At 38.5% G+C, this 106,847-nt stretch overlaps 7 protein-coding genes and 1 pseudogene across 13 annotated transcripts; 4 read left to right on the plus strand and 4 right to left on the minus strand.

Annotated features, from left to right (window-relative positions):
- Positions 1 to 2,173: 2,173 nt before the first annotated feature.
- LOC137108236 (uncharacterized) lies at positions 2,174 to 2,869 on the minus strand (annotated as a pseudogene).
- Positions 2,870 to 10,543: 7,674 nt separating this feature from the next.
- On the plus strand, positions 10,544 to 13,941 carry LOC137108282 (GTPase IMAP family member 9-like). Its single transcript, XM_067492679.1, has 3 exons — positions 10,544 to 10,672; positions 11,406 to 11,462; positions 12,752 to 13,941. Exons 2-3 carry the CDS (start codon positions 11,456 to 11,458, stop codon positions 13,579 to 13,581), a joined length of 837 nt encoding a protein of 278 aa, XP_067348780.1. The 5' UTR covers positions 10,544 to 10,672; positions 11,406 to 11,455; the 3' UTR covers positions 13,582 to 13,941.
- Positions 13,942 to 19,504: 5,563 nt separating this feature from the next.
- LOC137108239 (cysteine-rich and transmembrane domain-containing protein 1-like) lies at positions 19,505 to 24,034 on the minus strand. 2 transcript variants are annotated; one of them, XM_067492600.1, is made up of 5 exons: positions 23,906 to 24,034; positions 21,567 to 21,639; positions 21,182 to 21,225; positions 20,523 to 20,685; positions 19,505 to 19,912 (listed from the first exon to the last, which is right to left on the minus strand). In XM_067492600.1, exons 2-5 carry the CDS (start codon positions 21,637 to 21,639, stop codon positions 19,905 to 19,907), a joined length of 288 nt encoding a protein of 95 aa, XP_067348701.1. In that variant the 5' UTR covers positions 23,906 to 24,034; the 3' UTR covers positions 19,505 to 19,904. The 2 variants fall into 2 exon arrangements, with proteins under 2 accessions (XP_067348701.1, XP_067348700.1); XM_067492599.1 differs by having other exon boundaries at positions 19,505 to 19,868; positions 23,906 to 24,028.
- Positions 24,035 to 24,299: 265 nt separating this feature from the next.
- Positions 24,300 to 35,952, minus strand: apbb3 (amyloid beta (A4) precursor protein-binding, family B, member 3). Its single transcript, XM_067492457.1, has 12 exons — positions 35,624 to 35,952; positions 33,214 to 33,377; positions 32,786 to 32,844; positions 32,498 to 32,546; positions 30,700 to 30,849; positions 30,441 to 30,568; positions 29,836 to 29,950; positions 28,795 to 28,876; positions 28,627 to 28,710; positions 28,186 to 28,301; positions 27,922 to 28,101; positions 24,300 to 27,402 (listed from the first exon to the last, which is right to left on the minus strand). Exons 1-12 carry the CDS (start codon positions 35,835 to 35,837, stop codon positions 27,160 to 27,162), a joined length of 1,584 nt encoding a protein of 527 aa, XP_067348558.1. The 5' UTR covers positions 35,838 to 35,952; the 3' UTR covers positions 24,300 to 27,159.
- Positions 35,953 to 37,558: 1,606 nt separating this feature from the next.
- On the plus strand, positions 37,559 to 42,030 carry sra1 (steroid receptor RNA activator 1). Of its 5 annotated transcripts, none has more exons than XM_067492423.1 (7): positions 37,559 to 37,786; positions 38,668 to 38,713; positions 38,824 to 38,927; positions 39,551 to 39,638; positions 39,724 to 39,884; positions 40,839 to 40,947; positions 41,047 to 42,030. In XM_067492423.1, the coding sequence occupies exons 3-7, from the start codon at positions 38,877 to 38,879 to the stop codon at positions 41,229 to 41,231; spliced, it is 594 nt and encodes a 197-aa protein (XP_067348524.1). In that variant the 5' UTR covers positions 37,559 to 37,786; positions 38,668 to 38,713; positions 38,824 to 38,876; the 3' UTR covers positions 41,232 to 42,030. The 5 variants fall into 5 exon arrangements, with proteins under 5 accessions (XP_067348524.1, XP_067348521.1, XP_067348523.1 ...); XM_067492424.1 differs by having other exon boundaries at positions 37,562 to 37,786; positions 38,824 to 38,928; positions 39,558 to 39,638; positions 41,047 to 41,659; XM_067492420.1 differs by lacking the exon at positions 38,668 to 38,713 and having other exon boundaries at positions 37,560 to 37,786; positions 41,047 to 41,659.
- Positions 42,031 to 45,751: 3,721 nt separating this feature from the next.
- Positions 45,752 to 68,562, plus strand: camk2a (calcium/calmodulin-dependent protein kinase II alpha). 2 transcript variants are annotated; one of them, XM_067491955.1, is made up of 18 exons: positions 45,752 to 46,152; positions 47,663 to 47,757; positions 55,469 to 55,528; positions 60,351 to 60,405; positions 60,898 to 60,963; positions 61,200 to 61,272; positions 61,632 to 61,734; positions 61,957 to 62,040; positions 62,549 to 62,643; positions 63,576 to 63,698; positions 63,788 to 63,871; positions 64,664 to 64,706; positions 66,187 to 66,227; positions 66,818 to 66,866; positions 66,965 to 67,040; positions 67,748 to 67,842; positions 67,967 to 68,195; positions 68,340 to 68,562. In XM_067491955.1, the coding sequence occupies exons 1-18, from the start codon at positions 46,091 to 46,093 to the stop codon at positions 68,341 to 68,343; spliced, it is 1,437 nt and encodes a 478-aa protein (XP_067348056.1). In that variant the 5' UTR covers positions 45,752 to 46,090; the 3' UTR covers positions 68,344 to 68,562. The 2 variants fall into 2 exon arrangements, with proteins under 2 accessions (XP_067348056.1, XP_067348057.1); XM_067491956.1 differs by lacking the exon at positions 61,957 to 62,040.
- An 8,783-nt stretch (positions 68,563 to 77,345) lies between these two features.
- On the plus strand, positions 77,346 to 80,557 carry rps14 (ribosomal protein S14). The gene is made up of 5 exons (XM_067491832.1): positions 77,346 to 77,452; positions 78,615 to 78,766; positions 78,996 to 79,157; positions 80,277 to 80,353; positions 80,442 to 80,557. Exons 2-5 carry the CDS (start codon positions 78,618 to 78,620, stop codon positions 80,507 to 80,509), a joined length of 456 nt encoding a protein of 151 aa, XP_067347933.1. The 5' UTR covers positions 77,346 to 77,452; positions 78,615 to 78,617; the 3' UTR covers positions 80,510 to 80,557.
- Positions 80,558 to 82,143: 1,586 nt separating this feature from the next.
- chm (CHM Rab escort protein) lies at positions 82,144 to 104,272 on the minus strand. The gene is made up of 17 exons (XM_067491831.1): positions 104,201 to 104,272; positions 102,639 to 102,705; positions 101,767 to 101,839; positions 101,512 to 101,636; positions 101,073 to 101,173; positions 100,812 to 100,876; positions 100,541 to 100,687; positions 100,340 to 100,456; positions 100,108 to 100,219; positions 99,805 to 100,027; positions 97,951 to 98,028; positions 96,098 to 96,202; positions 92,613 to 92,676; positions 92,033 to 92,129; positions 88,405 to 88,503; positions 84,888 to 85,033; positions 82,144 to 82,504 (listed from the first exon to the last, which is right to left on the minus strand). Exons 1-17 carry the CDS (start codon positions 104,250 to 104,252, stop codon positions 82,310 to 82,312), a joined length of 1,866 nt encoding a protein of 621 aa, XP_067347932.1. The 5' UTR covers positions 104,253 to 104,272; the 3' UTR covers positions 82,144 to 82,309.
- Between the last annotated feature and the right edge of the window lie 2,575 nt (positions 104,273 to 106,847).

Consider the following 106,847-nt stretch of genomic DNA (forward strand, 5'->3'; position numbering starts at 1 on the left):
CTGCCTGAGCACTGCGTTTAATTCATTATTAGATTCAAGTGGTTTTTCCCAAAATGTAAATAAACCCACTCACTGTTTTAGCCACAGCTTAGACCTTGTCCTTACGTATGGAATTGAAACTGATAATTTAATAGTATTTCCTCATCATTCTCTTCTGTCTGAACATTTTCTAATAACATTTAAATTGACAATAATGGAATATACAGCAGTTAGTGTCATGATCCGGCTCTGTAGCTCCACTTCCTGTTCTGGACTTTTATTTTGTAGCCCTGTACCCAGTTCACTCTTCCAGCTTCTATACTCATCACTGACCATTATTGTTTACACCTGTTCCCCTGCTTATTTAGACTCAGCTCTCCTGTAAGTTCCCTGTCAGATCTTCATCTTTTCTCCCTAGTGGAACAGCCTGCCTTGTGTTTTGCCTGTCTCATGTTATTTGGCCTAATGACTCTTACTATTAAAAACTCTCACTGTTCACTGTTTGTCTGAGGTTTGGTGGTTGTATTCCTTATAATTGTTTTTTAATTAAGCAGCGTGTCTGTCAAACAGTCTATCCTGTCTGAGAGCTACATCCCTGTACCACCTTCTTCTGACTCTTTAGATGCCTGCTGTCTAGACCCAACACATACTAACACATTTTCTAGCCTGTTATCACGACAGTGATGGTCATATTACAAGTGAAAGCCACACACACTATTTACCCTCAGTATGATGATCTGTTCACACTGTGTCTTAAACATAAGAAGATATGATCTAAGACACTTCCTCTCAAACAGTTTGCTCACATCTTTAACATCCTGTTGAGCTGGCAGATATGGCCAAATCGAGGTACAATACATTGTCAGTTATGTCATGTTGTATATTTATACATATACATGTGGACAAATTACTGCACACATTGGAAGGATTCCCAAAGAATTTAAAGCTAAAATAAATGTCTTTAATTTCAGAACAAGCAGCAAAACTGAAAGAACTGGAGGGACTGAAGGCCAAGGTGGAGAGGCAGAAGACTGAAGTGGCCAAACTGAGGAAGCTGCTGAAAGGTTCTTTCTTTAGTCTTTAAAACAGAAAGACATGGAAACTATTAAAAATAGGAAATGTCCACAGACATTTTGTTAATCCAGAGGGAAATGATAGAAATCCAGCAGCTAATAGAGAAGTGACGGTGCTCAGCTGAGCTTCGTCCTTCAGTGTTGGTTTCTGACACTTAATTAAACTTTATTCAATCGCACTATAAAACAGAACTGACATCACAAAGCAATAATAACATTGTTGATTACTGACATATTCCAGATGTTTTATTTTTACTTTCAACAAAAGTCCATACCTCCTCAGAAGAATCATTGATTTGTGCTGTGTTGGTTTCTTACACTTTATCTGTGGGTTAAGTTTTGAGGTACTAAATACAATTGACTAATTAATGATGTGTGTTGTGATGGATTAAAAACTCCACATGTACAAACTGCAGTATTAGTGATGTTTACACATTAATGCAACAGAACTTGTAATTATGTAAGAATTAATTATTGCCAATAGTTAAGTAAAGTGTGGCAGATACAACACACTTCTAAAGAACAAATTATTTTACCATTAAGTAAACCATCAATCCAACCATTAACATTAACAATTTACTCCACCATTAGTGGAGTAAATGTAGAGTGGGCAGCACAGTGGTGAGGTGGTAAGACCTGCAACTTCACAGGTTGAAGGTCCCCAGTTTGAATCCCTGGCCATCTGCAGCCTTTCTGTATGAATTGAGCATGTTCTCCCCTGTGTTTGTGAGGGTTTCCTCCAGTTTCCTCCCACAGTCCAAACACAAGCATGTTGAGTTAATTTGTTTCTCATTTGTTGGTTACCTTGTTAGGCTTCTTTTTCAATGAAAATATTAGTTTTAATGTTTTAGGTGTGGGCCTTTTGGGGCTTTTTTTTCTCAGCATACCACTCGATCTTAAACATTGTAAAATGAACCTCAATAGAAAAATATAAATAAATACAAAATTGTTTTGTTACCTTACCATTATTGAGGGATGTTAGAACACATCACTTTAATAATTTTGTTCAGTTTAATTATTTTTTTAATATTTTTAACAATAGTAACATCTATGGTGTTACGGATCAGTTTTGACTCATATACATTTACTTCAAGGAAAAGCCAAAAAATAAAATTATTTCACTAAAACTTCACTAAAAGTTTCCTCCTGAGAAGCTCTTGTCCAAGGTCATAGCTGGTAAATTGTCACAAAAAATTGTCACAAGTGATATTGTTACCTGGCAGTCCAGTAGTCATGTCGAGGACCACATGTTTTCCTGCGACTTTGCCTGTGTAAATCTGTAAATTCCAGGCATAGCTTGTTTTTTGAATCACAGGCTGCCCAGATTTTTATACCATAAGTGACATTGTTGACCGAAAAATATTTCTGCCTGTTGATGCATCCCAGAGACTATCAGTGGACTCATTGCAGGATCTGTACACTCCAGCAAGAAGACGAACACCAATGTAAGCATCTAGGTGTTCCTCATCAATGTCTTTCCACGTGTCACCATGGACTTTTTTTCCTCCAAGGTTTGTCAAAGCAAGAATGACTCTTTTTAGTGACAATGGCATAAAAAGCTCAAAACATGTCTTGATGTCACTGACTCTCATCACAGCAAACCTTGTGATTCCAGGGGTCATTTTGATGACATTTGCAGCAGCTGCCCTGCCATGTGAATCATCAGGTACTGACTTCCAAAAGATTTTACCATCTTTGGACTTGAATCTTTCAGCAAATTCTTCAATGGTGTCCTCCTCATCAGGCTCATCAGATGTGTCTGTCTCTTCTGGATGAAACTCCACATTGTCTTCCTCCTCAGAAACCTGCTCATCCATGTCGCTTTGTTCTTCTGTGTTTACTTCCTCATTTTCACCAAAAATACTACCCAAAACTTGGCTCATTGAAAATCTTTCTCATTTTTGAAGCTGTAAATTGGAGATGTGAACTCTGCAAGTAGAGTATAATAAGAGTATATTATAATTTAGTTAAAAGTTTTTAATTTTTTTTATTTTGTTCAAATAGAGGTTACTGACAATGTCAAAAAGCCTTGATGTAATAAACAAATGTATATGGTTCTTTTATGCATTTAAAACTGAAAATGGGTCGGTGCCGACCCTAACACAAGACGAAGGCTAGGGTGGACCACACCTCTCATCAAATTACAGCTGAGCACAGGTGTATGTAGTTTTCTAGAGTAGTTAAACTAAATTCTACCAGAATAATCCTCAGGTGTGTTCCACATATGTGAATGTGTGTGGGCTGCATTCAGAGATATTAGGTGCACCTAGGTACTTGGAAGACAGGCAAGTTGGCCAGCTGCTCCTCTTTCTGTTTCCTCCTGAGATATTAACCAATCAGCTTGTTTGTGAGGTGTAAATGTCGAGGCCTCCTACATCTCCCTTCTCTGTGTAGCTCCACATAACCACGTATCCACAGACATTTGTCTTAAAAACGCAAACAGTGAAAAAAGAGACTTCCAGTTTACCGCAGATCAATAACAGAAAAAAACTACCAATAACAAAGAACCTGCACACGAGTAGCATTAGGAAATGTCTGTTATGTTACAAAGCTGCTTTATGCTGCATCATTTTATGATTTTTTTGTACAAATATATTGGAACAATCACCACAGACAGTGAACTTTAAAAAGTTCTTTATTGTCTTTGTGTAGCTGTAAATGCAAAGCAGAAAGTACTGGAGGGCCAGAAGGCTGAGGTGGATGCTCAGAAGAAAGAGTTGGAGAAGCTGAAGAATCACATTGAGAATCAGAAGAAGGAGTTGGACAAATTGAAGAAACATCAACAAGGCAATTTATACTGGTGTGTCCGCTGAAGAGTTAAGCATATTCACAGGATCATTTCTTTGTCCCTCTGTGTTTAATTTTATTTTAGCTTTTATGGCAGGTACAGTTTGATGGTTGTTCTCTGTCCATTGTCCTTGGTCAAACCCAGAAGGGAAATATGTATAAGAAACTGAAAACACACCCACAGCAGATTTCAGTCGTTGTAAAACCCAGTTTTCCTTGGAGAAGATCTATTAAAAACAAGCTCTTTTAAGTCTGAAGAACTGAGATTTGTTCATCATTGAAGGCTTTATTAGGCTTTAAATTAACTGTTCTGTGTCTCTCAGGCCAGAAAGTGGCTTTCTCAGCCTCTCTGAATATTGAAGGAAACATCGGACTCTTTTCGTCGTACGCACCTCTGATCTACAAACACGTCCTCACAAACATTGGAAATGCCTACAACCCACAAACAGGTACTGGACCATCACTTTGACTTGTTCTTGACCTGACTTTCTGTGTAAACTCACTAAGACAAATGTCCCTCAGGTGTTTTCACTGCACCAGAGAAAGGAGTCTACGAGTACGAGTGGCACATTGGTGTATACAATGATGTGTCGGCTGCCACATTGTTCAAGAACGGACAGCACGTTTTTTGTGCTTTTGAGAATCAGTCCGTTGGCTTTGGGACTTCATCTCAAGGTGTTATTCTGGTTCTGTATCCTATAGATACTGTGGTTATCAGTCTGATGCCGACCGCGAAGCTGTTTGACACTTACAATCATCACACCGCCTTTAGTGGTCACTTCCTTTCTTACCATGTAAGAGGAAACAACTGCTCTTCTGTGTTTTTATAGCTTCAGAGGAGCTTAACCTGATTATCCAGAATCACTGCAGTGTGCCTCTTAGTTTCCTTTAACAATTAGTTTAAAATGAAAGTGAATCTGCAAATGACCTTTTACTCTTGTTTTGTTTGTTTTCCTGTCATTAGTTTGTTTGAGCTGTATCATTAGATTTAACCCCTTCAGTTAAGTGGAGCAAAACCATTTTTACTGTGCTGATATTTGCTCTAAGCTAGTACAGAAATTAGTCTTAAAAACAACTCATGTTTTCATTAGAAATGTTTTGTCCATTACAATGCATGTTACGACTAAACAAGCATAAAACACCAGTCTTACTTAGCAATTATGATGTTGGGTGGGTTCAAACAAAAGATGCTAAATTTGTTCCAGATCCGGATGTCTATACCTGGAAATAAAATCTGAATGTTAATCTCTTGTCTCATATTCATCTTTTGATGTCAAACCCAAATGTTTTCTGTCTACAGAAAAAATAAAAGAATCAGTCTCCCTATTCCAATACTTTTGGAGGGGAGTTTATCCTCACTGCACTCCATGCAGCTATCATTGCCATCCATTTAATCTAACTCATTATACGAATTGTGAAGGCAATCTAATTCCCAGATCTTCTGTTGAAACCATTTATTAATTTCTTGCCATTTAATGGCAATTTTCAGGGAATGATCTAGTTACAACAAGAAATAAGGAAATTTACTACCATCTGAATTTAGGCTACAGAGAAATGTCTATTCAGCTGTTTGATTACCTGAATGCTGCGTGACAGACAATAATGGTGCTTCACAAAAACATGATGGTCAGCAAAAACTACAGTATAGTCATTTCAAAATGTCTTTCTGTAAAATTTTTGTGACAGGCCTATTTCCAGGTTATTGCATTGCAATTACTTCAAATGGCATTTGAGACTGAGTGTATACACAAAATTCAATCTGCTAAAGTAGCTAATGTGAGTGAATGTGTGACCCCCTGCCGAAATCCACCCACACGGTGGGTGTTAATGTCAAGCTCTGCTAGTACTTCAAGTGGCCAATGGGCAAAACTGGCTGAAGGGATAAAGTAAATATCCTGTCAAATGTGACTGTGTAGCAAAAAAATCTAATGCTTAACACAAGCAGTGACTTGTGCTGTTGGGCCTCCACTGCATCTTGTCTCCTGATTGGCTCCAGTAGCAGCATGTCTCTAGAGAAACCAGAGCTTTATTAAGTGTCTACATCTCAGAGAATAACCTTCCTTTTCTCCAGACAAATATAGACTGATATAGAACTTAAACTATATTGCATATTTTTCTATATAAAAACTTCCTAAACTCTGCACCCTCAGCCGTCTCATTCCCAATATTCCTAAAAATGCTAAAAACAGAAATCTCCCACACCTTCCTATGTACTTAAATATTTATAAATTAAAAAATACCATCTGCTCTTTCTTGCACTTGAATCTCATGAAGTGGAAATACTTCTTCTGATAGAGAAAAAACATCAAAGTAAAGTCTTTAGATTTTTGCTGCCTTTACCTCACATGTAACTCACATTATATAAAAACGTCTGCAAAATAACAAAATGTAACTGTCTTGTATCTGAAAAATGAAAAGCATCAAATTTTTAAAAACCTTTAGCATGACTTGATTATTTAAAATGTTCTTCCTATTGTAAACATTGATAAAGGATTTTGAATTTATTAGGCTACATTTTCTGACACAGTAACTAAATAGTTCACATATCAACATGTTTTCTTATGCAGTTTAACTGCAGTTTCCATCAGTACTGTACACTTTGCAATAAAGTGACCCTAGTTTCAGTTTTGAAAAGATAAAAAACATCTAATGAGAATTTTTCCATATTTTTAAAATGAATGAGCTGTCCAAAACATTAGAACCACCTCTTTTTATAATGCAATCCCATACGACTCGACTAACCACTTTACCCTTTGTTTATTATTAAGGCCAGAATTATCACCTTTGTGACAGTTTTAATTTAAAACCTGGGAAATTATAACTTTGTAAAAGTAGAATTCATGGCAGAGCTGTTGTATTGGATTGGGTTAGATTGTACAGGTGGTCATAATGTTTTGGCTGATCGGTGAATATAACCATTTGCAAACAGAGTCTGAACATAAGGCAGCTAGTCTGATCTGAGTGGTATTTTTTCATTTTTCTGTGGCCTCCTATAGTATTTATAGAGGTGAGCAAAGGTTATTAGCATCTTTGAATTGTTTTAATAAATCTGTTTTGCTTAAAGCAGCAGGTTCCCCCTGTTTATAAACAAAGTTCTTTTCCTATATGCTGGACTGAACACATTTAGTCACCTATGGTTTTGTTGTTAGGTTTAAAAAAAATCCAGCACATTACATCAGCAAGATAAACTGACCGCAAACTTTAAACTCACACACGCTCATTCTTCTGTTTGGTCGTTTTATATCCTTTATCTTTTATACTTCACAACCATTTTATATATAATTAATCAATAATTTACTAAATTCAAATCTGTATTAACTGATATCCAGTGCAGAAGATGAGAATGTGCTGTCTAACTCTCAGTAACTGCCCTATGATCAATTGTTTTCTGATGTAAAACCTTGTTGTAACACTGGGTAGTGCCTGCAAATTGTGCAGTGCTTTTTATTAAAGAACATTTTAGTAAAGAGCACTTTATTTCATAAATTATTAAGTTAACTGATTAGTTGGTATTAATATTGTCTACTATAAGTTAAGGTAATTGCTTAAAATCTGGATTTCTAACTACATTATACATTTTAGTCAGGACAGTGGCAAGCACAGTGCTCAGGTTTTCTCAAGCTGATAATCAATTCAGTTCAATTCAACTTTATTTATATAGTGCCATTTCACAACAAAGTCATCACAAGGCACTTTACAGAACAAAGTCAAGACTATAAAGATGTATAGAGAGAACCCAACAATTCCCCCTTGAGCAAGCGATAGGCGACAGTGCAGTGGAAAAACTCCCTTTAACAGAAGAAACCCCCAGCAGAACCTTGACTGGTTGGGGTGAGTGGAAAGTGAAGAGAGAAAAGAAAAAAAGCAACAAAAGCAACAACAAAACATCGGGTAGCTTTGTAGGACCAGTACCTGCAAATTGGAAAACACACAGCTTACAAGCCGGGGAAACCTGCAGAAAGGGACGGAGAGACAGAGACAGAGAAGGAGAAAGACACAGAGTTGTCACAGTGGTGACAATTGTTAATGGAAAGTCCAGTACATGGAGTGTGTACTTTTTATTTGGTGTATTAAAATCTGCTGAGCTATGTTACATGTGTAGCTATATGCCTCTAACAGCCTGAGTTATTATTAATCAATTGAAAGTGCAATGTGCAATGTGAGCGTAGTGAATAGGCACAGTCCATTAAGGAAAATCGATATCCTTCTGTCTCTCTCTGACTCCGAGATTGTTTCTGGGAAATGGTGTAAACACAGAGCATCAATCTTCTCTGCTTACATCAGCATCTGTTTCCTCTTCTGATAATTAAGTACACAGCTTCTGAAAGCCTATAATATCAATTTAGGGCTCCCTGGAGAGCTGATAGTTTGTGATTTTTCATAATTTGCCATTTTGCCTATTTCAAAAGAAATTTAAAATACTGTGGAGCATAGCCCCTATACTACATAGATTTATAAAATACATTAATTTTGTTGTGTTTAAGTTTGTTCAGACTTAAGTCTGTCTGAACAGGCATAATATATTGTGTGTATATGTATTTATGTATATAAGCACAGGTCCTCTACCAGCCGTTGCAATTTCTCCAGCTTCTCGTGGTCGTTTTTGCTGATGTTATTATGGCTTGGGATTGCTACACCACAGCCTTGTTTTTCTGTTTCTCCACAACTACTATTTCAGGTTGGTTGGCCATTACCACTTTGTCAATCTGTTTCTGGAAGTCCCACAGGTTCGTAGCTCTGATATTCTCAACCACCATTGGGGTGTTTCAAATGTTGACTTTGGGACTTCCAACCTGTACTTGGCACAGATGTTTCTGTACACTAACCAATTGGTTATTGCGTTACATGTTTGCCCTGCCTGCTAGCATCTAGCACCCAGCTGTTATTTGTTGGATTTTCTCATGGGCATCTTCGCACAGCCTGCACCTGGAGTCTTGCCTGGTATGGTACTTAGGGCCTGCTCCTGTGCTGCTAGGAACAGCACCTCTGTGATGTCTTTCAGTCCAGCTTTTTCCAGCCACTGATAGGATTTTTCGATATCACCCACTTCTTCTATCTGACGGTGGTACATACCGTGAGGGGTCTTCCTAATGCATTCATGGATCTTGGTTGTTTCATTCTGGATAATGGTTCTGACACTCATTAATCCTCGGCCTCCTTCCTTCCACTTAGTGTACAGTCTCAGGATGCTGGATTTGGGGTGAAATCCTAAATGCATTGTAAGAAGCTTCCTTGTCTTTATGTCAGTGGCCTCCATCTCCTCTTTTGGCCAGTTTATTATGCCAGCGGGGTACCTGATGACCGAAAGGGGCATAGGGATTAATCGCCTGAACTTTGTTCTTCCCATTCAGCTGACTTCTCAGGACTTGCCTTACTCTTTGTAGGTACTTGGTGGTAGCTGCTTTCCTTGTGGCCTCCTAATGGTTTCCATTTGCCTGTGGATCCCAAGGTATTTGTAGCTATCCTCAACATCTGCTATCTTTCCTTCTGGTAGTAAACTCCCCTCAATTCTGACTACCTTTCCTCTCCTTGTTACCATCTGACCACACTTACCTAGTCTGAATGACATTCCGATGTCCTGGCTGTATAACCTGATGGTATGGATCAGTGAGTCGATGTCTTGTTCACTCTGTGGCTGATGGTTGCTCCATTCCGTAGTCGGTACACTACTGCTGATGATCTGGCTGAGGGGGTTCAGACTTGTGCAGAACAGGACCTGTGCATTTGGCTTGAAGTTGGCCTCTAGGCTTGTTTTTCATTTCCCCATTGAGTTCTCAGTGAAGGCTCCTAGAGTCCTGTTGAACTTGTACAGTTCCAAGCATTCCAGAATCCATGTGTGATGCATTGAGTCATAGGCTTCCTTATAGTCAATCCAGGTAGTGCACAGGTTGGTATGTCTTGCAGTCTTGTGTGACTGCTTTATCTACCATTAGCTGGTCCTTAGCTCCTCTTGCTTTACTACCAATTCCTTTCTGGGCTCTGCTCATGTATTGATCCATGTGCCTGCTCATCTTAGCAGGCACATCTTGGATGGGACTGGCCCCTTCTGGGGGTCATTCAGGATCGGGACTGTGTGGCCTTCAGCTAACCAGTGAGGGTGGGTCCCATCCACTGGTAGGTTGTTCATGGAGTGAGGTTAGCTTCTTTAACTAGTAGGCATGGATCATGTCAGGGCCTGGGGCTGTCTAGTTCCTCATACTTGAGAATGTCCAGTAATGGCTGTCGGTTGTATGTTAGCAGTGCATTTGTGCACTGCAGAAAAAACAAGAAACACACAAAAAAGAAGAAAAATCCGACATTTGAGCGCGGAGCGAGCAAACACGTCTGCCTCGGGGGGCGCCATGTTGTTTATACAGGTGTACCTAACATAGTGGCCATTTAGTGTATATTGGTCAGTGTTCTTTGTGTCCAGCTTATCCCATACAAGCTTAATGTGGTTCAGATCTAGTGATTGAGCTGGCCAAGCCAACACAGTGAATATTTTAGCCGCTACTTTCTTCTCTAGAGAAGTCTTATACAACCAGGAAGAATGTTTGAGGTCATTGTCTTGCTGAAAAATAATGTTATCCCCAGTGAGTTATTGCCCAGAGGGAATGGCATGTTTATTGAGGATGGAGTATTTATCGATGCTGACTTGAGGAGGCTTTGGATATGATGCAGATTACCCACTCTCCATTGCCAAAGTATTACCTCTTTCTCTTTCGATCCTTCCCTGAATCAAGACTATTTCTGTGAAATCACATGGCCTCAGGGCCAATCCCTTTGAGTAAAAAGCATTCTCTGCTCTTTCTGCCTTCACAACATCACAGAGCTTCCTGAGACCAACAGCACAGGTAAGATCACATTGCTGTGGTGGATGTTGCTTTATGTTTTGGGGAGCATTACTAATTAATGGTAACAGTTATCAATGATGGTTGAAACTGTTTTATGATCAGAAGCTTTTTTCACTTTTTTCTCTAAACTCCTCATGTTGGACCATCACATAGTGACAATAACAGCCTCACTAACAGCTCTGTCATTTTAAGAGTAAAACAGATAAAACCAGCTGTCGCTGTAGCTCGTTTGGTAAGAGAGTCATCCACGGACCACAGGGTCAGTGGTTTAACTACAGATGTCTTTGCTGACTCCTAGCTTCTATGCTGCTGTTAATGTTCAGCTCAATAGAGCAGCTTTTCGCTTAGCTTCATAAATGGGGAGCTAATACGTATCTTGGCACTGTGTTAGACCATAAGCTGAAGTACCGAATGCATCTATAGAGAAAAATCATGTGAAAAACTACCCCCTTAATCTACTTTGTTTTATCATCATGATAATATAATAATGTAATATTTAATGCAAGCTTTTACAAATGTTTCTTCATCACCAATGATTACAGTTAATTTTTATTTAATTTATCAAGGGGGTGTAAGCTTATCAAACAAGATTTAGCTCAAACCAACAAGTGTTGGAGACTGCAGTTTTAATGTGTGCCATTTATTGTACTACTGAGCATGCTCACTGACTCTATTTATGCATTTTCTTAAATCAACCTCGTCCTTTTCTGAATTGGTGGTCCCCCAATTGAAGGATACCACAGCATCCTCAGTGATTAGACTGTCCATAAGAAGAAGAGGACAATGGCAGGTTGGTCATAATGTTTACTGCGTTCTTTCAATGTAAGCAGGTTAATGAAGTTTGTAACGTCTTTGCTTTTCGGCTGTTCAGCCTACACAATCTGATCAACACATACATTCACTGAGTCTCCATCACCTATTGATCAGCAACAATGAGTGGGTTTGGTCCCTCAGGCTGCAAACAGACTGCACAGACCTGAAGGTTGTTTGCAGTTTGAGTATGTAGACCCTTTTCTGGGCTAAGGAAGATTTGTACTAATTTTCTCTCATCAGTAAGAGTAGAAAGTCTGGCACAGAATGAATTTCTTCAAAATCTCACAATCACTTGTAGGAATCTCTCTGAAAGTTAACTAAAAAAATCCAGCCTTAGATATTTACTTATGTTTGAGCCCCTGTGATTTTCAGCAGAACTACTCTCAGGAAACAGAAATGTGTGTTTTATGACACCCAGAGATGTAAAGTACAGATTGTAGTGCTGTACAGATGGAGCAGCTAAAAAAAAAAATCCTTTCTGCTTGTTCTCACACTTTCTTGATAGGACTTTGTTTTGATGCTCTGTCCTTGACTTAGATTCTTGCTTGCCTTGGACCTCACTTGTAAGTCGCTTTAGATAAAACCGTCTGCTAATGACTAAATATAAAAAATGTATAACAGCTGTGTGATTCTTGTGATTCTGTTTAGATGTGTTACATATCCCATATAATTCCATATAATAATTATAATAACAGAAATTAGCTCCATACTCAGTTTGAGGCTCTGCCATGAAAAAGTCCCTCTCTTTAATTAATCAACAGACTCCAGTCGTAATTCTTGGAAGATTTAAGCAGGAAATGTGAGCACTGAAGCTTGTACAGAGAACCGCTTCGCCCTAACAGGCAACAGTTGAAGGGGGGCTGCTGATAAAAAGCTGAGAACTCCATAAAATTCAGCTGATAGCCTCCTGACAAGTGGGGACAGCATTTCTGAGTTTTTCTGACAGCTTGTACATTTACAAAGTGGAAAATAAAAAGGAAGAAAGCTTTATTTATAGGCACACAGATAGGAAACAGATTGTGCTTTACTATATTTATCATCTAAGCTTCATCAAACTGATGTGTACATGTACAATAGTCAAGTCGCAGATCGTGGAATGACAAGAAAAGCAAAGGAACTCACATGCCAACCTACAACTTTTTTGTTACATGATATAAAAAAAAAAACTCACACAGTTCTCATTTTCCATGGCTAATGTGACAGAGATTTTTAATCACATTTTGCTCTTTATGACATCACTAATGTGTTTGTGAAATTCTCCAACAGAGTCAAAGGAACAAGACATCAGGATTGTTCTTGTTGGAAAAACTGGAGTTGGAAAGAGTGCAACAGGAAACACCATCTTAGGAAGAAAAGTTTTTAAGTCTTCCGTATGTTCTTCCTCTGTGACAACCGAGTGTCAGAAGGAAACAGGAGAGTTTGATGGTCTAAGTCTGGCTGTTGTTGATTCTCCAGGTCTGTTTGACACCAGTGTTAAACAGGACATAGTGAGGAAAGAGATCGCTAAATCCATCTCGTTTGCTGCTCCTGGTCCTCATGCGTTCCTTGTTGTGATCCATGTGGGCAGATTTACAGAAGAAGAACAGGAAACAGTGAAAATCATTCAGATGCTGTTTGGGGAAAACTCTGCACGTTACACTATGGCCGTGTTCACCCGTGGAGATGATCTGGAGGCTGATGAAGTCTCTATAGGTGAATTCGTTAAACAAAATCAAGCTCTCCATGACTTCATCAAGCAGTGTCATGGAGGATATTATGTTTTAAACAACAGAGACAAGGATCCATCTCAGGTCAGAAAGCTACTGAACAACATCAACAAAATGGTTGTGAAAAATGGAGGGAAATACTACACCAATGAGATGCTTGAACAGGCTGAGAGAGCCATAAGAGAAGAAATGGAACGTCTTCAGAAAGAAAATCCAGATATGAAGCACGAAGAAGCAAGAAAACTGGCGGAGGGGGACAACTCCTTTATTCGATATGTTCAACGAGGGGCTCTTATGGGAGAGTGTTTTGGTCCACTGGGTGCTGCAGTGGGTGCCACATTGGGAGCTATAACTGCGTTAATCCAAGGAAAGCAATGTGTCATACAGTGATATTGATTATTATTGATCTTAATCAACATTAAAATGTATCTACAAGTAAAATAATGGAAACTGTGGAACTGTATCCTGTATTTGAATCCTTTCCACAAAATGTATCACATTTAGCAGCAGCTTGTTTTCTCTTTCATCTTAATTAGATCAATGATTATTAAATATTGATCATGTGATTAAGAAATGATAAATATTGTAATGTGTGAAGAGAAAGCTGTAACAGACAGACTGCAGTGGATGAGATGAATGGATTAGGCCTCTTTGTTTCTGCTGTCAGAGGAAATGTTGGAAAGAAGGAAACTGAAGCCTGGAATCAACAAGGATAGTACATTTAATAAATACTAATATGTCTAATCATCACCTGTGTCTTTACTGGTTTTTATTCAACTGGTGAATTTCCTGTTGGGCTGAATAAAGTATCTTGATCTGTTTGCCTTTTAATTTTTAGGTTTCACGAGACATCCGTTTCCTCTGAGCATCATCTGATTATGCAGCGATGTCTGTTTCTGATGATGGAGTCTCAGCTGTCAGTCATAATTTAGAGTTACTGTGGGGATGTTTGGAGGTTATATTTTCCTATTTATGGACAAAAAAAATCTTTCATGAAGATGTGTGTGTGTGTGTGTGTGTGTGTGTATATATATATATATATATATATATATATATATACACATACATATATATATATATATACATATATATACATATATACATATATATATATATATATATATATATATATATATATATATATATATATATATATATATATATATATATATATATATATATATATATATATATATATATTATATGGATAAGTTTGCATGCCATTTGACTGAAAATGCTTAAAGGGTGCAAATATAAGCCTAACATAGCAATGTTGCACACTCAACTGGTACAGATGTTTTTTTCATCATTTGAAGTAACAAGGGATGTATAAATTAAGCAGCAACAGTGGCTGAGCAATTTAGTAAAATGAATGCAAAGACAGAAAACATGATTTGACAATGATGGTTGAACCATGTTAGATGGATATTATCATGCACCATTTTTCTATAAGAACCACTGACTGTAGCATCAGGTCCATTCAACATGTTTGCAATGAATATGCAAATATAAAATTTATTAAATTTACTTTTTTCTTTTGCTGCTTCACGCCCTCTGCTCCTGTGGTCTATCTCATGTTATATGTCAATAAAAGCAATTATACAAAGAAACACAGTTTTTTTATATATATATAATCAAATAAAAAGAAAAAACCCTCTGCAGACATAAATGAGGGGGGTTTTGAATCCTATGCAGCAACTGTCATACACCCATGCGTGGAATGGGCGCTGGTTGGTGTCACATCGTTGACATTTGGTGTCATAAATGAATCCGATATCCAAATTAACTTTTACTGGGTTAATTAGTACTGCAGCCTTGTACATACAATGACATTTGTATGGCATAAGGTGGTACTCCAAGAATTTCTTCAAGGTTGGCAGGTCTGGAAAATGGCCCTAGGAACAATTTGGGTCACCTCTGCTCTAACTTTATCACAAAATTGTGTGTTCAGGTCAGATCCCACAATAAGAGGGTGATTGAGAAATCAAGTTTTCAGAGTGTTAAAAAATTGAGATAAGATATGATTGTGTGTGTTGGACTGAAGCCTGACAGCGATCTTTGTGCTGCACTACAGTATAAAGGTCTCATAGGTTTGCAGAGGATACAGTCGAGCTGTGTTAAAATGAATGTGTCTCCACAGATCAGCCCATCATGGATGCAGGGTCAGATCAGCAGGATATCCACATTGTGCCAAGAGAGATAGCCGGCTCACTGGCTAGACTGAAGGTGGACCTAACGGTTTTACAAGGAGAGAATCAAGGTACAGTATAAGTTCTGTTCTGAGAGAAGTAACAGCATTACAGCAAGTAACAGCATTAGACAAAACACGTCCAACAGAATCACATATGGATTTAGGCATGAGACACATGGGCAGCATGTGGGGAGTGGCACAACGTCCCCCATAGAACGGGGTCAACCTGGTTCTAGAAAGAGTGGAGACACCACATTCCTTTGTCTGTGGAACAACACAACACTGTTTGACAATACAAGTCACCATACCACCTTCAGTGGTCACCTGCTCTTCCCCATGTGAAGAGGACACTGTCTTCAGCTTTAATCTACACACAACTTAAAGTCCTTTTATCTTGGTTGACTTCATGTATTTTTTCTTTAAAATGATCATTTGTCAAATGTGTCATTTGAGTAAAAGAATAAACACATAATTGCAGCATTTTTCTCTCTGGACATTTGTACATCAGTTAGTTTCAAATTTCAACATTCACACGTTGAAACAAGAAAACCAGATTTGATGACCTCGTCTTCTGCCCAGTTCAGGTGTGGTGGTTTTGGTACTGGGTGTAAAAGAGTAGAGGCAATTTGTGATGAAGGGGTGGCTACAATCTGATGATGTGTGGGCCCCCAGAACCATGTGGTTTTACCTACAGCATGTTGTTTGTATTGACAGGTTTGTGAAACATGTTTGTGCGAAAAGACGCTGGAGAAGAACCAGGCAGACTCACACTGAGCTGGGGAAGAATATGGTTGACTATTCTCTAACAGCCTCACCAGTAATGGGCTATGATGCTTTACCCTAAAACTAGAATCTGCTGCAGCTTGAGATGTGAGGACACAGTTGGACTGGGTTTAAAAATCAGATCGTTACTTTTGACCAGACAGGCGCCTTCATTAAATGTACCTACTACCAAGGGTACAATACAACCATGTACATTTACTTGATTAGGCTACTGTACTGTAAGTTTTAGGTAACGTTACTATGTGTGACTATTGTACGGTGGCCCTGAGAGCTCACAGCTCTGCAATTTGAGAAAACACAAAAAAATTAAAAACAATATTATTTAACAACACAGATGCAGCAAAACTGCTGCATAAAACCACAACACAAGCAAATGAAGTACTGCATTGCAAGGAGAACAGATTCTGCTGGGAGCAACTAAATATCCTGTCAACCATGTCAACTATGTACATTTTACATTTAGTCAGCTAATTATGTTAACAGGATAATTATCAAAACGCTAGCAGTAGGTTAACAGGGGTCATCAGCAACATAGTAAAAAACATTAAAAACTCACATGTTACTAGCTCACATCCCTACCCACTGAGGGGGAGAAGCTCTGGTAAAGTTGTGAATCTGAAATTATGACAACAATTGTGTCCCAGTTGGGTCTGTAACTTTTAGTGTCCCCAAGAACCATTGTAGACAATTGTCATAGCAATGTTTCTGGGGCCACTAAAAACTGACAGACATTTACGTTTGTAGTAGTGATGGCGAGATGAAGCTTTATGAAGCACTGAAGTTTTTTATGAAATTGGTTCACTCAAGGGCAAAGCTTTGTGAGGCTTCGTTTGCGCTACAAAGCCATCTACTGGACAAAAAAGAATTAAACAGATCAAGCTGTTAAAATGACATTCATGGTTTTTGTAATATGGTTTGTGTGTGGTTTTTGAACTAAATTGAATAAATCTACTTTCCATGATGTCAATCTGCACCTATATTAATATAGTTTGTATTCCTCTGAGATTTAAAGCCTAACTTTTTGACATTTCAGTGGCCACAAGGGAAAAATAATAAAATAGGGGAACATGTTCTGAACATGTTCTTTTGAGACCAGTGCTCAGCGGCAGCCTGATACTCTCAGGTCTGTATAAATCTGTTTCCTGTCGAGTGGCTCAGTTCTGGTCTTTCAGCCTTTGTTGAAGTGAAACTTCGACCAAACATTGACAGAAACAAAGATGTGAAAAATCATGTGGACACAACATGAACCTGTTGTCTCAATCGGTTAGTTTAATGTTGATGATGGCGACTGGAAGCAGGTTCCGCCTGATGCTGCTTCTGTAAGCTCTGCCAACAGGTAACTTTATGGTGTATTTCTATGAATTCACAGTCTGTTTAGTCTGTCACTGGAGCTCAGTGTGACAAACAGTCCTATAATAACTTCAGCAGTGAACTGATTAGATTCACAGTATCATTAATACATCAGTTACTGAAATTATTGTGCAGCAGTAATGAGCTTAAAAATTATACTGTGTTTAATGGATGAGAAATGGCAGCTGCTGTTATTACTGATAGAAATACATCACAGTTTCCTGTTCAATTAGATTTGCTTTGTTATTTCTTAACTTCAACATGTTGTTCATTTGAGGTATGAAACATGAAAATTTGTATCAATTATCCCATCTCAACTGTGGAGCTGTGAATGTGCCACGTTTCATCTCAGTCAGGACCAACATAGATCTAAACTGCACTAAACACTTCTGGGTGTGGCTGTTGTCTGTCCACGGACCACAGGGTGAGTGGCTCGATCCCCGGCCCTGGCTATATGTCAAAGTGTACCTGCGCAAGACACTGAACCACTACCAGCCCATTCCCCTTCCCCAGCTGTGTGGGACGGTTGCGTCAGGAAGGGCATCCGGCATAAAAAAACTGTGCCAAATCAACATGCGGACAATGATCCGCTGTGGCGACCCTGAACTCAAAGGGATAAGCCAAAAGGACAAAAAAAAAATACTATGTTGGCTTCACCTGAGTCTCATGTCTTTTCACCATGTCTGCCTCAGAGCGGCTCCTGTGGTGTAAATAAAGAACTGAATCTTCAAAATGACCAAATGGAACTGAAGCATATCTGTTTCACATCTGACTTTCTCTGATATTTTCAGTTTTTTGAACACTGACGCTCAGCAGACCAAATGTGTTCCACATAAACTCACGACATGATATTAAAACCATATGAGACTGCAGAGAACAAGAAGCTTTGAAATGATTTGAGGTAAAAATAGTTGTTATTTAACAATCATTTTAAAGTGGAACTACTTTATTGACCACTGGGAATAATTCAGGAGCCACTGATAATGACAGCAGTTCAGGTGCAGAGGAAACGAGAGAGGGCAGTGGGTTCATCAAGTCAGCAAATTGTTAATAGTAAAACATCTGATTATCATTAGAATCTGTTGATGAAGATATTTAAAGAGAAATATTATGTATATATATTATGACCGCTGTGTGAAATAGTCCAATATGAAGATGACCTAGGGTCTCTTCCTCAAATTACTGGAGTAAAACAGAATCTAATTAATTATTTGCTCTGTGATTAATTCATCTAAAAACATCACATACGTAATTTTTACAGTGAAAGTATTTGAAAATGTTTAAATTCAGATGAATGAATCATTAATTAATTTACACAGACTTAAAGTAATTATTTTTTTACATTTTTTTCCCTCCTTCAAAATTATGACTTAATGTGCTGAGGAAATAACATCAAATAACATCAAAAAGAACTTGATTTTCTCTCTTTGGTTTCATTTCATGAGTTCAGGGTCACCACACGTTGATTTGGGTGAGGACGATGCTATTTCACATTTTTTACCAGGCCTGGAATTAGCACTCAGATGTTCACTGTGGCTGAGCAATTCACATTCATTTTAAAGAATATAAATAATAATCAGTAATAAATATACGTGTTTTTTACATCACAGGACCGGATTATGAGTTCATAAACGTTGGCAAAATTAGACTGTGACAATCATTCTGTCACTTTCACTGTTCATTAGCTCTGCAGATTTAATAGTTTAAAACTGATGATGCTTTGATTTGATTGGTTTGTGCAGGAGTCAGATGACTGACCGAGGAGCAGAACACTTCTGTGAAGAGACCAACACATGTTTTAATTATGTTTTTTACTTTTTGTCATATTTGATATTTTATTTAATGTGAACATTGATAAATTTTGAGCACAGAAAACAGATTTTATTACAGCTTCACATGAGCTGTATTTCAAAAACAGTTTAAAATGAGCAAAACCATGTTAGTATAGGCACAATTTCATAGATATTTTCAAAATTGTTTTAAAAAAGGAAAATTATTTCACAAATGCACAGAAACCATGAAAACAAAGAGTTTACACTATATTTTTACTGATTGTTACACAGATGTCTCTTATCATTATTATTACTTTTGGAGCACGGGGGGATTTTGGTTGTGTTTCTTACTGAGTGGTGCTATCATATCTAGCTCCTTTAATACAGCCACGAGTCTAATAACCAGTGTCCCAGAGGCCCCTGTGGATGATGGGAGGCTTAGTGAAAGTCGGAGGTCAGAGGGCAGCAGAGGTGAGAGGTCAACATGTCCCAGAGGCAGCAGCAGCACAGGAGAGCTGAGCAGGCTTTCAGACAGGAGTCTTTAACACCGTGATGTTGATCCTGCTGCCCCATCATGAACACTGATGAGGGGGGGGGCAGACATCAGGAATAATCTGTTAATACACTGTTGACCAGCTGGTTAAAGATGTTTACTAGTTCTGTGAGAATAAACATTCACAAGCTGTAAGTTGTTAGAAAACGTAGATTTGTCAGATCATCATTTATTTAAAGTTTGACTTTAATCAGATTCACCACAGACCAGATTTTACTGAGAGCTAGATCGACCCGTGCTTCCAAACTTCCCTCTGTCCTAGAAGTACTTCTGGCTGAATTGGAATTTTAACTGAATTTTTGTACATGTCCTACCCAAACTAGAACCAAAAGAAGCAAGCTCAAAATCAGCGAATGCGTCGTTTAAAAGATAAACGGTCCAATAAGCACAAAGGGCCACGAAACAACTAGAAAGTGATCACAAAGACACAAAACAAGTGCACATAGTGCTAAAGTTAGCAGCTCTCGGGTTCCCTCGAAAATCTGTGTTAACTACAATTATTATTTTACACAATGAACCAAAACTCCACTCCAAAACCCACAGACTTTGGGAGGAAGGAACCAGAAGTACAAAAGTGTGAACTGTGAGTTTCAGGTTTCAGGTCCACCACACCCCTTCATTATGTAGACCATACTTTACTTTGTTATTTTTTTATTGGACACTGCCTTATTGTGTGACCTACCTGTGGGTTTTGGTGGTTCTCCGTACGGCTTCGGGCCGTCCCAATGGTAGGAGGCCCCCGGGGTCCCACCTTGGTAACCCTGGTACCCGGTCTGACTCATAAAGGCCATTGGGGCCACTGTTGGTCCCTGGTAGTAGGAGTGGCCTCCTCCACCCGCATAGGTCTGAGGGGGTTGTTAGAAATAACTTCATTGAATTTAAAGTGTGCATTTACAAACTCACACCTTCAGTCAGTAAATCGGAAGAAAATCTTTATTCTAAAAAATTGTTAACTGTTAAACTGTTATGGTAATAGCTGTAACTGGAAACAGTAGGTTTTAAGGTTGTCTGCCCATTCTTACAATTAACTGATTGATTTTCTAGGTCAAAGGTCAAAGTCACTGTGAACGATGTCCATCTCATTGTTGTCAATGCCGTATCTCAGAAAAAGCCTGTAGGGAACTTGCACAAATGTGCACTTGTGCGCTAAAGGATGAGCTGATTAGAAAATAAGTCTGGACCAGACCTACATGTAAACTGCAACTTGACTGGTTTGTGGACAACCACGATGCAGTAAATCTACTTAATGTTTGTCTATATGTGCTCTGTGTTCAAATGTGTGAACATGAAGCAGCTGAAGGTGAAGGTGAGGTTTTCTGTGCAGCAGTGCATGCTAAGTACCTGGTACGACGAGCCAGGGAAGGCTGCAGGCTGAGAGCCAAGAGCTGTGAACACAACAAGACATCACATGATCCAAACACCAAACAATAACCAAAAATCAGCTTTTTTATTTCAGGTCAACCTTGATTCAACCAAGTGGTTCCCACTGAGGTTAGCAACCTTTTCCATGGGACACCTGGTGAAGACAGCAGCAACACAAGACACAAATATACAACAGAACACAACAGCAGTGCATGAAGGCTTTAATTAACTCAGAACAACAGGGGTCACAGAGAAGACAGTCTGTCTGTCACATTACAAACAAAACCACAGAATAAAGTTGAGATATTACGAGAAAAATCACAAAATTATACATAAATGTCTATTTAAAGTGGGGTAGACGAACCTGGCGGGAAGCCAGGGGCAGAGGGTCCCTCTGGGAAATGGGGACGGTATGGAGGGGGCTGATCAGCACTCATCTGGACATGTGGGAGGAAAACCAGGTGGATGAGTGAAATGTAAACCAGCAGAAGCAGAAAAACAAACATCAGCTATTTAAGTACAAAAATATTTTCTTCTGAAACTGAAATTAATAACTGTTATCCTATTCCTGTCACGATTCTGTTCCCTGAGTTTAGTTTGTCTGTTTCCCCAGCTTCACTTACTGTTTCCAGCTTTTATTTTGGAGCCCATCAGCCCTACTTCCTGTCTTTAGCGTCTTCAGCTTCTTCACCACTCATCATCAGCCCTGATTTTTTTCACCTGCTTCCCTGTCCTTTTAAATCTGGCTTCACCCACAGTTCCTTTTCAGTTTGACTTTGTTGTTGTTGTGTTCCATGCTCTTGAACACTAAGCCTCTGTTATCTGTTCCCTGTATTTGGACTTTGGGTTGAGGTTTGGTTATTTATTTGTCCCTGTCTGTCAACCTGTGTTTTATGTTCAGTTTGCGTGTTTGGTTTTTCCAGTTAATTTAGTGTGGACATATAGTTTTCTGGTCGGACTTATGGATGGATAGAAGCCAGTTTCCCTGCTTCCCCACACCGTTACTATTAATTGTATCTTCTGTATTGGATTTACCCCCTCAGTTCCCTACAGTAAATCCACTTAAATAAAAATCTACCCAACCTGTGACAATTTTCGTAACAGTAGTACAGTACAGTGTATGTATATATAACTTTTTTTTTTTTTTACTCAACAGTCTTCTAAAGAGAAAATTAACTTTCTGTTGTGGGTTTGGTTCTGTGTCTTGCCTCAGGTGTCCTATACCTGTATGTCTCCTTTTCACTGAAATGTGTGAACAGCATTGACTGAAACACTGCTGAACAATGACATTTAAACTCACTGTGAACAGTCAGAATCACCTCATCACAACGATGATGTCCTTAAGTTTCTGTAACACTGACCTTTTCTCTACCTAAGGCATCAGGACAATAGTCCCACTTTTACACCAAAACTATGAAAATATAAAGAAGACATTGTCCCAGTGAAGCCAAACAAGGCTGAGGAATGTCACATGATCAAATTGTCCATTGAGCTGCTGTGAGATCATCAGGTTGTTTCACTCTTATTCATATTCATCAAGTGTTTGTATTGATCAAAACAAGTCATTTAGGCTTTGAAGGTGAAGTGAGGTTTGAGCAAAACCCTGAAGACCAGGAAACAACTTAGGCATGTGAACAGGCGGCTGGCGAAGCAGGTTTTCATGTTGTGGTTGAGTAATGAGATTAAGTCACTTGAAAAATCTTTCAATTTTAAATTTATCTGATGATGTATTAATTACTTTCAGTCAATGACAAATGTAACATTCAAAACCTTGAATCTTTTGGTTTCACAAACAAAACCTGAAGCTTCGAAAAGCAGTTTTGAGTTATTTGGTCATGATTCAATGATCAATAGATGAACAGACAATAAAAATACTCAGCTACATGTTATATGTCATACCAGCTCTAATCTAATATACTGGTTTCCATGGAGACCACAGAATAGAAACAGCCCTTCCTCTGTGTCTTTTCTCTGTTTCCGGTTAAACTGGTCTGAGGTCTCCAGGCAGTTTTAAACACAGAACTACACTTTTTTATTAATGTTACACATCTGTTGCAAAATCAGCTCAACACAGAGTGAAGAATACAGAAAACTTAGAGCTGAATTACACAATGTCCAACTCAATGAACATCACTTTAATATGTGTACAAATCATTCTGTTATGTGATCGAGAAAGAACAGTTAAAATGATGATTTTGTCAGTGGAGTCTGGAATGTGTGACTGAGCTTCACACGTTATTGGAAACTCACTGCTTGCTTCTTCACATGTCCTGCTATGAGGGCCCAGTTTGGCCTGAATGTATGGGTTGAAGGAGCAGCACTTTGAATCATATCAAATAAAAACTGAACAAACATTTAAAGTCACTGATTGCATGATTATTCAAGTTAATCTGAAGTTATTCAAAGGTTTCAATTGTGTTCATTTGTGTAAAACAAAGGAGCAGCAGGAGAAAGACTATTTTTAGTTGATGCCCCATTTAGTACATAATCCCAGAACTTGACTGTTTTCAGGGACCAATACTGTGAACAACTAAATACAGGAAAAACATTTAGGATGTTTTACAAACTAAATCTACAGGTTCTTGAATTCAGCCTCCATCCACTTCATCAGCCTGTGCTGATTTTAAAGATTTTTTAACTATTACGATTTGTTTCTTTTAATGTTTCCCATTAGAGTCCAGTTCCTACAGAATCAGAACTTACCTTCCAGCTGATAATGAACTCAAAATGTCCAAATGCTGATTGTCCTCTTCTCTCCCTGTTGTCTCTCTGGCTGACTGACTAGTTAATTCATGAATGGACTGAGACATCAGCTGTCAGGAGGGAGGTCTGAGGGATGTCTCCTCTGTCTCGTTCACCTCCCTCCCTTTATTTATTCCACCAACTTTACTTCTACTTCTATATTTGCTTTTAATTAATTTTTAAATGTAAATAAATGGGTCTGTTCAGTCAGTTTGTTATTTATCAATTCGTCAAACTAATTTACAAAACAACACAGAAATAAAAATGTTATACTTTTTTTATAAATTAATAAAACAGTTTCAGTAATTTGTTATTAAACATGAGCAGGTAAATGAGTATAAACTAGTCGGACACATATCTCTATCAGTTTATTTGACAGTTTATTTATACCTGACATCATTGATTTGTGCTGCAGACATGAAGAGAAGAACACTGAAATCAGCTGATTGATTACTGTTTCCATCCCACAGACTTTCTCTGTTTATTGATATTTTCCTACTGAAACACTCAAGCTTCTATCTACAGGTGCTTTAGCCAATGAGCAGCCAGCTGCAGACTCACTTCATACCGTGTGTTAGAATCTGTGTTATATTTCTGAACATTACCTTTAGCCATGCATTCAACATAAAGCTACAATAAAGCTATTCCACTTCAAGAATAATTTCCAGATATTTCAATGACTTTCCATGCTGTTCATGCACGGTGGCAAACTGTTGACTTTTTAATAAAATGAAACTTAAAAAGGTGTTCAGGAATTCAAACTGTTCTTTTAACACTTTAACTTCTCTAACATCTTAATTAGTTATGCAGTTTTATTTAAATGTCAATAAAATGTGCTTAAAATATTTTTTAAGCATGTTGAGCAGCTCTTAAAAACAATCAGGCCACAGGTAGGAAAAGAATCCTAGAATTGGAAAAAATATATATTAAAAATAAAAGAACCATTTCAACCAATATATATATATATATATATATATATTTACAATATTTCAAGAAAAAAAGCCATAATTTCATGAGGACTGTTGTTGTTTTTTTTGCTCTCTGGTGGTCAGAACCACCAACTGCAGCAGTTTTATGTCTAATAATTCACTAAACATAAAGCCTGAAGCAAAAACAGTGGTAATTACTAATTATTAATTATATTTACTCAGTTTACAGGGAAAGTCTGGGGGGTCCTCCTGAAGCATCACATGACAGTGAATGGTCGGGGAAGTGTCATGGTAAGAGTAATTTAAGGGTTTTAATATGTTCAGTCATATGATCATTCATATGATCAATCATTATCAGTTTACTTACTTACTTCCTATCGTTGAATACAAGTTTACTCTCTACCAGGTTTTTTCATTTGTTGTTTTTTCTTTTAAATTTAATGCTAAATGATACTTATTGTTTCCTTTTTTCTCTTCTAGCCACTTTATGAGCCTATACAGTGGTACTGTATAAAGGGAATCCAACTGTGTAACTGGTTTGAGCCCATTTTCCAGTTCTAACTCTTCATCAGCTCTGCATGTTGTCTTGTAGAAGATTCTTCTTTACAGCACTGCAGAGCAGGTCCAGATCCTGATCCTGCCACCGTCATCAGGTTGTTGGGCTGCAGAGTGTAGTCATCACCAAACATTTCAATGTAAACCAAGTTCTACCTTTGGTCTCATCCATCCACAGAATTTTCCAGCAGCCTTTCAGTTTTTCCACATGGTCCTGATCAAACTGTAGACAGGAGTGTTCCTGCAGCTCTGTTCTTCACTGTTCTCCTGATGGCCGCCTCACGAACATTCATATATTGTCACTGTTCCTAAATGTTACCTTGTGGTTCCCCACCTTTGCTCTTGGTGTGATCGTTGTTGGTCGCCCCCTGCTGGAGAAGGTAACAATGGTGTAGATTAATGGAGTCCAAACTCTTTAGAAACTCTTCATTTTCAATTTCATTTTCCAGCCTGGTGAACATCAACAATTCTTCTACTAACTCTTCAGAAATCTCCACTGTTGGAGCTGATACACACTTCTACAGACCTGTGTTGTGGAGGTCAGACTTTGATAGTGAAGACCCAGATTTGTCTTCTTTAATCAAGGCAGGACCTCCCAGAATCACAGCTGACTGTCATTACACTGGGGTGGCTGTAGCTCAGTTGGTAAGGCAGTTGACCATAGACCACAGGGTCAGTGGCACGATCCCTGCTCCTGGCTACCTGTCGAAGTGTTCTTGGGTAACACAACTGAAGTTTCTCCCGGTGGATGAGGTGAGCACCTTGCATGGCAGCCACCGCCAATGGTGTGTGAGTATGTGTGTGAATGGGTGAATGGGAATCCATATTTCAAAGTGCTTTGGATAAGCGCTATATAAGCGACTATTTACCATTTACACTGATTCAAACACCTGAGTCTAATTTCCTCTTCACATGAACTGATTAACCAGACGATGTTCACATATTTTTGCTACAGACAAATATTTAAGATTGGATTAATTTACACTATGGATAAATAAATGAAGTGTAATTTTGCCTTTGTTTCCTTATATGGGTTCCCGTTATCTAATCCTAGGACTGAAATCTTTATGCTTTAGGTCAAAATGATCAAGCACCACTGTAGTAGGTACTATTTATATATGGATTTAACTGCAGAGGTGCGGAGGTCTTGATTGAGGAGATCTCTCCTGGATCCACTCAGCTCCACTTGTTTGCAGGTCCAGTCATTGTACCAGTACCAATACCATTATCGCAGCCTCTACAGGTCCTGTGGTTGTTCCAGTATCTACAGGTCCAATGACTGTGCCACTCCCAGTATCTACAGTTAAGTGGTTTCACCAGTACCAGTATGTGAAGATCCAGTGGTTGGTGCAGCACCAGTATTTACAGGTCCAGTTATATTGTATCAATACTAGAATCACAGCTTCTACAGGTCCAGTAATATAGAAAACCTTTGCTAATCACCTCCTATTCATGCTGTTCACCTCAGCAACCCCTGAGGTGAGATGAACATCATGGTGACAAATTTAGACAGGTACATATCAGTCCTTCAAACAGGAGACGAGCAACGGCTGGCAAGCATCGATGTTGCTGGTGATGTAAAGGAGTCAGCCAGCCAGACCACCAGAGCCAGGAGTTCAGCCACTGAGGTTCATCTGGATCCTGGTCATGGTCATGGTGAGTGTGTTTAAGTCAATGTCCACTGTGACCATCTTCTGCTGAAGTACGGCTCTGATGGACCTGCCTCTGTCATTAGGAGGTGGTGGCTTGCTTGTTGCGGAAGGTTTCAAAGAACGCCATCATCCCTTTCCTCATGCTGCTGCTGCTGCCCTTGGACAACACCATGGAGCTGCTGCTGCTGTGGTGACGTGATGCGAGAGGAGGAAAGGTGGTGCCGTCCATGGAGTTGGCACGTTTGACCTTTGATGTGGTTGCACGCCAGGACTTGGACCTTGGAGGAGGAGTCTGAGCCACCAGACACTTCTGATACTGAACCTAAGGATTTAGAAAAGAAATAGTCCAACTTTATTCTCCACACATTAATGGTTTGTCTAGAAATATTATTTTATGTAGATTTGTTTTTTTAAATTTGACTTCATCTTACAAATACACATAAAATACTAACTTTACTTATTTTTAATTATATACAATACGTCTAGACATATTCTCAGAATTTAACTGTATTTCTGTTCTTTTACTGAAATTTTTAAACTGAACTAATAATGTGGTACCCCTTCCTTCAAACTTAAAACTGTCTAAAACTATTTTTATTAAGGGACACATTCAGGGAAGTCTTTAAACCTTTAAACTAAGAGGTTAATTTATAGATCATTTAGAGATCACTTATTCTGTTGTTCTGTTCATTAACATCAGTTTACATTTCCAAAACAAAATTTCCCACAAAATGTATCAATGAAATAACTCCAAAGGGGATTTGCACAATAAAAATGTTTTTAACTTGGAGTTTAAAGTGGTACATTTGACTCAGTTTAAGGGGTTTTATTAACTCCTTACCATACATGCAGCCTGGATGGCCTCAGAGAGGATTCCTGCATCTGGTTCACACCAGAACACGTGACACTCAAAACGCTGCGTCCCACAGTCAACAATTACAGCGAAGGTGTGGCTGTCGTGGCCGACGCCCAGAAAGGTGAGGAAACGTACCTGACACTCCCAGAGTGGCTCGTCCCCCTCCTGTCAGAATCAAGTTAAAGGGATTACCAGAGGAAGCTGTGGTGATCCTGAACCTAACAGTGTCTCATGTGATAAAAGCAGTACCTCTCCCTTCCACAGAGACAGGACGTTGTCAGTAACGTGGATCACAGTTGGCTCCCAGTCGTCTCTGTCCGTAGAATTCATGATGCTTTCTATCGCTCTGTTCAACACTTCCATACCTGCAACAGAGACACAGACTTCAGCTTCAACACTTTAGCTTTGTGTCTAAGTGGACCCTAAGGACTGGACGTAACAGCAGGTCTGTTTTATAAAGTTCGGGGGTTGGATTCACAGAGGATCTTACCAAATATCCTCTGAAGAAGTTCCTCACTAACCTTTCTTTTTCTCAGTTTTCATTCAGACTAAAAAGAAACAGTAGGTGTAAATGTTGCATTTTACTAACATTGTTTCCTGCTTGTTTTGTGACATAACAGCTTATAAGTTTGTTTCCAGCCTTTGACCAAAAATGGAACTGAAATGTGTTCAGGTTTGTTTCTGTCCTACCCATGGCTCGGGACACCGGCAGGTTACCAATGTACTGGACCTCAAACTTCTGGACCTGCAGTCGCACCGCCTCTAGAAAATCCACTGAAAAAAATAAATAATGAGAATTCAGTAAAAAAACAAACAGAGAGTAACAGGTGACCTCAGAGAACAGAACAGGTGAGTCACCTTGTCTGGGCAGGTCTTCAGGGGAGATACTCTCCATCGTCAGAGAGCGACACGGGCGCATCACAGCCTTCTCTGACATCATCTAAAGACACAGGAATATTAACACAACTTTGATAAACCTTTGATAAACACAAGGTTTAATAAACATTACAAATAGTTTCTTTTTGAACCACTGTAGACCTGCAAACAGGTGGACTAGGCTCCATCATCGGGGTCATAAAGTATAGATACTGTACTGATTATTAGTTGTTAATATGAGGATTTCATAGTTTTCTATTTGTTTTTGATAAACATATGACATTAGCTTTGTGTGTTTTCTCCCGTAGTCATCTTTTTCCTTTTCTGTCCCCCTCTCTCTGTCCTTCTCTGCAGGTGTCCCCGGCTTTGGAGCTGTGTGCTTTCCAGCATGCAGCTACTGGTCCTACCAACCTGCCCGATGTCTTGTTGTTGCTTTTGTTGCTCTTTTCTTTCTTTTTTCACTTTCCACTCACCCCAACCGGTCAAGGCAGATGGCCGCCCACCCTGAGCCTGGTTCTGGTTTTGACTTTATTCTGTAAAGTGCCTTGAGATGACTTTGTTGTGAATTGGCGCTATATAAATAAAGTTGAATTGGACTGAACTAAAAATAGTTTAGAGAAAGTGATTATTGGCTTAGATTCTGAAAAAAAACTTAAGAACTGGAGTTATATAATTTTAGAACCCAGGGAATGTTCGTGAATGTTCAGAAAAAATTGAATGAGATTTCATTTCTGTCTTTTCTTCATTTCTTCCTAGAATAAATATAAGAATGTGAATAAATAGTGCTTCATTTATGCAAAATGTAATTTTAAGTTTACCTTGTTTCAGAACATCAAATCTATTCTACTAATACTATAAATACAACTGATAGAGATGAAACATTTGGACTGATCCTTACATGACAGTGGTTGTTTGATTGGCAGAACCTTTTAAATCTCTGACACTAAACAAACCTATAAATTGTCCACCACATATTTTCAATTATGAAAACGTTTTAGGTTATGCTGCAGTTGACTCACAAACCTTGGAGCACATCTCATGCAGAGCTGTGGCGATGGCTTTGGCTGGAGCGTTGCAGCGAAAAACGTGACACTTCAGCACACAGCTGTCTTTATCTCCAGCCACAAAGGCAAAGTCCCTGAATGCACCAAACACAGAAACACACAGGTGTCATGTTGTTGTAGTTCAGCTGATGGACAGGTGATCATGTAATCAGTAGGTGAACTAAGTAAATGACCCTAATGTAAAAAGGAAGTTGTGAAGATGAGTGTAGCAGTGAGTGTGCATGGGTTTATAAAAGGAAATAGGAAAAGTTGAGTGGTTTACCTGTCCCTGCCCAGGTGGGGGAAGGGGCGTGTTAAAGAAACAGAGATAGTGACAATGTTAGTGCAAACAGAAAGGCAAAAAAACTTAAAAGTGAGTTTAATTTTGTCATCTCACCGTGCAGAATCATCAGACTGTGAGTCAGTGCTGGGTTGATTTACATTGATTTTATAATTTTTACTGAACACTAAGAGTCATAAGCTGTGTCTCAGTTCAGGGGCTGTGTCCTTCAAAGGACATCACCTACACATCTTTAAAGACATGTCGTCTTCAAACTGTCAATCATCAGCCCACTGTTGGCTCACCTGCCATTGTTGCAGCCCACCCCCCACACACGGATGTTGATAATTGGCTGACAGTGGAGGAGGGTGTCATCTAAAGGGTCCAACAATGTCAGGGTGTCTTTCTTCAGGACCAGCATCATCTCCCTACCCTGCAACCAGACAGGAAGAGACAGGTTAATACAATGACAGTAGATAAATACAGTAGGCAACAGAAAAACACGCTGTGATTATCTACAAAAGACCCTGACAGGCAGAGGTACAACCAGTGCAGGTGTCTCACCTCTCCTGAGGCTCCTAGTCTGTCTCTCTGCTCAGGGCTACTGCAATGAGACAACTGCTGAATGACGTTACTGACGGCGAGACTGCTGCGACCAGGAGATAGGTCCTCCTCCTCCACCTGCAACCAGCCCAGTGAACGCACCGCAAAACACTGACACAGAAAGAAGACAGTGAGAGAGAAATGTGATTTTATTTCAACTCAACTCTCATCTCCCATTTTAAAGGTCCTTTATTTCTTACCTACAAAACTTTCAAAGATACAAAGAAAAGCACAGCAAATGGGAGTGATACTGGAAAATAGCAGAATACATTGAAAATATATACTGGAGTACCACCAGGTCTCCATCATCCAGCACCCTCCCCCAAATGCCTGAATCAGGCAGAAAGCCTCCAGATTAACCACTGCTCTGTAACAGATGAGCTCTACCCCTTCAGTGGGCCTTTATTGGGGTCCACATATCCTCCAGCCTGAGCCTGGTTCTCAGGGCTCAGCCAGATGGCCAGTTCTGCTGCTTGTACAGGGACCATTTTTTCAGGTAGAGTCTGGACTAGGCTAAAAGACCTGGTACACCTTGATGCTTTCAGTGTCTGCCGTGAAAATATCTTATTGTGGTAGGGGTCATATAGACCCTTTTTTCCCAATCCTCAAGACCACTCAGGCCCTGTCCTCCTTCTTTTGATGGCAAGACCAGACCAAGATCTGTCCTGACCAGAAAATACCCACTATGGCCTGCTGAAATTCCTCCATCAAGGGTGTTGGTGGTAAGAACCACAGTATAATAACCATAAGTTAATACCATTAAAAATCCAACGGAACCCTAAAAAAATCCAACACTTTTAGCCTTATGTTCCCCCAGTGAAGGTCTCCCGGCAGAGTCTCTCAGGTGAAAAGAGGAAGATCAGGGACAGAAAGGCAGACAACAGAGAAAATGGAGACAGGTGGAGAGAGAGCAAGTGAGTGGTTTGGGAATCACAGAAACCAGGACACAGAAACAGATTAAATCAGATTAATTTTCTATTAAACTTGGGCAGAGACACAGAGAGAGAGATTAGAGCAGATTAGAGCAACAGATGTCTGATGTTTATTTATGTCATCATGATGTCATTTTTTATCATCACCAATGACAGACACAAAAGACAGTAAGATGATCAGGACATTATTAGAAGTAGTGAACTTTTAAATATGTTGTGCATCATGTAAAGTAGCAAAAGCCTTGTGCTTTTATTCATTCTTTATTGCACTGATTTTCCTTAAAGAAAACAGAACTCTTCTGCACCTTCCTATGGACTTAAATCTATTATTTAAAAAAAAACAAAAAACAAGAAAAAACTTCCTTTCCGCTCTTTTTTGCACTTATAAATATATACATTTCTTGTCTTATAAAATGTAAACACTTTTCTAATAGGACCTCACTTGATGTTTTCTCTTCTACTTAGATTTTTGCTGCCTTGACTAAATGTAAATGTAAATATAAATGTAAAATTTGAGACATGCACTATTCAGTCCCTTGTGGGATTTGCAATGTTGCAATTCTTTGCAACCTTGCAGATTAAACCATCTAGAAACATTGCAACGTGCATCACCATTTTTTATAAAGGTTGTTGTGAAAACAGGCATTTTAGACCACAACAATCATAAAACCATTTGCACAATTCTGGAGGGACTGACTGTTGTATAACAATTGGTTAGAAGTTAAAAATGTTTTATTAAGTCAGAAGTTAGTCCTGAACCACTGGGCAGCATGTCATCATCTTTGGAACAATAGAAAGCCTGTTGTGTTACTGTTGTGATGTCTCACCTTTGACTCAGGGTCGTGGTTGGTGATATAATCGTCCTGCCATGAAGACCTGAGAGAAACAATGACATAAATTAATAACCTGTACAACACTGGGTATTAAAATATGAGAACAACAGTCAGTAATCATTGGAGGGTCCTTGTAAGCCTGAATAATACCTCGTAGTTCTGAATAACCCTTCTTAATGGTTCAGCTTTTTTTTTTTTTTTTTTGAGAATAAGGTAAATGGCTAATGTGTGATGTTAAGGTTAATGGTGAAGGAGTACAATTTGTTGATGATGGTTTGTTACCTGTCATCAGATGTTCCATCCATTTCACTGCTGGAGTTCTGCTGTCCAACCTCCACCTGCTGAAATAAAAACTCCAGATATCTGCTTCTGTCTGCTATGTCAGCTCAGTTCAACCAGTGTTAACTTGGCTTAACAAGGTCACTTTGGTCAAACTAGGTAAATAGTTAACGGGTTCGCAATTACTTCTATTGGTTTTTATTTGCTTTATGTTTGTTCTATTGGTTCAACTGTTCTATCAGGTTTTATCTATTCAAACATGAGCTCTGTTGTTCTCTTTTACTATCCTCTGTTTTACCCAATTGAAAATTATTCCCATGTGTGTTATGAGTTCTGCCTTTCCTAACCCATTTTACTGTAAACTATTTTAACATGTTCAATCATTTTCTGTCAGCTCTAACCTAATATAACCCATTCTAATATGTTCTTACCTGGGTGTCAGTAGGCTGTGGTGTCCCAGTGAGGCGGGGATGTTGCCACTGAGTGGCGCCGGTGGGAACATGCCAGTAGTAAGTTCCTGTGGAGTCTTTGATGGTTCTCCAGCCAGAGGGAAGGTCCGGGTCCAGCAGCAGGTTCTGGTCTGTCCAGATGTTGTCTGCAGAGACACAAACCAGCTAATATCTGTCCTCCAATCTAAAGGCAAACCTCCAGCTGCTGTTAACGGCCACTCCAGGCTGCAGCATTCCTCACCACCCTAACCTAATTCAAATTAGTTTCTCCATCCAAATATTTGTTTGAGATTGTGATTTTGCTTTGTTGATTAAGACCAGAAATGCTGGGTAAACATTTTTACCATTTTTTGTAATATTCCGAATATGTTTCTTACTGTATGACTCCAGAACTTGCCTGAGAATCATCATATTTTTTGTTTTTCTCTAAACTTACTTATTACATACTTACTTTTTCCCTTAATATGAACACACTCAGTATAAAAAAGGCTCCCAAGTTGAAACTTTAAATGTAAGTGAAACAACAGAAATGGTTTTGTTATTTCACATATTATGTACATAGTACATAATCCAGAGAGTGCTTCATTTAGACTTTCTGAAACTCTATACCTCATTCATCCTGAACTCAAACATCAGACTGAGAAAAGACAGGTGTTATGGAGAGGTTGGTGGAGTGATCCCAGCTCTATCTTACTGAATCCAACTGTCCTATCCAATAAGAGTCTGAAGTGGTAAAAGATGAGCTGATTGTCAGGATGTTAGTCATTCAGCTAAATTTACACCAAATCATATTCTGGTCAACTAATAATAATATGAATTATTGATGAACAAAAAAAAACATAAATGCTTAAAATTCCTTCGCTCTTACACTGCAGTTTCATTTCTTTAGCCGAGATCTCAACCAGACATAAAAACTGCATGCAAAAACTGTATTTTTTTAAAGATTTTGAATAGAGATCGGCAAAAATGGGGCGGTTGTAGCTCCGGTGGTAAAGGCAGTCGTCCACGGTCAGGGGTTCGATCCCTGGCCCCAGCTATATGTTGAAGTGTCTCTGGGCAGGACACTAAGCCCCTAACAGCCCACTCCCCTCCCCAGTTGTGCAGTGGCGGTCTAAGCCCGGTAGAGATTGGGGAGGGTTGCGTTATAAACCGGTATATAAATATAGATACTGCAGCTCATTTCACTTACAGAAATGTCTTAGAAATCACAGTCCTTGTGTTTAAATGAGACTTTTTGAGACACTTTTCTGAGCTTTTAAGGTTAGTATTGCAACAGTGTGATATTATGCTGCCAGTACAAAATGTTTAATACAAAAGGAGGGATGATGATCTAATGTCAACCATCTGTATAGAACGAGAGGAAACCGGAGAAGAAACCAAAGTGTATTTGAATAATTAATAAACTCTAAGAGACATAAAATGCTGAATTGGCTGATTAAGAGAAAAAGATATGACTAGAGGGAGATGGGGGAGGAAGGGTGTGATACTTAGTATTAACTGAAGTAGAGAATAAACTACAATTTGCAGTTTTAAAATATGAAAATAATTACAGTACATAATTACATTTGATTCATATTATGAGGAAACATTAATTTATTTAAACTGAGTCATGAGTACAATCGTGAACAAGTACACACTGAAACTAAATTCACACTGAAATGTCCACTCAAAACACGAGTAAACGAAAGCAACTCCCAAATAAATAGTACACATTTTAGGTGAAGTCATGCGAAAATATAACTGTTCTATTTATGGCACAATATACATATTGTGAAACTATTGTTTCTGATATGAGGAGCAGTCTCATATCAAGAAAAGTGTCTTCTTTTAATGATATACTTTTCTAGTTGTAACAACTCCACACATGGTAATGCTTTGTATTTTACAGCAGTGCAGATTACCATTGTATGAGTCTACAACAGTCGGAGACAACACAAAATGTTGATGACTATCAAGAGTCTGAATTCTTTACTTCTTTTATTTTCTCAATATAACTTTTTGTTTGGATGTTTAACAATTTAGGAGTAAAAAGTCAAATGGACAACACGTGGTTGGGACACACGTCTCAACCATGTGTTGTTAAGTAGCTTATGTTATGTTATAACCGGTATATAAATATAAATACTGCAGCTCATTTTACTTACAGGAAGCAGAAAACTTGAAATTAGATCTTCCGAGGTAAGTGTGAATGTGAGGTTTAGACCCTGACACTGAGTATTGAGGCTTTAGAAATATTTGCATGAGAGTCATTTAGATGAATGCCATACAGCTCATGAGATGTAAGAAAGACATCCCAATTTTTGATGTGAAACATGTAAACTGGATGGTCCTCATAACCCTGTGTGTGGACATGGAGCCCTCTTTGTATGTTATGTGTGTGTGTGGGTCTCACCGTCATAGTTGACTATGATGATGGCCAACATGTAATCCTTTCCCATCATGGCTCCACCCTTCAGAGTGTGTGTTCCAATCAGCTGATCACACACACTCTCAGGCCCAGATAACCGAAGGTAAAGCCTCCCCCTGCCTGTCTCTCTCTCGCTCTCTTTGTCTGTCTGTCTGATGTCTCCCTTGCCTCCGTTTGTTGCGCTCTCAGATGACACCATCAGTCTCCTTCTCCTTCATTTTTACTTTTATTTTCTCTCTGTCCCAGTGTATTTCTTTTCTCTCTCTCTTTCTCCTCGCTCTCTGATGAAGGATGCTGTTTTCCTCCTCCTCCTCCTGCTGATGTCATCCCTCCCTTCCCTCTCTCTCTCTGCCTCACTCGCCCTTCACTGTAAAAGAATCACTTTAAAATATATTTAAATTTTATTTACAATGTTGCTATAATTTCTGCGGTGTTAACCTTAATAAATTCAAGACTGTTTAAGGATTTTTAAAACCACATTTAATGCACTCTTGCATCGTTTACAGCAGGACTTCCAGTCATATTTGACAATAATTCTGGTCTTGTAATTAATCAATTAATTTGATCTGTATCTATTGATTATTGAACAGGCTTTCAGAGCACAGATCAGAGTATCTTTATGAGCTGACCTTTACCATTTCTCCTCAAGTCTGTTATCAGCTTCACTTTATTGAGGATATTGTCCATGCCACTATTGTCTATGGCATGGCTGATACTTCTGTCACTTCTGCAGATTGCCCTCCATCGTGTCATCTGCAAACCTATGGAGCTTAAAAAGAAGCCAGAGGAGGTGCAGTCACTTGTAGACAGACAGTAAAGGAGGGGGGACAGCATACAGCCCTAAGGTGCTCCTGAAAACCAACAAACAGGATTTCAAAGTGAATATTTAGTGATTTAAAAATGAAATAAAATATTTAGTAAATGTTTTATCTGCATCAAGCATTAATGGCTTAACCCAATCAATAATAAATTATAAACAAAACAAGTCCTCTGCCCCAAATATGTAAGGCTCTACTGTTCGAAATATGTATAAAAAGGTCATTGGTACTTTAATGCTTTTAAACTTCAGCTCATTTCAGTCTGTGTAAATCGTTCAATGCCACAACATGACATTGTCATTTTTTATTGACATATAAACAGAATATATGATAAACCTTTGATCACTCGGGACCGATGAGCAGACTGTGCATTTAAAACTAAAACATGGAACATGTAGAGAAGTTTCCTGGTTTGTGGAGTCAAATCAAGTTTCTGTTAAATCTTCTTATTGTGTTAAAAAAAATAAATAAAATAAACTGATTAGAAACGGACAGTATAAGGACTTTTAAAAAAGATGACATCGTCCCATTTTTTTTTTTACCTGACGCTAACCACATGACTTCGGAGGAGGTGTGGCAAAGTAGCCACGTGTCCCGGAAAAGTTATACGTCATGGAGCACGTAAACTCCGAGAAATTCACTGAATGCCCGAGCAGTTCACCTACAAAGTAAAAGCACAAAATGTATTGTAATGGACCAGTTCCAAAGTAAAAGCAAAAGGCTAACTGTAATTTGTATATTACAACAGAGTGCAACAACAAATTTACTGCATTCTAACAATTATTTAATTTTATTCTATACTATAAAGTTATAAACTGTTTTACTCCAGATTTTTTTTACCCCAATAAAAATACATATGTAATTGAAAAAAAATATTTTTACGCCACTATTTATTTATTTAATACGAGGGGCATTTACTTTTTACAACTGCTCTGCGTCAAAGGGTTAGGGTAATATAGAACCATACCAACTACTACCCCAACATGAATAAAAAGAAGAACTGGCAAAATACACAGATATATAACTAATAAATTTTTCTAAAAGTGAAAAAAAAAAATACTAATAATAACTTGCACTCTGTTGCTTTTGTTTTGGAAGAGCGGAAGTTCTTTAAGTTTAGTTATTTTACTTGACACGGAAAAGGCTAATTTAAAATAAACATCTTAATGTTGGCAGGGTTTTTAATGTCTTTTTAGTTAAATAACAGCTGAAACGCAAATTTATTAACAGCCTTTAATGTTTCTTTAAGTTTTCGGTTACCCTCAAGCTTTAGCTTCCACCCCAGAAAGAAGAATGGAGTCCAACATGGAGGACAAGTACATTAAACCGGGTGAGACCATCTTCACTTAACTGCTCCTTGCAGTTTTTTATAAAGTTAATTAAAATTGTTAATAATACTAATTAAATGTTAAATTAGTTTGCGTCCTGTTAGACTGGCTGCCAACTCGATGTTTGGGCTGCTTTGATCCAATGAGAGTTTGGTCACATAGACCGAGCTGCTCGAAGAACACGATTCAAAAATGGGACAAGTTAATGTTCTCTTAAACGTCAAGGAGATAATTTAATGTTTTAAAATGGTTTTAGTGGCATTACCCAAGGAATTGGTTCTTAGTATTATTTCGGCTGACAAATAACTTACTAAAAAGGAATTATACTGGTTAAAATTGAAGGTGTATTAGTGGTTGTCGTTCTCACAAACCCGACTCAGTCACCAGTATCATTATTACAGTTACGTGGATGTTTTGTGGCGACGTAAAATTAATTAATTTGACATCAGATCAAGTTGCTAATGACAAGTGGTAGTAGTTTGTTTGGGATCAAACTAATAAATACTTGGTGGTGGAAACTGAAGATTCCTTAATGTGTCAAGTCATTTTGTCGCAGATAGAAAGTTCACCACATTTCCACGGAGTCTGGTTGGACTAAAATGCCATGAAACCAAAAGCTGGGTTGATATCGTCCCAGGACTGCTGAGTTATGGCATGTGACTAAGGAGTGACAGACTTAATTCAGAAAACAAACACATTAATTTTCCCTTAATCTTCTGGGCAATATTTAAATATTTTGCCAATACAAATTATGGCCATTAACAATTAATTGGGTTATGTTTTTGATTTTGGCATACTGGTTTTCAATTAAACTGTAATTATTTGTGTACAAATATAAGGGTAATTAAAGGTTGTGTTATTTTATTCTTATATATTTTTACAGAATGGCTGCTCTTTACGCAACAGTTCTGTTAAGTCATCAGTTCAAAGTTAAGAACATGTTCTTTATTCATGTTCACTTGTTTAAATCCTAGCAATGTTTCCCAAATATTAAATAATTCCTTTAACTTAAAATAGTTTATGTGTCGATGTTGTATAGGTAACCAGGAACGTGGTTGGAATGACCCCCCTCAGTTCTCGTACAACTTCCAGATGGCCCGTGGACCGCAGAGAAACCTTCTAAACAAGAGAGCAGTTGCTCCAGGTAAGAAAATACGGTTGATACACATGTTCACACTGCAACTGATGTCACACCACTAGTCTGTGCATAGTCTGGTCTGACCACAGTGCAGTTTCAGTGCAGCCTCGGGCACTGGTTATTGCTCAATACTTATCTATGTTATCTACGTATCTATGTTGTTTTCCGGTGGGAGATTCATTATAGGGTCTACATAGCTCCAGCGTTTCTGTGGGACTGAGACACTGAGAGTAGGGACTGGGACTGGGACTGAGAGTAGAAGTTTCCTTCTTGTGCATTTAGGGATGTTCCGCAGAAGTGTTTTTTGGTCTTAATCCAAATTCAGGTCCTTTATTAATGGTTATCTCAAGTCTCAAATTTACCTAAATAACACGGTTAATGTAACCACTCTGGATTCTAGACTTAAGATTTTCAACTCTGAACTTTAAACATGAATTAATTTTAATTAACTTGAAACTGTAAATATTTTGTAGGAAATCTATACTGTATGGCATTATAACATTTTTACCTGCACTAACCTGATTTCTTTTAATATTGACTATAACTTGTGATATATAATATAATATAATATAATATAATATAATATAATATAATATAATATAATATAATATAATATAATATAATATATGGTGCAGTGGGATCACCTGGTATCACACCCTCCTCCAACCCTCTTGCCTCAGCCCCATGTGGTGTAGCCCCACCCCCTCCACCCACAGGTAAGGAGAAGGAAAAGAAACATGTCTCTAACATAAAACCAACAGAAAGCCCTCTGACTCTGACCTGTCTCTCAACCCCTCACAGGTCGTCCTCCAGCTGGCTCCATGGTCACACTTACACCTCCTGTGGGACCACTGGGAAGTCAGAAAAAGGCCAACAGTAGCCAATCACAGAGTGAGCCTGATGTGGAGGGTGTGGTGTCAGTGCTGGACCGAGCACTGGCGGCCTGCAGACAGACGGTTAAAGTGAGTTATGTCCAGTGTGGTTCAGAGTGAAAAATTAACATTCTGGACTTTTTCTCCTACATCCAAAAGGATTCTAAAACTACTCAATTATTGTTTTGGTACTGCTCCCAAATTTAAGTTGATGTGACATCTTCTGGACTGTATATTCTAGATTCTGGACCCCCTGATTTTCACGCCCTGAGTGAAACTGCAAATGAACTGTTGCATGAAGTAGAATGGATCTCAATTTCTCTTAATTGATCATTCCTCGATTCTCAGTCACTCCAGAAGTTGCTCCAGCCTTTCAACTTGGAGGAAGTCCTAATCCTAAAGGCCCTTATTTTGCTCTGAGAAAGGAAAAGCATGTGTTAGGCGTGATAAGTTAGTATACACAAGATCATCCTTCACAGCAGTCTTTTACTGGAGTGAAACACCCCTTTTGTTGTAAACCTGTTTGTACCTGGACACTGACTGATCCGATACTGCAGCACAGCACGAGCTGTTTTATACTGAAATCTTAAGATCCACTATTTGGTTAAAGTCTGTGTTAACTGTAGATCTAAGGAAGAGCCACGAACAACAGTATTTATATGCTAGAAATACATCCCTCTTTAAGATCTATTATTTTTGTTGAATAATTAATTTAAAAACTGAACACATAAAGGTCCACGCAAAAAAAAAATCAGTGTATTGAATCCACAAACAAAACTGACCAAAGTAAGTGTAAAGTCTGACTGACACCTGATTCAGCTGAGCCTCCACCATCAGAAACAGTGACAAAATGGCAGATCATGTCTCCAAAAACACATTTCCTTGTTCCTTCTCTCCTCTTGTTTCTTCCTTGGATCCCACCCTGAATTCTTAGTGTGAGGGACTAAAACGCAACAAATGAGTGAGGGGAAACGTGAATGCGAATAAAAGAATCGGGATGTGTCCTTAAAGTCTGATTGACTGTGACTATTGACTTGTTTGCAGGACCAGGTGTGTAATGATGTGGCAAAGAGACTCCACCTTTTGGAGGACAGCTGGAGGAAAGGTAAACTAAGCCTACCTGTCCGGAGACGTATGGACACTCTGGCTCAAGGTAACCTGTTGATGTAAACACCTGTCTGTCTTAGCACATACCTGTCATTCTGCCTGGCACAGTATTTACCTGTCTGATTACTCATCTCGCGTTTCTTAGAGTTGCAGTTGGGTCACTGGGATTCAGCTGATGATATCCATCGCTCTCTGATGGTTGATCATGTGACCGAGGTCAGTCAATGGATGGTTGGTGTGAAACGACTCATTGCTGAGACCCGAGGACTCAGTCCAGAACTCCTAGAACCCCTTCAGAACCCTGCAGAATCAGTCCAGAACAATGACTAACATTGAAACACTTCAGTTATGGGGTACAAGTCACCTGGACTCCGGAGTCCAGTGTTTGGAGTCTGAACTCTAGAGATGGGGCTCTAGACTGTATTTGGCACCTGGATTCTGGGCTTCAGGATCCAGAGTCTGGTGACCACTGGGCTCTGGACACTACATTATGTACCTTAGACTCTACAGTTACTGAACAGCTAACTCTGGACTTTCTACTCTTTGGATTCTCAACTTTCGATACTAGAAACTAAAAACTGAATCTGGGTTTAAGACGCTAGACTCTGAAGACTGTAGACTCTTAACAGTTTAGACTTTGAAGTTAAGACCCTTGACTTTAGACATGTGGAACTCCTCACTCTGGCCTCTGGGTTGTGGACTCTTGCTGACTGTGTCACCATCCTGAATCTAATATGAGAATAAACCTGTTTCTCTCATTTCTGTTTTATACATAACCTTTACTTTTTTGTGGTTTATGTCGCGAACAGGATCGCTGAAAGACCTGAAACTCCCAGTCTAGGTTTACAACAATCATGTGACACTGATGGCTCCAGTGTGACATTTTTTATAAAAAAGGAGCCGTCACGCTCAGAGACAGAGGGTGAGCTCAATGGCGCATGATGCTGACACTATTTTTGCTTGTATTGGCTTTAGACTTTGACACGTGAGATGAGTTGAAAACGTTAATGACAGCTAAATGCTGCAGATGTTGGATTCAACTTTAGACCCATGGTGCTCAAATGTGGGACTGTGGTATTAGACTCCAAAATGCAGACTTAATACTCTACTATAAAAGGAGATCTGAAAACTCTGAAGCCCTCTAGACTTTTTATTCTGGACTCGATCTATGTAAAGCACCAGGTTTCTGCAGTGCTACAATGTGGCCACCAGAGGGCAATGGAGGATTAGACTAGGACGATTGACACCTCATACCATGTAGGAGTACGTGTGCTGTCTTTTTGTGGACCAGTTGCAGTTTTAAAACACTGTAGTGAGAACATTTTGGTCGGCCACTACTTTGAGTCAAACGAAAGGTTGTTTTTTTCTTGTTGATTTTCTTTAAATACAATAACTGAGAAACACAAATGTAGATTTTGGGCTGGTGGGGGTGGCTGTAGCTCAGTTGGTAAGGCAGTCGTCCACGGACAACAGGGTCAGTAGTTAGATCCCCGGTCCCGGCTATATGTTGAAGTGTCTCCGGGCAAGACACTGAACCCCTAGTAGTCCATTTCCTCCCCAGCTGTCCAGGTCCAAGCCCGGTAGAAATTGGGGAGGGTTGCGTCAGGAAGAGCATCTGGCGTTAAAAAAAAAAAAAAACTGTGGCAAATCAACATGCTGACAATGATCCGCTGTGGCGACCCTGAACTCATGGGATAAGCCGAAAGGACAAAAAAAAAGTATCAAACAGCAGAAATATACAACAGGATTAAAATTGAATGGCTTTCAGAGACTGGTAATCATAGCGAGCCATTTGTTACCTTTGGCAGAGCGAGTCAGTGCTGTGACAACAGGTCAGTATTTGTGTTTTTCTAAGAGGGGAAAGTTAAAGAGAAAATCATGGACAGGAATGACGGTTCTGAGATAGGGTTGACGGGTTGAGTACAGTTTGGTTTAGGTTAGGTTCTTTGGATATCACCTTGTTTGGCGGTGGATATTATGTGGATGGTGCTGTAAACTTCCTCTGTTGAGTCAGTTCTAAGATTCAGTAAAGTCAGATAGTTTTGTAGCAAAACATTTCAGGGAAATCTAGTGAATGTGTGCTGGAGTTTAAGTTCTCTACACGTGATACAAACAGATAATTGACGTTTTAATTCATCAGATATTGGCTGTTAAAATATGTCCAAACATATTCTTACAGATGCTGCTTCCTGTAAAACTCAGTAACACTCACCCGTCTGAGTAGGTGTCTCTACTATTTCAAAACTGTCCTGCATTTTCTGTCCAAAATTCTCAGCGCATTCAACAGTCACCAAACCTCTCAGTGAAAATCCAGATCTTCAGTCATTGGATCATCTATTCAGTTGAACTGTCATACAACTACACCAACTTTAAACACAAACACACGTCCACCACTGTATTAATATTAGACTCAGGACTGTCTCTGAAAATAAAACGTGTTCCATGTTCATTTATCAGTGTCTCAGCGAGTGCTCTCCCACACAGCTTTTAATATGCCAGTCGGTGTTTTAAAACTAACAGCATGAGAGAAATAACTTGGTGCTCATTAAACCACCTATTGTACAAAGCAGCTGATTCATTTACATTGACATTTAGTCATTTAGCAGATGCTTTTATCCAAAGTGACTTACAAGTGATGTACAAGGCAGCAGAAATCTAAGTCAAGGAGAAAACATCAAAGCAAAGTCCTATCAGAAAAGTGTTCACAGTTCACGAGATGCAAGTGCGATTCATTCTGTCCTTCACACATCTGTTGAAAAACTAACTGGAGGACTGGGCTTATGCTTTGTGGGTCTATTCCACAATGAGTGTGACTCCCTGCATACAGAAATCCACATTCACATGACAGGTTAATTCAGTTGGCAGTTGGCAGTTATTATGTTAGGTTTAGAGTTATGTTTGCCTCTCATCATCTCCAGCCCCGAATCAACACATATTGATGGTGATGAATCAAAATAAACAAGTGAAAGTGTCTCTTTCTGGAACACACAGTATTACAGTTATGAGCTGCTCCTCCCATGTTGTCTACTTGTTGATTTGTACTTCAGAATTTCAGAATCCACCGTATGCCACCACACATGTTTGCTTACTGGCACACTGCTTCCAGTACCCTTAATGGTGCAGGTTTCACACACTTACAAACACATTAATCACCCACAAAACACATTTGGTCTTATCTTCACCTGCTGATCAGTTAATTGGTAATAAATGACAAGAGTGTTCAGCAATTAAATGTGAACATCCACATCCAGTTTTATCTGCTGATGAAGATCATGTGACCTGACAGAAAGCACCACTGCAGTGACTAAGGCAGACACTGACAGCACTTTAAATCTGCTGATTCCCAAAGAAATTAGTTCATGTTTGCAGAAGGTTCTTCTCACCAGTTTGGTGCCAGCAGCTTCTCTAGCTGCAGAGACATGACGGTTTGATGGTTTCCGAGCTTCCAGTAGGCCTCGGTCTGACCAATCAGCTCTGCTCCACTACTTCTTCTCCTCCCCCTCTTCTTCCTCCTCCTCCTCCTCCTGTCTCCAGGGATGAAGAGGATGCTTGAAAAGAGGAAACCAAGCAGAAAAGATGAGTGACAAAAAGTCGGAGAGACAATGAGAAAGAAAGCTGCTTGTCCCCACAGAGACAAACAAATCTAAATATAGTCGGAAAGAAGAAGAGGAGAGAGGCCCTTCGGTCTGGTCACAGGTCACAAAGACTGAGAAGACATGACGGCACAAAATAAAATTACAGCTATGCTTAAGGATTTCTTTTTTTTTTTACTGATCAATCAACCATTTAATCATTTAGTCATTAAAAGTAGTTTCTGACTGTCTAAGATGATAATTTAATGCTTGATATTCATGACCAGATAAACTGTTAAAAGCACAAAAATGTTCAAACTGAACCCCCAACAGCCCTTTCCCTTCCCCAGCAGTGCAGTGCTGGTCCCAAGCCCTGTAGAAATTGGGGAGGGTTGTGTAAAAACTGCCAAATCAACATGCGGACAATGATCCACTGTGGCAACCCTGAACTCACAGGATAAGCCGAAAGGACAAAAAATAAATAAATCAAGTATCAGAGCACTGCAAATCAGTTTTCTAAAAGCCAGTCATCTACAGACCATAGGGTCAATGGCTGACTCCTGGTCCCTCCTACATATCAAAGTGTTTGTCACCATTAGCTCTGTAGCTGTGAAGGTTATCGTTAGTTCTGTAGCTAACTTTTGTAGTAAATCTCTGATTGTTACAGTTAGCTCTGTAGCTTTGAATGCTACTATTGCACTTATTACCATTTACCACTCGATAACTAACTTGTAGCTCTGAAAGTTACAATTAGCTCAGTAACTAACTGCCAATAGCTGTGCAGCTCTGAATGTTACTGTTAGCTTTGTAGCTAACTGCTGAAGCTCTGAAAATTACTGTTCGCTTTGTAAAAAGCATCACAACAACAACTGTTACTGTTACATGACAAATCTTTCCAACAGGAGCACAGCATCAAGTGTGTGTTCTCAAAATAAGTGTCGGAAATATAACTACAATTTTTATTCTTGTGTTTGTAGTGCTGCTTACAGTAATACTGCATTTTTTTCCTGACTGTTTTTAATATGACTAACAGTAGTACTGCAGTTTTTGTCCTGGCAGTGTTTGCAATATAACTTTACAGCACAGAAAGGATGCAGTTGCCATAGCGACTCTGTTTGTGTGTGTGTGTGTGTGTGTGTGTGTGTGTGTGTGTGTGTGTGTGTGTGTGTGTGTGTGTGTGTGTGTGTGTGTGTGTGTGTGTGTGTGTGTGTGTGCATGTCCTGGCCTGTGATTGGCTGACAATGGGGAGTGGGGCAGGAGCTAGAGCCACTGAAAGCCTCACTCAGCTTTGCTCCCTCAGATCAGGACAGAGAGACCAAGAGACGCTGCTCTCCTCACTGCTCTCTTCATCATCCCTCCATCTTTTTCTTCCTCCTTCTCCTCCTCCTCCTCCTCCTATCCTCCTCTCCTCCTCCTCCTCTGTCCAGAACCAGATTTCTTTACACCTTTTTGCTTCTTCTTTCTTTCTTCTCCTCCCCTCTCTGTATTCACTGCTCCATCCCTCACAGACAGACAGACGGTTCTAACTCTTGGCCTTCTTCATCTTCAACACCACCATCATCATACTCATAGGAAGACAGACAGGGAGCCCCCTGACCCTCGCCCCGTTGGGTCACCATGGCAACTGTCATCTGCACTCGTTTCACTGAAGAGTATCAGCTGTACGAGGAGCTGGGCAAGTGAGTATCATCATCTTCATCCCCACCATTATCTTTATCATAAAGTACTGTAGTGTATTATTATTATTATTATTATTATTATTATTATTCATGTTCTTTAATTATGAATTACTTCAGTTTATGTTGTTTTACTGTATTTAAATATTAATTAGTTGTATGGTCTTGTATCTAAATCTATTTTAGATTTGTTTTTTTATTTGAATATACTAAATTATAAGTAATTTTATTGTTTTCAGTTTGTGTATAGTTTTTAATATACACTCCTGTTAAATTATTTTACTTATACTTTAGTATTTATATATATTTTTTTATTTAATTATAAATTATTACATTTTCATTACACTTAAATGTATTTTTCAAATTTTAGTTATTCATATACAGTGTGTACAGTTTAGGAATTTACTTTTTCAAATTTATTTTACAGTAATCTTTTGAAATGGTTTGTTTAATTAACAAAAACTATTGATGTTAGATGATGGATTAATAGACAGATAAAAAGATAGATAGATGAGTGTAAGACCTTTCTGACCCCAGCCCACTCACTGCCCACACACGCATACACATAATGCCAGGTCTCTTACATAATGTGATGGTGGGTGGAAGAATCCAGCTTTCATAAGAAACACAGTCTGTAAAAACTGCACATGTACAGTTACACAGTCAGACCAAACAAGGATTTATACCTTATTATCAGTACTATTCAAGTTTTACTATTAACTCTACACACTTCGCAGTGACAATAGTAGCAAAATTATCATTATATATATATATATATATATGTGTGTGTGTGTGTGTGTGTGTGTGTGTATCAATTTATCTATCAATTTATCTATATAGTTTAACATTAAACTGATTAGTTCAGTGACGTTGGTTAAGGTAATATTAGTATACTATGTAGTAATAGTAACTATAGTTAACAGCTGTATTACTAGCAGGATTAGTAGTACCAATAATAGTTTAAATAATATTTGCAGTACAAACAATGATACCAGGGTGTTTTTGTAGCATTTAATTAGTAATGCCTTTTTAACTTGCAGTATTAGTAGTGGCAATTTTAAGTAACACCTCAAAGAGTTGAAGAAAAAAATAGTAGCACTGATATTTGCAAAAAAAGCTAATGTATCATAAATAGTAGCAGTTTCAATACAAACTTCTTACCAATCATTATCATCATTATTACTAATACCAGTCATTTAAAATATTTCTTAAAGTGTAAAAACAACTTGTTAGAACATGAATATGTTACATATGAAAAATATCTCACTAGATTGCCAACTAAAGTGTAAAAACGTAAAACAATGTTTTCTGAGAATGCAAAAATTAAAATATTAAAACTACTTCTTAAGAGTGTTTTATATATATATATATATATATATATATATATATATAGTATAAACATATATAACAAACTTTTGTAACAAGCTTGAAAACTGTCTTTAATTTTATTACACATTTGTTTTATTGTTTATCTGACCAGCTGATTGATTGGTTCCTCTTGGCTTGTTTCCAGGGGAGCATTTTCAGTGGTACGGCGTTGTGTGAAGGTCTTGTCAGGTCAGGAGTATGCCGCCAAGATCATCAACACTAAGAAACTGTCAGCCAGAGGTGAGAATGTCCATCAGTTTGTCATAATGATACACAATCACAGGCAAAATTACAGCTGAACCTGTTCATTATTCACAGTCTGTATCTTTAACAAACATACTCACCTGTTCCAAATCCTCCTGCTCGTATAGGGCTCATTTAAACACCCTCACAATACCAATTATAGTCAACACCTCCCTGTGTACTTCCTGCACACTTACTCACTGTAAAGATTTTTAAAAAAAACTCACACACAACAAGGTTCAGATTCTGCAGAGTTAACAAGCATTCTGCAGAGGAGCAGTAAACTTTAAAATATGAAGTCTCATTTTACCATTTTTGTCCAACATCTGGTGATGCTGGTGTTTAAGGTGTTTCACCTACGTCACTACTGTACAGATTTAACAAATGTTAATCTGCAATAAAATAAACAGTAAAAGCCATGGAGATACTCTAAGGCAGTGGGCCACTGTTCACAAAACATTGTTTCTATACACCTAGACTGTAAAGCAGATGCGCTTTTGTAGGGAATGTAACTGAAACTAGCTTACTTTTTCTATTAACATTTTCTCAGAAATATCTGCACACCACTTGGTTAAGGTCAGAGAAACATTGTGGTTTATTAGAGAAAAACAGTGACACACACATTTAGTAAAAAACATATTTCTCTAAGCTTACATAAAGAGATGTTCTGTGCCTAAATTACAAATCGGACTCTGGAGTGAAACTTTGGTTTGTGGTGTGACAGATCTGTGCTTTGCAGAGCCTTGTGAATTCATGTTCAGAAATGTAATTCCATTCATTTAAAAAATGAGTTGCATGAGAACATAATCAGGTCAGTGGTTATGTTGACTTGTTTCCTACTAATTGTATTTGCAGTTGCATTGTAGTTGGAGACAGGGTTGGACACAGACATTTTAAAAGCTCATCCACTGTCCTTCCCAAAGACTGAAAGAGTTTCTGTGGTTCAAACAGTAACTACACCTTTACATTCAGCTACATACTGTTTTACAGCAGCAGATTTTAAAGATGCAACACAGGAGCATTGGTTAAAGAGGACATGGGGGGTTCAGGGGCCTCTCCTGCTCAGAGTAGCACATAGGCTTTTCATTGCAAAAACACAGACAGTCTGAGTCCCTGAGTGGATACCTGTGGGGTGGGTGAGCAGCAGTACTCAGTTCTGCTACCAGACACTATCTGGGGGGCCATAGCGCTACTGTTTATTCTGTAAATGTTACTGTTGGTAACAGTAACACTAAACATCTTGATCAGCTTTTTATTACACTGTAACCCACATACTTATCAGTATTTAAACATGTAGTAACTGTTTTATAACAAGTAATAACAGTGCAAAAAGGCTGTAAACAATGACATGTATTAATGTTCAGTTTTGTTATAGCTGCTTTGCATTCTGTTAAAGACTAGTCAGTACTTACTGGTTCTCTCAGGTTCAAAAACCAGTTACTGCATTCCAATATACTGGATTAATAAAAGGAGTGGGGGGGTTGTATAACTCCCACACGTTTGAACACGATGATAAAACTGACAGAAACACTGAAGCTGTGGATCGTTTCTGTTGATTTTCTATTTTTTCCAGATCACTATTCTGGTTTTGAGATTTCCTCCGGTTGCTTAGCAACACCGTGTAAAGTTGACAAAGTGTGCACGTGTGTGTGCGCGTGTGTTTGTGGGTGTGTGTGCATCTCATTCAGTTCATTTTGATTCTGCAGAGACAGAATAATCACTGCAGCAAAACCAACAACTTCTCTTATCAACACTATTACATCATAATAAAGATATTTATACAATAACATTTATTTTTATGACATTGAGCTTATAAAACATTCCGTATGACATCATAGTTTATATGAGTGTAAACTCTATTGCATCATTCGTCAGTCTGTATTGTTATATATTATGTCATGTAGCTCTTTTGGTAAGGCAGTCGTCCACAGACCACAGGGTCAGTGGTTCGATCCCCAGTCCTGGCTATATGTCGAAGTATCTTTGGACAAGAGCCTGAACCCCTAACCTCTGAACCCCAGCTGTGCAGTGCTGGTCCAAGCCCGGTAGAAATTGTGGAGAGTTGCGTCAGGAAGGGCATCCGGCGTAAAAACTGTGCCAAATCACGACCCTGAACTCACGGGATAAGCCAAAAGGACAAAAAATAATAATATAAATAATAATAATAAAAATAGTATTCTAAAGTAGTATTACTTGTAGGCACTGCTGTCATTATTATTAGAACATAAATATTTATTATATATGTTCATACATATATTTATTTTTTCATTATGTTTTCAAACTTTGCTTTTATTCTCACTAGAAATCGTACACAGGGACAGTATGAATTTACATAGCTCCTGGGACTTTCTAAAATATATTGTACAATAATAAATGAACAAAGTACTAATATAAAGCTTAAACAGACAGAAGTCAGTATATTGTATGAAAAAGAAGCATATCACAACATGTGAATGTTTGTAGGTGAATGTCCTGTTGAACTGCACAGATCTAGTTTACTCTCTTGAAACGCCGGACACAATGTGAAAAATAAAGGTTGGAGATCTGATGAGAACCAGGAGAAAACAGGACTTTCTTGGGAGATGTAAACTCCTTCACACAATCTAAGTCTATGTGCTTTGATGCCAAATCGCCTCCTCCAGATTTTCAGCTCTAACAAGCCACAAATTACACAATTTATCATCTCCTGATATTATTGCTTGGCCACTGCAGCCTGCAGCTCTGCAGTTATCAGAGATTTTAATTGAACCCACAAACAAGATGTTTTATATCGGAGTATCATCGACCAGAGGGAGAATAGGAGAGCTGATGATGATCAGATAAGGTTTCCTGTGGTTTCTCAGAACAAATTAGCCTGTTTGAATGTTGTGCTGCCATTCAATGGGTGCTATCATTTGTCATTAGTCCAAAAATTAAACATAATTAGTCCAATAATTAAGCGTGATAAGCTGCCAACTGCATACATAAGTTGGCCCGTCAATATTGTCCTCTTCTGAAAAACTTCGGGATGTTGCAGCTTTAGTAATGTTGAGAGCATCAAAAATGGATAATGTAGCTGACGATGAATAAAGACTAAGTCTGCACAGGGAGGAGGTCCTCTCTGGTTGATTGCAAAGAAAAAACATTTTGGTGTCATAGCATAACATACTGTTATGTGTGGTTGAAGGACACATGAGCTAAGTTGTGGCATTTTTGTTTATTCCTTGAACACTGAAAAATCATATTGTGTTATTTAATGTATAATGTTTAGCATGACACTTCACACATGGGTCAAGGGACTGATGGAAAAATTGGGTGTTGTTCTTGCACATTTTTGAGCTGACTTAATTAAAGTTCTTGTTCATTGTGTTTGTTTGTGTTTAACATGTTAATTATTTCACCGTCCCAGAATCAGTTCAATTCAGACATGTTTGCGCATTTACTGAAGTGATTTAATTTAGTTTAACTACTTTACTGATACCTTTGGGGGATGTTCAAGGACAGACAAATAGAATAGAATAGAAGCATTATTGCACATTTACATGTTGCATTAAAATTCAATCTCTGCATTTAACCCAACCCCCTGAGGACAGCAGTGGGCAGCCATAGGCAACACCTGGGGAGCTAGCACGGAGTGTCTTGCTCACAAAGACTTGATGCATGGGCAGGGATTTAATCCTGCAGACTTCTGTATCCCACCCTGATGCTCGACCCACTGATCCACCAGGCCACTAAGATTTGTAGCCTCACCAGTTGTGTAGCTGCCATTTCTGGTGCTGTATTGACTTCGAGTTAACTGTTTTATTCAAGGAGACATTAACAATCGATTTTCTGGTCAACAGCCTGAGCCACAGTCAGTCCTGTACGTCTTTTACCGTCTCTTTGAGAGAAGCAGGGAGTCTGTCTGAGAACCCCATGATAATTGTCTGTGAAGCTCTGCTGCTCACTCTCACAACCCTTAACTACTTGTAACTGCTTAACCTCATATATGTCCCATGTCCCTTGCATTGATCCTAGTAAAATGTGATTCGGGTAGCTACTAGTAGCTCAAGAGCGACGTGATGAAGACTAACCTTATGGTTCTCGGTGGTCGTCTGATTGTTCTCAGCTCACTTATGAAAACAGAGTCCCCCTGATTTAAAAAAAGCTTCTATATCTTTTCCTACCATGAGCCAGGCTTTATTTAACAGCTACTGGGGAAAGCAGAATTCCTGATAATGTTGGTGGTGTTTTGTAATTAGGAGACTCTCAAAGAACCACTACGATGTGCAGTGGGATGGATCACATACTGGGTGTTCGAGCTAGAACCAGACATGCGAGCTATGTACTTGTACCTAACTCTAGAGTATTACATAAAAAGCTTTTTTTTTTTTTATTAAAAAGAGATTAAAGAAAGAGAGATTAAAAAAGAGAAATAAAAAAAGATAAAAGCAACACCGTGCAAAGAAAAGTGTGAAACTACAACTGAAATAGGTGTGGAGTTCGACTGACTTAGCAGTTTAGTTTTATGTTTTTTGTTATTGTAAAATCAGAGCTTGACCACCTTTCTTCAGATCCAGCCCAGTCTCTCCAGTCTTTCAGGAGTCTCCCTATGGTAGTCCAGTATCAGTTCTCAGTATCTCACCCAGTGATGTACTGTCCCAGCTGTGGACAGATGTTTGATCATTGCATCAGTCCTCGTCTGCGCTGCTCGTCCAAAAAGATGTGAGAACCCTCAAGTCAGTTTATTTATATAAAGTCCAGATGTTGTGTGTTTAACAGACAGATGAAATCAGGAGTTTCTTTGAAAATAAAGGCCAATAAAGTTATAGCCAGTGATAAAACATGCGTATAAAAACAGAGCTGAGAGAATACCCACAGCAATTATGAATCTTTAAAGTCTAAAGAAAAGAAAGACTGTTCCTCAGTTTATGGCCAAAAACAGAAAAAGCTCCATTACCTTTTGATAAATGTTCTGTAAACCCAGCACGTCGGCCTCCGTCTGTGTGGATGTTTGGTTTTTAGTCCTGAAGCCAATGTGACGTTTGTTTGCCGTTTGTTCTTGGAAGAGAAAAATCACAGAAAGAAGCAGAACATCTCTGCTGCAGCTCTGATTCATTTCTGTCACTTTTCTTTCATTCAGGGGAATCCTGAGATTTGAGCACTGATATTTTCTCTGTTTGATATTCAGAGTTTGATGCGTTGTTCAGCTCTGATATGAAGGCGTTTTTATTCCCAGTCTTTGTTTTGAGCCTCAGAGCTGCTGCTCAGTTGGAAATCTTCCTCAGCAAATTCTCTGTTGGCTGCCGGACCCTTGTCTCTGCTGCTCATTCAGCTGAAAGTGAGTGATGGCTGGTGTCAGATCAGTCTCTGCAGATTCTGCTGCTCTGCTGGAGACAAACACAGAGGTTGAACTGATTTGAGGATCAGAAAGACTTTGTGGTTTTAGATCCTTAGTCAGAACATAATAAAGAGGAAACGGAACACAGAGTCAAGCTCCAATAACAGTGTGAACTTTTTCTGCTCTATTCTGTTCTTCTGTTCCTTCAAGTGTTTGAACTCAGCTCTATCATACTCTCTCACTGTACTTCTCATGAAAGGCTTGTTTCAGCCTGATGAATACCACCTGTTTATGAGATTTCACCATTAAAAAAAAAGATTCAACACATTATTATGAATAGTTGCTGCATGTAATAACCAACATATAATAATGCCTGGTAATATGTGCCAAGGTTGAGAGAACATGAAAATAATAAATTAATGAACCCTCAGAAAAATTGGAAGAATTATTAGAATCTCATACTTAATGCTAAATAATACATTCAGCCTTCCTGTCACAACAGGATTAATGCTCCATTTTGTTGTCACGTTGGTTTTTATTAAAGGTACCAGAATGTACCAGGTACCTCCTTTATGCCAGCATAAGAATAGTGATATTGCCATATATCAGTCCCACCTTGGTTCTATGTAAAAGTGGGCTGATGGCTTCATGGTTTGGGGACAAAGAGATGAGATCTTTTATTTGTGTTTATCTTCAAATTACAGTTATGTTGATTTTGTGCAATAAGGCATAGACTGGACAGAGAACCATTATGATTTGCAAGCATTTGGTCAGAGGCATGAGAAGGTCAGCTGCTTTCTGGCTCAACCTGAGCCCAACCTTAACCAGTTCCCTCTTCCTACTCCCAAGTCGCTGGTCATATACACAAACACATTGATCACATAAAGCAATTCTTTCACTGAAATCAGTATCAAGTTTTACTTGAGGAAGAAATGGTAAATGGCAGCTTATATAGCGCTTTTACCCAAAGCACTTGACAATGTTGCTTGTCATTCACCCAGTCACATACACTCACACACCGATGGCAGTGGCTGCCATGCAAGCTGCTCACCTGACCAACTGGAAGCAACTTGGGGTTTAGTGTCTTGCCTAAGCAGACTTCAACGCATAGCCAGGACGGACTGGCAATGAAAACACTGACCCTGTGGTTTGACTACCTTACCAACTGAGCTACAGCCTCCCAAGAACTTTCTCAAGATTTAAATATGTTGTAAATTTGCAAAACTAGCTCACAAATACTCATTCTCCAGTTCATCCTCCATTATTGATTTAAAAGTGCTGTACTATGTATTTCTGATGCATGGGTTATACGTCAAGTTACTGGGATCTACTTTTCCTCTACTTTGTTTGGTTTAGTATGAATGAAAAAAGTATCATAATGAAGGGTCACTTTAACAGAAATATACCAGAATATCTCTCAAACATGCTCCTGGTTATTTTTTCTTTTATTTACGTAACATTTATTTATGTGCTGTCACACACTGGATTAAGGTAAATGACATGGCCAACACTGTATTTGAATGGTTGTTGTGTTTTGTCCAGCTCAATGAGACTGAAGATGTAAGCAGTTGGATGTAAAATTGGTTTGCTCATGTAGCATTTATCCAAAGCGCTTTACAATTCACCCATTCACACACTAAAGACAGTCCCTGCAAGGTGCTCACATGGAGCAGCAGGAAATTTCGACAGGAGAAACCAACTACCACCAACTGCTCTACCAGCTGAGCTACAGTAGCCTGTGTGACAACAGACATGTTAAATCAGATCTTTCTATCCACCTAAACATCCGTTATGTCTAACTGCTATCCTGTGTAGGGTCAAGGGGGCTGGAGCCTATCCCAGCTGTTATAGGTTGAGAAGTGGGGTCTAACCTGGACAGGTCTCCAGTCTGTCTCAGGGCCAACACAGACAATTTATAGTCACCAATCAAACCAACATGTATGTCTTTGGATTGTGGGAGAAAACCGGAGGAAACCCACACAAACACAGGGAGGACATGCAAACTTCATGCAGAAAGGCTGCAACTGGCAGGTGGATTCAAACCTTCTAGCTGTGAGCAACAGTGCTAACCACTCCACCACTGTGCTGCTCTCTTGTATGAGTGTAACTGTAAATGAAATATAGAGTACATATACTGTAGTAAATAATGCAGATTGATATCTCGACTTGTAGATGCTTTTCTTGTCTGTGTTACCAATGAATGTTTCAAATTTATCCCATCAGGATGCAGCATTTACACCTGCCATGGCTCTGATTGGCTGATACATGACAAACAATGACACCTCAGAACTGTCTGTGTCAATACTTACTCAATACCTAATCAGTAATCACTAACTCCAATCAGTAACTGATCGGTAATCAATACCTCTGATCAATAATTAATACCTCTGACTGTTTTCGTGTTGACAGATCACCAGAAGTTGGATCGTGAAGCTCGAATCTGTCGTTTGCTGAAACATCCTAACATCGGTCAGTATTTCTACATCTACAGTGTTGCTCTTAATACTGGTACTGTTACAACTGCTAGTACTCCTGTTTCTCCTACTTCTAGTAATACTACTAATACTTATACTAATATTAAAGCTTCTTATTCTGCCCCTTCTACTACAACTTTCCCCTTCAACTACTGCAACTACAACATCTACTACTGCTGCTACATCTACGCTTCTATTACTATGTTTCTACTATTGCTTGAAAAACTACCTCTACTACTACTGCTACAACCACTATTCTATCTACCACTCTTACCATTACTGACAAAACTCAATTTACTACTTTTACTACTGCTGCCTTTAATGATATTACTGATATTTAATATTAGTCCTACAAAAAACTACTGCTACTATTTTTTTAAAGCTACTACCTCTTCTTCAACTACACCTGCATCTTCTATTAATGCTTCTACTACTGCCACTACTACAACTGCTAGCAGTGTTAATACAGATACCACTCTTTGTTACTGCAACCCCTCTAGTTATTACTGCTAAAACAGTGTACTATTACAGATTCAATTGAAACCAATCTCACAGTGTACTTCTACGATCAGTACTCTGTCTCAGACCATCAGTTTACATCTCCTATTACTAGGACTATAACTTATACTGTAAATGAGACCTACCTAAAAATTGATGATGATGATGATAACCATGCTAATAATGATGATAATGAAGTTATTACTAAGGGTAACCAGAGTGTAATGCTTAATTAATTAGGGGAAGTTATCACCACAGTGATGACAGATGAGGTGCCAGGGCTTCATCCTATACTGGTCTCTCATCAGTACAAATCCTACACAGTACACACACTGTAGTAATATAGACTTTCAATGTGGTAAAACAACAAAAAATGCCTAGTAAAAAAAAAGAAATAAAAAGGAATACAAACAAAACATTGTTATGCTACAATAATATAGACGCTAAAATGATAAACAATTCATAATCATAATTAGTGTTCTACATTTATGTATTAATAATCTGTACCTGAAGAAACTAAAGTTATTAAGTTAATGTAGAAGTATAAAGTCTAAGTATAAATTAACTTAATAATTGTACTCAAGTACAGTAAATGTACTTATTTATCTTCTATGACTGACTTCTTTGTATTTGTTTGTGGTCTTTTCTGTGTCTTTGTAGTCAATTTCCTTTTCTTTTTAGTCATGTTCTGTCTCTTTGTAATCACTGTCTTTGTAGGCATGTAGTGTCTGTTTGTAGTGATCTTCCCTGTATCTCTTTGTAGTCATTTATTGTCTCTTTGTAGTTACTTATTCTTTCTTTGTAGTAATGTTTTAATAATCTTCTGTTTCTCTGTGGTCATATTTTAGCCATCTTCTTCTGGCAAAAATGATCTCTTGGTAGTAATTTTTCTTTGTGGTCTATTTATGTTTCTCTGTAGTCGTTTTCCTTGTCTTTGTTGTTATGCTCCATCCATAATTTTTCTTTGTAGCCTTTTGTGTTTCTTTGTAGTCATTTTGTCTCTTTAAATTAGGTTGAATGACTTGTAAACACAAAACAGTCTCTTCCCGCTGAGGCTTCGACCCAGGGGCCAGTAAAGTCAGGGGTTCCCTGGTGCCTGTTAAGCTCATTTTGTAATCCATCTATGATCATAGATCTAGGAAAGCTTTTTCTGACTGTTTTTTTTTTTGCTCTTTCCTGTCAGTGTCAAAAACAACTTCTTTCTAAATCAGCAGGAAAACCCCTGAAACATATTCAGACTGACACAGTCTGAAAACCTGTAATCAAACCAAACATTTTATTAAACAAACTGAACCAGATCCAGTCGGACATTCAAATATGGGCTCACATGAACCCCAGTGACCAATCAGCAAACTGCAGCTGAGCCAGGTGTCCAGTCAGAGCACTGTGTGGGAGGGTGATGCTCCAGAGATACTGAACAGTGTTACGTAACTGTGTGTCTGTGTTGCTAGGAAACAGTGTCTTTAGGTGAAGGCATGAAACCCCTCTCTCCTCCTACACACACGCACACTCGTACCTGTGTGAAAGCACTCAGAAAGAAATAATCAGGTTTTTCTCTCGAAGCACTCCTACACAGCACAGCAGTGGGATTTGATTTGTGTGTGGGTTGCAGCTTCTCTTTCCTCTGGTATACTGTACGTTCTATTATACAATATATGCAGAGAGCAGAGAGAGAGAAGCAGCCACCTTCAGTCAAACTCATCAGCCACAATTCACGCAAACATCAAGGATTCACATAAAACAGCAGAGGAGAAAAGCAGCTGTCAAGACGCAGAAGCATGTTCATAGTTCTGCAGCCTGGACTTTGCTGCATCAGTATCAGTTTCTCAGGAAAATAAAATGCAGAAGTACAAGATGATCTATAACATAAGAACGAAGATAAACACCTTAAGGTTTGCATACTCACAAACCAATTAATAGCGCCAACAGTTAGAGGAAACATAAAAATGTCAAAGAGGATAAATATTTAGAATCTATATTTAGAAAAAAAATCTAACTAATAACAGGCTGTCTTATTCTAAATTACATTTATCGATTCTAAAGGCAATGGTCTGTGAAGTGGAAGTGGTGGAATGTAACAATACTTTATTACTGTGCTAAAGTAAATTTTTTACGTATCTGTACTTTACTTAAGTAAATTTAATCATGGTCTCCTGGACACACAGTATATCCGCCTTCCATCTCTGCATCATGTCAACCAACTCTCTAGCCTTCCCTGTCCCTACTGTCAGTCCTACACTCTTAGCTTTCCTCTTCTCTCTCTGCCTACGGACAAACCTTCCTCCCCTCCTTCTTGTCTTCCACTACATCTAACCGCAAATATTTATTCTTTTACTTTACTACATTTCTAATCAAAGTTGCGTTGCACGTTACAATCACGTTATTTTACACTTGCACGCAGCTAAAGCGGAAACCATTGGACTAATGGTTTATTCCCAGACATAAAGCTATTAAATTAATTGTTAAATGTGCCCTCAAATGGGTTAATTCAAAGTCAATCAAACAATATAACGACCACCGTTTTCTTAACTGAACTTGGTGTTGCCTCCCTCTCCATCTTTGTGTGATCTGCTCAGAAAGGGATAGATGTAAAGCAACGCTATGTGAGTTCTTTGAGTTACTGCGCTGAGAGCTGGGACAGAGCTGCTCCCGGCTGAATCACACATTCACATGACATTGACTGAAGCGTTTTTGTTTTGTTTTTTTTGTTGACGGAAGCCGCTACATGCGCTAGTGTGCACTGTCATTACGCACAACCATCCACTGTGTTTACTTGGACTAAACCAAGTGCAAATAAAATATTGCTAAGAAACTCGCATACATTTACTATATTTTTTCCTTGTTAACGTATTTCTATGGCTCTATTTTCAGTGCATTCTGAGCTTATTTCCAGCTCTCATGGCTGTGTTACAACATTAGTAGTTTAGAAATAAAACTGAAAAAGCATCAGATTATAGCTAAAACAGCTTCAACCTTTATCCCAGAAAATGGTACTCAATGGGAACTGGAGTAGTTTGAGAGAGCATTTCTCATCCAAAACGCTTTATCATTTCTGAACAACTGACTCAGAAAGGCAGGCCTACAATCTCTTTGGAGTCATTAAGTCATTGTCCTTCTAATGGTTACCTCAAAAGTTGGGAGGATGCAGAATGCAATGATTTGCAAATACACATTGACATTGTGATGTTTACCATTGTGTAGCATCCCCTCTTCTTTTACCATCTGTCTGTAAACATCTGGGAAGTGAGGAGACCAGTTGCTGGAGTTTTACGAGAGAAATGCTATCCCATTCTTGTCTGATGCAAGATTTTAGCGGCTTAACAGTCCTGGGCCTTTGTTACCAGATTTTATGTTTTATGATGTTTTTTATTGGTGAAAGGTCTGGACTGCAGGCACGCCAGTTCAGCACCCGGACTCTTCTCCTGCGATGCTGTGCTGTTGTGATTAATGCATTATGTGGTTTAGCAATGTTTTGCAGAAATATGCAAGGCCTTCCCTGAAAGAGACATTGTCTGGATGGGAGTTTATGTTGCTCTAAAACCTCTATGTACTTTTCATTGATGGAGTCTTTACAGATGTGTAAGTTGCCCACACCATAGGGACTAATGTTCCTGAGCCATGCAGCGATGTACAGTAGAGAATCATGCCCGGCTTTTAATGCAGTGCCGCCTGAGAGCTTAAAGATCTCGTGATACCAGTTTTGACCTTTGGCCTTGTCGCTTGTGGAGAGATTCCTCCTGATTCTCTGAATATGTGTTGGTGCCATCAAATTCAAAATGAGCTAATATTTTCACTGAAACGGCAAAATATCTCAGTATCAACATCTGATTCGTTGTTTATGTTCTATTGTGAATGAATTATGGGTTTATTAGATTTGAAAATCATTGCATTCTTTTTTACTTATGTTTTACATATCTTTTTTGGAATTGTGGTTGTAGATTACAAATTTATATTTCAACTCTAGATTCAGTGGTGGCGGATGTGTACGTTCAACTGATGTCTCTGTGCTTCAATTCGGTGGGAAAGTCACCCAGATCGTACCTTGCGGTTATATGAGCTGTGCTGTTACAAACTGAATTCTTTATTATTTGATTTTAATCTCATACAGATTGTGTTGTACTTCCAGATAAGGTTTGACATATATAGCTGAATATAAGTCGCTGTAGCATCTGTAGTGCTGAAGCTGCTATATTTACTGTTCATATGTGAGTCATCTGAGTCTGGCCCAACAGAAACACAGACAGAAATTACCTGGAGTGGCCATCTTGGCTGAACTAGCTTTGGATAAAGAGCTAACCTGTTAATATTTCTTTCTTCAGTTCGACTACATGACAGCATCTCAGAAGAGGCACATCATTACCTCATCTTTGACCTGTAAGTCCTGTTTAATGACACTATCCAACTTATGGGGTTGTATCTTGTCACATGTGTTGTTACGTCATGTTATGTTGTGGCTGCTTGTTATGTTATGTTTTATTTTGTTCAATGTTGTGTTATGCATACATTATCTAATGTTGTGACATTCTCAGTGTCTTATTACAATGTTGGGATACATTGTTTTGTTACAAGTTGTCAAATTGTTACATTGCATGGTTGTTTCATTGTGTTACATTACAGTATGTTAAGAAACCTTGCATTACATTCTGCTGTTATGTTTACGTTTATGTTACATTACTTATTTTGATTATACGACACTATATTTTGTTATTTTAGCTATTGTGTGTAATCTTACTGTTGTGTTTTGTATATGCTGTATTTTGCTTTTATTCTTATTACTTCTTTTTTTTTTGCGAAATCCTTTTGTACAAAGCAAAGTTAATGTATCTGTTCTCCAATGTTTTCTTATCATCACTGTCTCTCTTTCAGGGTAACAGGTGGAGAGTTGTTTGAAGATATTGTAGCCAGAGAATATTACAGTGAAGCTGACGCCAGGTAGGAAACTCATCAATTTCTTTTTCCATCTTCTTACTTCTTCCTTCATCTTCCATCATCCTTTCATTTCTTGTTGTTTTCCTCGCCTCCTTTTCTTCTTCATCACTGATTAGAGAGACACTGACGCTGTAACAGTTTTAAGTTTTGTTTTTAAGTCTGCTTATCTTTATATCTGAAACACACAATGCTGGTTGATGTTTCCACATGACCTCTGACTTCTGTCTCTTTTTAAACAGCCACTGTATTCAGCAGATTTTGGAGGCAGTCCTACACTGTCACCAGATGGGGGTAGTCCATCGAGACCTGAAGGTAACATTTATATTTTGTTCAGTTTGTTTCTTAAATAAATAGTCAGTGATAATTTTCGTTATGTGCATACAGTTTGTCAGTCCACCATTATGCTCTGACCACCCTGCACTGTTTGTGGCCCTCAGCTCCAAACCTATTAGTTCTTATTGCATTACCTGGATCTAAGTTTTAGCTGAGTTGAGGACACCCATGTCTGAATACTGAAGCTGAAGACAAATTATTTCCTTTCTGAAGTTGATTATAGATGACCAGCAAGGACTGAAACAACACAGTTCTTTAAGGCCCTGTTAGCATTGGTTGCATTCCTCGTGTAAACCAGTGGCAGAGTTAGCATGTTAGCATGTGTCCTGTGTCTCCAGCCAGAGAACTTGCTGCTGGCCTCAAAGTCTAAAGGAGCAGCAGTGAAACTAGCCGACTTTGGCCTGGCCATCGAAGTGGAGGGAGACCAGCAGGCCTGGTTCGGTAAGGCTACACACTGAAACTGATTATACTCTTCATACTCATATACTAGTGCTACTGCAGTATTACTACTGCTACTGGTAGCAGTATAAATACATCAAGTAGTGTTTTACTTTAACTTTTATGACAAATTCTGGTGATTATTATTATTTGCAAACTTTTGTTGCAGTTGAACATACATGCTGTGTTTGTGTGTCTGTATCTGTGTGTACATTTATTTTACAGGCTTTGCAGGGACTCCTGGTTATTTGTCTCCAGAAGTCCTGAGGAAGGACCCATATGGAAAGGCAGTCGACCTCTGGGCCTGTGGTCAGACTCTTCTGTCTCTGCTTTTTGTTCACTATAATGTCTCTTCTGTCTTCTCCACTGTCTTAGCTGTGTCTGGTGTCTACCGTCTCTACTGTCTACTCTGCTACATCTAGTTCTTCTGTTCTCTCTACTGCCTCCACCATCTCTTTCTATTGTTTCTACTGTTTTTATTGTCTACTTTAGTGTCTCTAAACAGAAAACATTCAATTCAGGAATGGATTGCAATTGTCACATGACCTTCAAAAAAGTTAAAAAAATACATTCTTGCTACATGTCTTTGTACAATGTCTCCTCTGCTATCTCAGTTGTCTTCTTTTCTTTAGTTATTGTCTGCTGTAGTGTCTCTACTGTTTCTAGTGCCTCTTCCACTGTCTTTACTCCCCCTGTTGTGTTCTTCATCCTCTCTACTGTCCAATCTACTTCTGTCCTATTTTCCTTGTTTCCTGTGTTTTCTTGTCCTCTGTCCTTGTTTCCTTTCCTCTAAGATGTTTTTTTTTGTCTTCCTCAGGTGTGATTCTCTACATCTTATTGGTCGGTTATCCTCCATTCTGGGATGAAGATCAACATCGTCTTTACCAGCAGATCAAAGCTGGAGCATATGACGTAGGTCACAACTCCTGACTTTGACTCCTTGTTCCCTCTTTCATCTTCTTTCATTTTAAGAATGCATTTCCTTGCCTTTACCCATGACTGCCCTTTTTATATCCTTTATATTTTTAGTTGTCACTCACTCCCATCTTCTACCCCCGCTTTGGCTCCTCCTTGCCTTCTTTCCGTGTCTTTGTTCATTGTCCTTACCTCAGCCTCCTGTTCTACTTCTTTGCCTCCTTTCGTATCTCCTTCCCTTCTCTCTTTTGCCTCTTGTTCCTTTCACTTACCTTTGTGCATTTTTATTATTTCGTGGTCTTCTCTCCATTTCGCCTCCCCTTGTTTCCTTTATTTATTGTATTGTGTCTTTCTATATCTCCATACTTCCTTTTGTATATTTCTCCTCCTGCTGTTCTTTCTCTTTATATCTCCACCTTTCTTTCTTTTACTTTGCTTCTTTTCTATTTATCTTTCTCATTTCCCTGTGCAATTCCATCTCCTTGTCTCATCTCCTTCTTTCCTTGCCTTCTTGCCTTAACTGTCTCTCCTTTCCTGCCTCCTCTCTTTGTGTCCCCATCTCCTTCTCTCTGTCCCTCACTACCTTTCTCTAATTTTGTTCATACATATACTTCCGGCGCCGCTACAAGTGGTAGCCTTTGTGTGCCTTGCTTTTTTTGTTATGCCTTACCGCCTTAAGTTGTGGATACTAGTGGAAGTTGTAAATTTCTTGTCGGGATGAATAAAGTATCTATCTATGTAGTCTCTCGTTTCCTCGCTTGCTTTCTTTGTCTCCTCTGTACCCAGTACAATTATAAATATCTGACTCTATAGTTCTTGATTGAAGAAATTAGCACATGCAAGTGCTTTTTATGCTTAATTGTAATAAAAATCCCTCTTTATAAAATAAAAGTATCTGTTCTTTCTCTCCTTGTGTCTTTGTATCCTAGTTTCCTTCCCCAGAGTGGGACACAGTAACTCCTGAAGCCAAAGATCTCATTAATAAGATGCTGACCATAAACCCAGCCAAACGGATCACAGCTGCTGAGGCACTCAAACACCCATGGATCTCTGTGAGACATGTTCACACACACACACACACACCCTTTAAAACACAGATTGTTGTTGTGATGATGATGATAATGTGTACTCTTCCTCTTAGCATCGCTCCACGGTGGCATCCTGTATGCACAGACAGGAAACCGTCGAGTGTCTGAAGAAGTTCAACGCCCGGAGGAAACTCAAGGTACGCGGAGGTCAGATGGGTGGTGTTTGGGAAGAGTCTCACCTGTTTTCTGCTGTAAAATCAGTCTCTGAAAGATTTTGTTTGGTCCTGTCACTAAAATCTTTAGAAAGAAACTAAGCAGAGCAGAGAGGAGGAGATAAAACCATTTTACTGTGGTCATGTTAATTAGCTTTACAAGCAGCGGTGAGTGAACGCTTGACAACGCACTCATGAGGGTAAAGCTCTTTAAAACACTCAGAGACCAACTTTAAAAATGTTAGTTATCTTAGTAGATATCTTAGTCTTTATCCCTGAAGCCCCTCCAGAATAAACTTCCATAAATTCATTTAGAAACTAGAGAAAACACAGACAGAACGGTGCTAAATCAGTGGCTTTAATGTTTGGCATCAGAGAGAAAACACTGGCATTAAACCCTTAAAAATTGAAAAGTTGGCATTGTAACAAAAGTACTGAAAAAAAGTTTTTAAAATAATTGGCACTGAAAAATAAACCACCAGTTTAAAAAAATCCAAGCTTTAAATAAAAACACATTTGCTCATTTTTCCATAATGCACTTCCAGCCTTATTGTCTGTTTTATTTTTATTTTAAGTATTTTTTATTTTATTCCTTATTTCCTGCTTCCTTATGTCTTCCTTTCTTCATTCCTTCCCTTATTCCTTCTTTTCTGCTTCTCATGCTTTCTTCCTCTTTCCTACCTATGTTACTGCCTTTCTTTCCTCCACCTTTCCTTTCTTGATTTCTTTCTTCTTTCCTTTCTTCTTACCTTCCTTTCTTTTCTCTCTTTCCTTCAGGGAGCCATTCTGACCACCATGTTGGCCACCAGAAATTTCTCTGGTAAGTCCTTTCTCTCAGGGTTAAAGGTCAGACGTCATGCGTTTTGTCAGATTCACACCTCTGCAGTCCTCACTTCCTATTGGCTATCAGAGAGCCACATGACATGTTGTGTATTCTGTGGTTTTGTCCTTTCACCTCCAGGTTCATGTTACAGTAGTTGTGGGTAGAACACAGAGGATCGACCAATCCGCTACCAGCTTATAGTCAATTAACAGGTTAACACTGAGTGAGTGTGTGCAGCTGCTGTAGAGACTCAAACCTGATGCCACACATCTATAGATAGCAGGGAAACCACCGACACTCTGACACACGGAGCTGCTAAAGCTCAAAACACATTGATTTTACTGCAGTCAGTCGGAAACAGCCATAATGATCTCTGATCTATTTACAATTATATGAGTATCTCACACACACACACATGATTAATTAAACAGACAGCAAACCACAATATAAAAATATTAAATACAAAAGTTAAATTTAGAAGTACACATCTAAAAGTGTTAGAAACAGGAAACTAAATCTGTCCAAATCATGGACTGAATATGCAATGAAAGGACATGTTTCTGGACACCGATCCATGAAGGGCCCTCAGCATTAGTTGGCACTACTGTGGAACCAGATGGGACTATATTCAACGGGCCTACAAGGCAAATTGTAACCCCACGGCCCCCTGAGACACAAAACCACCAAACAAGTCTTTCAGATGAGAGCTGTGAAAGCAAAAAGCTAATGCATGTAGCCACCACCGAAGAGAAAAAAAGGTTTTCCATTACTTTTTTATGGGTTTTGAGCCTCTTTTTGTTGCTTTTTCATCTGTTACTGATTGTTTTCATTCTCTTTCTTGTGGTGCTGGTTGTCTTTATATTGGTATGTGATATCTGTGCTGGTTTTACTCTTTGTGGTGGTTTTGTGTTTACTTTGGGTCACATTCGGGATCAGCTCGACATAGCTGAAGAGCATAAATAATGAAGAGCTTTTTGATGCATCTGTCGGTGTGAACAGTCAGGAATGTGAGCTGAGTTTCTGCTCCCCAGCTATCTCAAGTTGAACCTAAATTTGGCGTCGACTCTCTCTGACTGACCCACGTCACGTTGGGAACTCCCTCCATCTGTCTGTCTCTTCAGCTCCTGTCTATTTGCTCATACTGTTGCTGTACAAAGGAAGCCAGTGTGGATCACTCAGGATGCACTGCGGGGTTTCTCTTTTCTGAATGTTTTGATTGTATTTTCTTTCTGTTTTCTATTTGCTTAACTGTTAAACTATTCCCTGGAACCTTTTAATTTTTGTAATTTTTCTTTATTTCAAAGTGTTTTTCATGTCACATTCCTGCTCTGTCTTTGCACTGGGGTCTCTGGTTTTGTGCAGAAGGGCACACAGGCAGTGCTTGTCGGCAGGATGCCATCTCTCCTCTTTTCTGCCTTTGTTCCTTTCTTTCTGACTCTGTTGCTTCTTGCTCTCTTTGTTTGTATCCCTCGTTCAGGAGGAAAGAGTGGCAGCAACAAGAAGGCAGACGGAGTCAAGGTAACATTATTGTTATTATTGCACTGGTTGTTAAGGTTCAGGTGTACCTGTCCCTGCAGTCTCAGATCTGGTTTCACAGTTAAAGTTGAAGATACATGACAGTATCATCAGGAACTGCAGTAATGTACTGCTGCTGCTGAGATTATTAGATATTACTATCCTCACTGGTCATACACTGAATTGAAACTGTCAACATTTCAAATAAACGCAGCATATGTGAGTTGGCCATGATGCACATATGAACACACTGAATTGTTTTAGCAGCTTTACACAGATTTTTGAGCTGTATATTGACTGATAAATGCTGTACATTGCTGTCCATTCTTTGAACACATGCTTAACTGTAGAGCTCGGTATTAAGTGAGCTAGCTCTTCCTTCATTTATCAAGTGTTTTTTTTTTTTTTTTTTTATCATATTGTATCACTAAGATCTCAAAGTTTTTCTTTTCTACAAGACATTAGTCAAGCCAGTGGGTAAAATAATTATTTAATCTTCAATACTCTGACCTGCTTGAGATAAAAATTATTAAACTCTTATCAATAATCAACAGCATGAAGTATCATCATTATTATTGTTGCTGTTGTTGTAGGAATCATCTGAGAGCACAAACACCACCATAGAAGATGAAGATACCAGAGGTGAAAACATACTCTCTACTGCAGCATTCTTCAATGACTGACATGCATTTAAAAACAGTGATACAGTGATGATACTAACTTGTCTATCTGTCTATTAGTGAGGAAACAGGACATCATCAAAGTCACTGAGCAGCTCATTGAGGCCATCAGTAATGGAGACTTTGAGAGCTACACGTATGTCTCATACCCATATATAAAGCACTCTTTTATTTTTTTGACTCTTAATATGAAAGTCTGCCCTCAGGGGAACAATACAAAAATAAGGGACTAAAACTAGAATTTCTATTGTGAAAATCTCCCCCCAGTAATTATGACAAGACCCTTATAATGAAATTCTTCTCTAAACTCCCACTGTGAAAGTCTCTCCTCAGTCTGACAGTAGAATTACGCTTACTTGTAAAAGTCTACCTTCTGTATGGTAATAGAAGATGGCAACTGGTCTTCTAATATAGTCACACACTCACACGCCTATAATGCCGGTTGCCATACAAGGTGCTCGACTGACCCACTGGGAAAAACATGGTGGTCAGTGTCTTGCCCAAGAACATTTCGATGTGTTTTGTCACGATTTGGCAGTTGCAGTTAAACCTAGAAGTGTTAGGGACCATAATAAAGCTCTTATTCTGAACGTGTCACCACAGTGATCTTTATAGAACTTTAATTGTAAAATTCTCCCCTTGGCAATTTAAAATGACTCTTACGTGCAAAGTCTGGGCTGGCTGTGTTTGTAGAAAAAACCTTAGCAGCAACTGCTGGATGTTAGAGGAACTGCAATGGATTCACACACCCTTCTGACTATCTTCTTAATTAACCTTAAAAACATACTCTCATATCCTCTCACTAAAATCTGTCGGTTCTGTTTGTAAATTTTATTCCCTCAGTAAAATGTGTGACCCAGCTGTGACAGCGTTCGAGCCCGAGGCGTTGGGGAATCTAGTCGAAGGCCTTGACTTCCACCGCTTTTATTTTGAAAACTGTGAGCAGAACTAATCATAGTTTCATTATGGTTTGATTGTAAACCAAATTAAATAGTTGTTCTTTGTTGTATTTACAACCTGCTCCCATCCCAGCCATCTCACCTGCCTTCTCTCTGTCCTCAGTGTGGTCTAAGAACAGTAAACCAGTCCACACAACCATCTTGAACCCTCACATCCACCTGGTCGGAGATGAAGCTGCCTGCATTGCCTACATAAGAGTTACACAGTACATCGATTCCAACGGGACGCCTCGCACTGCCCAATCAGAGGAAACCAGGGTGTGGCACCGCCGCGACGGGAAATGGCAGATTGTCCACTTCCACCGCTCAGGTGCTGCGTCAACGCTCAGCAAGTAAGGTCAAAGGTCTACTTTAGTGGTGTGTTCAAAGGGCATACGTTAAAACTGGATTTAAGGACTAAATAACAAGAGACGTGTCAATAATAACTACAATCAGGGTTTTATATTAAAAATGTTCTTTTATCTTTCTTTCTACAGCTAACTGCCAGAGTGGGCGGGTTTTTGAAGGGGGCACCGTTGCCTTGACAACAGATTGATTGACAGCAGCCCAGGCGCCTGACACCAAACATTTGGGAATTTGTTGAAAAAGTTTAACAAAAACAAAATGCAGAAAGAGGAGAATAGGAGAGCAGGGCTACAAATATTTACTCCAACTAATCCAGTAGTGATCTGCATAATCAATAAACTAATCAGCCAATCAGCTTCCTCTTTTCAGCTTATTTGGACTACTCCCCCCTGTAATTAACCAGTGATCCGTAATGATGAAGTACATCTGCAAAATGCAGGTTGTTATAATGTGTAAAAACCTCATATCTCCAGCTTTGACTTAATTTTCGGATTTAAGGGCTCATAGCTTCTTTAAAACTAATACAACAATCTCCTAAAATTCCCCTATATAGAACACAACATCTTAATCTAAATTAAAAAATGAAGCATGGGCAACACGAAACCTAATATTACTTGATGATAATTAAGTTGTGATAACATTATTGAGTTTAAATCATTATTAGTAACCATAGCAGCTCATGGTCTCTGCAAAGATATTTAAGACAGAGTAAATTAATACTGTAAATGTAATATTTAATATTATACAAGCAGTGCAGGAAAACCTGCAAACAAGTTGATGAGGTTTGGACATACAACACTCGTCTCTCTTCTTCCATCGGGAGAGCGCCAGAAACTTCCACTGCTCTCCAACCTATGATCTTCCATGAACGACTACACCTCCACTCAGATCAGCCACCCACCTTCAACCCTAAACCCCCTGAGCCCCCACATCAGGTGTCCTTACGAGGAGGACCTTAATGAGGTATCTTACCAAGCTGTCCGTCTGCTGCCTGCGCTCCTCTCTGGGCTTCATTAGCAGAAGAAACTTTTATCTGTTGGGCTGAGTTACGTAATGTTCTAGATTTTAGAAGCAGCTCATTGCCGGGGAGAGAAAGAATATAGGGAGGAAAATATGGAAGGAAGGGACAACATATAAGAAAAGCACAATGACGTAGAATGAACAAATCACACTCCCTGATTTTGTTTAACCTCTTAAGTAAAAATAATGTATTATGTAATGACCCTTATGTTCGATAAAATTCAATTCAAACCATCAAATTTTTTGTAATGACAGTTTATTTCGAAATGCATTTAATTCGTACACTGGGAACTGTAACAAAATCAGAGATTGTGTCTTTTGTAAGTTTCCATAAAGCTGATTGAATTTTTCTGGTTCGAGGATGCAGAATGGCTGAACAAGGCTCAAATATCTGGCTCTTGCTGTTTTATTTTTTGTTTTTTTAAAGGGTTGCAGTAATTCTCAGACAGCCAATCAGAACTGCAGACTGTCACCTTTTATCAGTCATAAAGGCCAAAGAACATCAACCCAATAATGTCTTTAGTACGGAGTCCCTCAAGTGACAAAAATCACTGTCAATAATAATTCATTTAGTTTTTTTAAACATTACTTAATTATGTTATTATATTCATCATAATAAGGTTAACTGTTCATTTAAAAATAATGTTTAGATTCATGTCAAATGTCTTAAAATGGTTCACTGTTGAAAGGTAGGAAACAATATTGACTGTACTTTATTTGGTTAGAAAAATGCCATGTGAAACGTGACATCTGTATCTCTGTAAACAGATATATCTACATCACATTTAGCCCGATATGTACTGTATTCAAATACAGCAAATACCACCTTGTGTTGATTGTATATGTATATTTACATTACACTTTAGTGTCAGTTACACTGTAATTGAAAAAGTAGAACAGTAATATTTAGAAAACGTTCTTTTTCACCATTCCTGTATATTTTAAAAGTACTCAAATAATTTAGTTCTATTTATTTATTCTATTTAAATTAGATAAATCCGATTAAACAACCTGATTCAAATCCAGATTATTAATTGAATATTTTTCATTAAAGAACATATACAAAAAAAGTAGCTTTTGTCATCACTGCGTTAAATGTTAATTTAAGTTTTCAGTGGCATGTGGATTTTTTAATTTGACATTGAAATATTACCAGAAATACCTAAAAGAAGTCATGTTTCTGCTGTGACTATCCAGTTAGAAACCCTCAAAATATATTTAAAACCCCCAAATTTTCACAGTTTGGTGTACTGTTATGTTGCAGGTGTAAAAAAAGTGAGTTTAGCCATTGAGACCTAAAAACACCTTCTAAAACCTACAGGTGTATTGTGGAACAGCCTCCAAATTTTTCTGAAAAACTTGCCAGACTTGCAATGTTTATTGAAGAATTGCCCCAATTTTTTTTTTAAGTCAATAAAAAGGACAAGTTAAATATATTTGTGACACTATAATTAATAGTGGTGCAGAAATAATGTAAGTGGCTATTTAATCCTCCATTATTATCTTCATTATTTGTTATTATTATTTTAACTGTTTTGAAAATTCCATTATGACACAAAAGTCATATTTCCTGATCTTTCAGTTTATGTCAGAGTCAACAAACTGGCTAAACTCATACTCCTTTATCCCAAGCAGCAAGAAGTTCAGCAGTCACATCATTTTGAAATTAATTTACTGTTGTTCTTATCCACAAAGTAACTGCTGCCCTGTGCATCAGTGTTCTCATCACTGTAATAACAACAAGTAATAACATCAAAAATAACGTTTAAAGCTAGAGGGTTAAAAAGGCAAACAAACTACATTTCCCATAATGCATTTCACCGTCCCCTCATATATTTTAGCGAATCACAGTGCATTTAATCGTGGTCTTGATAATGATCACATTGCACAAAACTTGCACTTGTTGCATCCAGATTTAAAAGTAGGAGTGCACAAATATCGCCCCCTGTTTTAAAGTTACGGCATCCAGTCTTAATTAAAATACAATCCATTTTAGTATTTCTTAATTTATGCATTTACATTTGTGACATCAGAGTACCTGTTATTGGCTTTTGTCTCTTCTGAGACTCCGTACATGAACAATCTGACTCTGGCTTTTGATGGTGTGGTCATATGTGTTTTATTTTTTAGGAGCCTAATAATTTAAACCTGATAATTAACATTCTGATTCAAATTTAAACTTTTTAACCTTGCATTTTGGATTGTGGTGTGAAATAATAACCTGCCTGCTCAGAGTCACTGTAGTCAACAGTTTTGTTGCTATACTTTATTTTAGGACATATAAGGCTTTTTGGTAATGACAGCAATCTAAAAATGTTAGATTTTTGAATGGAGTTCTGTGGGGAGAGCTTGTATTTCTTTCTCTACGGTAATAGTGTTTAATTTCTGTACAGTTTATGTGATTTATTGCATGCTGGACTTGACTTTGTGTTTTGTGTTTCAGCTTCAGGCTCCGCTGTGTTTTGCCGTTTGCTGCTGCTAGGTTTGTTTCCTGCTCTCCAGTGACTTAATTCAGACATATTAGCTTTATTAGCATTTCTCACTGGGAGCAATAGCATCTGCTAGCCGCAAGCTAACAAAACTCCAGCGCTGCCAACTTTGATATTCTGCAACTTTTGACCTGTTGTGTTCGTCTTTATGCAGCTTTTTACCGTTGGGAGAATGTAGAACTTTGTACAATCAGATTCTTACTATGATGATCATGAGTAATATTCTCAATATATCGGGTTTGTATATTTAAAAGCTTTTTAATGTTCAGACTTCCAGTGCTAGCGTTGTGTGAATCACCCTGTAGAGAACACATGCATATCATTAGCTTTTTAATTTCTGTTAGTATGATATGCATTATAGAGTGAGACAAGAGTTCCTTTAGCAATCGCTCAATACATTCGCCACAGCGCCGCTGCCCTTTATTTAACTTGATATGTTGGTGCCATTTGGTTTCCCGATTCAGGGATTAATGGGGAGGCTGAATAACATGTGAAAGTTTTATTTATTTATTTATTTATTTATTTTTATACTTCTGACCAGTACAACGACTGGTCTGATCTGAGACACTGCAGCAGCTGGGGTTAAGGGGCCTTACTTCTCTTACCATTAGGCCACCACTACCCTCAAACTGGGAACTATTTCCACCTGACCTAAGACTAACAAGGCCTGATAGCTGGATGGAGAGGAGCAGGCTCACATGTCACCATAGCAACCCAGTGGATAAAGCAGAGTTTAACTGTGGGAAAGAGCCTGGTACTTATCTGTTTACAGTTTTACAGCTCTGCCCACTGCCAACACCTGAGCACACACGCGCAGAAAATTAAAAAAAACTGTTTATAGCAGTTTATCAGTCTGTTTTACTATGCAGGGATGTTTTATCTATGTTCCATATTCATTGGTTCAAAATATTTAAAACATTTATTCTATAATGAGAATAAAATCAGATCTTTGCCGAGCTCTGTGTTAGCTAATACTGTGCTGCAGCAGGGCTCAGTAGTCTGAGTATTTTGTTGTGATTTTTCTTTAATTGTAAAAATACATTGGGCCAAAAAATATGACTCAGACTTTTGTCTGAGTCATATTTTCATGTAAATGTGGAAATAGTCAAAAATGTTATTTTACAAATGCTCAGACCTCTGAGACAGACTTAATAGAAATGCACCAACAGCGGTAATTATGCTTCAATATGATTTGGACACTATGCAAGTTTGTCATCCTCTTATTTTGAAATGGCAAAAAGAGTAAAACAAAGATTTTTTTTCATAAACATAATATTTAATGCACATTCTTTTAGTACAAATGTTCTTTTATCAGAGATTAAGTGAATTTTATTGTAATTTATTTCATGGAGGGGTGCAAAGTTTTGCACTGATGTAATTTTCATTATTTTACTAAAAATGTTTTAATATCCACTCCTTGAACATTTTTATTACTTTGGGTGAAAAAAAGAACATATGTCAAGCTGAAGGTGCAATTATCATATTTTAGGTTTAGGGTTAGGTTTGGATCCCCCTTACATAGGAACAAGTCACCATGTGACTTCAGAGTCTGACAGACAGCTGATCCAACAGATCAACAATTTACTTCTGCTCACAACAGTTGAGCTTTTGTAACATTTTACATGAATTTCTATTTCAAAGCATAAAGAATCTCATAAAGTTTCAGCTCATTTTTCTTTCAGTTTTAAGTTTTGTTTTGTGAAAAAATGCCCCGATTAAGTCAAAATAAGGACTTTGCTTTCATTAAAGTGTAAGAGTTTTTCCTGCTGTCTGACCCTGTAATCCCACAGTCTGGTTCAGCCTCCCCCCTTTTTTATTTTACCCAAACTAGAATGTGAGCCTAGTCGGGAGTCAGATGGCACCTGCAGAATGAATGGCTGTTTTCTACAGTAGATTAGTCTGTGATTTCTAAAGCATCACCTCTACTTTGACCTTTTAAGACACTTGAAAGTATAATTTATCAGTGGTGGGAATCTTTGAGCACTGGGGGGCTCAGAGGTTGTTCCTGCCAATATCTGAGATGTCATTTTTTTTAAAAACTATTTAGGTGTTTATGCTTGAAACTGAAGAATTAATCTTAAATAGATTACACAACAAATGCGCTGATGTTTTTCCTGTGTTTTTACCAATGTTTAATGAGTGTGGCTGCAACTTATTTATCTTAATGAACCTAAAACAGTGACTTCCAACCTTCATCTCATCTGATCCAGAGGAAATTCACTGACCTTTTACTGATCTTGTTTCATAATCATCCACATTTTTATTCTTCTTTGATGCTGATCACGCAGACAGTTGAGGAGAAGGGTTGGACATTTCTGTTTTGAAGCCTTACCTGCAGAAATGAAAGCATGTTTAACACAGGAAGCTTTTCTTATCGACGTAATTGGAAACAGCAGGATTTTATTTAACCCATAGGAGGAAGAGGAGGCCACTTCAGATGCAGTAGCTAGCCATCATTAACTGTTTGAGGCCATCAGATTATAGGCTTTCAACAATATAACATGCTCATTTACAGCTAGCATTCGTCGGTTGCTGCTAAGAATCCTAACAAGCTAATGAAGCAGCTAACAATAATTGAACTATTACAGCTTATTACAGCTGATATGAAACAATGTGTTGTCTTTTAAACTATATTTGTCACTTTGTGATAGGTGTAATAACTTGACACACACCGTATGTTGATAACTGTATTAGCTTTAACATTGGACAATTTGTGCCTCCATTTTGGGTTCTACTGCACACAACACCACCAACTCACAAGTATATAATTATTGAAAAAAATAAAACTTTACAACTAAAGAAAAGATGAAGAAAAGATACGCTTAAGCTACCTTATTTTTTCTGACTCCTAATCTAAAAATACATTAATTTACATGGTCAGTTACTGAAGAGTTAAGATAGTTAGTCTCAAATATTTCCTAATCTGATGTCTAATTTTTGCGTGGTCAACGAAGTTAACTCACCTTAATCACAATAAACCACCCCAGAAGTTAATAATCAAAAACTACTTTTTGGCCATAAAACAAAAACTGTATTTTAAATTCGATTAACACGATTAATTGTTTACTGTATGATGGCCTAAATCTGCGTTCAAGTGGAGCACAAATATGTTGTTGTTTTACACCAACTAAACAATTTTCTGCTATTTTAAGAAACCAATATAGCAAATTTGATTTACTAATTCAACTACTGAGTTGTATTTTATGTATAGCTCTGTCCAGTTTTAAGTATTAATTAATATTAGATCCAGACTTTTAAAAAACAAGTTTTACCAAATATATATAACCATAGGATGTGCCCTCATGTTTATGTTATAAAAATCCCCAAAAATGCATGATATATGACAGCCACTATGAATTCCAACGAACCTCTACAATTGTAAGAGTATTTAATTCATATCTTTCACATTTATTCATTCATTAAAAATTGTTTTGGCTAAATTGTTTAGTGTGTCACCCCCGTTTAGTGTAATTTTGTTGTCAGGTAAATCAGTTGCGTCTTTTATCATATGAAGCACTTAGAAAATAGTTTGTTTTGTTTGAGTCCAGCCACAGTCTGAAGCTCCTCTGCTCTTCTGGGTTTGTTGTTGTGTCCTAGGCTTTTGTTTCCACAACCAGAATTAACAAGAAAAATATTCCTTTAGAAAATATCCAACAATAAAGGAACAATGTTTCAGTCTTTCTGGATGTTTAAAATAATTTTTGTTTATGTCTGTCTGTAAAAGTTAAAGGTTAAAGGTCACACAGACTGGGTCTTTGCTGTTTCCCATTCACGATGTCCGCGCTCTGCAAAAATAATAATCATAGATCAGTATTCAGCTCCTTCACATCCTGTCTGCTTTTTCTACTATGATGGATATTGTACTGTATTAACTGGACTCAAAATGCTGCATGCTCAGTGTGTAATTGTGTGTGTGAGAGGGAGGGTATGTGTGTTTTCAATCTTTTTTTCTTTTGTAGTTTTTTGGAGTATTTTCTTCCTATCTGCATCGTGTTCAAAGTGTTTCTGTAAATAAACTGAGATGGTCAAACACTGACTTATGATTTTATTATTATTCACAGAAGTTGCATTTTAAAACATTATTAGGATCTGAGTCACAGTGGGCGGCTGTAGCTCAGTTGGTAAATGCAGTTGTCCACAGACCACAGGGTCAGTGGTTTGATCCCCAACCCTGCCGAAGTGTCTCTCGGCAAGACACTGAGCCCCTAACAGCCCATTCCCCTCCCCAGCTGTGCAGTGCCGGTCCAAGACCGGTAGAAACTGGGGAGGGTTGTGTCAGAAAGGGCATCCAGCGTAAAAACTGTGCCAAATCAACATGTGGACAATGATCCGCTGTGGCGACCCTGAACTCACAGGATGAGCTGAAAGGACAAAAAAATAATAATAATTAAGAATTAGGATCTAAGTCACACAAAGTTATGTCATCACAGTTTAAAACAACATCAGTTGTATTTGTTTCAGGTGTTAACTGTGTCAGAAATATTGGTAGATGGGTAGATTGCCTGCCTGCCTGCCACTATGTATGGTGTGAGGTGGTGGACACAAATGCAGACAGACAAATTATTCAGCAAACTGGTTTATCACACACTGTAAAATATTGTCAAACTTAATATTTTTTTTGTTACATGTGCTCCAACATGAGCAGTTTTTAAAGGTTAATTTTCCTATAGTTACCGCAAAACATTGATATTAAGGTAAAATTATCTAATTTTTCCTTGTCAATTAAACTTTGGAGGGTTTGACAAAAAGGTGCATCATAAATATAAACTCATTAATTACAAAAACCATTTGTAGTGTTAAATAAAAAGTAAGGTCAAATGATCAGTATTACTCTAGAGACCTGGAAACAGGACGAAAACATATTTTACCTCCCATCACTGGCACTTCTGAGGTGGCATTCAGGTCTTCAACACAAGCAAGTATCTTTAAACAGTAAAGTATAAAATAATTAGCACTTAAACTTTACTGGTGCATTAGGTCAATTCCTCCAGAAAGTCACAACAATTGTGATTGCAACAATTATGCAACTAATCTCTTGTGAAGACTTCACAACCCTTTTTAATTTAAACCACCCTAAAAATATATCACAATTTTATAGAAAAGCTTTTTGAGTTCAGGCATCTAAGATGGCAACAATCACAAAAACATCAGTAAAATCCTAGTTAGACAGTTGATACATGTACTACATAAGCTGCTGTAGACTAGTATGGATTATTATGGGTTTGTAGAGTAGCTGTCCTACAAGAACGTCTGTCTCTGAAAGCCTGTAAAAGGGTTTTTCTATTTAGAAATACAAATGTTTGTGCGCATGTGTTAACAAGATGAAAAGTTACACTTATCAGAAAAAACATTTATAAAATACCAGAACTGAGAAAATACATGAATTCACTGTACAGGAGTATGGTGGTGTATTACAAAAGTTAATCTAAAAAGTAACTATTGGTGTGTGAGAAATGTAATTAATAAAAAGTACAATTTTTTTTATATTCATAATGTAATATCATAAATGTGATGTTATTAAATAATGTTTACATTATTTTAAAAGCAGCATTAAATAAAAATACTAAAAAATAGAAACCAAAATCATTAAACACAATTGTGCAAAATGAAATAAGATAAAGTCGGTGACCACGTGGCGGCAGCAACTCCTTCCCGCGTCGAAACTCTTCAACTTTGGCCCCGGAAGCGGAAGTTCTTTCCTTTCTTGTTTCTGCTTCGAAAAGAGACATACTGAGGTGAGCCAAGCTCGGTGCTTTTATCCTTTGTAAATCTCTGTTTGTAATAGTCATCATATGATTTAATGTGTCTTTGTTGACTATGTCAGGGGTTTGGCGTCTGTTCGTGATGAAATTATTTTTTACTGTGAAAACATACGTTAGATTTCATGGATTTGTTTTCTCTCTCGTATTCTGTGGCAACATGTCGCCATTTTCATCTCTTAGCGGAGGCTCCAGGAGCGGGAAATCAACTTCACTCTTTAATTTAATAAATCTCCCGTAGTTTTGACAGAGGTAGCAAAGATATTTGTTGCGTTTGGCGTAAAGCTGCAGAGTGAATTTGTTCGTGTGAGGCTGTTCCGACCAACGTTAGCATTCAGGCTCCTGCGCCGGGTTCTCGTTTCTAGTCGCAGTGTCTCTGATGGTGTCATGTGTAAGTCTGGATTTGCTGTATTTTGTGTTTGTAATCGTAGCCTTTCAATGAACGCGTTAGCAGCTGCGTCTTGATGTTGATGAGCCGGACCTGTATCCTCCATGCGACCGTAAAACTCTCGATTCCGTTATCGAACAGACAGTTGAATGCTTTTCAGTGTTGAAGGTGTAGGAGAGGCTGCAAAGTAAAGCCCCTTTTTAAATGAACAACATTTTGTTGTGACTGGGTAGAAATGAAAGACAGTGTGAATTAAAAGAAGTCTGAAATCAGTGAATAATGTAGTAATTACGTGGCTGTTGATGACTAACATTAATAGAAGTCTGCTTGTGTTCACGTGCAGTTCCTAAAGGCCCGTTTTGTGTCTGTGGGTTAGCCGTGTTTCAACAAGTTTGCAAACCTGACAAAGCCAAGCAATCGGTTCTGTGTTCCAATGTATTTCTAATCACATACAAATGTTTGAATTAATGGAAAAGTTTCTGCAGCCAATCCAAAATTTCCACAAACTTCAGAGAGTTCTGTAAATGAGTGTAAAGGTTGATTTCATGTATGAAGACTTAAGAGAGCTTTTATCTCAAAGAATTAAACCTCAACAATATAACAACATCCCTTGAAAAACGGTGGATTGCTAAACGGTTAAAGAAATTGAATTTTGAAGTTGTGGAAGTAAAATGCTGGTGAAGTTTAATTTAAATGATTGCAGTTAAATAATAAGACTGTTGATGAATTATAATTGTAACTCTTTCTCAGACAATGGCTCCTCGTAAAGGGAAGGAAAAGAAGGAGGAGCAGGTCATCAGTCTAGGTCCTCAAGTGGCCGAAGGAGAAAATGTTTTCGGCGTTTGTCACATCTTTGCCTCCTTCAACGACACCTTCGTCCATGTCACTGATCTCTCCGGGAAGTAAGTCCTTCTGTCGTCAGTGTGAAATTACCAGATGATGTGGTGTGAGAGGCAGCAGTGCAGGGAATCTGTCATCACAGACTTTTATTTTGTTCTTAATCTGTTCTGTAGGTAACAGTCTCATGGTTGTTGTTAAGAAGCATCCTTACAGTGAAGTTTGATGTCACTTTGCACAGACCTTTGTAGCGGCTCTCTGAATGGTCTAACAGGTGTGTATGTTTGTTTTCAGGGAGACGATCTGCCGTGTGACTGGTGGCATGAAGGTGAAGGCCGACAGAGACGAGTCCTCTCCGTACGCCGCCATGTTGGCCGCTCAGGACGTGGCTCAGCGCTGCAAAGAGCTGGGGATCACAGCACTGCACATCAAGCTGAGAGCCACAGGAGGGAACAGGTAAAACACACCTGTCTTGATAGTCTTGACACCCAAATGCTGCCTGCAGTTTTTTTCTCACGGTTTTAGAGCTAGAGGTTTTTGTTAAATGTTTTAGAAATCAGACCTGCTGATTGTAAACATTTTTCAAAATTTTAACTAATATATTAAGTAACAAACCAAATTATTGATATAGTTTTGCTATAAACATGTTATGCAAGACACTGTGTGTGTGTGTGTCCAGTCAGAATTATCAAAACCAACGCAGTATTATCTTTAGTTTTGAGGGCAAATATCTGGAATAAAGAACTCCACCAATGAAGATTTTCAGATGGTTGTAAACCTCAACGGAATCAAATGTATTCCTCTAAACATTTCAGATTAAAGTGCTGCAAAAATCAGACTCCGAATTTACTTGTCGGTGACCAGGAGAAAAACCCCTTTGTTTTTCTCTTAATCCCATCAGAGCTGTTTGCTGTTGCTCCACTGGGTTAACTTTTGATTAAATCTAATAATATCAATACAGACCCATTATATAATCACCAGTTTGCTTTAGTGGGCTTGACAGTTTTATTTTCAACGTACTCTGTCTTCAGACTCTCAAAAACCTCAATAATTATGTGTTTCAATAGAGTGGAATGGTGATGAAAGTGGCATTTGGTTTAATAGTTGAGTTTCCCTGTATGTTAAAACGGTCAGAACCAAGGCCTGACAGATTATACAACTTTAGATGGTGAGTGAGGGTTGGTGTGATCACTTTTGGTCTTGACATTGTGTGAAGTTATTAGGTTGCAGATGAAGGGAATTTATTTTCTGCAGAAATCTGAAGTGTTTACTGTAGTATTGAGTATTATAATCTTGCAAATTACCAATGTGTTTTGGTAATTTGAAGTACACAACTAATCAACACAAGCCACATGTAAGTGCCATTTTGTGAGTACACACTAGTCAACAGCTAGTAAACCTCCAGTCTAAATAACACATACAGGACACGTGTCAAACAGGAAAAAAATATTAAAATTAACCTTTACAGAACAACTCTTCATATTTAAATTCTGTGTAATTTTGTTAAAATGTTTAACTTCTAAAATCCAAGTCTTTTTATGGCAATACTTTAAATTTGTTACTTTTTCTTTTAAGGACAAAGACTCCCGGTCCTGGAGCTCAGTCCGCTCTCAGAGCTCTGGCTCGATCCGGCATGAAGATCGGACGTATTGGTAAATCAATCAATCAATCGATCAATACTCTGTTACCTGTATCTTAAGCCAGTGTCTGACATCCTGGTTATTCTTGGTGTGTTTTCAGAGGATGTCACTCCGATCCCATCAGACTCGACCAGGAGAAAGGGTGGACGTCGTGGTCGCCGTCTGTAGAAGAGAAAAACTGCGAACATTTGCCCACAATAAAAACATTAAACTCAACTGTCCTGTCTCAGATCTGATAATTGATTAGTAACTGGCTAAATATTTTTAGTTTGCAAGCTCGGATACTGGTTGATCAGTAGTAGATGATTAAATGAGCTTTTAGTTTTTCAGGCTGTTTGTGGAATTTTTGTATAAAAACATTGAAGCCAGAGAAACATTTAATGGTAAAATGTCTTGAATTGTTCACATCGATTCAGTTTTTGAACCAGGTGTAGTTCTCCACTGGGCTTTGCTGCTTTTCTGCTCTGCTTTGATGCAGTTTGAAAGGAGGAGGAGATGAGTAAAACATTTGAAGTGTTTTTTGTGAGCTTGGTTGGATCACTGGTATTTAAGTTCAAATAAATCAGTAATTTGCTTCTAAAACTTATATCTTTTTACTTAAGCATTGATACTAAAAATCCAATGGGTTAAAGGTACAAAATAATGAAATGACACACATACTTCTACTACTTTACTTCTTTGTAACTGGATGAGGATTCCTGATAATTGACCTCATCCTAATCTATATCTTTTTCCAAAATCTTGCTGAGCTTGTCTTAGCAACACCTCCACAATGTCAAACCTGCTTGGGCTGTTTTTTTTTTTCTTGTATACTTGAAAAAACTAAATAGACCAGGATCCAAACCATAACACCTCAGTTTTAATGGAGCAGTAGACAAAATGGTTTTTTTTTTTTTTTAAATGTCTGAATACCAGAATTTGTGTAGGAATACGGGTTGATTAATAACTTACAAGTGTTCCTATTGAGTCCACCCCCTTCAGGTGCAGTTCAGTCTGTTAACCAACAGATAGCAGCAAACAGCAATCTGTAAAATCAGCTGAATATTAACCTACTCTTCAAACAGAATTTAGGGAAGTACATGGCCCATTAAAAAGAAAGTACAACAGTGTAAAAATAAGTCTTGCAAGTAAAAATCCTGCATTTAGAGTAAGACAAGTATAAGCAAGTATTAGCTCAAAAACTCCTCAAAGTCCTGAAGGTGCTCTTCATGCAGAGGGTCTCGATTCACATTAATAATTGGATTATGTAGATGTGGCAGAAATGCACCAATTGTCAACAACATGCAATTGTAAAGCTATAGAGAGCAAGCTGTTAACCCTAAAAACAATAGAGCACCTTTTTCACAAAATGTCCTCTGGCACATTTTTAGATGAATTCTGCTCTTTGTTTCTTTTTAAATTGGTGTAAGTCTTCTATTGACATCTACTACTACTCTCCTTTCGGCTTTATCCCGTGGGTTCGGGGTCGCCACAGCGGATCATTGTCCGCATGTTGATTTGGCACAGTTTTTACGCCGGATGCCCTTCCTGACGCAACCCTCCCCAATTTCTACCGGGCTTGGACCGGCACTGCATCGCTGGGGAAGGGGGAATGGGCTGTTAGGGGTTCAGGGTCTTGCCCAGGGACACTTCGACATACAGCCAGGGCCGGGGATCGAACCACTCACCCTGTGGTCCATAAGCAACTGCCTTTACCAACTGAGCTATAGCCGCCCCTAAGTCTTCTATTGACATCTGACCTCCCCCAAACATTAAAAAAAAAAACATTAAAGATGAAATATGTCAATAAAATCACAGAAGACTTTGTTCCAGTTGAATATTTAATGAGTAGGGGTACAGTAAATAGGACAAGAAGCAAAGGAATAAATCATAGAAATATAACAGGTTTAAAACAAATAAAGGCAACTTGAACCCAGAATGCACTGCAGGATGTTTTGGCTTCTATAAAAGAGAGTCGTTTTCTAGACATTACTCTTTGGTTTGAATGCTCTGCTCCTCCAGTTTTTCTTTGTCTTCTCCTGCTTCATCTTTTGTCTTTTCTCCATCTTTGTCCTCATCGCCTGTGGCGGATGTGTTTTCTCCATCATAGATGATATCTTCTGGATTTGGAGCAGGAGGACAGAAATCCTCCTCAGGGAGAATCTTGTGGAAGATTGACTTTGCCTGAAGAGACATATTATCATTTACCTTTAAAACTAAATAGTACATGTTTGATAGACTGAGTATTGAGCAGCTACGCATGTGATACACTGTGTGCAGAGGGGGTAGAAGTACACATACTTAATACTCAAGTAAAAGTATTGCCCTAAAAGATTTCTTTTACTCAAGTGAAAGTACTAAGCAGATTGCCTACATTTTACTTTGATGTACAAAAGTAAAAGTATTGTATATTTTAAACAATACTGATTATGGTTATTATGGAAAGAGATGTACAGTAATAATTAAAAAGGTCAGAGGTCACTGTTTGTGAACTGTTTTCTGTAGTAATTCTGTAATATTACTTAATTCGCTTTGAGTTAAAATATGTTGCTGCCAATTTGAAGGGAAATGTACACATTTTAATGGATATTTAACATTACCTTGGAGTCACAAAATAATACAGAAATACATACATGCATATAAAGGGCTGTATAAATGAAAAGATATGTCACGGCCAAAGATATTGGCACCCGTGCATTTCTGTCAGAAAATGCAACCCTTCTCCCAGAAAATTGTTCCAATTGCAAATGTTTTGGTATTGACATGCTTATTGTTTTTGTTTGCATTGGAACAACACACAAAAAAGTAAAAAACAGAAGAGTCAAATCTGAAACAATTCCTCAAAAGACTTCAAAAATGTACAGGACAAAATAATTGGCACCCTTATCTCAATAAAAATAACTGAAATCAATGCCTCCTGTAACCATGAGTGAGTTTCTTACACCACTTCTTGGACCACTCTTCTTTTGCAAACTGCTCCAGCTCATTTAGATTTGAAGGATCCTTTCTCCAATTTACTGTTTTGAGATCCGAACCATTTTTGAGTCCTTTTTGAAGTGTGTTTCGGGTCATCGTCCTGCTCGTCGAGATGCAGCTTTCTGACACTGGCCACTACATTGTGGCCCAAAATTATTTGGTAATCATCAGATTTCAAGATCCTGTTCACACATTCTAAGCATCCAGTGCAAGAACCAGCAAAGCAACCCTAAAACATCTTTGAACCTCCACCATGTTTGACTGTGTTCTTTTTTTTTGTGTAAACAGTGCCATGATGTTCTGTACCAAAAAGCTCTACTTTTGTCTTATCCGTCCGCAGTATGTTCTCCCAGAAGAATTGTGGTTTTGTTACTTAAGTTTTGGCAAACTCCAGTCTTGCCTTTTTATGCCTTTGTGCCAGCAGAGGTGTTCTCCTGGGTCTCTACCATAGCATCCCTTTTCATTCAGCTGACACTGTTGTACCCTGTGTCTGCAGATCACCTTGAGTTTGGAAGTTAATCAGAGTTCTATATCCACCATTCCAACAACCCTTTGTTGTAATTTGTAATTTTTTTAATTTTGCTCTTCTGTCCACGTCCAGGGAGGTTAGCTACGGTGCCATGGGCTGTAAACTTCTATGATAATATTGCACACATTGGACACAGGACCATTAAGATCTCTGGAGATGGACTTGTAGCCTTGAGATTGTCCATGTTTTTCCACTATTTTGTCTCTCAAATCCACAGACACCTCTTTATAATTCTTTCTTTTGGCCATGCTCAGTGTGACAAATAACACAAAGGTTGAGTCGACTTTTCTCCATTTTATCTGGTTGCATGTGTGATTACTATATTGCCCACACCTGTTACCTGCCACAGGTGTGTCTAAATACAAATTAGTAACATCACAGGGATGAAAAGCAATTATTTCTTATACTTCTTAACAAGGTGCCAATGACTTTGTCCAGTTCATTTTAGAGTTCTGTGTGAATTTTTAATCAAGTTTGACTTTTCTTCTGGTTTTTCGTTGTTTTTCCAGTGCAAACAAACACAATAAGCACGGGAATACCAAAACATTTGCAATTGGAACTATTTTCTTACAGAATTGCAAGAGTCCCGATAGTTTTGTCCATGACTGTAAGTGTTGCTTTGTAAATTGCATTGTTTTTAAGATGTATGGCAACATACAGCCTACAGTTTTATCCTTTATCGTCTGTTAAGTCAGTTGAGATTATTTTGCAACTACTGTAGCGTTGTGGTTAAGTGAAATCATCAGTTCTGAGCTAAGCTGCTACTGTCACTAAGAAGACTGCTGCCCAAATTGAAAATAATCCTCCCGTCCTCAGTGTCCGGACCCAAAGTGATACATCAGCACTTATAAGTTTATCATATTTTAGAATAAAACCACCAGGTGGTACCGATCAGTGTATTTTTTTATTATTAGTCTGCTGATTGTCAGACTAATTAATCAGCTCATGTTCATGTGTGTCATTCTAAACATCTCAGCTCTGAAATCCAACCTACAAGCATGTCCACCAAACTAAGTTACCACAGAAATGAGGACTGTTACAGCAAGGTGGTGTGTGTTTCACCTGTTTGATAGCATGTTCGTGTCCCAGATCTGCATCGGGTCCAGAGCACACATACACATTAGAAGGCAGATTGTGACCCTCAACTTCCACCCCTGAACCGTCAGCCATGTTAAAGTAGAGACACCAGCGGACAGACGGACGTCTATCTGCAGACAAAACAAATAGAGGTCTTAGCCAATCCCATTTCTTTCATCAATATTTAAAAAAGGGATTAAAAATCTAGCTCAGCTTGTGTGTCATGTCTCATGTTGAGTCAAATGTATTGTAAATACAAATTCTTCACAAGAAAAAAATATTCCAATTGTTATGTTCTGAAAGTAACAGGTTGTTCCCTTCCCTATAGATCTTCATTTTTTTACACCCTCACCCTCATGTACTTCGTACATGTGTACCCAGGTCAAATTAAGGCTGAACATAAAGTGACTGAATTGTTTCAAAGTAGATGAATGTCAAATTTGACGATATACTGGCATTTGAAGATAAAGCCTTACTGTTACTTCAGAGTTAATACTGAATTATAATACTGAAGTAATCAGATTTCTGTGGCGCAGGATGTAGAGCAGTTGTCCTCCAATCCCACTGTATTTGGTTTGATCCCCAGCTCCTCCGGTCACAAGTCGAAATGTCCTTGAGCAAGACACTGAACCCCAACTTATTTCCCGGGGAGTGTTGGCCAGCTGCATAGCAGCTCCACCATCGGTGTGTAAGTGTCAGTGTGAATGGGTGAATGAGAAACAGTGTAAAGTGCTTTGAGTGCCATCAGGTAGAAAAGGGCAGAGATTTATAAGAACAGACCATTTATACCTCTATTCTGGTCATTAATAGACAGCATCAGAGGACACACAGGAGTACAGAAGTCTTTAGTAAAGGCTACACTTCAAACAGACAGGAAGAGACCAGTGAAGAGAAAAGCAAGAATGAAATGAAAATGTCAAAGAGGCTGTTAGTCAAATGTCATTAGAAAGAAAGAGGAGGTGCAGCAGACTGTCAAGTTTTAAAAAGAACTGGTTCTGTTTTTTCTGAGGGACGAGGAGCAACATTATTTAAAAAGATCAAAGGTCAACAGATCCGACATATTTAATGCACATTCAGAAGAGTTCCAGTGTTCCTTTATTATCAGAATTAAATTAAATGATCAAGTGGTGGATAAAAAAAAAACTTTGTCACATAAAAAAATTATATCATTATGTATAAATTTATGCGAATGTTTCCATTGCCCTTTATAAAATGTTCACTAATACTTTGTGATAGCACCAAAAAGTTTGGAAACACCTACACGCTTGTGTATTTCTATTTTCTTTTGTTGGTTTAATTCAATCAGATGGTCATAAACAAATCAAAAAACAATTCATTTTTAAGCACTATGAGCAAAGAATAAAGCTTAAATCAAGCTACTTTCTTTAAAAAAGGTCCTTTGCAACAATAACTGCCTGACAAACCTGTGGCATTCTACTGATCAGTTTTTGCACATTATCAGATGTTATTTCTTCCCAGGCCTTCTGCAGAACTTCCAGAGCTGCCCAACCAGTGTCTAACACTCTGTGGTTCAGCTTCTCCCACAACAGCTCGATAGGTTTCAGATCTAGTGATTGAGCCGGCCAAGCCATCAAGTTCTCCAGCAGCTACTCAATGCTGTTTGAGGAGGGCTTGCTCATGAAGCAGATCAAGATTGGTTGATCCCAAGATCCTCATGGGGGAACCCTTTCATGCTTCACCGATGGTGTTAAGCCGGTATCTATCATCTTTTCATGAGCTCTGTGTCAGACACATTCTTTACTGGAATCCGAACACCTCTGTTTGACTGAAGTTTGACTGAAGTTCACTATTTGTTCATCTTGACACACTGCAAACTTTCTTTTGATTTGCCAACCTTAGTAGTTCTTTCTTGGTAACACTGCTCATGATTCCATTTTACCTGGGTCTCCCACTCAGAGTGTCTGTGCACACTGGTTTCTCTTTTGTTTTATTTGACAATGCAGCCAATTCAGATGAAGTGAGGCGTCTGTTTCTCAAGGAGGACACTTGTAAGGACTTGTCATCTTGGACAGCTGGGCACTTAGGCCTTCCGTTTTGTCATCTGTCCTGACTGGATCCAGTTGCACCATGTCTCTGGAGACTATAAAGGCCACTTTTTAAAGAAATCTTAAAATTTTTGAGTATATGTCAAAAGAACTTCCTTTCTCAAGACAAGTATTGAATGATAAGTTTCAAAGGAAAGCTGTTTTATTTGGCTATTTATAGTTCTGATTTTCACTGAAAAAAAACAGGTCACTCTTCCTATGGAGGAAGTAAACCAAATTATTGGTTTACTGGACTTTAATTTATTTTAACTGATCAGTACAATTCAACACATTCAAATTTAATTTGATCATTAGTCTGTCCTCAAATATTACAAAAAATTAATTGTTTTGTGTTTTTGTGTTTTGTGATCCTTGCACAAACAAAATGAAATGAGCTATATTATTGAGAACATTTTTGTATTTTTGTTAAGGTTGGACTTACAGCCACTATTTAATACTTAAAATTAATCTGTCATAGTAAATAGTCATAGTTTTTTGTTTTCATATTTATATCCATTTTTATTTTTTTTGGGTTAGGGTGTTGCACTGTTTGGTTTCCATTACTGGAAAGCACTATGTACTTTTACTCATTTACTTTTTACTGTAATACATGTATCATATATTGTGAAAAAGCCAGGAAACAAAGTCAGTAAAACAAAATGACATATTTGTTATGTTTGACAACAGAAAATAAGCTGCAGCGTCTTTACTTTGTTGGGGGTGATTTTATTTTTTCTGAAGCTGTTTTCTCTCTGACAAACAGTTCATTTGGCTTTATATGTACACTCCTCAGTGATAAAATGTCAGATTAACATACAGAACACCTGGGGGTCAACACACATTCTCGTTTGGCCATATTCTGGGGACTCGTGTAAAAACTACCATCATTAGGGTCATCCCTGAGTTTTTCATTTTCACAAAGAAATTTTTTGTGCAAGTACTTAACAACTTAAGCAAAATTCCCCTTTACCATTCCCCTCATTGTGTATTTGGGTATTTCTTCTATATATTAACTAAATCCTCATTAATATATAAGTTGCTGTACTGATCTGCAATAAATTCACAGGCGTTCCTAATATTCGGACTCTTCAGGTTTGTAAATGGGCTGGACAAATATTTTTCACACAAAACAATTAACTGAAAATAGTTGCTATTTTCATTGATTAACTGAAAATATTCATCAGTAGGAGAAAGTTAAAGGAGCCGATGCTGCAGTTTTAATGTATTACAGAAACTTGAAGTGAAACATGACAGAGAACCTTTTCTCCTCCTCCTTCATCACCTGTGATAAATCTCTCTCTACCTGCACCCATTCAAAGTGTGTGTGTGTTCCTGCAGGTTGTTCCTGTTTTAATTAAAACCACTGGAAAAAAAATTGATAAATGAATTAAAGAAGAAAAGGTCGTGAGAGGAGACAAAGTTACCAGGGAGAGTGTGTGTGTTTGTGTGTGTGTTACCTTGGTCAGGTGAGTCTGGTGTGTGAAAACACCTGGTAACCACGGGTGACAGGTCGTCATAGGCAGAGCCCACAGACTGACAGGTGAGATGGACCAGATCTACAGATCAGGTGGAGAAAAAAAAAACAACTATTAAACAACTTTGATTGACGACAGGAGTATCCATAGTAATAGAGTAACTGACAGCGGTCTTGATGGCATCTATGATATGGTTTATTGTTTTTCACATTCTGCTCTGTTTATAGTTAATTATCTAGAGCATGGCATCACATCACAGATGGTTTCCCTTCCTATGGACTAGCAGTACCACCTCAATTGGCCTTCAGTCGTCAATCAGTAGCAGACGATTTGGGCTACATAGACAATTGGAAACGTTTTTGGGGAAAACCTAGGCTGATAAGGAGAGATGGCATCCATCCTACTTTAGATGGTGCAGCTTTCTTATCCAGAAATATGGCTGGTTTTATTAGACAACCAAAAGTATGACAATCCAGAGTTGAGCCTAGGATGCAGAGTCCTACATGCCTCTCTGCACTATCCTTACAACCATCTGTACCCCACTGAACCCCAACTTAGTTGCTCCTGGTGAGTGTTGGCCAGCTGCATAGCAGCTCCCCCACCGGTGTGTGAGTGTGTGTGTGTGTGTGATTGTGAGTGTGAATGGGTGAATAAGAAGCAGTGTAAAGCGCTTTGAGTGCCAATAGGTAGAAAAACTATATAAGTGCAGACCATTTACAACCTGTCTGCTAGACCCTATTCCAACTGCTCAAGGAAGCTTTACCCTTAATAGATACGTTCATACTAGATACCATCAATCTATCTTTAGAAACAGGCTATGTACCACAGGCCTATAAGGGAGCTGTAATTAAAGCACTACTTAAAAAATGGAATTATTTGGATGAATACTTTCAGTCAGGATTTAGAGTTCATCATAGTACAGAAATAGCACTGGTAAAAGTCACCAACGATCCTCTCTTGGCATCAGATAATGGACTAGTCTCTATACTTGTTCTGTTAGATCTTAGTTCTGCATTTGATACCATTGATAAAAACATTTTATTACAGAGACTGGAATATGAAAATGGGATTAAAGGAACTGCACTACGTTGGTTTAAATCTTATCTATCTGATAGATTTCAATTTGTTCATGTTAATGATGAATCCTCTATGCCCACAAAGGTTAACTATGGAGTTCCACAAGGCTCTATATTAGGACCACTACTTTCTACTTTTTATATATATATATATATATATATATATATATATATATATATATATATATATATATATATATATCTTTTAGGCAACATTATTAGAAAACACTCCATACATTTCCACTGTTATGCTGATGATACCCAGCTATATTTATCTATAGAACCAAATGAAACTAATCAGTTAATCAAGCTTCAAGCCTACAAGCCATAAAGGCCTGGATGTCCCACAATTTTTTACTTCTAAACTCAGACAAAACTGAAGTCATAGTATTTGGGCCCAGAAATACGATGTCTAATCATATTGTTATGCTAGATGGCATAAGTCTGGCCTCCAGTACTACTACAAGGAACCTGGAGTTATTTTTAACCTGGATTTGTCCTTTACCTCACATATGAAACAAATCTCTAGAACAGCCTTCTTCCACCTACGGAACATTGCCAAAATTAGGAGCATCCTGTCTCAAAGTGGTCCATGCATTTGTTACCTGCAGGTTGGACTACTGTAATTCCCTACTTTCAGGATGCCCCAGTAACTCCCAAGAGTCAGCAATTAATCCAAAATGCTGCAGCAAGAGTGCTGACTGGAACAAGCAAAAGAGATCATATTTCACCTTCACTAGTTTCTCTCCATTGGTTTCCCATTAAATCTAGAATAGAATTTAAAACCCTGCTTCTTACATATAAAGCTCTGAATGGTCAGGCTCTATCATATATAGAAGACCTCACAGCACCATATCATCCCAGTAGACCACTTCGATCTCTGAATGGGAGGTAGAGCCTTTAGCTGTCAAGCTCCTCTCCAGTGGAACCAGCTCCCAGTTCAGATTCGGGAAGCAGACACCCTCTCTACTTTTAAGTCTAGGCTTAAAACCTTCCTCTTTAATAAAACTTATAGTTAGTTATAGTTATGCTGCTATAGGCTTAGACTGCTGGTGGACCCACCCCCCGATGCACTGAGCTCCTTTCCTCCTCTTGACCCTATCTCCTCTCACCCCACAATTGTCAACACTGTATGTCATTAACACTATGTGTTTTCTACCCTAGTTGTCTTTGTCTTTCTCTGTACCCCTCTCTTTGTCCCTTTCTGCAGGTGTCCCCGGCTATGAAGCTGTGTGTCTTCCAGCGTGCAGCTACTGGTCCTACCAACCTGCCCGACGTTTTGTTGTTGCTTTTTGTTGCTCTTTTCTTTTCTCTCTTCACTTTCCACTCACCTCAACCAGTCAAGGCAGATGGCCGTCCACCCTGAGCCTGGTTCTGCTGGAAGTTTCTTCCATTAAAGGGAGTTTTTCCTCTCCACTGTTGCCTATTGCTTGTTCCAGTGGGAGTTGTTGGGTTCTCTCTATACATCTTTATAGTCTTGACTTTATTCTGTAAAGTGCCCTGAGATGATTGTGAATTGGCACTATATAAATGAAGTTGAATTGACTTGAATTGAAGCTCCAAAACACACAAAAGAAAAACTTTACAGCCTCACCACTAACATTTAAATACTACTTTACCCGTACCCTCTGCAGGAGACCATCAGTCCTTCTCAAAGATGTTCAAGAATGTCCTATAGACCCCTTCAAGTAATATTTCTAAAGAACCCTTTAACTCATCTCAAGGACCTTCAGAATCTCTCCAAGGACACAAATAACCTCATTAGAGAGACACTTACAAAAGATCACTGGAACCTTCGAAGAACCTCTTTGACGCATCATGGATTTTGGATGTTCAGTCAAATATGCAATCAGGTTTACAAAAGTCAAGATTCTGCAGCGAAAAGAATCTCCCACTTCTGACACAAGAGAATTTGATCACCTAAAATGAATTGTTGATATTTATCAAATTTAGTGTTAACATACTAATTTTTAACATTGATAACTTCAAAGACTTGACATATAAAAAGTAAAAGAGAAAATAAACTGTGATTCTATAAAAGACTTTAGGGTATCCTTAGATAAATGGTGTTTTGTTTAAAGGCGTTCAGGCTCACTGACTCAAGTTACCAATCACACTGCGGCAGAGGAAGATGATGATGATGATGATTCGACAGGCGTAACACACACACACTCATGCTGTATGTGCTTGCTGTTGGTCATTAATCAGGGTTTCTGTCTGTGGATTCATCAGTTTCTCTTCAAGGACACTGGAGGATTTTCTGCTGCAGAGTCTCAGACAGCGATCATCAACTCCATTCATAGATTTAATATTAAGTAACTTACAGTTTAAGGCTACAAGAAGAAGTCAACAATTTTACAGTGACTGAAGATGTGAAACATTAGTTCTTACGTAATGTTGCACATGTTATAAAGCTAAAGTGAGACAAGCTGCTCTCAGATGATGTCAAATGAGAAAAAACAAAATGTTGAGAATGTGAAGTCATGGCTATAAGAGCATTTAGATAACAATGTCAGTAGGTGTGTTTAACTCACATGTTCCAGGTATGCAGGTCATTGTGGACGAACAGAGCTCAACCATCTTAACTACCGGACATCCCTCTGCTATTGGAGGGACAGTCACCACGGAAACCTGAGGAGAGATGGGCAGGGAGTCCGTCAGGTAGATGTTAAAGTAGAAAGTCTTTAATGGAAAGCGTCCACAGAGTTAAAAACAGATTAATTTGACCTCATGATGTTTCATAGATCTTGTGCTGACTGTGCCTGCAGTGTTCAGTAATAATTCTCTGACCAAACCTAATTCAATATTTCAATATTTAACTCTCACCTAATTAGTGAATCAGACATAGATGAAAGTGGGGATTTTCTCTTTCTTCATAAACTCACTCCTTTTATTTGACCTTTCTGTCTCTGAGCTGTTTCATTAGTCCTCCATTTCACAGGAGATAGAGGACAGTGTGACCTCTGACCTCAAGCTCAAACTATTTTTAAAAGGCCTGAACCACTTCCACATCCACAACATCTGCATCTGCTTTGCTAACAATAAGAGAAACCTACATTCACGTGGTAAAAAACACACACTGAACACAACCTCAATGACAGAAAACCAGTTTACCTGTTGGTCTGAGTCACTGGGAAGAATGGACCTGTCAGTTATCAGAACCGCTCTGCTGAGGAACCTGCAGACACACAAACAGGACGGGGCCTTGGTGTGTTTTAGTTCAGTTTGGTGGGCCAGTTTTGTGTGAGAGTGTTTGTCTGTTGAGTGGAAAACCCAGGTCTCCCTGCCTGATTGCCTGCCCCAGGGGGAGGAGCCCACCAACCACTGGCCTGTTCTGCACAATGTCAAGTTTAAAAAGTCTGGTTCCAACAACCAGGGTGGCTTCTCTGGCAGCAGCACCTGTTTTCTGTCCCCAGCCTCCAAACTCTTTCTGAGCCTTTCATGGATTTAGATATTGGATTGTTGGACTAGTGCCACAGTTTGTGTACAAAGCCTATTCCAAAAAAGTTGGCACACTGGTCAAATTGTGAATAAAAAAAATGCAATTATTTACAAATCTCATAAACTTATATTTTACTCACAATAGAATATAGATAACATATCAAATGTTGAAAGTGAGAACTTTTGAAATGTCTTGCCAAATATTGGCTCATTTTGGATTTCATGAGAGCTACACATTCCAAAAAAGTTGGGACAGGTAGCAATAAGAGGCCGATAAGTTAAATGTGCATATAAGCAATAGCAGAAGGACCAATTTGCATCTTATTAGGTCAATTGGCAACATGACTGGGTATAAAAAAAGCCTCTCAGAGTGGCAGTGTCTCTCAGAAGTCAAGATGAGCAGAGGATCAACAATTTCCCCCAATGCTGCGGTGAAAAATAGTGGAGCAATATCAGAAAGGAGGTTCTCAGAGAAAAATTGCAAAGAGTTTGAAGTTATCATCATCTACAGTGCATAATATCATCTAAAGATTCCAAGAATCTGGAACAATCTCTGTGCATAAGGATCAAGGCCGGAAAACCATATTGGATGCCCGTGATCTCCTTAGACGGCACTGCATCACATACAGGAATGTTAGTGTAAAGGAAATCCCAACATGCGCTCAAGAATCCTTACACATTGTACACATTAGATTGTCGGTGAACACAATCCACTGTGCCATTTGCCGTTGCCGGCTAAAACTCTATAGATCAAAAAAGAAGCCATATCTAAACATGATCCAGAAGCGCAGCCATTTTCTCTAGGCCAAGGCTCATTTAAAATGGACTGTGGCAAGGTGGAAAACTGTTCTGTGGTCAGACAAATTAAAATTTGAAGTTCTTTTTGGAAAATTGGGACGCCATGTCATCCGGACTAAAGAGGACAACAACCCAAGTTGTTATCAGCGCTCAGTTCAGAAGCCTGCATCTCTGATGGTATGGGGTTGCATGAGTGCGTGTGGCATGGGCAGCTTACAAATCTGGAAAGGCACCATCAATGCTGAAAGGTATATCCAAGTTCTCGAATAACATATGCTCCCACCTAGACGTCGTCTCTTTTAGGGAAGACCTTGCATTTTCCAACATGACAATGCCAGACCACACAATGCAACATCATGGCTGCGTAAAAGAAGGATCCGGGTATTTAAATGGCCAGCCTGCAGTCCAGATCTTTCACCCATAGAAAACATTTGGCGCATCATAAAGAGGAAGATACGACAAAGGAGACCCAAGACATTTGAGCAATTAGAAGCCTGTATTAGACAAGAATGGGACAACATTCCTATTCTTAAACTTGAGCAACTTGTCTCCTCAGTCCCCAGACATTTGCAGACTGTTATAAAAAGAGAAGGGGATGCCACACAGTGCTAAACATGGCCTTGTCCCAACTTTTTTGAGATGTGTTGATGACATGAAATTTACAATCAACTTATTTTTCCCTTAAAATTATACATTTTCTCAGTTTAAACATTTGATTGGTGATCTATGTTATAGTCTGAATAAAATATAAGTTTATGAGATTTGTAAATTATTGCATTCCTTTTTTATTCACAATTTGTACAGTGTGCCAACTGTTTTGGAATCGGGTTTGTATTTTGTAAATAGTACAATTACCACCTTTACTACATAGTAAGTGTAAATGTACTGCTGAAGTTGTGTGGGTGAACCGCTGTTTTTTTAAGACAGTTTTCTACAAGCCTTTATGTTTGTTTCAGATAGATCGATACTTTAATCATCCCAACAGGAAATCCACACATTCCAGCATATACTCACTTAAGGCAGAAATGCTTTTCTCTTTAGGGTTAGTTGGAATTTCCTTTAAAACTAAAGTCTTCTGTTTGAGTCACCCTGAGTTATACTGTTTCACTTGCACATGCTTTTTTTGTAGTGATAAATTATTTACTTATGTTGAAAATTTTGAGATCCAGACTACGGTTTGGGGACTGGGGAGGGATTAGCCTTTTATAATAGCTATGTTGTGCTCCAACCCTTCATCTCATGTTTAACCAGAGCTGATGCTGCATTTACTGATTCAAATGACAAAGGGGGTCTGAGCTTCGCTAGTGAACATTAACTAACAAGTTCCTCACAGAATTAAAGTGCGTCTGTTGTCGGGGTCTGTACTCAGACAAAGATGCTCCACTCTGTAACATTGGATGTTTCTATAGATCCAGAAAATCTAACAGAGTGATACATGTTCACTCTAGAGCAGGGGTCGGCAACACGTGGCTCTTTCATCCTTCTGATGCGGCTTCCTGTGGCTTTTAAAAATAATTAGTGAGTATTTAATTAAAATGTATTTTATTTTAGCTTGTTCGTTTTTAAAATGCAATATTAAATTTGAAGATTATGGTGATCTTGTAACATCTAAATAAAATGTGTAAAAAAATATTGTTGCTCTTAATGGTGGTGGCTGTCCACAGGAGAGCTGCTGAAACGCTTTGCTGAGTGTCTGGAAGAAGTGAAAACTTTCCTGGGCTCACATTTCCTGAACCGGAACTAGCTGGAAACTGGAGATTTGCAGAAAGGTACACTGTCACACTTCCCTAATTTGAGAGAATTCAAAGAAGCACGATCAATTCGGAGTATTTAAATTCTGCAATCATAGCAATGCCAACATCGTTTGGGAAACGATTCTGTGAGTTCAGAGAGGAAAAAAATACATTATCCTTCCCTGTCACACCCTTAAGCCTCGATCCATTCCTGTTTAATACAACTGCATTGGCAGGTGTGAGTCAAACTGATCTTGAGATGGAACTGGCCGACATAGCTAACAAAGACATATGGGTGTCCAAGTTTAAATGCTTCACAGCAGGCCTTGAAGATTTTGCCCGTCAGAAGGCTGTTCTTGCTCAGAATCACAAATGGAGTGATATTGAAAACCTCCCCAAACCGGAAGAAACTTGTGTTCAAAACTTGGAATGCTATTACCGATATTTATGTGAACATGAAAAAGTATGCACTTGGAGTCCTGTCAATCTTTGGATCTATATATGTTTGTGAGCAGTTGTTCTCCAACATGAATTTTATTAAAAGCAAACATCGCGCACGCCTCACAGATGACAGTTTGTTTGTTTGAAGGTGACTTCATCAAGGTTTGCTGATTGGCGGTTCCTTACCTGGGGGGTGTATCCACCTTTCTGTCCTCCCCCACGTAGCCATCCTCCACCACAAAATGACTGCAGCTGATTCTCTGTCCTCGGCTGTCAATCACTGCCTTACACCTGAAAACAAAGAAGTTGTGATGTTAGATCCACTTAGACTTTTATAATCAAAGAGAAACAGAACATAACAGCTGCTCCTCAGACTAAGCTTGGATTGTGATCAGGCTACATTTAAAACACTGAGAGGAGCTCACAAATACAGAACAGATTCAGAAAGCTAAGAACACACAGTTTGTAGTGTATCCTGTAGCCAAATGTTGACTCTGCTTCCTTCTTTATAAACTGTGATAAATTAATTATCTAAACAAATCAGTATGGAAAAAATTATTTTATTATTATCTAACAGGTGAGTTTGAACCAATTCTAAAAACAGTGCTCTTCCTGAAATCCTCACCCCCTATAGAGTAATCACTGATAGTAAATGGCAGTAATAATTTAAATAACAGCTATTGTGATTGTGAATATCAAAATCCATTAAATTGGAATTTTTAAATACGATGATTCATTTTTAAGCTGTACTCTGCAGGTTTTCAAGGGTGACTCAAACACACGCACATAGATGGGATGCTGAAATCTATTATTGGGAATAATGATGCGCACAAAAGCTCATCCATAATCACTGACACATACACACACACACACACACACACTATATATATATATATAGTGTGTGTGTGTGTGTGGGGCCACGGGCACCAGAAGGTCAAAAACATAAATATGAGAGACTAAATAACACACAGAGAGTTAGCTCCTCTGTGCATCCACTGACAAACCAAACAGAGAAAACAGGCTGTGGAGCTGTTGATGTTTTTTTTTTAACTTTAGGGGTTCAGTGTCTTGCCCAGAGACACTTCGACATATAGCCAGGGCCGGGGATCGAACCACTGACCCGGTGGTCCATGGACAACTGCCTTTACATCCACATTTACACTGCAAACTGAAAATGATCACAGAGAATTCAGTTTCTGTTAATGATTCGTTACACTACAGTTTAATAGGTAAACTAAACACCTCAAGGCTAACAGGAAGATAAATGCTAACAGGCTAATGTCAGTGTGACAACGGATGATGTGCATGTGACCTTCTACAGGTGACCTGTGTGTGTGTGTGTGTGTGTGTGCGTGCGTGCTTGTGTGTGTGAATCAATCATCTGATCAGGTAGCTGACAGGGCACCAAATAATGATAAAGAGACAGCAACACAGAGAAAGGGAGAGAGAGAGAGAGAGAGAGAGAGAGAGAGAGAGAGAGAGAGAGAGAGAGAGAGCAGGGAGGTGTGAAGGGGAGAAAATAGTCTTCAGAGGAAGAGGGGGACGAGGATGAGGAGATAAGGTGTGATGAAGAGGATCATAGGTTAAATTATGAGCTCATTTCCTCTCCATAAATTGAATAATTTACTGATAATAAATTATAATCCAATCACAGCTGCTAACAGAAGGACACATGTGCCCGCACGCACCTACACACACACACACACACACACACACACACACACACACACACACACACACACAGAATCTAACAGCTGCTGATGATGATCAATTTTGATCAGAACTGATCAATCCAACTGTTTTATACAGAAGTTTAAATTCATTCTATTCGCTCTGCTTGTCGTCACGTCCTCTGACCTGATCTTTCTGGTTAGGATCTCAGGATCAAATCTATCAGTAAATCAGTTCTCAGAGCTTGGTGATGTTAACCACAACATTTACACAAGAAATATTCACTGAATAATAAAGTACAGTGAAGATAACTTTAGTATAAGTACTAAGAGCAATAGTGCTATTACTGCAGTGAGTAGTATTTGTACCTGTTGGTGTTCTTGTCGACCAGCAGACAGTGGACCGAGTGTCTCAGACAGTAAATTCCTCCAAACACAGCACACATCCTGAAACACAACCACAGGTAAAAGACAGTAATACATTATAATTATTAAGAGATTATCTGCAAAGTTTAAAGATATTTTTAGAAGAAAAACTGACTAAACTGAGCAAAAAAAAAAAAAAACCCAGCTTTTTCTTTTTATCTCAAAAGTAGTTTACTGACAATTTTTAATTAAGATAAATTATGGACAGGGTTTTTTATTTGATGTAATTTAAATGTTTTTAACCTATTAAAACTCTTAAACCACAGCGATTGTACAGGAAAAACTATAACCCAAAAGGTTTAAGTAATCTTTACATTAACTATAAAATTCAGGACCAAAACATTTCAACATCCAACAAAACAAAAAAAACAAAAAACTTTTGTGTCAAACAAGCAAAGTGATATTTAAATGGGCATCCACATACTTTAAGGCAATTAGTGCACATATGAGTGTGAGTGCAGACTTAATAAATAAAATAAACTTAATAAAATCTTTAGTAAAATGCTATTAGGGATTAAACAGGAGGATGTCTGAGGGCATGTTAGCAATGATTGACAGGTGCCTCAGCCAATCAGAGTGAGCTGTGGTTCTTTCCCCACATCAGTCTTTTTTACCCTCCTCCCCATCTCTCTAATTAACAACATAATCAAATTACAGCTCACTTCATAAATCACACACTCAACGACCTTTTCTAACACAGACGTTCAGTCACACACATTCTTACACTGCAGCAATCTGTCTGTCGTCGAGAGTTAATTACAACTTTCTGGTCTCTGTGAGCCAAATCTCTCTCTCTCTCTGACACACACGCATACAGAAACTAATGGGGTCTGCTGGGCAGTAATGTGTGTGTTCTTGATTAAAAAAAAAACAAAGCATTAACTGTAGACACAAATGAAAATCACACACAAACATGAGGTGTGTGGAATATTTCTACAGATTAACAAAGAAGCTGTAAACACATATGACTTAAGAAGTAAAACAAAAAGGGCCAATGTCTGACAAGCACTTTCCGCACATTTAAAAAAAATTGTTTTCAGCCAAAAGAAATCTGTTTTTTTTCCTGAACTCTGATTTCTTAATGTTACCGTGCTGCTGCTGGCACTCTGCTACACATCTGGACTCTCCAGAACTCTCCAAAACCACCTTACCTTGACTCACAATGAGTGGACATGAAAAACAGCTAAAGGTTCTAAATGGCCATTTGTGACCAAGTTCTCATGTTCCCCTTGTTATGATCAACAACAGCTTTGTATCGGCCGACCCCTCAGAATCTGAGAAACGTTACTTAGATTCTCACACTGCATTTTTTAAATACTCTGATCATGTAGAACACTAATCTCCAGTTCCCCGTTCGCTTTAACATGTGTGTATTAACATGGATGTCTGAGCTGAGCAGTAATATCCGCTGAGGATCATCTAATATGTAAATGTGAAGAGCCCTGGGCGACACCCACCTTATTCATATTTATCATGTGTTTTAATGAGACAGCTGCATCACCATGACAACTGACTGAGCCATCTCAGATTGTACTGCTGTAGTGCAGACAATATGCACTACATTGGCCGCACACGTATTAGTAGTAGTAGTAGTATTATAAGTGCAAGTATTACAACTTGCCATGGTAGTAGCTATGCCTGGAGTGGAACATGCATTCCTTAATGCAAATTTAGTATCCAAAAGGCTAATCTTATATAGTAATCGTAGCTTTAGAAGGAGCAGTAGATGTAGCAGTATTAGTAGTAGTAGCAGTAGTAACACAGTAAAGGGTTAAAGCCAGACAGACAGGTTCTTACCTACAGAAACACTGAGGTATCTCTCCAAGGCCGTAAACAGGAAACAGGAAGGGTGTGTTGCCATAGCGACCGAGGCAACGCAGAAATTGACGTGTGGCAGCAAGACCCTGTTCTGTGGGTGTGTCCTCTGTTACCATGGCAATAGAGTGAAGCAGGAAATGTTGCAAATTGTCTCCAAGCTGCTGGTCATGCAGGAACTCCAAATATGGCCGACCGTTATAGGCTGGGGAAGTTACAGTACTACATTACCAACAATGACCTGCTGCTAATATCCTGATGATGTCAATTGGTATGATGTCTTACCTTGCTGATCCTCTGTCTCCTCCACACAGGATGTCAGGAAGCGCATTAACTTCCTCTTTTCTACAACAGACAGCTGACGACTCGCAAACACATCAGCTCTGCTGCAGGGCACCTGAGAGACAGACGGGTATAGAGAGACAGACGGGTACAGAGAGACAGACAGTAACACATCAGCTCTGCTGCAGGGCACCTGAGAGTCAGACGGGTGTGGACAGAGACTGGCTGTACACACCTGTTCCACGTTGTTGTGGCGATAGGTTAGTATTCTGGTGACGTTCTTGAACTCTGCATAGCGACTGACGTTGGATTTAATGAGCAGATCAACTAATGAGCCATGAGAATACATTAACTGGAGAGAAAATCAGAATCTTTATTGAACACATATACAAATTTTCACCTACACTTTACACACTGTCCTGATACACTATATCACCTTAGAGACGAGGTCAATGTTGAACCTGCGTCCTTCCTTCACCAGGTGAGCGTAGCTGATATTCTTCTGGGTTGGCTCTGATTGGCTTTGAGCAGCAGAAGGGTGTGGCTTATCAGCTGCTGGTTCCAATGCTTCCCTCTGGGCGGCCTGTTATTGGATGAAAGATCTGTCTGTCAACCAGCTGATTACCTGATAATTACTCTTACACTAACAGAAAATAACTGATAAACCTAATGTGTTTTATTTGAGCTTTTCATCTCTTCATCCTCACCTGTTCTTTTTCCTCCTTGTCTGATGCTTCCTCTGGTTTCTCTTTTGTTTCTTCTTCATTTAAACCTGCAACAAAAATGCTCCCATTAACGCTCTCTGGCTCAAACCAATAAATCACACAGAGGAGTGAGTTAATGTTACACATCTGATGACTCTGTAGAATTAAAAAATTAAAGTGAGTTATTCATGTAATTCTCATCATTGGGAGCACAGGTGTCTCAGTAAACAAATAATTACAACAAATTTCTGATCAGAAACGAACCAGCAGACTTTGTCTCTGATCTTTCTTCACTTTCATACACTGCTTTTTCTTCTGTGGTATTTGGAGAATCTGGACTCTGAGCTTCCTCCTCATCTTCATCACTGAAAACCAAATTGATATTTAAGTTAATAAATTGATAACATTTGTGTCTCAGAACTTCATTGTTTAAAACTATTTGACTTATTCTGATTATGAATAGTTTAATGGACATAAAGATCATAAAACTACAAAGACACAGCTTCTAGATTATCTAGGTCCACATGACAAAACAACCACAATCGTCCCTTTACCTAAATGTGGAAGGAAAAACAACTTTGAAATCCGTATTCTTCATTTCACACAGTGCAGAAAGTGACATTGTTTCGGTACTGAGATTGCCTGCTAACAATACTAATTAATAAAGAAAACTAACAGTACAGACAGAAAGGAGCAGTTATACCTGGTGAAACAGAACACCTGCAGGTTCCTGATGGAAGTGGACTCAGGGTTAGACAGGTAGATCAGTCCCTCCCCTTTCTCCAACAGGTTTGACCAATCCTTGATCTCCTCCTCCACCTGGGACTCCTAATATCATCACACAAAGACACACACGAGTACAACTTCAACACAACCTCCTTCATCTCCATCAGCTACAGTAAAATCTGCAATCTTTGTAGTTTTTCAACAGCCAATAAGAGCGCAGCGCTGCACTCACCTGATGCTGCTGGATCCAGGTTAGCAGACCATTGAAGGTGAAGCTGGCCCAGTTTGCTGCATAATAACTTCTCCTGAAAACACACACAGGATTATCCTTTCACAATAAAAGTTTTCATCTGACAAACACCTATACTAATCTCACAATGTTTTTACTAAATCTTCCATTTTAATCAATAAGACTTGTATATTTTAAATTATAGCATTTAACATGAATGTGATGTTTCCTAATCAATGGCTTTCGGCTCGTCACTTCAGGGGTCACCACAGCGTAATGTGGTCCTTGGTGGCTGGGTGGGGCCAAACCTGGTGGGGTGAGATTCGAATGTGTGCCCTTCTGCATCCCAACCCCATGCTCTACCAATAATAATACAGATAAATAATAATACAGATAAAATGTGTGAGAGGTAAATCTATTTTGGGTTTTAACATTTATATTTTTCTTCATCCATAGCTTTATTTCTGGATTATTTACAGTCTAACCAGTTAATAAATTCAGGACTGGAATTTGGGCTGTCTCAACATCAGTAGCAGTTTGAACGTTTCTGTTTAATTAAACTAGTCACAAAACTTAGAGAGACTAGACAAGATTTGTGGTTAATCATCTTGTTAGAGAACAGCATGCAATACGTCCTGAGACACTGAACAGTGGGACATGTGCATTCAAAAGTTTAGAGAAGGTACAATTAAGTTCACTTGTAAAGGTTACAGTGAATTTAAGCTGCATTCTGAAATTTCACCTGAAAGTCGAATATCCTTAACCGTTTGTGAGTATCGTACGTTAAACTTAAAACATAAATGTTCCTAAACACATAACTCTGACTCACTTGGTTCTGCTTTATTAACAATGACACTAATAGTATCATTACTGACCTATCGAGGTGAAGAACTCTCTGTCCAACTCTTGCACAGGCGGCTGCCACCACCGACTCAGCAAGACCTGAACATACAATGAATTAAATCACCTGTCATAAATAATCTATAACCAAAAACAGAAAGAGAAGAAACGAGGAGAGGACTACAGATGAAACAGCTGTTTTCCCTTTCTGACCTTGCTCACCAAGGTCTCATTTCATCTGTTGTCAGTTCAGACACTGAAAATCTGACTTATCTGTTCTATCTCTCGCTCTCTCTCTCACACACACACACACACACACACAGACACACACACAAAAAGAAACAGCTGGTTTGATTATGTCCTTCTGTAAAGCACACTGCAGTAGGTTACACATCAGGCACATCTGGCCTGATGGCTCAAACTACTACATCATTGTGCTTTATTTACAGAGCTTCAGTTCAACATTTTAGAGCAGGCTTACAGGACCAGTTTTGTTCTGGAGGTTTGTCTGTCAGATGATGGAGTGATCATAAAATAAAGATTTGAACCTGCAGCCACAGGTACTGGCTGTAATAAGACTGCTTATTTATGACTTATCATTACAATGATAATGATATCTGCTTCTGATGTTTATAACATAATACACAAACACACAGTTAAGAAAAATTGTGGAAACACCCTCACACCTTTGTATTTCTATTATGTTTTGTTTTGTAAATGGATTGCAAAACACATTTTAGAACCACTGTTAATGCAATGTGAAATCTATTTACAAATTTGTTAAGACATAAGTTTATTTATACAAGCAAAACATTAAGATTTTGATGTAGTTCTCATGTGTCGACCACTTTAGGTCCAGAGACATGTCAAATCATGTCAAGGAGACTAAAGAGTTATTGAAACGTAGTTTCAAATATGTAAAACCTCTATTCTATTTGTGAGGGACAATTTATTTAATTTTTTTTCTCTTTTCTTTAGACCAGGTCCAGATTCAGAAGACTCTGACTAAGACCGGTCTAACCTGGTTTAGATTATCCTGCACATCAGCTGGCCTCAATGTATTCATGTTTTTGTACATGACCCCGCACCTGGTGCTTACGTGCCAACATGTTTCTAAAATATCTCCTACCCATCCTCTACAATAAAGGATCCTGCGGTAACTGTTAGCATTAGTTAGCCTGCTGATGCCTGCTCTTTAACTGAAAGGAACGCTAACAGTTAGTTCGCGGTAATGTTAGTAGCTTGTTAGCATCACACAAAAGCACTGGTCAGCAAGGAAACGTAGTAAAACTGAGTACCGAGGTTAACGTGAGCTGTGGAAACAGCCCCGCCAGTGTCCATGCTAACAGTGGTACTGGCAGAAGCTGTGTTACAGAACTGATGTTTGTTATTTACAGCTCCTCACACGGTGCTCGTACGCTAGCCACCGTCATTGAAAATACATTGACTGTTAGCCTCTACCTAACTCCAGTCTCAGTCCAGGGTTCGAACTGGTTGTAAAACGAATTAACTGGAGGTTTTCAACGGAACAGTAGCCTGATGGAGCAGAGACACATTTCAAAACATGAACCGGATAATAATCTTAAATAATAAAAACCTGTGCCCAGAATGACGACGTCAAATTCAGACGGCAAATCCTCGGCAGCCATGTTGTTAGCTGGGAAACAGAGTCACGTGACGGCGACGATAATAATTATCAAACATATAAAACATTTTTTAAAATACTAATATTTTAAAAATGGTTCATGCGTTTATGTCATATATATAAAAAAAATTACCCCAAAATGATTTTTGTCAGTAGGTCTGTAGGCAAAGTTTCCTGCTGGTGCTGAGCAGAGGGCTGCTGTACATTACTGATGAGGGGTGTTACTGCTGCAGCAGTCTCCATCTTAGCATATTCTATAATCAAATATACTTACTACCAGAGTAAGGGCCATTTAGAAAGTCACATGCACAACTAAAGTAAAAATACTGTACACAGTTATGTAGTAGTCACATTTGCAAATTTAAGCAGCATTTCTGCATTTCTATAGGTAATTTTTTCAAAATCATGTATTAAGTCCTTTATTAATAAAGTATGAATCTTTTCATTGTACATTGGTGTGGTTCCTTTCTTTCTTTTGGGGCAAAAAGCAGCTATAACAAGGCAAAGTTTTTTCCCTCTGGGTTTTATAAAGTTCACATTTTTACAGACTCACATGCACAATCAATGATTTTCTCTGTAGAGATGTACACACACAGCCAGCACCAGGCTAAGAGAAAACGATCAATTTACATTATTATGACAACATTCAATTTAAAATAATAAAGATGTGCAAAGCAGAATAAGATAAAACAAAAAAGATAAAGGGCGGTAACAAATAAAAGAAGTAAAAGGGAACAAAACATTTTAAACCATGACTGCAATAAAGTTAATTTAAAAACAGGGCGTTAGGATTTCGCTGTCAAATCCTAATTAACTCAAAGGTTCTCTAATGAGCACAAACAAAAAATGCAGCTTGTTAGTTGAATATAAAAAGGTCACATTACAGCATAAAGCAAACACTAACATTAGAGTTTCAGAACAACACTGACGTTTATTGTGTTTGCACCTTATGTGTCACTGAAAGGGGAAACTGTGGCTCCTCCTGGACAGCTTAGCGCTGCAGATAATTCCCTATAAACTGCCGAGTTCTGTAGTTCTGGATTTTGCCCTGCCTAAATCTGGAGAAGCCGTTTCTCAATCACTTTCTTCTCCTCGTTGTCAGTAACCATATAGTAGTCCCATACAGCAAACCACACTGAGCAGCTGCTGCACTTATTTTGTACATTTAAAGTCACTTCTCTTGTTTGTCACTGTTTCAAAATATTACAAATAGCACACATGATGCATAAGGCCTGAACTGTGACTACAGCGTCCTTGATCTTGAGATATTCAGGAGGATCTTCAGCCAATCAGCAACAGGCTGATGCAGTCCATGATCTGGAGCAAGGAGGAACGTGCAGATATTTACACTGGAATAATCTAAGAACCATTTCACAAGCGCGCAATACAGGAGAAACGGCACTGCAGGACAAGACTCAGTGTCCATCTGCATCTGAATGGAGCAGGTGCAGGTTACAACAAAATGTTTTTCCAGTCTTTGTTTTCACCTAAAAAAAACACACGTACCAACAGGGACAGAAACATCTTCGCTCCAGTGTTTCGATCTGTTCTCGGCTCTTCCCAAAAAATGGCTTTCACAACCACAGTAACATTGACAGTGGTCATCTCCACCCTCAGATTCCAGATCTGACTCCTGCTCCAACATGTGACCACATTTCAAAACTTAACACACAATTGGTAGCTTATTGAAATACGAGGTACTCCATCAATGTGTGTTTTAGCCACAGTTTGGTCGAGCAGCAGAGTTCGCGTATAGTGGTTATGAACATGAGGAAACACCCATTCACAAATATAAAATAACCACACCTACACCTTTGTACACAGTGTTACTGTGTCTCTGTGCATATATAGGAAACTGTGAAGACATCTACACAAATGAAGCTGAGACAGTCAGAGTCTAAACATCAGACAATCCACTGCTGTCTGATCACTGAGACACTGCTGGAGGTTTGGCAACAGCTGCTTCTTCTTCTGTGGTGCTCTGTAGCTTGGCCAAGTCCTCCACACACACACACACATTCACATTTCTATTCTAGTTTGGATATCACACATTCTCTAGCCTCTGTAACCTAAACCCAGTCCTAACCCTAAAACCAAGTCTTAACCCTCAAACAGGCTTCCAGCAAAATGTCCCCACAACAACGGTATGAAAACCAAAAAGTTTGTGTTCACAAGAAAACCACAAACACTCACAGAGTCAGTGATGTGCAGCCAAAAACACAGATTGTTTCCTTTTGTTTCTTCCTTGGTCATCTTAAAAAGACCAGATGGTTATAAACTGTCCTCCATGTCTCCGCCTCTAGCTCACGTCCTGCAGCTGATGAGATATTTCTCTTCAAATCCTAAAACACTGACCTGATGGTGGTGCTAAAGGAAAAGTCAAAGAATAACCAAAGTTATTAGTTACTCCTGAGGAGAACATCAACATCTGAAACATGATCATGTGGGGACCAAACTGATCATATTCACTGACCTTCTATTCAGGATTTATTACAAAGAAACACACATCCGTCACTGTCACCTGAAGAAGTAATCAGATCATATGAAAATACTCTGATTACACTGTCACAATAAGTAACAGTACTCTGTGTCTGCAGCA

Source organism: Channa argus, chromosome 22, assembly GCF_033026475.1.
Source record: "Channa argus isolate prfri chromosome 22, Channa argus male v1.0, whole genome shotgun sequence".
Lineage (NCBI taxonomy): Eukaryota > Metazoa > Chordata > Actinopteri > Anabantiformes > Channidae > Channa > Channa argus.

Bases quoted from the DNA above. Each gene is read 5' to 3' on its own strand.
- LOC137108239 (XM_067492599.1), bottom strand. From the start codon at position 21,639: ATGAGTGCTGATCAGCCCCCTCCATACCGTCCCCATTTCCCAGAGGGA. The intron at 21,226-21,566 runs GTTCGTCTACCC...TTGTGTTCACAG, and splicing joins TGCCCCTGGCTTCCCGCCAG to CTCTTGGCTCTCAGCCTGCA. The intron at 20,686-21,181 runs GTACTTAGCATG...CAACCCCCTCAG, and splicing joins TCCCTGGCTCGTCGTACCAG to ACCTATGCGGGTGGAGGAGG.
- apbb3 (XM_067492457.1), bottom strand. From the start codon at position 35,837: ATGGTGTCATCTGAGAGCGCAACAAACGGAGGCAAGGGAGACATCAGA. The intron at 28,877-29,835 runs GTTTGTGAGTCA...CTGTGTCTTTAG, and splicing joins TGCATGAGATGTGCTCCAAG to ATGATGTCAGAGAAGGCTGT. The intron at 28,711-28,794 runs GTGACTCACCTG...TATTTTTTTCAG, and splicing joins TGAAGACCTGCCCAGACAAG to TGGATTTTCTAGAGGCGGTG.
- sra1 (XM_067492420.1), top strand. From the start codon at position 37,750: ATGGAGTCCAACATGGAGGACAAGTACATTAAACCGG. The intron at 37,787-38,823 runs GTGAGACCATCT...GATGTTGTATAG, and splicing joins GGACAAGTACATTAAACCGG to GTAACCAGGAACGTGGTTGG. The intron at 38,928-39,550 runs GGTAAGAAAATA...AATATAATATAT, and splicing joins ACAAGAGAGCAGTTGCTCCA to GGTGCAGTGGGATCACCTGG.
- camk2a (XM_067491955.1), top strand. From the start codon at position 46,091: ATGGCAACTGTCATCTGCACTCGTTTCACTGAAGAGTATCAGCTGTAC. The intron at 60,406-60,897 runs GTAAGTCCTGTT...TCTCTCTTTCAG, and splicing joins CATTACCTCATCTTTGACCT to GGTAACAGGTGGAGAGTTGT. The intron at 67,843-67,966 runs GTGAGCAGAACT...CTCTGTCCTCAG, and splicing joins CCGCTTTTATTTTGAAAACT to TGTGGTCTAAGAACAGTAAA.
- rps14 (XM_067491832.1), top strand. From the start codon at position 78,618: ATGGCTCCTCGTAAAGGGAAGGAAAAGAAGGAGGAGCAGGTCATCAGT. The intron at 78,767-78,995 runs GTAAGTCCTTCT...GTTTGTTTTCAG, and splicing joins GTCACTGATCTCTCCGGGAA to GGAGACGATCTGCCGTGTGA. The intron at 79,158-80,276 runs GTAAAACACACC...TTTTCTTTTAAG, and splicing joins AGAGCCACAGGAGGGAACAG to GACAAAGACTCCCGGTCCTG.
- chm (XM_067491831.1), bottom strand. From the start codon at position 104,252: ATGGCTGCCGAGGATTTGCCGTCTGAATTTGACGTCGTCATTCTGGGC. The intron at 100,688-100,811 runs GTGAGGATGAAG...ATCCAATAACAG, and splicing joins ACAAGGAGGAAAAAGAACAG to GCCGCCCAGAGGGAAGCATT. The intron at 100,457-100,540 runs GTGATATAGTGT...TTTTCTCTCCAG, and splicing joins ACATTGACCTCGTCTCTAAG to TTAATGTATTCTCATGGCTC.